Genomic DNA, 144,179 nt, shown 5'->3' on the forward strand with positions numbered 1-144,179 from the left:
CGTACCAAAGATGACAACTGGCAATACCCCATTCTGTCCTTAGGCATATCTGGACTTAGTTTATTGTTGGGGTAGATTTACAGCTAATCAAGAATCACTTTTATAACTCTTAAGGCACTGCATCTCAGATCTTGAGGTGTCACTCCAGGCTGTCTCACAACCAGCCGTGAGTGGGAGTCCCATAGGGCGCGCACAATTGGCCCAGCGTCGTCCGGGGTTGCCCGGTGTAGGCCGTCATTGTAAATAAGAATTTGTTCTTAACTGACTTGCTTAGCTAAATTTAAAAAATAATGCCCAGTACGCTTTCTTTTTCTTTTTCCAGTAACAGGTACCAGACAGTAGCTAACAGTAACAGGTAACAGACAGTAGCTAACATTAACAGGTACCAGACAGTAGCTAACAGTAACAGGTACCAGACAGTAGCTAACAGTAACAGGTACCAGACAGTAGCTAACAGTAACCAGACAGTAGCTAACAGTAACAGGTACCAGACAGTAGCTAACAGTAACAGGTACCAGACAGTAGCTAACAGTAACAGGTTCCAGACAGTAGCTAACAGTAACAGGTACCAGACAGTAGCTAACAGTAACAGGTACCAGACAGTAGCTAACAGTAACAGGTACCAGACAGTAGCTAACAGTAACAGGTACCAGACAGTAGCTAACAGTAACAGGTACCAGACAGTAGCTAACAGTAACAGGTTCCAGACAGTAGCTAACAGTAACAGGTTCCAGACAGTAGCTAACAGTAACAGGTACCAGACAGTAGCTAACAGTAACAAGTACCAGACAGTAGCTAACAGTAACAGGTTCCAGACAGTAGCTAACAGTAACAGGTACCAGACAGTAGCTAACAGTAACAGGTACCAGACAGTAGCTAACAGTAACAGGTTCCAGACAGTAGCTAACAGTAACAGGTTCCAGACAGTAGCTAACAGTAACAGGTACCAGACAGTAGCTAACAGTAACAAGTACCAGACAGTAGCTAACAGTAACAGGTTCCAGACAGTAGCTAACAGTGACAGGTTCCAGACAGTAGCTAACAGTAACAGGTACCAGACTGTAGCTAACAGTAACCGGTACCAGACAGTAGCTGACGGTAACAGGTACCAGACAGTAGCTAACGGTAACAGGTACCAGACAGTAGCTAACAGTAACAGGTACCAGACAGTAGCTAACAGTAACAGGTTCCAGACAGTAGCTAACAGTAACAAGTACCAGACAGTAGCTAACAGTAACAGGTACCAGACAGTAGCTAACAGTAACAGGTACCAGACAGTAGCTAACGGTAACAGGTACCAGACAGTAGCAGGTACCAGACAGTAGCTAACAGTAACAGGTACCAGACAGTAGCTAACAGTAACAGGTACCAGACAGTAGCTAACAGTAACAGGTACCAGACAGTAGCTAACAGTAACCAGACAGTAGCTAACAGTAACAGGTACCAGACAGTAGCTAACAGTAACCAGAGAGTAGCTAACAGTAACAGGTACCAGACAGTAGCTAACAGTAACCAGACAGTAGCTAACAGTAACCAGACAGTAGCTAACAGTAACAGGTACCAGACAGTAGCTAACAGTAACCAGAGAGTAGCTAACAGTAACCAGAGAGTAGCTAACAGTAACAGGTACCAGACAGTAGCTAATAAGTCTAAAAAGAAAAAGCTAAAAAGATGTATACATTTACATACATGGTTCTAATAAAACCATGGAAAAACCATAACAGGCCATAAATAAACGAGAACACAATGTTTGAGTCCGGAGAGATAAGCAGCTTTCACAAAATCCTGATGAAAAAGTAGTGATAGAGAGATGGTAATAAAACAGATAGATTATTTAGGGGAACATGCTGCCCTACATTAATGGCTCACCAGGCCAAAGGCTGCCATGGCAGAGGGTGGAAATGATCTAAGTGCAGTTTTTGTATTTCACCAGCTAATGTCAAGATTGGGGAGAGTGCACTGATCCTCGATCTGTGTCTTGGTATTGGAGTAACAGTGGCGGGGATGCCGTCAGGGTCGTATTCATTAGGGCCCACCGTAGCAAAACATTTTGCAATGGAAAACAAAAACGAGCATGTCTTATTGGACTAGTTTAGGTAGTCACTCCCCTTTTCTGTCCCTCTTCTTCACTTGGTGCCTAAAGAATAACATCCTATAAGGACAAAGAAGGGCTCAGTTCAGTATGTTCCAGACAGAGTGGCAGACTGCAGTCACAACACTGGCAAACTGTCAACCCGGGCACTGACTAGCCCCACTACTACCCCAACTCATTACATGCACCAGCCGGACACGTGCATCTCGCCGTCTCTTCAGCTCCACTACACTTCTGCTAGCAGTGGAGGCTGCTGAGGGGAGAACGGCTCATAATAATGGCCGGAATTGAGCAAATGGAATGGCATCAAACACCTGGAAACCATGTGTTTGATGTATTTGATACGATTTCACTGATTCCGCTCCAGTCATTACCACAAAGCTATTCTCCCCAATTAAGGTGCCATCAACGTGCTGTGGATGCTAGAGACTGACCAGATGGGGCGAGGGTGCATATTTGTGAAAATAAAAAGGTCCTTTAAAACATTTATAGAATTAATAAGTACATGTCTGTGAGCAGATACGGTGTCCTTTTGAGTGGTATTCATTTTGCAAGCCTTTTCACTGTCCCAGTAGCTATGAGTTAACTTCATCCATTTGTTTTAGCCAGGTTATAATTTTGAAATAACAAAAACTCAGGACTAGAATCAATGATCACAGATACAGAGGACTAGCAATACAACAAATAATTTAGTAGGAAAAGGGACAGGGGTTGGCCAACCCACTCAGGCACCACAAAGCATTTGCAGAAAACACACACCCTTTCCTCCATCCCATCTTTTGGGGTGGTGTATATGGTGCTTACACACATTGGTGCAAAAGAGGCTGGGCTAACAGAGGAAGACCGATACTTAATGAGCTAGACAGGCCCATTTGACATATTTGTCATTTAGCAGACACGCTTAACCAGAGTGACTTACAATTAGAGACTGCTTTAGAGACACCCTTGTGGATTATTCAGTGTTGGCAGTACAAACCAAATTCCCCCAAAACTCTCTCCATACTTCTCATTCAAACTCCACTGCTCTGTTTGGCCAGAGTCTTTTTCACAACTACAACAGAGAACAAACTTTTGACGTTGCAAACACAAAATCTATACCATTCACACATATTTCAATGTCTGGGGATAGTGACTTCATTTAGAAATAGTTAAATGTGTTGGATACAAACATAGGTGGATGCATTTCAATGATTGGATACAGACATAGGTGGATGCATTTCAATGATTGGATACAAACATAGGTGGATGCATTTTTCATAATGATCTTTGCATGTTTTTCTTTTACCCCTTGGCTTCATGCGATGGACCGTTTTAGCCAAAGCTAAGCCACTTTTACATGAGTGAAATCGGGGTTGAATTTACATACCTACAAATATCTACAAAGCCATTTCTGGAACCTTATCTTACAAATCCTCTCACTCAAGAATTGTTACAATTAGACCACTTTGTTCTCACTTCTCTCCTAAGTGCCATTCTTTGACCTCCTCCCTCCCCTACGGTTAAAAAAGGAAACATGTTGGAGCATAATAACAGTAGATGTTTCCCCAGCCCTGAATTTCTCCCCCACCAACCTGAACCTCATCCCTTTGTCTCTGCGGCTCATATCTGGGCTGATTTCTGTGATGCATCACCGGATAGCCAATGAGAACGCTTCTTTTAGGTTTGTTGTCCCAGGCTTGCGTCATGGAGACACCAAAGTGGTGTTTTTGCCCAGCGATGGGCGAGACAGGACGTAGGGCGGAGGGGGAGGAGCTAGGGCCACAGGCAGAGGGGCACGTGTCACCCAACGAGGCCCCGTCCCTGGCCTGTCACAGGGCATCACATCTGCCAGTGAGCGTCTGAGCGAGCAATGAGCATGCATTCTCTAGCTTTAGCTTTCGCCCCCGCCCTGACTCGTTAAGGAGAAATCGTGCAGAATAGCAGGCTCCAATCTGCCTTCTATGGGCTTGCGACGAATCAACAAAAGCGATTTTGGTGTGATCCCCAGTTGATCAAGCTATCCGCCTGACTGAAGATAATTTGGAGGGAAAGCGACAATATTTTGCTAAAAGTGTTAACAGTTCCATTATTGCTATTGGTGGCTTGGGCATAAACAACAGGGGCTAATCTATCAGACTGGTTTCTAAAAGACAACCAAAACAATGACAATTCAGACTTCTCTATTATGTGACAGGTTAAACCTAAACTATTTGAACACAAATTCAACATGGAACGTTCTAACACAACACATGCTTTCTCCTAGTTCTGACAATCATCCCTTAAAAGCAAGCAAGCCAACAAGCAAGCAATGATCCTTCGATCAGAAAAACATTCTTATATCTTTCATATGTTTTCAGAGCTCAATATCTATCTCCTTAATACTCATCCTAAACTTTAGAGGGGGACAATGAGGAAATAAACTATTCCTCAGATCCATTGTGCCAACTCTTGATGGTACCATTCAAAAATGTTCATATTTAGTACTGACATTCTTCAGCATTCTTCAAAATAATCTGTATAAAGAACTGGACTGGTGAATCAACAAGCCATACACAAACAGCTTTCAACACGTCCCTCTTATCTGAAGTCCTCACCAGTCAACACTACCCTATCCTTTCACCCTCCCGAACATGGCCATGCTATAAGTATCTCAGACGCATAGCTTCTAAACAGTCTACCCAGCTATAGAAGAGAACATTCTGTAGAGATAACATGGAACAGACAAGGAGGGGCCTCAGAATGGCTGATGCTTAACTGGTGCATGAGTCTACCTCCAACCCTCAAATATACTGGGCTGGCAGGATCTCAAAACATGGAGTTTGTTTAGGGATTTGACCCTTTTTTCAATTTTTGCCTAAAATGACATACCCAAATCGAACTGCTTGTAGCTCAGGACCAGAAGCAAGGATATGCATATTCTTGATACCATTTGAAAGGAAACACTTTGAAGTTTGTGGAAATGTGAAATTAATGTAGAAGAATATAACACATTAGATCTGGTAAAAGATAATACAAAGAAGAAAAAACATGTTTTTTGTAATCATCTTTGAAACGCAAGAGAAAGGCCAATATATGACTTAGGAATCTAGGCACAATTTATATTATGCCCACTAGATGGCAGCAGTGTATGTGCAAAGTTTTAGAATGATCCAATGAACCATTGCATTTCTGTTCAAAATGTTGCATCGAGACTGCCCAAATGTGCCTAATTGGTTTATTAATACATTTTCAAGTTCATAACTGTGCACTCTCCTCAAACAATAGCATTGCATTCTTTCACTGTCATAGCTACTGTAAATTGGACAGTGCAGTTAGATTAACAAGAATTTAAGCTTTCTGCCCATATCAGATATGTCTATGTCCTGGGAAATGTTCTTGTTACTTACAACCTCATGCTAATCACATTAGCCTATCTTAGCTCAACCGTCCCGCGGAGGGACACCGATCCTGTAGAGGATCATCTGTACACATTCTAAAATGAGTGCCATTGGCGAGCATAGCAATTCAAATTTGCGACTGTCTGATAGTTACAGCAAAATATATGAACAAAAATATAAACACAACATGTAAAGTGTTGTTCCCATGTTTCATGAGCTGAAATAAGAGCCCAGAAATGTTCCATATGCAAAGAAAGCATATTTGGGCACAACATTTGTTTACATCCCTGTTAGTGAGCATTGCTCCTTTGCCAAACAAATCCATCCATCCACCTGACAGGTGTGGCATATCAAGAAGCTGATTAAACAGCATGATCATCACACAGGTGCATCTTGTGCTGGGGACAATAAAAGGCGACTAAAATGTGCAGTTTTGTCACACAACACAATGCCACAGATGTCTCAAGTTGAGGGAGCGCGCAATTAGCATGCTGACTGCAGGATTGTCCACCAGAGCCAGTCAGAGAATTGAATATTAATTTCTCTACCATAAGCCGCCTCCAACGTCGTTTTAGAGATCTTAGCAGTACGTCAAACCGACGTCACAACTGCAGACCACGTGTAACAACGCCAGCCTATGACCGCCACATCCTGCTTCTTCACCTGCGGGATTGTCTGAGACCAGCCACCCAGACAGCTGATGAAACTGAGGAGTATTTCTGTCTGTAATAAAGCCCTTTGTGGGGAAAAAAAATATTCTGTTTAGCTGGGCCTGGCTCTCCAGTGGGTGGAGAGTGAGACTGGCCAGACTGCCCAGCCATGTGAAATCCATAAATTAGGAATTCATGAATTTATTTCAAATGAATGATTTTGTTATATGAACTGTAACTCAGTAAAATATTTGAAATTGTTGTTTATATTTTTGTTCAGTATAGATTAAACATTGCCCTGTGATTTTGCCACCACTGTTAAAGTGGTGCAGCAGGGGCTACGGATTTGAGGCCAGACTGGTACAGAGACTACAGACAGATACAGATGCCCAAGTTATGAAGAAGATAACGGCTGTCTGGAGGCCTGAACACTTCCTGTTCTGTGCAGCCGTCATGCTCCTGCAGACACCAGACACACTATGATACAGGAAGTGGTGCTACGACACAGTCTAATATGCCAAATCCAACCACACAGCTATTGAGCTGAACTGGTGTGGCAACAGCATCATTTCACAGAGAAAATGTAGAGATTAAGAGAAGTTTCCCTTAGCGAAAGATAAATATTGTGATAAAATGGAGCTTGTTCACGTCGGTTTTTCCAGAATTCCCTAACACCTTAAAATCATTACTAAACTGCCACTGTTCTTATCAAGTCACAGCTTTATTTGATTTTTCTAAACATCACAGAAATATACATTCATGGTGATCATTCTTTAAAAAACTAAAACGTGACAGTATTAATGAAATCTAAGTCCTATGTAGAGTTTAAAAGCTGCACACCCATGCAACGTTTACTGAAGTTAGAATATTCTGTGGTAACACCTAGTAGCCATTGTAGATCGAGTTCTTTAAAGAAAGCCACCATTCTTTATCAAGACTTAAATCGATTAATCTGGAAACATTGTGGAAAAACAAAGTTGTTATTTGGATTAAGTGCCTTTTTTCATAGATTTGGATAAGCAAGTTCCTAAAATACTGCGTTTCACTTGTACTGTTGTTTTTTTGTGTCTGACATTAACAGATATTAAACATGTGTGGAATTATTGACCAGTTTGAGACTCCTCCTCCACCTCTAGTTCACATGGCTCACTTTTATTTTATTTAACAATAAGAAATTACAAAAACCTAAGAGGGTTACTTTCTCCCCACACTATGGGCCCGCCTTCAGTCATTACTAGATACATCTCAAATGCAGATAGCCTTCCCTTAAAAAATAATTACTGTTCAGTTATTTTACACACAGTCATATGCTTGGAGCACTGGCAAGTTTCACAGTACACTAGAATAATTCGTTTGGCATTTTTCTACCCCTTTTTAGCTCAGAACAGTATTGACGGCATCTTGCACGCATGTACCTTGGCAACAACTAAAGCTCAGGCCCAGCCTGACCATAGACAGCTGGTAGTACTTTTTACCCCCCCAAACCTTATCAGGACCACACGAACCCCACCGTGGGCCTTTCTCACACACACAGACACACACCCTCCTACCCCCCAATTGGTGTGAAAAATTAACAAGATACCCTTAAAAGCAGCAGCCCCTCAACTCTCCTCGCATTGAGAGTGATCCCAGTAAAACTCCAGTGTGTGAACGACGTGACTACGACTGATTGGTTGTGAAAAGGTGTTGTTCTGGACACCGACATCTCCATGTCTCCTCTCCACAACATCTCTGCATTGGTTCGTCTTCTCTCCAGGTTCAAAGCGGACCGGCGCATGGGGGCGGGGGGGTCTTCAGGGTGTATGGGGATCTCTTATCTTCTGGAGCCTCTGGACCTTCTCGGTCATCCGTTTGGCACTGTAGTAGGACAGGCTTAGGCCCATGATGGCCAGCATCATGGCTATCTGGTTGACCGCGCGGTCCTGTGGCTGGGTTTGCACCTCACCCGCCACCTGTCTCTAGAGAGAACACACAAAAGGCAAAAAAGGTGAGTGATCAACGCATGGGTCGGAGAACATATCTGAACCAAATCTGGAAAAACAAAACCAATGCCTAAATTTTGCCTAAGTCAAAGATTGTATAAAAAGATAATTGAATGTGACGAAACATGAAAATGTACAGAAATAAAAGCTTCTTCCTTTCAAAAACGATACCAAAAACCCAACTTACCCAACACCAGCGTTCCACATATCCACAGTGCCCTGTCATGTGCCTAGGGTTGTGGTTAGAACAGTTATTAAACATTTAGAGGGCAAGGAAAGATTTTAGCAACAATTTTTTTTTCTTGGTACACGAGACCAAACTCCTTGCACGCTATACCAAAGGGCAGGTGCAGAAAGTCCCCTCACATCCGGAGGGTGTGTGGACTCCTTAGAATACAGTTTTGCACTTTGCACTCCATTATCCCTGGAGGGCCTCAAAGCAAATAAGATAGGACTCCATTTTAAGCTCAGGCATTTAGAAAGCACTGCCATATCTTCAGTGAAAAAGGCCTCTGGATACACCCGCAAGATAGCAACTACACTACATGTGCAGAAGTATGTGGACGCCTGCTCGTCGAACATCTCACTCCAAAATCATGGGCATTAACATGCAGTTGGCCCCCCCCCCTTCGCTGCGATAAAAGCATCCACGTTTCTGGGAAGGCTTTCCACTAGATGTTGGAACATTGCTGCGGCGACTTGCTTCCATTCAGCAACAAGAGCATAAGACAGGTCGTGCACTGATGTTAGGCGATTAGGCCTGGCTCGCAGTCGGCATTCCAATTCATCCAAAAGGTGTTTGATGGGGTTGAGGTCAGGCCAGTCAAGTATTCTACACCGATCTCGACAAACCATGACTGTATGCACCTCGTTTTGTGCACGGCGGCATTATCAAGCTAGAACAGGAAAAGGGCCTTCCCCAAACTGTTGCCACAAAGAATCGCCTAGAATGTCATTGTATGCTGTAGCATTAAGATTTCCGTTCACTGGAACTAAGGGGCCTAGCCCAAACCATGAAAAAACAGCCCCATTATTCCTCCTCCACCAAACTTTACAGTTGGCACTATGCATTCGTGCAAGTAGCGTTCTCCTGGCATCTGCCAGATGGTGAAGTGTAATTCATCACTCCAGCGAACCTGTTTCCACTGCTCCGGAGTCCAATGGTGGCGAGCTTTACACCACTCCAGCCGACACTTGGCATTGCGCATGGTGATCTTAGGCTTGTGTGCGGCTGCTTGACCATGGAAACCCACTTCACGAAGCTCCCGACCAACAGCTATTGTGCTGACGTTGCTTCCAGGGGCAGTTTGGAACGCGGTAGTGAGTATTGCAATCGCTGACAGGCGATTTTTACACGCTATGAACTTCAGCACTTCGCGGTCCCGTTCTGTGAGCTTGTGTGGCCTACCACTTCGCGGCTGAGCCGCTGTTGCTCCTAGACGTTTCCACTTCACAATAACAGCACTTACAGTTGACCGTGGCAGTTCTAGCAGGGCAGAAATTTGACAAACTGACTTGTTGGAAAGGTGGCATCCTATGACGGTGCCACATTGAAAGTCACGGAGTTCTTCAGTAAGGCCATTCTAACATTTGTCTATGGCTGTGTGCTCGATTTTATATACCTGTCAGCAATGGGTGTGGCTGAAATAGCCGAATGCACTAATTTGTGGGGGTGTCCATATACCTTTGTATCTATAGTGTATATATGGAAGTGGGATTGGAGAGGTCTGGGGCTCAGAGGGGTTGGGTTAAATGCAGAAGACACATTTCAGTTGAACTGACTAGGTTTCCCCACTTTCCCTTTCAATGAGGATGTTAGACATCTTTGATTGCTTTCAGGTGGGCATAGGCAATCTCACTAATGGAGAGTATTGATTTAATAACCACATGGATAACTTTGTATCTGAAAGCATTTTAACCATCATAAATCCAACCATAAATCCAATCAAGAATGCAGAGAAGTCCTCAATTCCATCACACATATTCAAATCCTCCAACTAAAGAAAATCAATTGTCACAGCAACATGTGGAATTTTACGTAACAGCGAGTCACCTTCTCCTAAAGTCTATACGGGGGTCTTTGTTTTCCGAATTAGTAAAAATAGCAGAGAAAACACTTTACACAAATGACGACATGCGTCACATTCATGACTGTAAAGGATTTTTGAGGTGGAGGAGGAACAAAAGGGGGAGGAAATAATATCACCAACATTAGCGTCGATGCTAATCATATCAGTGGCTTTGTTGATGAAAGCAGATTGTGGGTGTCAGATGGGGGGGGGGGGGGGGGGGGGGGGGTTCTGGGGAAAGCAGATACTATTATACATCAGGCCCAGATTCCCGCCCGGATGAATTCATCATGGACTGACAAGTTAGCGTTGGTAATGCCGTTTTACCAACTGGTCACTTGCCTCGTTTAGAGTCTACAGTAGAACTCAGGCAAAAAGGGGGAAAACACTACTTACATTTTAAATAGGATTAGAGAGGCAGTTTTCATTCGCTTTCAGCTACTGGGTGTGAGCAGAGAAACCATGGCCTTGGAGTAACGCTCAAATACTCTGAAGTGGTCCATTTTTCATTTCGCTTACATCCACATCTGAGCCAAGGGGGAAGTTAAACCTCGTCACACTACTCTTACATTCCAAGTCAAGTGAATCATCTGAGCTGGCATTTCCTAAGTCAACAAGTACTCTATTGAAAAATCGGTCATGGCCATTGTTGTTATTCAAGTCTAAAGATCAGCAAATACAAAACTGTTAAAGGGAGGATAGGAATTTCATTGACTGGTGTGGGAGTGGATATGGTGCCCAGATGATTTATTTCTAATGCATCTGCAACTCTAGAACACAATACTGGTAATCCGTTGTTCTGAAATGGAATGAGATTTTGTTTTTTCCCAATCAAGTGTTGACGCTTCCACATGGACTGCATCTTTACAGTATTCAGTGCTGACTCACCGTAACAAGTCATATCAATAAGTAGACAGAAGTGTCAATATATTTCCTGCCACATGAATTCATACAGTATTAGGCACACCCAAAACCCCAAATGAAAAGGTCATCAATAGTTTACAAACCTGTAGGAGGCGGAAGTATCCAGGTGTCAGTCTGCCCAGTCTGATGATCATGTCTGTAGTGGGTCTGGGGTTGGTTTCTTTGTGCGGTGTGTTGATGCAGCTCTGGTCTGGAGACCTGCAGAGAAAGAGATAATGGAGTCACTCCATCTGACCACTAAGCCAATAGGAAACCATAATTCATCCCATGTGTAGAGGCATACTGATGCCTCAATAAAGAGTGTTTTCAGAACCATCCAAGTAGAAGACAATAGCATCAAATTAAACTTTGTTAAACACGGAGGAAAAAAATTAAGAAATGTGCTTACAAATTAAACCAAAGCCTCTCTTCAAGTTTGATACCGGCGACAGACTGGCAAAATGAGAAACGAGGCCGTTCTCTATGCTTGCAAATAAACTCAAACCATCTGAACGGCTTCGAGGAAGGGAACAGTTCTTGCCTGAGGCGAGGACTATGAACAAACCCAGTCTCCCTGATCCGGTCCAGTCTAGTCTCGTTACAGACAAACCCATCCAGAAAAGAGTACCACCGTCAGAACTAACATCTGGTCTGGTTTTGGACCTGACACAGTTTCTCAGAACCTTTAAAAATGTTTTATAATAATCTCAAATCAGCACATCTGAACTAGATCTGACGAGGGCAACAATGCTGCTATTCACAAAGCCGTGAACTTGACTCGAAAAACGTTAAATTCATTCAGCCTCTGAAGATAATGACATGTAATGAGTGGTCATCTTGATTATCATCATCATCATCATCATTCCAATTCAAGGAATTCCCTCCAAACACTAAATGCAGGACAATTTTCCAGATCATTTTCAAATGCGACATCCCTAATTGGAAAGAGCCAAATTCTAGCCTTTAAAAGTGTTCAATTGTCTTTTTTCTTTACTTCCAACTGCTTGAGTGGCTTGCTTTGAAGTACATTTCTGCGAGATGCGGAAAACTGAGCGATAGCGCTCCAACTCAAGTAAACAGGACCAGCTGTGTGGGGGGGGGGGGGGGGGACAACAACACCACCACCACTAAAGAGATCCTAATTAACTCATTATGCCATCATCTAAATGCATCTCTCCATGACCAATAACATGGGTCCTATGTCAAAGTTCACCAATCAGTGAACATCGCATCAATAACAACAATTTCACTGGGGAGGCAAGGGGAAAAAGCTGGCAGTGTGCAGGGAAGGTAGAAACATGCGAGGGATTCATCTGCCAACCTGGTTGCGATTACACCCTTTTGCTCAGGCTAAAAAAAAAGAGGAATGCACCAAAAACTCCTTGAAATTTCGGGTTTCCGACTTGCTCCTGGGCAAAAAGCGGTCCGGAATGCAGTCGTAAAAAAAAAAAAACGTTGGATCCTCCACACCTTCCACAGGCTCTGTGGTGGTAAAGATCCTGTAGCTGCTACTCCAACTGGCCAGTCTGAATTCCAACCACCTAGCGCCCAGCCAACCAAAGAGCACCTGGTAGTTTGGGTACCCCACAGTGTGACGGGAGACTGGAACTACGGAGAAAGCTTCTGCTGTATGCTCCGCCCTATTATATAGCCCAGTCTCACCCAACCAGATCTGCAGACTTGCCCAACACACACACAAACACACACACACAGCTGTCAAAATGCATCACTCTCTGTGGCTTGCGCTCTAACACACTCAAGCCCAACCCTCTTCCCCACCACAATAGTATAAAAACTCTGTGACCTGTCAGATGGTATTTGCTCATCCAGCCAACACATTGGAAAGAGAGAGAGAGAGAGAAAAGTGTTCATAAGCTTAACAGCACACGTCTAAGGGAACATGTGTGTCAACGCGTTGGACTATGTAACAACGTTGACCTGCCCTCTTAATCTCCTCCAACAGTAGCAGAAATATCAGGATTTGCCTTCCAGAACTGACCACTCCTTGTTCATGTTGACTTGGAAAAACAACATCATTCACATTAGTGGGTCATTTCGCCTTTATGATTGTGGAGTCTGTTTGTGTTACATAAGCTCCTTCCATTTCACTGGGCTAATATTTGCGGTTTCTCTTCCGGAAATCTTCCAAACAATGATGTAACCAATGTTTACTCCACCTAATCGTTGAGTCTTCACCAGAATCTTACTTTTAATTATGTTCATGGCTTCATGCCAAATTATGGCATTGCTCGACATCCATACTGTTGATGGACAATGACGTCACAACCTTGTAGTAGTATCCCATCATGCCATGCTAGATCAGTGTCCTTTTGGGCAATGCTATTTGATGTGTTCTATATCTTTGAAGGGTTCCTTCACTACTCAACTATCAAAGATGTGTTACTACAGAGATTCATGGCCAAAGCCAGCTCCATCACCTTGTGGCCAAGATCACACAGTAGACCAATCCAAAGCTTTCTTTAAATCTGTCAGCAATGCAGGGGTCCAATTAACAACCTTAAAATAATCTGATTGTTGGGTCTCCATTCAAATAAACCAATTAGGAGATTAAATTAAGTCAATCTTTGGTTTTGAACAGGTTCTCTGTCGACATTCTCAAAGCTAATAAAGAACATACCAATATCAATTTATCCAATGTAATTAAATTTACAAAATCAGGGACACTTGTCTGGTAAACCAATTTTGGGAATTGGAACTCTAATGTTTTGTGGTCGAGGTTTGGATATAGGCTATATCTATTAAAAATATGAGTACAGTGAGAAGACATCCACCCTCATCAATACATCCTCTCAAATGACATGGGAATTCCCTGCCCTTTTTGGGTTCTGATCTTTGCTGTGAACATGGCTTCGGATCAAGCTATAAAAGGCCTGCTTAAGAGCTGCTTTCAGACCAGGAAGAAAGGGACAGAGGCCGTGAAAACACACAAAAGGGGGATGGGTTGGGGAGAGAGCAAGAGCAGCAGCCCTCTGCATAAATGACCTAATCGCTCTCTCGCAATTCCAATTTAAGGGCTTTATTGGCATGGGAAACATGTTAACATTGCCAAAGCAAGTGAAGATAAAAGTGAAATTAACAAAAATTAACAGTAAACATTACACTCACAGAAGTCCCAAAAGAATAGACATTTCAAATGTCTATATATAGTGTTGTAACGATGTGCAAATAGTTCAAGTACAAAGGGGAAAATAAATAAACATGGGTTGTATTTACAATGTTGTTTGTTCTTCACTGGTTGCCCTTTTTGTGTGGCAATAGGTCACACATCTTGCTGCTGTGATGGCACACTGTGATATTTCACCCAGTAAATAAGTGTCTCTAATATGGTCATACATTTGGCAGGAGGTTAGGAAGTGCAGCTCAGTTTCCACCTCCTTTTGTGAGCAGTGTGAACAGCATGTCTTCTCTGGAGAGCCAGGTCTGCCACGGCAGCCTTTCTCAATAGCAAGGCTATGCTCACCGAGTCTGTACATAGTCAAAGCGTTATTTAAGTTTGGGTCACTCACAGTGGTCAGGTATTCTGCCACTGCCACTGCCTCCCAAACCCGGATCCGGGAGCACCCCCATCAGTAAAAAAGCTGACTAGCATAGCCTAGCATAGCGTCACAAGTAAATACTAGAATCTAAATATCATTAAATCACAAGTCCAAGACACCAGATGAAAGATACACATCTTGTGAATCCAGCCATCATTTCTGATTTTTAAAATGTTTTACAGGGAAGACACAATATGTAAATCTATTAGCTAACCACGTTAGCAAAAGACACCACTTTTTTTACTCCACCATTTTTTTACTGCATCAGTAGCTATCACAAATTCGACCAAATAAAGATATAAATTGCCACTAACCAAGAAACAACTTCATCAGATGACAGTCTGATAACATATTTATTGTATAGCATATGTTTTGTTAGAAAAATGTGCATATTTCAGGTATAAATCATAGTTTACCATTGCAGCCACCATCACAACTCTCACCAAAGCGACTAGAATAACTACAGAGAGCAACGTGAATTACCTAAATACTCATCATGAAACATTTCTGAAAAATACACAGCGTACAGCAAATGAAAGACAAACATCTTGTGAATCCAGCCAATATTTCAGATTTTTTAAGTGTTTTACAGCGAAAACACAATATAGCATTATATTAGCTTACCACAATAGCCAGAAACACAACACCATTTACCAGCAGCAAAGGTTAGCGATCGTAACAAGCAAGCAAAAGATATATAATTTGACTAACCTTCATAAACTTCTTCAGATGACAGTCCTGTAACATCATATTACACAATGCATATAGGGTTTGTTCGAAAATGTGCATATGTAGCGGCACAAATCGTGGTTATACAATGTGAGTAGTGGCCAAACTGCAAGCAATCTGTCCGGCGCCATCTTGGAGAGGCACCTAATCTAATCGAAAACTATTCATAAACTTGACTAAAAAATACAGGTTGGACAGCAAATGAAAGATACATTAGTTCTTAATGCAACCGCTGTGTTAGATTTTTAAAATTAACGTTACTGCGCATACAGCGTGCGCTAAAGCGAGACCGCACCGATATTCATGGCGGAAATATTGTTTAACATTTGTCAACATAAATACGAATTAACAGCATAAAGACTTCTTACTATTTGACGAGCTTCCATCAGAATCTTGGGCAAGGTGTCCTTTCTCCAGAACAATCGTCTTTTGGTTGAAAGATGTCCTCTTCTCCTGTAGAATTAGTAGCTAACGCTAGCTATGTGCCGGAGAGGTGTCCAACTCGTGAGAGCGCGTCACAAAGAAATCCCAGAAAATCGCAATAAACTGATATAAACTGCTATAAGTCGGTTTAAATTAACTACCTTATGAAGTTTAAGACAAAAATCAAATTAAATCAGAGCCGGAGATATAGAACTGCTAAAACGAAAGCTTTTCAGGACGCCATTGTGATGTCCCTCCTGCGCCAGGCGCCCCGTTGAAAAGGTCGGACCTTCCGTTCCACGGGCATTTATAGTGCCCCAGATGGTGCAATCCACTCCATTCAAATTCTCACCGCTTACTGACATCTAGAGGAAGGCGTATGCAGTGCATGTAGCCCCATAGCTTACATGTGAATTTATAAACTGACCCCAGAACAGAGACCTCGATTTCAGAAATCTCACTCCTTGACAGGAAGTGTGCTGCAGAATGAGTTCTGTTTCACTCAGAGAAATAATTCAAACGGTTTTAGAAACTAGAGTGTTTTCTATCCAATAGTAATAATAATATGCATATTGTACGAGCAAGAATTGAGTACGAGGCAGTTTAATTTGGGAACGAATTTTTACAAAGTCGAAATGGCGCCCCCCTATTGACAAGAAGTTTTAAGGACCAAATAGCATTCTAGTTCGCTCTGTTTTTTTGTTAATTCTTTCCAATGTGTCAAGTTTCATGATTTGGTTGGGTCTAATTGTGTTGCTGTCCTGGGGATCTGTGGGGTGTGTTTGTGAACAGAGCCCCAGGACCAGCTTGCTTAGGGGACTCTTCTACAGGTTCATCTCTCTGTAGGTGATGGCTTTGTTATGGAAGGTTTGGGAATCGCTTCCTTTTAGGTGGTTGTAGAATTTAACAGCTCTTTTCTGGATTTTGATAATTAGCGGGTATCAGCCTAATTCTGCATGCATTATTTGGTGTTTTACGTTGTAAACAGAGGATATTTCTGCAGAATTAAATCACTCCCTCTCTGACACAAGAGCAGTAAATATTTCATTAGCCTTATGTTTCTGCTGCACCAGTCTTGTGAGCAGATACAGCAAGCCCCCGAACTCACAGCCAATGACAGCCTTCTAGAGCTCCTTCATCCCTCCTATCTTCCCACATCTTCACTCCCCGTACTGTTCCCATCTAAAACAACTTGGAGGTTTCTCCACTGAGTGACGTGGGCTGATAAATGGGGAGAGCTAGAGGCATCAGGTGCTGAGACGGTGCTACTGTCAGAGCTTCAATCTCTCCTCAGAGCCACCGATCTGACCTCAACGGCTCCGCGGCAGCATTACATCACATCATAAATCTGATCGATTTAAACATTGTGTAATCTCCATTCTCCCCAGTGCTTACTGGGCTTAAGACCTACCTTCTACTTCACATGACTGTAGCGTGTGCACTAGTTTCCATATTTCCTCATTCGAGCAGCGATAAGCCATGCCGACGTAGAGCATGCTCGCATTGACTGGCTTCTCCTTGTTTCTGTGGCGTAGAATGGAAATCAGACCTGGTCAAGGGGCTTGCACAAAATGGTCAGAGTCATTTAATCTTTCATCAAGAGGGGAAAGCGTCACCACAACCCCCACAGTCAAGCCCCCTGTGTCTGTGATTGTCGTGATTCACAGGCAAGCCATCAGCTGTGCATGAAGGAGTCCCAGGCCCAAAATTAAATTGTGGGAGTTTTTCCAGAAGTGGCACATGCACCTAATCTGAAGTGAGTCTTGCTCTGAAAAAGGAGGGCCACCATTTCCATCACGTCTTTGCAGTGTGGCTTGTAAACAATGAAGACCATTAGCACAAGCCATTCGAAGTCAAATCAGAACCAACTGGGCCGGCCATAAAATTTGAATGCAGCTTACGCCACCTACCACCCAGAGTTGATATGTCAGTGAAAAAAAAAAAAAAAAAAGGCAGGAAGGAGGGCTTGTGATGACAATCAATCGTCAATTGGCATTGAGACATTGATTTCGTTGCTTAATTAATGAAAATGTAAAGATCCCATAACGTATGATGCTTCTAGGAATCTCATATCAATACATTATCACCATATTATGCACTCTCGACTAGTGTGGGAGGGGTGGATGGGGGACGTATAGTCTTATCGGAGATACAGCACCAGAAGTTAACCAGAGATCAACGTGAAGGGTTTTATCAGTTTAGTCCTGCAAAAAGGTCAAACGTACACATGACTAAATGGTATAGTTCATATATACAGTCCATGGATGCAACCATATAGGCCTAGAGGCATTCTAAACAAGACCCAAGTAGCAACTTTTAACCAACATAGCTTGTACTTGGTGAGAGGTGAACATTTCGGGACGGCAGGTAGCCTAGTGGTTAGTGTTGGGCCAGTAACCGAAAGGTTGCTGGAGTGAATCCCCGAGCTGACAAGGTAAAAACCTGTTGTTCTGCAAGGCAGTTAACCCACTGTTCCCTGGTAGGCCGTCATTGAAAATAAGAATTTGTTCTTAACTGACTTGCCTAGTTAAAAAAAACACATAGGCCTATTGTGCATTTTAAACACAACAGACAGCAAACTCCAATGACAAACACCCACATGTGTGAAATTATGCCCATCCCTGGCATGTAATTAACCGGAAACAGTGTTACAGAATTTCACATACCCCACCCTATGTGACCCCTCCCCTCCAGACATGCCAGTGCCATTTTAATCACCCCATTGTCCTCATTTCTCAGTCAAAGCCCCTATACCGTCACCTCAAATCTGGAATGGAGGATCGCTGCCGCCACCTGCCTCTTGCACGTGTGAACAACGACCATTACAGTTTACACATATAGTAGTACTTTTCTCAGTTAAACTAACAAATGTAGTACAACCTTATTGATTTACCATGTTTTCTGAAGACATTTACACAAGAGTTTAATAATCGTATGAAATGCATCAATTGCCACCTAATAAATCTAGTTTTGCCAGGACACCAGGGTTAACACCCCTACTCTTACGATAAGTGCCATGGGATCTTCAGTGACCACAGAGTCAGGACACCCGTTTAAAGTCCCATCCGAAAGACAGTGCCCTGCACAGGACAACGTCTCCAATCACTGCCCTGGGGCATTGAGATATTATTTTTGATTTTTATTATTTTAGACACAAGGAAAGGGTGCCTCCTACTGGCCCTCCAACACCACTTCCAGCAGGATCTGGTCTCCCATCCAGGGACTGACCAGGACCAACCCTGCTCAGCTTCAGAAGCAAGCCAGCAGTGGGATGCAGGGTGGCATGCTGCTAGCAAGAACCAGCATTCAGCAGTTTCTCCAAAAAAGTTGCACCATATTTCATAAGCTGTTGAAACAAGATGCTTTTCAATTTCGCAGACATCCAACAAAATACAATGAATACTTTTAGATAAGCAGTGCTGCAGGGTAATTGGGATCCCGAGTGGCGCAGCGGTCTAAGGCACTGCATCTCAGTCCAAGAAGCGTCACTACAGTCCCTGCTTTCAAATCCAAGCTGTATCACATCTGGATGTGATTGGGAGTCCCAAAGGGCGGTGCACAATTGGCCCAACGTTGTCTAGGTTTGGCCGGGTTAGGCCGTCATTGTAAATAAGAATTTGTTCTTAAAAGGTTGCCTGGTAAAAAAAAAGAAAAAATCTTGGACTTCACATTTTCCAGAAGAAAGCAGTTGGCCGTTTCTGTGGAGTGTTTTGCTCTGAAGCCAAACTGTGTGGAGTGTAATGTGAAGGGGCTGTTGAGGTGAGCAATCAGTTGTTCTGCTACACACTAACAACCTTCGACACCACAGGTAGTATACTAGTGGGCCTGTAGTTATTCACGTCAGCAGGGTCACCCGATTTAAAGATTGTCGTTATTATGGCATAACTTCAAGACACTTGGAAACACCTCTGACCAATAGATGTGTTAGTGACCTTAGCAATGGGGCCAATGAGTGACTCTTTGTAGTTTGTAAGAAAGGTAGACAAACACATATTTGGCTTTAGAGTTCTTTAGTGAGCTAATCACCTTGTTCACCTCTGACTCAGAAACCTCCCTTAGGTTGAGTGTCATTCACTAGCACTGAGCCCAAGAAACCAATGTGTCAGTATCCTGACAGAGTCAATAAAGTAGGAATTGAAGGCTATTGCTATTTCGACTGCATCCTGTGTTAGATTGTCACTCACCATGATTTCTAGTCTTTTTGCAGTGTTACTATGATCTTTCCCTGTTAACTTTTTTTTTTTTTGATTCTCCCAGATCAATTTAGAATTTCCCTTTGCTTCACCAATTATGTTAATAAAAAAAGTTTGCCTTGGCCTGTCTGATTTCTTTCATCACCTTATTTCTCAACATGGTAAACCTACGTCTGTCATGCTCTAATTTGTACTTTATGGATATTTTTAGAGCATGATCTCATTCTTTCATCAGTTACCAGATTTCTCCATTTAGCTAAGTGCTCTTTTGGCCAGGTTAAGTTTTGATTTTTTTTAGGAAGCCATTTATTGTAGTCTGGATTGTGGATAGAAACACCTGACTATTTGCTTCCACATCTGTATAGGACAAGAGATCATTCCAGTTCATTTCTTTAATTGCGTTTTCAAAATAATTAAATTTACTCTTAGAAAGCCTGGTCGACTCAGAATACCTAACAGTAGAGGTTAAACCTGTTCTTAGAAAGCTTTCTGGCTATAAGTGTCAGACTATGATCAGATAGCCCAGTAACAATATTGAATGATTTAGTCAGTCACTCTCTCTGGTTTAATTACTGAACACCAGAGCAATCTGTGTTTTAGAGCAACAAGTCACCCTGGATTGCCCTTTAACTAGCTGTGTAAGGTCAAATGTATTAGGGATCAGTTTAAGGTTTTTCCTACAAGACTTGTCTTCATAATTAATGTTAAAATCTCCCATTAAGATGACCTCTTTCCCCAAAATCACATTCCCTTAGCATGTTATTAAACTGCTCAAAAGACACTTTTGGTGGAAGATGGTCTATACATTCCAATAAGGGTAAAATAGATTTGGGGAGACAGTGTAACGTTTAGGCCAATACATTCTAGTTCATTATCACATGACCACTCAATTTGTTTACATCAGATATGTTCTGTAATGTAAATATGACCCCCTCTTCCTTCAATCATGTCTCTCCTGAAAACATTGTAGCCAGGCACAATCAAAGCAGCATATGGAGATTTTTATGGAGCCATGTCTCTGAAAGGCAGAGGAAGTCAAGGTTGGAGTCTGTGAGAAGATGTTGAATTGATCACTTTTTGAAATGACACTGCGAATGTTCAAGTGCCCCCCTATTAGTCCCTTGGGCTTAGCTCGTGGGTCCCAGATAACTCGAGTGATTGACACATTGAAAAAAAGTTACATTTTCTGTGTTTTCTGACGGCTAGGTTTAGGCCGTTTTGATTAGGGGCAGTTCGGTAGTGCAATTAACTATCCCTTCCGCTTTGACTGGATGCGGGAACTAATTGCGTGCCAGAAGTAGTCAGGGATCGCGTATATCGACTTGGATATGTTTGGAAAGTCAAATTCCAACTTGGAGCCGGGTGACTCGAGAGAAACCATGGGACCATAGCACTCACCCACTTCCGCAGCGGCGACGACCAGTGGATCCATCCACTGCTTTCCACTCCGGTGAGTATCGCTGGCTCGGCGATGCTAGGCCCAGGGTTGAGTTGCTCATCCCCGGAGATCCGGATGGTAGTTTAACAGTTTCCAATAAATGTTGGGACTTGTTTGTTACTCCTAAATGGTTCAGTGGAATAGGGAGCGAGGTATACTTGGCCACTATTCAGAACATTACGGTATGCTGTGTACTGTCCGCTCCCGTGGAACGGTGAACCAATGTGTTTGGTGTTGGTATTCACCGGCAGTAGATTAATTGTGTCATCCCAGCAAGGACGCACTGAGATCAGTAGGGCAGCTACATAACTGACAATCGTGGCAATGTACTGGAGAAAAAACGCATAATTGCGCTTTAAATCTTTGCATTAGTTACTTAACTGGAGTCGGTGTACACCTGATGTTTTAGATCAAATAACAGCATCTGTAGAAGCCTCCCTCCCGTCTGCCGTCTATTACATCAAATCTTTAACTGATCTGATGGTCAAAATATAAATTGTGGGGGGAAAAAATGATATTGGGCTGCCTGTCTAAGCAGCCTAAGTGGTTCCAGCACTAATTTAAAAACCACACCTATTAATTCCAAATGAAAAAAAGTAAAATAATTTCTTTAACTAATCAATAATATCTATCCCATTGAGCGGTTATACTTGAATTACACATCAATTAATAAAAAATAACTTTGCCTGGCGGCTCCATCCATGTTGTTAACCAACCAAGTCATATTGTGGCGTAAAAGTCTTATCTTTCCCCAAAATGTTTTATAACACAATTCAACCATTTTTCTACCCCTCCAGTACGTGCTCATTTCCATTGTTAGCAAATTAATCATTGAGTCAACCAACTACAAACGGTTGGAAATCAATTGTGGACACACAACTAATTTTCGCGCAAAAGTGTCAGTTAAAAAGCTGTAGATTGAACTGACCTGCAACTGTGCTCGGATTGAGCTGGTTGAAATGTGCTCAAACGAGGGAGTACAAGCACACGATGGTCACGTATCAAGCTATATAGGAAGCCAGGCCAGGCTATAGATACATGGGGTGGGTAGGGCAATCTGAGCCATGAGTGCACAAGACACTTAAGTGTGCATACAGACCCCTATGAATAGAATGTGCTCGCCTAGTGCGGTTTATAGGCTACATAATTGATTAATTTACTGTTGTTGGAGTATTGCTTTCGTTGACTGAAGATAGGTTATTGGCCCAACGAGCAACAGACAGACATTTAGCACACAAATGGTTAGTTTAGTGCTCTGCTGTGTAGGCTAGTTGTATGTAGTTGAACTCTAGTCTAACGCAGGGCTGGGCAACTCCAGTTCTCCGGAGCCTGATTGGTGTCACACTTTTGGCCCCTGGTCTAATGCCATGGTGATGGAAGACAGAAGCTATACATTATTATAAACTGGGTGCTGATTGGCTGACAGCCATGGTATATCAGACCGTATACCACGGGTATGACAAAACATTTATTTTTACTGCTATAATTACGTTGGTAACCAGTTTATAATAGCAATAAGGAACCTAAGGGGTTTGTGGTATAAGGCCAATATACCACGGCTAACACCTTGCCCAAACCGGCTGCGCCATCGTGCGCTATCGTGCATAAATGTATTTTGCCCCCCCACACCAAACGCGATCACGACACGCATGTTAAAATATCAAAACAAACTCTGAACCAATGACATTAATTTGGGGACAGGTCGAAAAGCATAAATATGTATGTTAATTTAGCTAGTTAGCTTGCTGTTGCTAGCTAACGTTCATTTGTCCTATTTAGCTAGCTTGCTGTTGCTAGCTAATTTGTCCTGGGATATAAACATTGAGTTGTTATTTTACCTGAAATGCACAAAGATCTCTACTCCGACAATTAATCCACACATAAAACGGCCAACCGAATCGTTTCTAGTCATCTCTCCTCCTTCCATGCTTTTTCATCGTTTAAATTATATGGTGATCGCATCTAAACTTTCATTGTATTACCACGACTACCGGCAAAACAGTTCGTCTTTCTATCACCCACGTGGGTATAACCAATGAGGAGATGGCACGTGGGTACCTGCTTCTATAAACCAATGAGGAGATGGGAGAGGCAGGACTTGCAGCGCGTTCTGCGTCAGAAACAGGAACGACATCTATTTTAGCCCTTGGTGTTGCAGACGCTCGTTGGCGTGCGCAAGCAGTGTGGGTGCAATAATTGAATAACATGGATTTCTAAATATATTTTGCGACGCTCGCGCATGCGACGTGTCCGGTCTGGTCAGCATGTAAGGGTGGTATCCAGGCACTCCGCATTGCGTCGTGAATAAGAAGATCCCTTAGCAGTGGTATATTGGCCATATACCACACCCCCTCATGTCTTATTGCTTAAATAGACCTAAATACATTTGGAATGTTCATATCCATTCCTCTTGTCAACACTATCCTAGAACAAATAGCAGAACTCTCAGCAACCCCCACCTTCCTCTTTCCTTTTAGGTTGCTTTCCCCTCCCCATAATTTGTTCTCCTTGTGAAAAACTTTCCCACTCCCTCCTCTTCCCAGCTAGTCCAATTTGGGTAGTCATCCTCAAATAACTGCTAGAAGGCCTATGTGTATAGCTTAACGTTTGTCTTTGAGGATGCCATCCCCTCACCCTTCATGCTCGTCACATGAACTCAGCGGATGAGGTTTGCAGGGTGAAGATGGACTACCATCCCGTGTGGTGTCTCGCTAGTTGTTGTTTCATAACAAATTTACGGTGGCTCTGTTTCTTTTCAGTTGAAAAGTCTGCTTTCACTTTGTTTTCATTTGTTAATTCCTGTTTCTTGTCCAACAAGTGCCTCCTGACTATAGGAAATTCCAATAGGCCTACACTATTTGAAAAGGGCACACCAGTCCAATGTGTGAGACCTGCGCGATAGAGGAGAGCACCTTCACTATCCCTTACCAGAATGACGGTGGAGTGTGAAATCCTCATCTGTTCATTATTTTGATACATGACATACAGGCCAACCCCACATTTAGGTCCAACCCCTCTCGTATAGACAGCGTCAAGGCCACGTTTCTATGTTTTGCTTCTCTGCTGACTGTTTGTACTGTCCTCCGCTGACTCGGGTTTGTACTGTATACTGTACTTGTGTTGTGGATAGCGACACTCACAGGTTAACATCTTTTTGCCAGTCATATTGGCCCCCTGGTTCGTGGAGCGAGTGTTGTGTCTGTGACATCCCACTGTAGGGAGAGGCACATCATACACTCTCCTATTTGGTTGAAAAGATATAGCCACTTGCCTCGCTATTTTTCCTAATTCCCACGTTGGAATGGGGAGGCTATCCTTCTAATTTACCAAAATGTGTTAGAGCCTAGCCATGCTGATGTTGCAAATGTTTGGATGTATATTAACTCTAAGTACAATGTATGTAAATTGAAAACACTAACAGGTCTCTCCTTAGGTCAATTCTAAAGTGCTGGAGATAAGAAAGCCATCTGGTGGACAGGCAAGCCACTGATTAAAGTCCCTTAATTCTGGTAAGACACTGCCCTCTATTGGAGGCTAAAAGGTATCACACTGATGTCTCATGTCAAATTGAAATCTAGTCAAATTCTAGTGCACCCCTTCCCTTTTTCCACATTTTGTTACATTACAGCCTTATTCCAAAATTGATTAAATAAAAATCATCAATCTAAACACAATACCCCATAATGACAAAGCGAAAACAGGTTTTCATTTTTTTGCAAGTGTATAACAAATAAAAAAGATAATTACCTTATTTACATAAATATTCAAACCCTTTGCTATGACCCTAAATTGAGCTCAGGTGCATCCTCTTTTCCATTGATCATCCTTGAGATGATTCTACAACTTGATTGAAGTCCACCTGTGGTAAATTCAATTGATTGGACATGATTTGGAAAGGCACACACCTGTCTAAATAAGGTAACACAGTTGACAGAGCACGTCAGAGCAAAAACAAAGCCATGAGGTCAAAGGAATTGTCCGAAGAGCTCCGAGACAGGATTGTATCGAGGCACAGATCTGCGGAAAGGTACCAAAAAACTGAGCAATCGGGGGAGAAGGGCCTTGGTCAGGGAGGTGACCAAGAACCCGATGGTCACTCTGACAGAGCTCCAGAGTTCCTCTGTGGAGATGGGAGAACCTTCCAGAAGGACAACCATCTCTGCAGCACTCCACCAATCAGGCCTTTATGGCAGAGTGGCCAGAGGGAAGGCACATGACAGGCCGCTTTGAGTTTGCCAAAAGGCACCTAAAGGACTCTCAGACCATGATAAACAAGATTATCTTGGCTGATGAAACCAAGATTGAAACCTGACACCATCCCTACGGTGAATCATGGTGTTGGCAGCATCATGCTGTGGGGATGTTTTTTAGCGGCAGGGACTGGGAGACTAGTCAGGATCGAGGGAAAGATGAACGGAGAAAAGTAGAGATCCTTGATGAAAACCTGCTCCAGAGTGCTCAGGACCTCAGACTGGGGCAAAGGTTCACCTTCCAACAGGACAATGACCCTAAGCACACAGCCAAGACGTGGCTTCGGGACAAGATTCTGAATGTCCTTGAGTGGCCCAGCCAAAGGCCGAACATGAACCCGATCGAACATCTCTGGAGACCTGAAAATAGCTGTGCAGCAACACTCCCCATCCAACCTGATAGAGCTTGAGAGGGTCGGCAGAGAAGAATGGGAGAACTCCCCAAATACAGGTGTGCCAAGCTTGTAGCGTCATACCCTGTAATAACTGCTAAGGTACTTCAACAAAGTACTGAGTAAAGGGTCTGAAGACTTACACTACCATTCAAACGTTTAGGGTCACTTAGAAATGTCCTTGTTTTTGAAAGATACATTTTTGGTCAATGAAAATAACATCAAATTGATCCGAAATAGTGTATACATTGTTAATGTTGTAAATCACTATTGTAGCTGGAAACAGCTGATTTTTAATGGAATATCTACATAGTCATACAGAGGCCCATTATCAGCAACCATCACTCCTGTGTTCCAATGGCACGTTGTGTCAGCTAATCCAAGTTTATCATTTTATAAGGCTAATTGATGATTAGAAAACTCTTTTGCAATTGTTAGCACAGCTGAAAACTGTTGTTCTGATTAAAGAAGCGATACAACTGGCCTTCTTTAGACTAGTTGAGTATCTGGAGCATCAGTATTTGTGGGTTCGATTACATGCTCAAAATGGCCAGAAACAAATAACTTTCTTCTGAAACTCGTCAGTCTATTCTTGTTCTGAGAAATGAAGGCTATTCCATGCGGGTAATTGCCAAGAAACTGAAGATCTTGTACAACGCTGTGTACTACTCCCTTTACACAACAGTGCAAGCTGGCTCTAACCAGAATAGAACGAGGAGTGGGAGGCCCAGGTGCACAACTGAGCAAGAGGACAAGTACATTAGTGTCTTAGTTTGCGAAACAGACGCCTCACAAGTCCTCATTTGGCAGCTTCATTAAATAGTACCCGCAAAACACCAGTCTCAACGTCAACAGTTCAGAGGCAACTCCGGGATGCTGGCTTTCTAGGCAGAGTTCCTCTGTTTTATTGGCCAGTCTGAGATATGGCTTTTTCTTTGCAACTCTGCCTAGGCCAGCATCCCGGAGTCGCCTCTTCACTGTTGACATTGAGACTGGTGTTTTGCGGGTACTATTTAATGAAGCTGCTCCTTGAGGACTTGTGAGGCGTCTGTTTCGCAAACTAGACACCAATATACGTGTCCTCCATTTTAGAATAAGGCTGTAATGTAACAATGTGGAAAAAGTAAAGTGGCTGAATACTTTCCTAATGTACTGTATACCCCTCAGCCACACACCACCTTTATGGATATCAAAGGGATGGATTGGTGTTAGAAAAATGGCAACACAGAACCACCACATAGCAGAGAACTTACTTTTGCTGACACAGTAGCAGATGCCCAATAGAGGTTGAATTGGTAGGTAATGCATTTTTATGGCAGCAGAGAAAAGGCCTCAATATTGTAATCCAATAGGATGAAAGTGGATGGATTTTATCTATGCATTTTTCTTACAGGAAGGAGAGCCCCAGGTGACTAGGAAGCAGTTGCTATCCCTGCCCAATAGGAAAGTATCAGATCTAGACAATGTGTGGATTTGTGCACAAACTAGCATGTCAACAACTGTGACAAAGAATGTTTGATATACAGTTGCTGAATAATGATTTGCTACGTTATATTGATGTCCAAATTAAGCAAAAATAGCCTTTTTATCATTTTATTCAAGAACATTTAAAATTTCATAGGCGGCACAATAGCTCTTTCCACTGTTTTTACAGAACAATTTAATAAAATAAACAATAGAACAAATGATTAAGTTCACATTATTAATTTTGTGTGTTGATTGTGTGTTGACCTAATACAAGTTAGTGATTACTTTCAAACGGTGTCTTTTGTCTCCTGAATGAGAAGATCTGATGTTGATTCAAAACAGTTGGTAAGTAATTAATTAATATTACTTGTACAATAAAAAACTAAAGGGAGTGGCAAAAACCCTATTCCTCTTAAAACATTTTAGAAACACACTGTAGCTGCCTTTAATGTTTGGATTTATGTAGGAAAATAACATTCAGCAGTAAAAAAAAAACAGGTCTAGTTCTTTTTTTTTTTTTTTTTTTTTTAAACTTTGACTGGATATGGACGGTATTAATTTAAACAAGGCATAAAAATGGATATGAATGTGACAACCTCTTGGAACAGCTTCATTACGTCAAATGCAAGCCCACAATGAACTATAAATGATATCTTTTAATATAAAAAAAACTTGGTAAAAAATACTTATTTTAAACTGTACAGTCACCAAGTACACAGAATGATCACAACTTCAAACAGTTCTTCATTTGGCGTCTCCAGCGGCTTCAACCTTAGCCTAGAAATGGGTTGGGGGGGGAAAAAATCGACTTATTTCAGACCTACAAAAATTACTGTAAAACAAAAAACTGTTTGTATGCAATAAGAAAGTTACCTTTGACCTGTTATTTTCAAGAGAATAGAAAATAAGAAACCAACTAACTAAATACATATATTTAAGTGCATCTAACCCCATAGGCCTACTGTATTGTTGTAGTGAAAATAATATTTTCTCTAAAGATGAGTTATTTTTGTGCAAATTGATTCAATTACATGCACTAACTTATGCCAGCAGGGCAGAAAGCAAATAGAACCTCTGGGTGCTATGTAATAATAGCGTAATAACAATTTCCACAGAACTGCTTGGTTAATATCATTACACAATTCACACATAATTGAGTTGAGCACCCATCAAATAAGTCATGCATGCATGTAGAGGTGGACTGAATGAATCACACCCCCATCAAGGGACAGTGTGGTTTATTTGTGGTAAGGGTGACTGATGGATTGCAGATAAAGTCATGTACAGCCTAAAACGAAACCAAATCTAAACCCTAATGGGGGAGAAGAATCACATTGAATAGATAGCAAACAGATCTTTTCAGGACACAAACCTCAGCCTTGGCATCACCGTTCTCAGCTGCCTTCTTTCCTTTGACTGGCTTCTGAAGAAGAAAAAACACGTTAGCCACTGGTGACTACTGAAAGAGTAAGTGTATTCTCTCCCCTCTCACTTCCTTCAAGATGTTATGCATCTTGTCAAATGCTCAGCAGTGGCAAATACTTGAGATTATTTCCCGCATGTGGCTGTTAAAAAATATAATAAATAGGACAACTTCTGAGTTGATGCCAAAGGTCATGAATCAATAACGCTTAGGCTAAGAGTTAACACAACCGCTAATAAACTCTAGATGTGAAAACAGCACATTGAAGAACTCCAAGTTTAACTTTATTAATAAAAGACAGATTAAACAAATATTTGACATACTTTGGGTGCTGCCGCTTTTTTGGGTTTGGCCGCCGGCTTTGGCGCAGGTCTCTGCAAAAAAGAAATGAGACGGTAATTAGGGTAAGTACCACATGAGTTTGCAATATAAAGAAATGTACAGACCCTAAAGTAGCCTATTTCAATGGTACTACTTACAGATGACAAACGTGCTGAACGTCTTGCAGGCTGAAAAAGAAACACATTTTACAAATCTAGCAATGACTCAGTTACTACTATAACAATCCCACTTTAAACAAACTACAACTTTTAAAGAATAAGGAAGCCGTCATAAATAATGATATAGATGTATCCGCAAATTATAATTCATATGCAAATGTCATGCTTTATAAAGGGTTTCAAAGGAGTTATGGCACATTTGACCTTTCATATCACTCTTTATGTATATAAGTGTTAACAAATGATCTGTGAAGCATTTATGTAGCCCTAATTGCTCAAGACTTTATGAACATCCTATACAGCATTTATAAGTTGTAGTTCAGTTAGTGTAAAAATTATAACGAATACACTAGCTAACAGTTTAGAATTAATATTGTGAATATTTGTATGCATACCTCATCGCCCTTGGTAGCACTCTGAAAACAAGAGAAAGCAGAAGGAAAATCTTTAGAAACTGGGAGGAAATTAATTCAGAAAGCAAATTTTATAATAAATAAATGTAGCTAATGTGTCAGCCAGCATAGGTCCTTTTCAAAAAGTAAGGTAACTGGAGCAGATGTTGTCCATTGTTGCCCTCTCTTATTCTATGGAGGGCCCCTTTGATCAAAATGAAGCATCACATCCCCAGAGAACATGCTGGGCTTTTGTATAATGTATATTTTGCATAACGGATTACATACACCACAGTGAGCGAGTTAGCCATACATTTTTTTATGACATACATTTCCCGCTGTTCAAGGCTACTTCTGACTTCGAAGGAATTCCCGCGCATATTCAAATTCAAATCTATCCTGTCACAACAATCGGGCGCGCTTGGCACTTCCTTTGTTTTGCGTCAATTCGCGCTCGACAGCCGTCAACAAGATGAAGTTCGCGCTCAATAAATCTACCTAGCAACATTATTTCGACGAAGTTAATGCGGCTAAAGATGCAGTGATGTGTTTAAAAAAAAAAATGTAATAACTTTGAAGTTCAACGATAAACCCAATAGAAAAGGTCATTGAAAAGCACATATGCTGCTTGTGCATTCACATTAGAGATGCTAGCTAATGTTTGCTATGCAAAGATGGCAGCCTGACGTTGAAATTTGTAGGGCCAGGGTAAATGGACTAAAGTTAACGTTAACAACTCTAGCTAATGTTATTTGGGGGGGAAAATGCATTAGCAAGGAATTAGTATTAGCTGGTAAAGTAGAGGATTCATATGATTGCATTTAAGCGTTGCGTCGGGTGCAAACTATTGAAAAACGACCACGCATCTTTTCCCACCAATTTTTGTGGCTCACCGATTCAAGCCTGCCTCAAACATGACTAGAAAACTAGACACCGAGAAGCTCACAGGCAGCACACTGAAATACAGATATTAATAGTTAAATCGTTTATATGTATGAAATATCTCAGTTGAGCCCCTGCACAACTTCCAAGAAGCACCAAGCGCGTGATGCACAAATCGTACTTAGCTTTTGAGTGCTTGGACTAGTCATAGGTATGCTCAATGTAGGACGAATAATCTTAATAAATATGGTTAATATCTTTACACCTTATTTCTTATGTAATTGTACTTTTTTTTTACGGTTTCTTTGATATATTGATGACTGCGTTGAGAGGATGACCCATTTTGCCGCCATTTCTAAACGACGACATACAGTACTGATGAAGAGACCGAATGTAATTTTAAAACGGCAAGATGCAAGCAAAAAAATAATAATACAAATATATTTGTTACCCGGAAAATTAAGGATTCCTTACCTTTCTTTTGGGCATGTTGATGATTGTTCGGGAATTGCAACACAATCTTTTCTTAAATGTGAGTTGTTGGCTATCTCACTAAGCTCTTCTAGCCACGTTAGCAATGCAACAATGGTGAATGTAAAATAATGACCGAATGTAAAATATAAGATAGAAACCGGTTTGAACCAGTTTTTATATTTTAAGTCATACATTGGATGAAAACAAATCACGTGCTTGTGGGCGTCTCCATTTTCTTAAAGAGATAGTGCATGATATATCACCGCTGTAACAAGGTGGCGTGGTTTCTGCAGCAAAGACAGTAGGGAGAAACTGCTTCTCCAATCAAAATCCCCGATCACGCTTGTAGGCGATGTCATGGCGACGTTGGCTTGCTAAACTCATGCGCAGAAACACATAATCTTGTCTAAGGTTTGTCTCGCGCCGAACTGCGAATTTACAGGCCATCAAATCAAAGGCACCCCTTCCATATAAAGTACTTTTTTTGACAAATGAAAACGTGTCAATTGGTAAATTTCACGAAGTTTAAGTAATAACATGTTCAACTACTTAATAGATTGGGTCGTTCATAGGTTGTACCTACATTATCAGAAAATTAACTAAGGAAGAATGTTTCACTACTCGACTTCTTTAACCCCAAACCCAGGCTTTGTCTGCTTGATCTGCTTCACAAGCATTCCCGGCAGTCTCGCGATGTTGCCCCTCTGGGTTTAGAAACTTTGTGTCTGCAGTGTACATCACCCCGTCAATGATGCAAGATACAATATAAAACATCCTATAAAAAGTTACAAAATCATCCATCTGGATGTACAATTTGTTATGAATATAAGGAATGCACATTAAACTAAATTAACAATCACGTTTATTCTGCAAGATAAAGAAACTTGGTAAAAAATATAGTTGTTTTACATGTCAAATATGGGCATCCATGACCATAACAGTTATTGCACAATGACATTCATTGAAAATTTGACTTGACCAGTCCAGCACACATACACTATAAACTCAGCAAAAAAAAGGACCCTGTCTTTCAAAGATAATTCGTAAAAATCCAAATAACTTCACAGATCTTCATTGTAATGAGTTTAAACACTATTTCCCATGCTTGTTCAATGAACCATAAACAATTGATGAACATGCACCTGTGGAACGGTCGTTAAGACACTAACAGCTTACAGACGGTAGGCAATTAAGGTCACAGTTATGAAAACTTAGGACACTAAAGAGGCCTTTCTACTGACTCTGAAAAACACAAAAATAAAGATGCCCAGGGTCCCTTCTCATCTGCGTGAACGTGCCTTAGGTATGCTGCAAGGAGGACTGCAGATGTGGCCAGGGCAGTAAATTGCAATGTCCGTACTGTGAGACGCCTAAGACGCTACAGGACGGACAGCTGATCGTCCTTGCAGTGGCAGACCACGTGTAACAACACCGGCACAAGATTGGTACATCCGAACATAACACCTGCGGGACAGGTACAGTATGGCAACAACAACTGCCCGAGTTACACCAGGAACGCACAATCCCTCCATCGGTGCTCAGACTGTCCGCAATAGGCTGAGAGAGGCTGGACTGAGGGCTTGTAGGCCTGTTGTAAGGCAGGTCCTCACCAGACATCACCAGCAACAACGTCGCCTATGGGCACAAACCCATCGTCGCTGGACCAGACAGGACTGGCAAAAAGTGCTCTTCACTAACGAGTCGCGGTTTTGTCTCACCAGGGGTGACGGTCGGATTCACGCTTATCGTCGAAGGAATGAGCGTTACACCGAGGCCTGTACACTGGAGCGGGATCGATTTGAAGGTGGAGGGTTCGTGGGGTGGTGTGTCACTGCATCATAGGATTGAGCTTGTTGTCATTGCAGGCAATCGCACCGCTGTGCATTACAGGGAAGACATCCTCCTCCCTCATGTGGTACCCTTCCTGCAGGCTCATCCTGACATGACCCTCCAGCATGACAATGCCACCAGCCATACTGCTCGTTCTGTGTGTGATTTCCTGCAATACAGGAATGTCAGTGTTCTGCCATGGCCAGCGAAGAGCCCGGATCTCAATCCCATTGAGCACGTCTGGGACCTGTTGGATCGGAGGGTGAAGGCTAGGGCCATTCCCCCCAGAAATGTCCGGGAACTTGCAGGTGCCTTGGTGGAAGAGTGGGGTAACATCTCACAGCAAGAACTGGCAAATCTGGTGCAGTGCATGCAGAGGAGATGCACTGCAATACTTGTTAAGTTTGCTGAAAATAAAAGCAGTTGACAGTGAGGACGTTTATATACACAAAAGTATCTGGACACTCCTTCAAAACTGGAGTCGGCTATTTCAGCCACAACCATTGCTGACAGCTGTATAAAATCGAGCACACCGCCATGCAATCTCCATAGACAAACATTGCCAGTAGAATGGCCTTACTGAAGAGCTCAGTGACTTGCAACGTTGTACAAGTCAGTTCGTCAACTTTCTACCCTGCTAGAGCTGCCCTGGTCAACTGTAAGTGTTGTTATTGTGAAGTGGAAATGTCTAGGAGCAACAACGGCTCACAAATCACACTTCACCATCTGGCAGTCGGACGAACTAATCTGGATTTGGCAGAACTGTAAAGGTTGGAGAAATAATGGTCTGGGGCTGTTTTTCATGGTTCAGGCTAGGTCGCTTAGTTTCAGTGAAGGGAAATCTTAACGCTACAGCATATGACATTCTAGACGAGTCTGTGCTTCCAACTTTGTGGCAACAGTTTGGGGAAGGCCTTTTCCTGTTTCAGCATAACAATGCCCCCGTGCACAAAGCGAGGTCCATACAGAAATGGTTTGTCGAGATCAGTGTGGAAGAACTTGACTGGACTGCACAAAGCCCTGACCTCAACCCCATCGAACGCCAACTTCAAGACAGGCCTAATCGCCCAACATCAGTTCCCGACCTCACTAATGCTCGTGGCTGAATGTTCCAACATCTAGTGGAAAGCCTTCCCAGAAGAGTGGAAGCTGTTATAGCAGCAAAGGTGGACCACCTCCATATTTTTTTATTTTACATTTTATTTAACTAGGCAGGTCAGCTAAGAAAAAAATCTTATTTACAATGACGGCCTAGGAAAAGTGGGTTAACTGCCTTGTTCAGGAGCAGAACGACAGATTTTTACCTTGTCAGCTCGGGGATTCGATCTAGCAACCTTTTCAGTTACTGGCCCAACACCCTAACTAGGCTACCTGCCGCATATTAATGCCCATGAGTTTGAAATGAGATGTTCGACGAGCAGGTGTCCACAAACTTTTGGTTATGTAGTGTAGCTGGTGCTGTGGTAAATGGTTGCCTCCGATGTGTATCTTCTCAGGGAGTGAGTACTCCGATTTCATTGTGAATATCAATCCAACAAGAATATCTATGGCATGCATTTGACGGACAGATTTTACAGAACTTATATAATTATTAGCTCTTTACCAGGCTTATCTTTTTATTAGACTTTGATCAGACTTCTCTTTTAGAATACACACACAAATATCCCACATACAGCCCCATAGGGGTAAAAACACTCATACAAAATAAGAAGTTTCAAACCACTCAGCCTTTTAGGGAAGAGGAGGAGAGATGGGATTGCTCCCCCAATTCAAGATGGGGAGCATTATGTCCCCCTCCTCCCCTCTTTATGCCAGAGCAGCTTGGCTGGTTAAGTCAGTAAGGAAGGAGTCTCTCTTGTGCTGGAGTGCACCAAGGAAGTTCTGAACCCGTTCCTCTCGGCTGGCAGTGTAGTTGAGCAGTGCTTCCTGTCTCCTCTGGGCATCCAGGGGCTTTCCATTGCCGTGGTGCTGTAGGAGGTCTGCTACACAGGCCCGGTCTGCCTCATGCTGCTGTAGGGCCTGTCCTTCTCTGTGTTGATCTCTGGCTTTCTGCAGCATACATAGGGATCAGTCATTCAAGCAGATCACAGTGTTCCATACAACACAGTAGTTTACTACAGGTATTCAGATGATCCTTCTAATGAATTCTTGCTCAATTCTGGAAATGCAACGTGAAATAGTGTGGCAAAAGTGCACACACGTTTAGAGATTGGGGAAATATCGTACAGTGGAATGTACTGTATGTGGGGGATGAATGAAGGAAAGAGAGAGATCATACCTGAAGAGGTCTGTGATTGAGCTGATACTGCAGAATGGCATCACACAGGTTCCAGAAGGAGTACTCTGGCCACAGGACCGACTGGAACACTAAGCAGGAGTGGGACGTCTGCAGAATAGCACAGATTTTTTTTTTTTTTTACATTTCTGTCTGCAGCGTTCTATAAACATTTCATACCACTGAATAATCCCTATGGGTAACACCAGACAGCCTACATTTACAAAGAATAAGTCACAAGGTAGTGGGGGAGGCAGCTAAACCAGAGGGTACACTGTCTGTCACTGAAGTCACTGAACAGGAAGTAGGTCTTGTCCTTACCAAAGAGGATGCTAGGCAAGAGGCTAATCTCATTAGCATTCAACGTCACGCTGGAAACAGTAAGGAGTGTCTTTCTCCTTACCTGCCACAGCAGGAAGTCACTGAGTCGCACCTCTCCAGACGTGCGAATGAGCAGGTCAGGATTGGGAGAGTTACTGCTGTATAGACACCGACTCAGCAGGGCCTCCGACACATCACTGGACACAACAACCGAGACAAGACAATAGAAACGAGCAGAAAAACAATTCAGAAAACAAATCTAGATCTGTGATAATGCAAATTTAACAATTATATTTGAGAGGGCCATGAATGCACTCTTATGTAATATTCCTCTTCTGAATCTCTGTTGAAGTAGTTTACCTGGATTTGATAAGTCCCTGCTCCACACCCCAAGCCATCTCTCTGACGGCATTAGCGATTTCATGTCTTGAGGTGTAGGCAAAGCACACATTCAGAAAGCATCTGTTGTCAAAAGAGGGTGGGCCATTAATAACTTAGTTATTACAGCTGTAAGAAGCCACTCCTGAAGACATCTTAGATGACTGAACAGAAGCCCATGTGTTGTTTTATGCATAGAGAAATTGCATTGCACTATAAACAACTGCAGTCCAGCATCTGCAATAAACCTTGACGCATTTGTCAAAACTGCAATGTTTTTCAGATGGCTGCACACAAGCTCACAGCCACCTCAGAGAAGTGAGGAGCAGCAGGATGATGAGGTGGCGGTGCCTACTTGTTATGAGTCCTGGTGGCCACCACAGCCCGGGCTATGTGCTGCTGCAGGTCCAGAGGCAGTAGAGTCAGGTCTCCCAACACCCGGATGCACACCCCATGCTTCTCCAGATTCTCCCTGGGTTGGAAGAGGGCAGACATGACCAAGTCAGAGTTTCCTTCAATTGCTGGCTTTTGGTCCCCCCCCAAAAAACGAACAGATGATAAATAAAACTGTTGCCGGCCAAAATGACCCGTTTGTAAAATAATTTATGGAAATACCAGTCGATCTATAGGTTAATTTGCATAATTTAGTGGAATTCAATTGGTGTGTGTATTTTCGTTAGTCGTCATGTATCTTATTAATTCAACAACTACCACACGCATACAGCATAAAGAGACTATTTTGAGAGGGATGTCTCCTGCGACTACTCCGCTGGTTGCTGCATTTATAAGCTCATTCCTTGCGCAACAATTCTAAATGCAATCCCATGTAAAAAAAAATATATATATTTCTCAACTGATAATTGAAGCGCGCCTCCCATTCAACATTTAAGTGCAGGCAACAGGATATCAGCGATTCAACATGTAAGCTGGAGGCAGTATGCATTTTGAAAACATACTTAAATTGTTTGAACTCTGCATGTTTTACTTCATATTATGAGGCATGTCCCATAGGGCGGCGCACAATTGGCCCAGGGTCGTCGGGTTTGGCCGTCATTGTAAATAAGAATTTGTACTTAACTGACTTGCCTAGTTAAATAAAGCTAAAAAATAAATAAAAGATTGCTGCAATGTAGCCTATAGGCAAAATCCGACCATGGAAACGTGGAGGCAATTCTTTTACAAATATTTTATAGACAGCGCGTGATTTTAAGGTTTGGGGAAGCTTACAATTTATCCAACCATTTCTACCAATTCTGATTTTTATATGCGCATTTTCGTTTAACAGTTTCATTTCAATAATAACGTTATCGTTTCTCAAAATCATTGTCACGTGGTTAATCATAAAAATCGGAATTAAAATGATAAAAATCAAAGTTAAAATTCTACTAACGCGAGAGCACCAGCCTCTGCCAGGCTGCATATGGACACATTGATGATCCATTGGCAGCTAAAGTAATGAGCGCATTGAACTCATAGCCTATAACTTAAATTGTCAGCTAAGTAAAAATACAGTCGACAAATAAAAACAGAAAATATGATACATTCAGGTTCTTTCAAATCACATTCATCTCTCTACTCAACCTCTCCTGCCTCCCTTTCTATCTTCTTGACTTGAGTTATAGTAAAGTGCAACATTTGTATCAAATCCATCAACTGGGTCTGGCCCGAAGCTTTCGCCAGTGAACTTGCAACATCTTATCAACTAGCCTATTCCAGGCCCTTAGAGTTTCCCGTGCTAATGAGACAGCTATTTTTGCCTAAGGGGAAAGTGTTCAGGTATTTTATGAAGATTCAACTGGATATATGGGCTCATCCGATCATTATATTTTTCTCTTTCACACCGACGCTTGGTGATTATCGAGGGGGAGATTGTAGGGAAGATTGTTTAAATAGCCTACTGTGAGGAATTATAGTTTTAGTAGTCTTTTATTATCATTCGGCAATGGATGTTAAAAAAAACGATTTCGTTGACTTTACTATATTTCCGTATTTACCGCCCCTTTTTTGTCTCAACATTTTAAATTATACCCAAGACACTTTATCTTCACACATATTTGAGATGCTTTTCACTGACAACCGCAACTCAATATTCAGGTAGGCCCAATGCCACGCGCACTGCCCACATTGAATGAGTCCCAAATAGGCATAGGCCTACTAGCTTGTGATTTGAAACAATCCACAGCAATTTAAAAAAAAAAAAGATAATGATCCTCGATTCTTCTGCCTAAGTCATGCTTTCTGGCGAAGTATTTTGAATGATTTTAGTAATTTCTGTATAGGCAGGAGTAGTTATATAATTGTGGCACATTTATTTCAATTTACTTCCCTAGTCATAGCTTCAGTATGTTGGCTGAGAGCTTCTCAAAAAGGTTAAATTCACCTTCCCTTATGCCATTTCCTGTTCTATTGGTTCATACTTTATTTTGTTGTCCAGAAGCCAAAGGCACAATCATAGTCATATTAACAACCCATCCTAGTTGTTGCATCTTTAGATCCCCCCCTCTTTCCACAGTATGTTTCTAAATTAGATTTTCATCTCTGTCGCATATGGAACATTTAGGCAAATGTCTCAAAATTAAGTTTTATTGGCTGCTTCATTACAGGAGTTGCAGGTTCTGTTAAGATGAATTACCATAATCTAAGTGTGATTTCTGTTATTCTGAGTACCATGGGTGGATGCCCTAATGGTTTACGCACCCAATGCATATAGGTCCGGTAAATTTCTCAAATGGCCGGTGAATTTAAATCTTCCCGGTCACGTTGTCCGGCGCCAAGTGAAACCCTGGGCCAATTACTGAAACATCCTCCTTGTCGAGATTTTAATTAAAGTATCTGTAAAACATCTCCCTTGAGCCATTTTAGCTTTTCTCCCAGTCCCTCTGACTGTGGAAAGAAAACCCTTCATTTAGCAGGTAGCTATGCTGCTTTCTCTCCCACTCACTGGGACTCCTACACCTATGCATCTTTAAAAGGCAGCACTCTGGCTCCTCTGTTCTGACACTCACTGTTCTTCTAGCAGTCTGATGAATTTCTGCTTGGCCAGCTCCATTAGGCCGTCCACCTCGTCTTTAGACCGCTTGAAGTTCTCGATGCTGAAGGCGTACACTGTGACCTCATGGATGCTCAGGTTCAGGCACCAGCGTAGTGTCTAAAGGAAGGAGCCACCACGGTTGATCATCAGTAAAGCCAACATAAGAGTAGTATGTATTTCTAATGTATTTGGTGACAGCCCTATACAAATACATGTTATGATGGTAATGGTGAAGAACATGGTTGAAGTACAGTTGCCTACCTGTGAATGCTCATGCAAAAGGGACAGTATGAATGAGAACAACTATGATAGAAAGAACAATAACGACATCATGACATGATGGCATGACACCGATGTCCCCTGGGAACCTCACCTCTGCCAGTTTGTCAAAACCCTGTGTGTGTCCCTCCTGGCGCTCCACCTGACGCTTGCGGGCATAGCGCCGGTTGCCGTCCATGATAAAGGCCACATGTTTGGGCATCGGGCCAGCCTGGGAGAGACCAAGGGGGGGGGGGGATGGATTCCATACAGATAGAACCATATTACATATCATAAAAATGTGGTTGTGATTTCATTAATTAAAATATCCTCAGAAGGTGTGCATTTTCAAATAGATAGCCATACCTTCAGTATGTTGGCTGAGAGCTTCTCAATGAGGTTCGATTCATCTTCCCTTATCCACGACATATTTAAACTCTGACACCCCTGTGGAGATGCATGCATTACATCTTATTACATATATTAGAGATGCATATAAACCGATACCTATAAACAAGCAATTTATGAACAAGGTTAGCCGTTAGGCTTGTATGACAAATTCAGCAGTCCCTGGTTTGTATAGCCATGGGCTGCATTAGACACAGTAGTGAGAGGTATGTAGCATAGTTACATATAGAGCATAGGCCTAGTTAAGTGGGGTGCATCAACAAACGTAACGGCAGTGCATTCATTGACAGTTAGTAGGATAAGGTCTTCAGAGGCCACTACTTTCTAGTCTTGAGCTGTGCTACAGGGGCCTTTTACCACATACCAGACGTACAGGGAGGTCTGAAATGATTGACACCCTTGATAAAGAAGAGCAGAAATGACTGTATAAAATAAATAATTCAAATACTGAGCTATATTGTATGCTCCAAAAGAAATTGGGAAATTATATAATTTTAGACTAATACAATTGCTCAGAGAAAGAGATTTTGTTTAACAAGTAATATTTTTTTTCTCAATAAAAGGTAGGGGTCAAAATGATTGACACCCCAGTTGTGAATACCTTTCAATAGCTCAACTTGCGGGGATAATGGCACGGAGCCCTTTCTGGAGAACACATTGGGAGGGATCTTAGACCATTCCTCCATACATAATCCTTCCAGATCCTTGATATCCTTTGTCTGCGCTTATGGACTGCCCTCTTCAATATACCCCCACAGTGGAGGTGTCATAATACCCATAAAACCTAGAGGTCAAACAGGGAAATGGTTCTGAGCAAAACGATGCTGCCAACATACTGACTCAATTCTAGCCACTTTAATAATGGAAAAATTGATGTAATAAATGTATCACTAGCCACTTTAAACAATGCCACTTTATATAATGTTTACATACCCTACATTACTCATCTCATATGTACATACTGTACTCTATACCATCTACTGCATCTTGCCTATTCCGTTCGGCCATCACTCATTCATATATTTTTATGTACATATTCTTATTCATTCCTTTACACTGTATAAGGTAGTTGTTGTGAAATTGTTAGGTTAGATTACTTGTTAGATATTACTGCATGGTCGGAACTAGAAGCACAAGCATTTCGCTATACTTACATTAACATCTGCTAACCATGCGTATGTGACAAATAAAATTTGATTTGATTGGAACCATTTCCCTGTTTGACCGCTAGGTTTTGGGGTATTATGACTCATACTCTTGTACTCTATTCAAACCACAGGTTTCCAAATGGGGTTTAAGTCCGGAGACTGAGATGGCCATTGCAAAATATAGATTTTCTGGTCAATTAACCATTTCTTTGTGGATTGGTTGGGACTGGTTGGGGTTATTGTCTTGCTAGAAGATTCACTTGCAGCCAAGTTTTAACCTCCTGGCAGAGGCAACCAGGTTTTGCTGTTGACCTTAACAAGGAAGCAGTGGAAGCAAAATAGCCCCATAACATCAAAGATCCACCACCATATTTTACCGTAGGGGTTATTTTCTACTCATGCATTCTCATTTAGACACCAAACCCACCACTAGTGTGTGTGTGGCCAAAGAGCTCTATTTTCATGCCTCGAGTTTGCTAAACAGCACTGGCACTTGGATTGGAACCAGGAGTTGGGTTAAAGGGTTAGGGGAAGGGTTTGCTAAAAGGGTTAAGGTTAGGCTTAGCTAACATGCAAAGTAGACAAAAAGTAATAAGTAGCTGATAATTAGCTAAAATTGTCCATGATGAGATTCGAACACCCATCCACCTCGACCAACCACTCTGCTTTCGTTTTTTCCTATCTTATTTATTTATTTTTATTTATTTATTTCACCTTTATTTAACCAGGTAGGCAAATTGAGAACACGTTTTCATTTACAATTGCGACCTGGCCAAGATAAAGCAAAGCAGTTCGACACATACAACAACACATAGTTACACATGGAGTAAAACAAACATACAGTCAATAATACAGTGAAAAATAAGTCTATATACAATGTGAGCAAGTGAGGTGAGATAAGGGAGGTGAAGGCAAACAAAATATATATATAAATAAAAATATAAAAAAAGGCTATGGTGGCGAAGTAAATACAATATAGCAAGTAAAAAACACTGGAATGGTTGGTTTGCAGTGGAAGAAAGTGCAAAGTAGAGATATAAATAATGGGGTACAAAGGAGCAAAATAAATAAATAAATACAGTAGGTAAAGAGGTAGTTGTTTGGGCTAAATTATAGATGGGCTATGTACAGGTGCAGTAATCTATGAGCTGCTCTGACAGCTGGTGCTTAAAGCTAGTGAGGGAGATAAGTGTTTCCAGTTTCAGAGAGTTTTGTAGTTCGTTCCAGTCATTGGCAGCAGAGAACTGGAAGGAGAGGCGGCCAAAGGAAGAATTGGTTTTGGGGGTGACCAGAGAGATATACCTGCTGGAGCGCGTGCTACAGGTAGGTGCTGCTATGGTGACCAGCGAGCTGAGATAAGGGGGGACTTTACCTAGCAGAGTTTTGTAGATGACCTGGAGCCAGTGGGTTTGGCGACGAGTATGAAGCGAGGGCCAGCCAACGAGAGTGTACAGGTTGCAGTGGTGGGTAGTATATGGGGCTTTGGTGACAAAACAGATGGCACTGTGATAGACTGCATCCAATTTATTGAGTAGGGTTTTGGAGGCTATTTTGTAAATGACATCACCGAAGTCGAGGATTGGTAGGATGGTCAGTTTTACAAGGGTATGTTTGGCAGCATGAGTGAAGGATGCTTTGTTGCGGAATAGGAAGCCAATTCTAGATTTAACTTTGGATTGGAGATGTTTGATGTGAGTCTGGAAGGAGAGTTTACAGTCTAACCAGACACCTAGGTATTTGTAGTTGTCCACATATTCTAAGTCAGAGCCGTCCAGAGTAGTGATGTTGGACAGGCGGGCAGGTGCAGGCAGCGATCGGTTGAAGAGCATGCATTTAGTTTTACTTGTATTTAAGAGCAATTGGAGGCCACGGAAGGAGAGTTGTATGGCATTGAAGCTCGCCTGGAGGGTTGTTAACACAGTGTCAAAAGAAGGGCCAGAAGTATACAGAATAGTGTCGTCTGCGTAGAGGTGGATCAGAGACTCACCAGCAGCAAGAGCGACATCATTGATGTATACAGAGAAGAGAGTCGGTCCAAGAATTGAACCCTGTGGCACCCCCATAGAGACTGCCAGAGGTCCGGACAACAGACCCTCCGATTTGACACACTGAACTCGATCAGAGAAGTAGTTGGTGAACCAGGCGAGGCAATCATTAGAGAGACCAAGGCTGTCGAGTCTGACGATGAGGATGTGGTGATTGACAGAGTCAAAAGCCTTGGCCAGGTCAATGAATACGGCTGCACAGTATTGTTTCCTATCGATGGCGGTTAAGATATCGTTTATGACCTTGAGCGTGGCTGAGGTGCACCCATGACCAGCTCTGAAACCAGATTGCATAGCGGAGAAGGTATGGTGGGATTCGAAATGGTCGGTAATCTGTTTGTTGACTTGGCTTTCGAAGACCTTAGAAAGGCAGGGTAGGATAGATATAGGTCTGTAGCTGTTTGGGTCAAGAGTGTCCCCCCCTTTGAAGAGGGGGATAACCGCAGCTGCTTTCCAATCTTTGGGAATCTCAGACGACACGAAAGAGAGGTTGAAAAGGCTAGTAATAGGGGTGGCAACAATTTCAGCAGATAGTTTTAGAAAGAAAGGGTCCAGATTATCTAGCCCGGCTGATTTGTAAGGGTCCAGATTTTGCAGCTCTTTCAGAACATCAGCTGACTGTATTTGGGAGAAAGAGAAATGGGGAAGGCGTGGGCGAGTAGCAGAGGGGAGGGCAGTGCTGTTGACCGGGGTAGGGGTAGCCAGGTGGAAAGCATGGCCAGCCGTAGAAAAATGCTTATTGAAATTCTCAATTATAGTGGATTTGTCGGTGGTGACAGTGTTTCCTATCTTCAGTGCAGTTGGAAGCTGGGAGGAGGTGTTCTTATTCTCCATGGACTTTACAGTGTCCCAGAACTTTTTTGAGTTTGTGTTGCAGGAAGCAAATTTCTGCTTGAAAAAGCTAGCCTTGGCTTTTCTAACTGCCTGTGTATATTGGTTTCTAGCTTCCCTGAAAAGTTGCATATCACGGGGGCTGTTCGATGCTAATGCAGAACGCCATAGGATGTTTTTCTGTTGGTTAAGGGCAGTCAGGTCAGGAGAGAACCAAGGGCTATATCTGTTCCTGGTTCTAAATTTCTTGAATGGGGCATGCTTATTCAAGATGGTGAGGAAGGCATTTAAAAAAAATATCCAGGCATCCTCTACTGACGGGATGAGATCAATATCCTTCCAGGATACCTCGGCCAGGTCGATTCGAAAGGCCTGCTCGCTGAAGTGTTTCAGGGAGCGTTTGACAGTGATGAGTGGAGGTCGTTTGACCGCTGACCCATTACGGATGCAGGCAATGAGGCAGTGATCGCTGAGATCTTGGTTGAAAACAGCAGAGGTGTATTTGGAGGGCAAGTTGGTTAGGATGATATCTATGAGGGTACCCGTGTTTACGGAATTGGGGTGGTACCTGGTAGGTTCATTGATAATTTGTGTGAGATTGAGGGAATCAAGCTTAGATTGTAGGATGGCTGGGGTGTTAAGCATGTTCCAATTTAGGTCGCCTAGCAGCACGAGCTCTGAAGATAGATGGGGGGCAATCAGTTCACATATGGTGTCCAGAGCACAGCTGGGGGCAGAGGGTGGTCTATAGCAGGCGACAACGGTGAGAGACTTGTTTTTAGAGAGGTGGATTTTTAAAAGTAGAAGTTCAAATTGTTTGGGAACAGACCTGGATAGTAAAACAGAACTCTGCAGGCAATCTTTGCAGTAGATTGCAACACCGCCCCCTTTGGCCGTTCTATCTTGTCTGAAAATCTTGTAGTTAGGGATGAAAATGTCAGAATTTTTGGTGGTCTTCCTAAGCCAGGATTCAGACACGGCTAAAACATCTGGGTTGGCAGAGTGTGCTAAAGCAGGGAACAAAACAAACTTAGGGAGGAGGCTTCTAATGTTAACATGCATGAAACCAAGGCTTATGTAACCATTCCAAACCTAACATCATACTAATTTGAGTGTCCCGGATTCACGTCTAGTCTATGAGACCAGCCTGAGCTACTGGTATCTTCTTGCATTGTAAAGTGTTCTAGCCTGTAATGAACATTGTTTTGTGAACAGTAATTAACAGTTGCAACATTTCTAAATGCTGTGTTGCATTATTTAAGTGTGTTAACTTCTGTGCAGCATCAGTGTGGCGCTAACGTGATGCAGCCAAGAATCTCAGTGAGTGCAGTGGTTCCTCAGGACAGGCTAGAACTAGCAATGAGTAAGTGAAGCAGGCATGAAGTGCTCGCGCTATAATGAGACATCAGCTGCACTGATAGACAGACTTGTTCCTCTCTCAATCAGTAGATGACGTCAGACAATTTATATAAGTACTGAAAGTTTAAAACAATTATAGTACCAAACCTTTTTTCATGTTCTAGTTTTTTTTTTAAAGTACTGACGTTTTGGTTTACCGTGTAACACTAGTTTGGCGTCAATGAGAATGCATGAGCAGAAAATAACCCCATACCTACTGTAAAATATGTTGGTAGACATCCACATCATCGGCTCCTGGGGAGCAGTTTTTGATGGGGGTTAACTGCCTTGCCCAGGGGCAGAACAACAGATTTTTACCTTGTCAGCTCCGGGATTCAATCCAGCAACTTTTCGGGTTACTGGCCAAACGCTCCTACCCGCCAGGCTACCAAAACAAGGTTGTCAATAATTTTGACCCTTGCCTTTTTGAGAAAAACATCTATTTCTTGTTAAACAACATTTCGTTCTCTGAGCAATTGTATTAGTATAAACTAATATAATAAAAAAAAATGTTGAGCATACAATATAGCTAGTATTTGAATTATATATTTTATAGCCATTTCTGCTGATCTTTATGGGTGTTAATGATTTCGGACCCCACTGTCTGATTAGTTCTGATACACACGCCACTAGTCTACATGCATGCATGCATAAACGGGATATATTTACCAAATAATATTCTGATAACTAGCTAAGTTATATGAGTATGCATCTCTGATTCATGTGGATCAGGTCTTGGATAGCTACATAGTAATCATAGCTAATGTAGCTAACTAGCTAACACAACTCAAGCAAACCGGACAGGGAAAGATAACCAATGAATGAACACTGTTTGAAATGTACAAAGCAATTGCACTTTGCACTAAAATAGTCGATTTCATTCATATTGTTGAAAGAGATCATGAATTATCAACATCATGAGCTGCATTTTTACATATTTCACATACCTTCCAACTCACAGTTTAAGATGACGTCCCCTTCCTTATTCGACGGAGTGACGTATTCAAAAGACCGACCACTTCCTCCTGGAACTGTTTGTTCAGATTTTTCTGCATGTGGATTGACATGAAAGTTGTTCAGGTAAATTGATGTTCTGTTGTTAGAATAGGATGTTTAAACATTTACTGGATAGGTTTCAAATTGGACTCAGTGCTATCCGGGATCTTGGGACGTCCCTACTGAAGTGGAATTTAAACTAGGTAAGGGTTATGGTTAGGGGTTTCCCAAACTCCGTCCTGGGGACCCCGTGTTGGTTTTTGCCCTAGCTCTACACAGCTGATTCAAATAATCATCAAGCTTTGGTTGTTTGAATCAGCTGCGTAGTGCTGGGGCAAAACCCAAAACTTACACCCCTTGAGGTCCCCAGGACAGAGTTTAGGAAACGTTGATAGGGTAGGGACGTCCCAAGAATTCTGGATAGCACTAACTATGTACAGCTCAGCTGCTACGCCAAGATAACCCGTACAGCAGCCTCCAGTAGAGGGCGACTACAACAACTCGTGTACAGAATGCAACATCATTCAAAGTCAAAGAAGAGATTTCAGAATTCGGGGAGGGGGGGGGGCTGACCGACCCTTTTTTTGTTCCACTGGAGAATCGTTCTTGAACGGTGAGCAGGAGCATAACAGACCGATAAAAAAGCATAGCGCCTCGGTAAATCGTATCAGGCCAGGCAAAGAGAGGAAAGAAACCCGATGCAAGGTATCGCACAAAAGCCGTTCAGACAGCGATTCTCGGGTCATCAGACAGGCAGCTTTTGTCGTTACAACTCTGCGTGTCTGGGGTACTGGAAGGGGTGGGGGTTTAGCGAGTACGGAGAAGACTACACACCGAGAGGAGGGGGCTGGAAGTCTGCAACTCTACCAGCCTGAAAGGGCTGGCGCTGTGGCCATAGAACCCTGGACTGTCTAGTGCCCGCGCGGTTACGTGGATGGGATGGAGCCGGGACCGTCTGGCGCTGGTAGGTCTCTCTCTCTCTTATCTGTCAAGGGTGTAATTTTTGCTTATCTTCAGCTATAGCAGCATATGGTAACATGCAATTGCCCATATTTTTGAATAGCTGGTGCAGCATTCTCTTATGCTAGCTGGCTGGCTGAAAAACCCGTCCATCACAACGATTGTGGGTATTTTTCAACCATAGCTCGTGCACTATACGAAATTAGTTATAGCGAGAGACGGGTCTTTTGGTGCACTGAAAATGTCCAGGGGCGGGGGCAGGGGGGCCGTGGGAATCTCTGGCGTGGAGACACGAGGTAAAGCCCGCCTTCACTACTCAGCACCCCTCTCACTCACACACCCCAAATACTAGGCTCTCTGTTTTGGCAGTCTGTCTTCAACACACATTTTTGGAATGATAGAAAAGTGCACTGATCCAAATATAATTGTCACACCCCACCAAAATGAATCCACAATGAACTAACTCAAGTCTATGTGAACACCACAATTAGTTATGTTTTTGAATACTGAAATGAGTGGCTATTGGACGACCTTACATTGTGATTATTATTTAGATTAGTACATGCTGTAGAAATTAAACCGCCATGGAACCTCCTGTGTCAACATTTTTACATCAAGGTCATTTCAATTTAATATTGGGTAATGCTAGAGTTATTTACATGTTAGTAATTTAGCAGACACTTATCCAGAGCGGCTTACAGTTAATGTTTTCATCTTAAAATAGCTAGGTGGGACATCCACATTTTAGTCATAGTAAGTACATTTTTTCCTCAATTAAGTAGTTATCAGCGAAGTCCGTGCTAGTAGGGGTGGGAAGTTAAGTGTCAGTGTTAGTTGACGAAAGGCAAGTTATGGCATATCGAAAAGCATGTGGTGTTTCACTTTTGTTACTTAGTTAAAGTGGGCAGACAGCCATACTACTCTAAATATTATGATGACCGGTGATATGACGCTGTGCTTTAGTCTGGTCTGAAGTCCAGTCTGTGCATAATCAAATATTTTAGTGACTCCCTAACCAAGTCTGAACTTGATCACGAACATAGAAGATTTAGTGACCAATGAAATGCAAAAAGTTGATATCACAAAGATTGGTACCCAGGTATTAGTATTAATCACTGTTATGTTAGCTAAAATTCACTGTCATTCAAATGGGGTAGGCCAATCGTTTGACAGCTTGTTGACACTTAAGTATGGAGTTGATTGTCCCCCCCCCCCCCCCCCTAAAAACAAACAGCTAATGACCCCCAGACCTGCCCATCTCCAGAAGTCTTCTTCTCTGACCAAAGCTACATATTCTTTGTTGTGTATCTTTACGCAACTACATTGACTGACTGGCCTCCAGATATGGGACTAGTAGGATTTTACTGAACCTGTATAGGAAACCATTTACACATTAATATTAGTCAGTTAATCAGCAACACTTCAATGAAAATTCCACTATCTTTTGGTATTTGTTTCATTAGTCCACTGTTGATCATATGATGCAAAACGCAGCATACTTTGACACTTTCTGAATTTTGAAAGTTCTATATCTAGAAAACTTGATTGATGACATGCAAAACATTTTGGGACTGTATAAACAGTGGATTAATGAAACAAATGGCAAAATATAGTTTGAGTGGTATTTTCCTTTAAAGGTCCAATGCAGCCGTTTTATCTCAATATCAAATCATGTTTGCGTAGCAATTAAGTACCTTACTGTGATTGTTTTCAATAAAAATATACAAAAATAGCTTCTTAGAAAATTGTAATTTCTCAAGCAAAAATTTTGCTAGGACTGTCAGAGAGGGGCCTAATTGGAAGGATGTATAACCTAAAAAATAGCTGTTATTGGCAGAGAGAAGGACAAACTGTCTTTGTTATTGGCCTATTAGCTTATACCATCTGGTGATGTCACCAGGCAGTCCAAAAACCCCACCCAGCCAAACAAGTTGACATTTCAGGCGGTCTTTTCAAACAGCTCTTATACTAAAATGCATTATCATAATTTTCACAGTATTTTTTTCAACCTTAGTGTGGAAATATAAAAAAACACAGGAAAATCACGTGTTTGACTGCACTGCCCCATTTAACACTGACTCTGTCCTCAAGACTAGAGTTAAGCTACTAGAATGTTTTATATCTGTACCTCAATAATTTAAACTTAAACCTATAAATGGTTAACTCTTAGCTATATCACCATTCCAGACCGCTATTAGACATGGGATCATCTCTAGTGATGTCAGCAGGGAATAGTGTGTGTAATTCCATGTTTCAATGAAAAAGGACCCTGGCCTAAACCAGACTCCAGGGAGAAACGCACACAGTTGACATGGAAAGGGCCCCAGTGCCAGGGAAAGACTGCTATTGTCTGTGGATGTGTGAGCCCTGGCTCCACTTCTCACCATCTGCCTACACTGGGGTGGGGCGGGCTCCCGGTGTGTGTGTGTCTGCAATTGTGTGTGTCAGTGTGTTTAGCCGACTCTGTGTCAAGACTGTTGAGGCTTATGCCGTAGGCGTAACAAACACACCTTCAGTAGAATCTACCTAGTCTTATGTGGTTTATCATGCCAGATTTGCCAGTCCATAGTTGGCTGCTTTTTCAAGGCATCCTTGACGGACTGCTATGCTTGACTACAGGATTTCCAATGCTTGCCTTTTAAACCACAAGATCTCCGCTCAGCTCAGCTATAGGCCTCGCATGAGAGAGAGATTAATGACTGGGGAGGAGGCCGCTCGGACCTAATGTGGAAACACTAACGCTGCTTCAGGATGAAAAAGGCCAAGGTCCAGACACACACAGACTACCCCTCCACACACAGACTACCCCTCCACACACAGACTACCCCTCCACACACAGACTACCCCTCCACACACAGACTACCCCTCCACACACAGACTACCCCTCCACACACAGACTACCCCTCCACACACAGACTACCCCTCCACACACAGACTACCCCTCCACACACAGACTACCCCTCCACACACAGACTACCCCTCCACACACAGACTACCCCTCCACACACAGACTACCCCTCCACACACAGACTACCCCTCCACACACAGACTACCCCTCCACACACAGACTACCCCTCCACACACACACACACACACACACACACACACACACACACACACACACACACACACACACACACACACACACACACACACACACACTATCCCTCCACACACACGCACACTACCCCTCCACCCACACACTGCCCCTCCAGGTTTCCTGATCTCCATGACAATGCCAGTGTTGCTGTGGAGTCTCCATGGTAAGCCTGGGAATGTTGGGGGGGACCCCTGTGTTTGTGTGTGGTAGTGGGGGCTCTCCCTCTCTCCCCAGCCCCCCTGTCTGTGTGATGGAGGAGGAGGGCAGCTGGGGTCTTTGTTGTGATTGTGAGAGGGCTGTTCTCTGGGGAAGCAGAGGTTAAGACATGGGCTGGACAGGGCTGGGCTGGGCCCCCTCTCAGGCAGGGAGGAAGGCAGGAGTCTCACATTTTACCAGGCCGATCTGAAGTCATACATCTCTTGAACTTCACATACTTGTTTTCCTCACTGCAGTTTGTGTATTGTATTCACTCTCCGCTCAATAACAAAGTTTCAAATGATGTTTGACAAGAGGCTAGCAGTAGCATTCATGTCAAACGAAAACATCTCAAATGCAGGCTTTTAGTCGTTTTCTGTGACCGTTGGATTGTATGCCTATGCTACTGTCTAACTAGCTAAGGCACATTTATGATCGTTCCATCTTATGTCGGCGGAGGTCATTAGATTATTTTCAATACAAAATCACGCTAGAAGCCCTTGTGAGGCTAGTAGGCTAGCCTACTCCTCCGCTACCAGTTTCTCACCCTGCCTGCGTGTTTAAGGAAATGTCTGTATCTTTCTTTCAGTGTCTGTCTGGCTTGGTGTCTCCAGCGTCGCCCTAATGTATTCTTTTTCTCTCTCTCTTACCCTTTAATTATCATTGAACCACCAACCACCCCTCTCCCTTCCCTTCTCTTTCGTTCACACCCTCCTTCCTCTCACCCTAATCGCTTTGTTCCTCCTCCCCTATCTCCCGCTATTCTCTCTCTCTCTCTCCACCTACCCCCATTCCTTCATTCATTATCCCCATATTTTGCCGCTCAACCTTTTCCTTCCTGTCCGTCTGTTGCCCTTTTCTTCCCCTCTACTTCTTCCCATCTCTTCCTCTGACTCGTCATCCAACTTATGCCCCCTCTCTCTGCCCGTCATCCAACTTATGCCCCCTCTCTCTGCCCGTCATCCAACTTATTCCCCCTCTCTCTGACCGTCATCCAATTTATGCCCCCTCTCTCTGCCCGTCATCCAATTTATGCCCCCTCTCTCTGGCCGTCATCCAACTTATGACCCCTCTCTCTGGCCGTCATCCAATGCCCCCTCGCTCTGCCCATCGTCACATGCCCATGCCCCCTCTCTCTGCCCATCACATGCCCGTGCTCACTTTTCTTTCCTCATTACTCCATTTATTTAATCTCCCATACCCACATCCCTACCGTTTCTGCCCTTGCCTAAACTTCCGACACCCTTTCCCTAAATTGCCCATGTCTACCACTGCCCCTCCAGTGCCCATGGGGCCCTTCCCCCCACCTCTGCAGCAGGTGTTCCAGGCACCCCGCCGGCCTGGCATGGGCACTGTGGGCAAGCCCATCAAGCTGCTGGCCAACTACTTTGAGGTGGAGATCCCCAAGATGGACGTGTTCCACTACGAGGTGGACATCAAGCCTGACAAGTGCCCCCGACGGGTCAACAGGTAGAGTAACGTGTCACCCTACATAGTCTCATGTGCCAGACATCGTCCCCTGGGGATTGAGGTTACCCAACTCAACACCTGTCACCCAGGTGTCCCCAACTATAGGTGAAGCAGTGGTCCACTTGATGGCTAATATTTTCCCAATGTTTTTAAGAACCACAGAATATGGACTGTAGAACTGAGCCATAGTCAGAACTCGGAGGACCACACTCTATGTAGAAGTGTAAGTCTGCAGAGATCCAACAACTGCTCAAGGTGATTCAGAGAGAGACTCACAGTTCATTAGTGCACCATGACTGACACACTAGTCCAGTGTTCACCATTACCTAGCCAGGACATGATTAACGGTCTTCGAGAGATCCCCATTGTAGGGTGGTCATCATTGGCCCAATATATTCTAAACCCCAGACATTGGTTTAAATGTTTGGCCAATTGAGCTGCCTGCGTTTCTTTCCTCTGATTGATTTGACTGAGGATATATTTCAGCTGATTATCAACCTCATAAAGTGTAACGCAAACTGTTTTATATCCAACGACAACAACAAAAAACTGGTCCCAGAAGAGAAGCTTCTCTCTCGTTTACTTGTTTAATAGAGAAGCTGAGTTAAATGTGAAGTTTTTACTTTGTGTGGTGAAAATGTACGAAGGACACACACACCGAACATGCGTCTTAGAGCTTCCTGCTTCGTTCTTACTTAGTAGGAGTTTTTTCAGACAAAGCGTCCATGCAGGCATGCGAAAGGTCAACCCAACATGACCTCTCCTTTTCAGCCCGTCCACTCTACCCCCACACGTAGACGAAAGCCAAGGCACCATGTGTTCAGAGGTGCTGGGGCCCCACAGCTACCTCCCCTACCTCCCTTTGTCCTAGGGATTCCCCCACGACCATGAGACATCACCTCTCACCAGCTGTATCCTGCTTGATCCATAACCAATCAAATCTTCCCTGCTCCCCAGAAAACACCCATCCTAAATCCAGATTTCTGATGTGGGGTTTAATTTGGAGCACTACATTTGTTGACAGATGGTAGTCTTTTGTGGTTTTGTCTCCTCTGGTGGTCATTATGGTGACCCTGGTGTGTTTGACTCTGTGTCGCCCCCTGCAGGGAAGTGGTGGAATACATGGTGCAGCACTTCAAGCCCCAGCTCTTTGGCGACAGGAAGCCAGTGTACGACGGCAAGAAGAATATCTATACGGTGCTAGCGCTTTCTATCGGAAGTGAGAAGGTAGGCATAAGGGAGAGAGAGTGTGTGTCCTACACATTTGAGCAAGTCCCTTTCTACTCCTGTCTTATATCCGTTCCATCGATGTATCCTGTAACCCATCTCCCCTCCACCTAAACTCTCCTCCATCGCTCTTTCTCCCTGAAGGTGGACTTTGAGGTAACTATCCCTGGGGAGGGGAAGGATCGTATCTTCAAGGTGTCTATCCGCTTTCTGGCCACGGTGTCATGGCGTCTGCTCCAGGAGACGCTGGTCAGCGGGCGCCTGCAGGTACCCCTGGACTCTGTCCAAGCCCTGGATGTGGCCATGCGCCACCTAGCCTCCATGAGGTACGGTACACTAAGCACACACGTGCGTGTATACACACACACACACACACGCACAGGCAGACACAGACAGGTAGGAGGGCACGCGCACACGCATGCAAACACACACACTATGAAAGCAAGGGCAGAGAAGCTTGTGGCTAATTACAAAGCTAGGATCTATGATGCACAAACAGTCAAACACACACGCCACGGAACAACACTCTGTGCATGTTGTCTTCAAACTAATTGAAATGCGTATGTTTGCCTTGACGTGTGAATGTTTTGTTATTTTTTTTTATTTTTTATCTCGAACAATAGCAAGACATTCCTGTCAAACTTGTTGAACGGCGATTTAGTTTTAGATTCTATTATATTTACATCTCTAGAGGAGATGAACAGAACAACAGATGCCTGATAGCTGAGAACTGTGTAAAGGTGTCACATGAACAAAATCTAATAATCAGACAGTGACTTGGAGGCTTGACTAGATCCCAAACACAAGCTATTGACTCATTATATTGGGCTTATGTCTGCAAAGCCTTATAGGTGACACAGAATTACTGGACATTGACTCACGCTGCGGTGCTGAGACTCAAATGAGTTATTCTCTATAACGTCATTTTTTGTCATCCAGGTACACTCCGGTAGGACGATCATTTTTCTCCCCACCTGAAGGATACTACCATCCCCTGGGTGGGGGGAGGGAAGTGTGGTTTGGTTTCCACCAGTCTGTACGCCCCGCCATGTGGAAGATGATGCTCAATATTGATGGTGAGTCGGCTGAGTCCCACCAGGAAAGATCTACTCGAGGGTATGAAGTCACAGATCATAAAAAGATGCATCTACAATGATGGTATGAAAATCTGATCTTACGTATGCTCTTAAAGTTACATTCACAGTGGTCTATGATTTAACATCTGTTTTGTGTGGTGTACAAATTCACTGCAGATCAATGCTTAGAAATGACTTCATTCTATAGTATTTGGTTGTGTTCATTAGTCACCAAATGGAAGAAAACAACAGACCGAAACAGGCAGGAACTAAGTGGATTTGTCCTATAAGAAACTCTAATTTTCCTTTTCTGCCGAAACATTTTCTTATATGTTTTCCCTTGCATGCCCTAGTGAACACAACCCAATGATTAGGAATAACATAATCCTATACCACTGGGCTTCTGTCTCCGCTGCACTTCACTTCCATTGACTGGATGCATTACGTACTGCTCTCTTTCTCCCTCTAGTGTCGGCCACGGCCTTCTACAAAGCCCAGCCGGTGATCGAGTTCATGTGCGAAGTCCTGGACATCCGCAACATTGACGAGCAGCCCAAGACCCTGACCGACTCGCAGAGGGTCCGCTTCACCAAGGAGATCAAAGGTGGGCCGTTGAACAGTGAGTGAGTACCTTCCACACGCCATGCCGCCTGCCTCTCACCAATGCCCCCCCCCCCCCCCACCCCCCCTCAGACGATCCCCTCACATCACTCCTCACTCCTTCCCCACTCACTCCTTCCCCACTCACTCCTTCCCCACTCACTCCTTCTCCCATCACTCATTCCTTCCCCACTCACTCCTTCTCCCATCACTCATTACTTCCCCACTCACTCCTTCCTCAATCTCTCCACTCCTCCACCACTCACTTCACTCCTTATCTTCTCTTACTGACTCACTCAACTCCTCAATTTCCTTTTCTCCACCTTCTTTTGACATTCATCCTAATGCATCCTTCTCTCCACCATGCCCCCTGTTATTTTCTACCCCAGGGCTCTCCCCAGAATGTTTTCATAGTGTAAAGCTCATCTTCAGAAAGTAGAAATCCTCATCACCTCTCTGTCGACTCTATCCTCAATTCTGCATTCCTATAAAACGCCGTGATTGAAAGCAGTATTATACGTTTTGGATGAGTTTTCATAAAGAAATACATTTGAAAGTCCACATGATGGCGCTAAAGAGTAAAAAGTGAAAGACTGGTGGAGCAGCGCCTCTGTGCACACAGCCTATGGGGAGAACTCTGTTGTCCTTCCCTTCTCCTCCACCCTCTCCCCATCTACGTCTGTCCCCGTGCCGCCACTACTGCTGGCTCTTATCTTTGTGTGTGTCTGCCCTGCTGTCGGTGGGCGTTACCAGGTCTGAAGGTGGAGGTGACCCACTGCGGTCAGATGAAGAGGAAGTACCGCGTCTGCAACGTCACGCGACGCCCCGCCAGCCACCAGACGTGAGTAGCGTCACACGGTTGATCCTACTGATGCTCCCCGGAGAAGGGATGTTTTGGGTGGATGATATGTCTGCCATAATTCCAATAAAAGTCATGACCCATAAATCATCGGTGTCAGTTGGGATATTGGTCTTTGTGATTCTGAGTAAGGATATGTTCCATGACAAGGATGGATGTTTTTTTTATTATCCACCTTTTTTCTAGCATTTAGTGAAGACACCAGTGGTTTTCTAGAGGCACCTGCATCAATGTGAGGCATGTGGTGAGTTTTCTCAGGTCGCTGTGTTAGTCAGTTTTGACATCTTTATTACACATTCCCTACCAGGTTTCCCCTGCAGCTTGAGAGCGGACAGACAGTAGAATGTACGGTGGCCCAGTACTTCAAGCAGAAGTACAATCTGCAGCTCAAATATCCCCACCTGCCCTGCCTCCAGGTTGGTCAGGAGCAGAAGCACACCTACCTGCCCCTGGAGGTGAGAAATATGGGACCGCTGACTCTTCTAGAGTGAATACATTCAGTCCAGTTGCTTTATGTGTTTGAGAAGGAAATTCCTGCTTATATAATATGCTCAATGCTTTGTTGCTGTGTCCCTGCAGGTGTGTAACATAGTAGCAGGGCAGCGCTGCATCAAGAAACTGACAGATAATCAGACGTCCACTATGATCAAAGCCACGGCTCGCTCTGCACCTGACAGACAGGAGGAGATCAGCCGGCTGGTGAGTCAGTGGTGCCGCCTGGTGGCTGGAGGCTGCAATGCGAAACTACCAGCTATGAGCATGAGAATTGGCATTAATGAATTGAACACAAAACCATCCAACACAGATTAACACATACTACTTCTACTACTAGACTTGAGGGAAAAGACAATACATAGTAAATTACTTCCTATTATTCTCTCCACAGATTAAATGTGAATTGACAGCACAGTGTGAATGTGACATGCGAGACTGTATAACATATCCTATCTGTTGTCCCCGTCTATCCACAGATGAAAAATGCCAACTTTAACCTGGACCCGTACATCCAGGAGTTTGGGATCAAGGTGAAGGATGAGATGGCGGAGGTGACGGGAAGGGTGCTGCCTGCCCCCATCCTACAGTATGGAGGACGGGTAAGAGACATCGCTCTTATAGTACGGCCCCATTAAGCATCCTTTCAATTGTGTGTACATGGTGCAGGAAACATGTGTCCAGGAAAGTAAATTGAGGAGTAATTAATTTGCTAATCGCATTGGGCTATGTTTTCTTTAGCACAATTTACTGTCCAGATTGTGTGTGTAAAATATATATATATATAATATATGTCTTTATCAGTAACAACAGGAGTAGCTCGCATAGCTACTCACCAGTAGGCTATAGAGTGGTGAGGAGGACTTCACCGTTCATTTTCTGGATTCGGGTTCACTCGAACATCGTTTTAAGCTTTGTTTTACTATTGTCAGTTACTGCTAATTTCGGGATTGTATATCGATTCGCTCTCCTTAAATATTTGTCATCTGATGTATTCGTTTTAGTCTCTGAAATTGTTTAATCAAACTTTTTGCTGCCAGCTTCTGATATCAGGGTATAAAAACTGCAATTTATGTCCTGAATTAATCTAGTGTGCATGTGCACCCAGCCATAACCTGCTGGCTAGCTGAACTATGCTAGTTTGTCCTCATTGCCAAACTTCATAAATACTGCACCCTCAACTTCAAAACTCCTTTGCTAGTAATACAATCATGTAACTAATAAATTAGCTGAAAATTATTTGTTTTGTTGAATAGTCATGACTGGTTCGCGCGATCTGTCATAATAAACTGTGGTGAAGGATGCCATTGCTACTTAACACTGATCCAAGTTCAGTTTTGAGATCCACCATCATTGGCGTAGGTTTAGCTGGAAGTTTCTGACTGGTCTTGGAACTGTGACAAGGGGCAGCCTCTCCCCGCTTTTGCTAGATGGGATATGTAGTGATTTTGCCAACACGGCCATGTACACAGTCTTGTACCCTTAACCTTTTAAAAATGGACTACTGTTTTTGTTGATTAAATCAGACTTTATTCGTTTTATGAGTAATCCAGGAACGTCACGAGTTAATTGACACGAGACAACCCAAGAAAATAGCAACTCCACAGAGCACCAACGGCTACAATGAATGACTAAATTACTTCCGGACACAAAGGTTCCACAGAGTTCCTCCTCACCACTCTATATCCATCTAGGTTTCTGGCTTCAGAAGTCAGTCCCCACTACGGTAGTTGAGGATTTCACAGAGTGCAAACAGCCCTGACATTGATCTGGTTCTGAAGCTTTTGTCTCCCACCTGTTCCACCTCACAGAACCGGGCCATCGCCACGCCCAACCAGGGGGTGTGGGACATGAGGGGAAAGCAGTTCTACAACGGTATTGAGATCAAGGTGTGGGCCATCGCCTGCTTCGCCCCCCAGAAACAGTGTCGGGAGGAGGTGCTCAAGTAAGTACCCTGCTTGGAGTGGGGGTAGTGTGGGAAGTGCATATCTTCAGGCATCGTATTAGAGATTCCTGCCAGAATGCAACAGTATTTATCTAAATATAAAATATGTACTGTTCTTGGCTTTGCTAGGTGGTTTTGTGTGTTTAGAGTAGTGTTATTTGTTTTACATTTAGAGCTTTACTTGCTGTGGCATGGGTTTTGTTCATTAGTGCACACTACGGGGAAGCGTTCTAAAACATTTTGCAATTGGAAATGACCATTCTGTTGAAGTCCAGATAGTACATCCCTGTTTCAGTCCATTGTCTTCCGTTTGGTGCTTAATAAACACAGTCCCGGGCTCTGCATACAGCACCACCATGTGAACCAGGTTTCTTTCCTAACAAAACATTTTCACCACTCTCCTCAGGAACTTCACAGACCAGCTGCGTAAGATCTCCAAGGATGCTGGGATGCCCATCCAGGGCCAGCCGTGTTTCTGTAAATACGCCCAGGGAGCCGACAGTGTGGAGCCCATGTTCAGGCACCTGAAGAACACCTACTCTGGACTGCAGCTCATCATCGTCATCCTGCCCGGAAAGACTCCCGTCTACGGTAAGATTGGCCTTATTCATGCTGAGTTTGAGTTTGTTTATTCTTGCTCACAGATTAAACTGAAGAAATGCAGAATTTACATGGCCTATAATTGCAAAACACTCATTTAAAATACATAACACATAATACGTGACATAAATAGAATATTGAGCAATTGAAAAAAATTACAGGGCATTTTTCATAATGGAAATTTAAATATTAAAATGTGGTTTAAAAATAGCTAGAGTTCTTATACAGTCTGATAGCAGAGGGTGGAGTGGCGTGTCGCAGGCGGTTCGTACGGGCAATTATACAGGACAGTTTCTCAGGAGCCTGGTGGTGCAGTTACCTCTTTTTGGAGGGAGCAGGTCATTCAGTGGATGGTCAAGAGTGTGCATGTCCTTCACCAGATGCACTGCAGCCTGCTCTCGCCTGCTCTGCAGTGAGGGGAGCTGTGGTTGGACTGCTCTGCAGTGAGGGGAGCTGTGGTTGGACTGCTCTGCAGTGAGGGGAGCTGTGGTTGGACTGCTCCACCTCTGGAGATGATTCTCAAGGCCCTCCTCTGCACCCTGTCTAGTTGCTGAATGATTCACTTACAAAATTCTCTAAGGTCAAATTGTTTAACCAAAATATCAGTTTACTCAACTTGCTTGACCACCACCATTACAAAAATATATTTTATATAATGTATTATCTTTACCTTGACATATTGCAGTAACCGAGACGTCTATGATACACTGAGTGTACAAAACATAATGAACACCTGCTCTTTCCATGACATAGACTGACCAGGTCAATCCAGGTGAAAGCTATGATCCTTTATTGATAACACTTGTTTAATCCACTTAAATCAGTGTAGATGAAGGAGAGGAGACCGGTTAAAGAAGGATTTTTAAACCTTGAGACAATTGATACATGGATTGTGTGTGTGCGCCATTCAGTGGGAATGGGCAAGACAAAAGAGTGCCTTTTGAACGGGGTATGGTGTAGGTGCCAGGCTCACCGGTTTGAGTCAAGAACGGCAACGCTGCTGGGTTTTCCACGCTCAGCACTCACTAAACTTTTTTTAATTATCTCGACCATTTAAAAAAACAAGCACACATAAAACTTGAAAAAGCCATACATGCACATGAGTAAAATAATCAAGGATAACACACAAAGTCTGGGTCTTATTTCCGTTGTGGTTCTCTAGAGACAAGATAGCTATGCAAGATCGAACACAGTATGACAGCGAGATAATAAAACATAAAACAAAGAGGAACATCCACCTGATCATTGCAGTTACTTTCCCGTGTGTATCAAGAATGGTCCACCCTCAAAGACATCCAGCCAACTCGATATTAGGAAGGTGTTCTTAATGTTTTGTACTCCGTGTATAATAGCTTCCGTTTAGCATTTATGGATCTGTACTTAATTTCTGCCTGTTACTGGTCCTGTGTAGCGGAGGTGAAGAGAGTGGGAGATACTCTCCTAGGAATGGCCACTCAGTGTGTCCAGGTGAAGAACGTGGTGAAGACGTCCCCCCAGACCCTCTCTAACCTCTGCCTCAAGATCAATGTCAAGCTGGGGGGAATCAACAATATCCTGGTGCCCCACCAACGGTAAACTTTCACCAACTCTCTCCACTGGGTTGGGTTCATTATGGCACACACAGTCCCTTTTTCAGTCCGTTTGGTACCTAATAGATGCGACCTTGGTCTGAATGTGCTCTGGATGGAAACCCATTTGTGTATATGAGCGCTCTTTAAAATAAGACAAACTCCTGTGAATTTGACTGAATTTGTCCCTTCTCCCTTCCTGTCTCACAGGTCAGCAGTGTTCCAGGAGCCTGTCATCTTCCTGGGGGCCGATGTAACACACCCCCCTGCTGGAGATGGGAAGAAGCCCTCCATTACCGCTGTAAGGCTGCTTCTCCAATACTACCACTACACCATGTTAACACAAATTATTATGTATTAAGAGTACATCGTATTTTAAGAGGGAGGGAAGAGAAGGGGCAGAGAGCGGCTCAGCGCTGACTCACAGTCAGGGAGGAAATGACGTCACCCCGATCCTCGCTGTCCCACAACCCGGGCCTGGCTGTGGTTGGCTGTGTAGTTGCCAAGCAATCATGACCGGCTGTTGAGTCATACAGCCCTCTGTGTGCGTCTGTATGTGCTTCTGTGGGTGTGTGTGTGCGCTTATAGAGGTGGTCAGGAAGGATGACCATTTTTCTCACAATAACAAGACGTAAGGCTACAAGGTTACTGTTATAGATGCTGACGACACAGCTTCCCACACTGCCTATCCTGTGCCTCTAGAGGATGCTAGTGCTCACATTGTATCATTAGCTAGAGGTGAATCAAAGAACACTTAATTAAATATTGATGTTTTGGGTTGTCTATCTGGTCTTTGTTTTTCAGCTCATCTCTGTATTTTCAAAGCTTTTGCTTTTTAGGAGTGGTTTCTGAGGTTTGGGCCTGGATTCACAAAGAGTCTCAGAGTAGTAGTGCTGATATAAGATCAGTTGCCTTTTGGCTAATAGTGAATAAGATTACGTGGACAGGGGGGACCAGATCATAGATCATCACTCTTACTCTGAGACGCTTTCTTAATACAGGCCAGTCTGTGTCTGTATGGCTAGTCCCCTCATTTCTCTCTTATTTTCATCCCTCTCTCTGTTCTTTTTCTTTCTCTCCCTCGATCTCTCCAGGTGGTAGGCAGTATGGACGCCCACCCCAGCAGGTACTGTGCCACAGTCCGGGTCCAGAGGCCCAGGCAGGAGATTATCGAAGACCTTTCTTACATGGTGCGAGAACTGCTGATCCAGTTCTACAAGTCGACCCGCTTCAAGCCCACCAGGATCATCTTCTACAGGGACGGAGTGCCTGAGGGGCAGCTACCACAGGTACTTACTGGTCTCTGTCGCTGGGGGTTATAAATAGTTATCAATAGAGATGGGGATCCATTTTTCATTATTTATAAGTGACAGAGTTGGATTGGCCAGATCATTATATTTTCCATCACCTTGATCAATAGGCCTAGTAGTTTATAGCAGCTAAATAGTGGTACATAGTTCATCTCTGAATAAGTATGATTTGATATAGTATAGCATGTGACAATAATGCACAATACTGGGAAGAGTTACAGAAAGAGGTGAGCAACGCAACTACCTCTAAAGATAACCGTTGGACAGATAACGAGGAAATATTACATTTTTCTGTGTAGATACTCCACTACGAGCTTCTGGCCATCAGGGATGCGTGCATCAAGCTGGAGAAGGACTACCAGCCTGGTATCACCTACATCGTGGTCCAGAAGCGCCACCACACACGCCTCTTCTGTGCCGACAAGTCTGAGAGAGTGAGTCAACAGTCAGAGCTATTCTAACCATAACTGTATCATGCTTTTTACGTTTCACTCTAGAACAGGGGTCTCAAACTATCGGCACGCGGGCCAAATGCGGCCTGTGAGCTTATTTGATGTGGTCTGCGGTTGTAATGTTAGGATAAGCGTTTGGAATTAAATATCGTGGTCCTGTATTGTCTTTCCTTTTTCTGTAGATCGGGAAGAGTGGTAACATTCCTGCAGGGACCACAGTGGACACCAGCATCACTCACCCGTTTGAGTTTGACTTCTACCTTTGCAGTCACGCGGGTATACAGGTGAGTGGGGAGGTGCTTCCTGCTGCTGTCCAGATGTTTTTGTCTAACCTGAGGCATTCTAAACGTCCTGGCTCTGGAGTCACATGCAGCTCTTTAACGCTCCTTTGTGGCTCCATAGCGAATGTAACTTGTATACTTTTATTATTTGTTTAACCATAGAAATCACATTGAGATTTACATCTCCAACAAAGCAGCATGCATATATTTACACGATACATAACAATGAATGTAAGTTAAGAGTGCATATGAAAAATGTAAAAGAGCAGGTTTAAAAACATATAGTTATTCATCTTTTCAAGTAATCCTCCCCCTCTTGAGTGTTGAAATGGTCTCTCCACTCTGCAGGGGACTAGTCGGCCCTCACATTACTATGTCCTGTGGGACGACAATCGTTTCACCGCCGACGAGCTGCAAATCCTCACTTACCAGCTGTGCCATACCTACGTCCGCTGTACCCGCTCTGTCTCCATCCCCGCGCCAGCCTACTACGCCCGCCTCGTGGCCTTCCGTGCCCGCTACCATCTGGTGGACAAGGAGCACGACAGGTGAGCATGGTGGTCTAGTTAACGTTTAAAGGGACGTTACACTTAAATCTGTTGTCAGATGTTGATGATTTCAAATGTAGTCTAATGTTATGATGAATTCAAGTTCCATGCCGTCGGTTTTGTAGATCCAGCTGTATGCCTCAACCTAAACATTTATGAAAAAGATGAGCACCATATAATTTCCAGATCTTATTTGGTACTTATTGCGTCCTGTGTCTTTCTGTCCATACTGTAGTGGGGAGGGCAGCCATGTCTCTGGGCAGAGTAACGGTCGGGACCCCCAGGCTCTGGCCAAGGCGGTGCAGATTCACCACGACACGCTGAGGACCATGTACTTCGCCTGAGCACCACCCCACACCACCATCACCACCACTGTCCTTAAGACTCACCATCCCTCGGTGAGGGGCTTGGGAGCCCACAGGAAGCCTTCCACCTCTTCTCCTCCCTCCATGGCTGTGACCACCCACACACTCCACATACCCTCTCTTGACTGACCCACCACAGCCAAACCACCCCAGTACCAGAACTGTACATCCCTCACCTGATCAACCCAGGCAGACTCTGCAGCGTCCTGCACAATGGTTACTATTATCATTATTGATATTATATGTTTGTTTGTATTTACTTTACCAGGACTATGTGTTTTTATGTTGACTTAAAAAAAAAAAAAGGGTATTATTGTATTGTATGCGACCTTCCACACTCCTATGTATGCAATACGGAGGGGAGGAAAACGGGCGCTGAGCTGCCCCGAGACCTTTGACTGCCACCACAATGCTGCCTCTTACCTATCCGCATGGCGGATGCCAGTGTTCTGTTCCAAGCCCCTGGTACAACAGGAGTCATGGGACCCCCGGGCGGGGCGGGGGAAGGGTGACAAAAAGGACACACTTATTATGAACTTTTTCTCATGAACTTCATTCTTATGTTGCCGTTCTCTTTTTTTTTTTGGCCTTGATGCGCGCAACGGGACGTATGGTACATTAGCACTTAGAGATTAGCATGTAGTCAACGCCGCCCAACCTGCACCTATATGAAGTGTCTATGTCTGTGTGAGACTAGCCCTTTGCTCTTAATTGTGGACATGGAGCAGAAATACAAAGGGCAGGTGTAGCATGTCGTAGATACGTTAGACTAAGTCCTTCTTCACTGTATCTGTGCAGGTTGAATTAGCCAGTAGAGAGAGGGCAATGTAGAAGTTAGAGGGACCATTGCATTGAGTGTATTGAATATACTTGAATATACTCACACCCCATGCACCTAAACCAGCATTATTATTATCAACCAGCCTAATGTGATGCCTACCAATGGAAAAGGGGCACCTATGTAAACAGGAAGAAGATAATCTTTGTGTCAGAATGCATTTACTCTGCGGAGGAATTACGAGGCACTTTCTTTACCTGATCGGTTGATGTTACTTCCGAATGGGGAGATTTGTCTTCCCTCAGGCTTCACACGCAGGCCTACCCCCCCCCCCCCCCCCCCCCCACCACCTACCTACATAATACATTATCTCACACCTACAACCTCTCTAAGCTTGCTGAACCAATAGAGTGACAGTAGCAATACAAGGTCTGCATCTTTTCTTTGTAGGTGTGAAAGCAGAAAAAAGACGCGGGCCAGAGAACACTGAATGAAGTGTTTCTCCCTCCCTTTTAGCACTTGACCTTGGCTATATGATCATTTTACACATTCTAGGTACACATTCCAACCTATGTCAATGGAGATGACGTACACACCAAAACACTACGTTGACATACACACACAAATACTGTACTCACACAGAGCGTCTCTTTTTTTTTTTTTTTTTGTAAATAGCTTGTCCTACCTACAGACATCAACCGCAACATCGTCAACACAAGCACACTCATGCCTCCTCACCCCCTCACATTCTCCTACTGAGTGTGTACCGAGCTGCCTCCACGCATGCACTTGCCCCCTTAAAACCCCCACATGAATACTTGCCCCCTCCTTCCAACACCACCACCCATTTTTCCCCTATCCATACCCCGCTCAACCCTCTGCTTCAGCTCCCCTCCTCCCAGCCTAGTGTATGATTCCCCATTGGTGCGCTGTGTGCATGGACAACACAGATAGGGGTTTGCGACACAGGTTATTGGGGGGTACTTACTCAATATGCCCTGCCTTCACTTCTGATCACTTTCTGACTTAATGAAACGCATGTAACACATTTTTATTGTGACTGGATATTCTGAGCCACCTTAGTTTTCCTAGAGATAGGAGCTTATTACGCTCACTTCTGCCTTTCAGTCATAGCCTCATTTGTGTAAACGGTGAACTGAAAGGCTGCTTTTTGTTTTCTGTAGTGTCAGAGTGTATCCTCAAGGGGGTACTATGCGAAAAGTAGTCTGGCGACTTTCATTTCTTGGCCTTCAAGCGCCTCCAAACATGTCTGATGGGTTGTAGAGCCCCTTTTATGTTGGAAGGGAATGACGATAGAGATTTAATGATATACCATTTTTGGGGGAATTCATGTTTATGAACTTACGCAATCAAAATGCTTTTGTACACCATTTTACTGACCCCACGTGTCCAAGGTAATTTGTATATAACCTGTAATGAATTTGGGCTCATCAATGTAGCGGGGCCTTTGCAGTTGGGGTTAGTCGTCCCCCCCCCAGCCCCTCTGTGTTCAAATTCAGCTTGGGTAAGCTCAGCGCCACTGATCCAGATGCAGTTCTTATCTTCACTCTGGGAAAAGCATCATGATGAGGACACAAGCGAATCCGCTCCACACTGACTAAGCAATATAAAAGCCACTGATCAAGAACAGTCTTTGTCATAGCACTTCCCAATAGGTTGAATGAAAGGAAATGGAAGCAACTTATTTTGGCTCTGTATGATGTAATAGTATGGGGACTCTGTTGGGGAGGGCTATTTTTTAAAGAAAATACATTTGTTTTTTATTACTCTTGTTGATTGTTGTTGTGTACAGACAAACCAAGTGCATTTATGGTCAGTCCTGGAAGACCCATGTTTATGTAGGTTTTAATTTTTTATGACAGATACTGACACTTCTGTAGCCTAGCCTAAATCACATCAGAAAGCTCCAACTATCTCTGAAACCTTAATCCATTTAAAATAAATGTATGTCAGTCTGTAGAGAGGAAAGGGGAAACATTTTAACATAAGAACTGATTTCTGGTTTCTGTGTTACTGTAATATAATGTATTCCCATTGGCTAAAGTCGAAGCACAGAGTTTGTAAACTGAGGCGCAACATCACGAGGCTTGCAGGAATGCTTGCGAAACTGGCCAAGCAGACCAGGCCGGGGTTTGGGGTGAGAGAAGTCACTGAGAGAAGTGGGGGAAAAAAACTTAATTCGTTGTTAATTCTTCGAAATCTAAAGGCACAACCAAGATTCGAGCCAATGTCTTAAGTAATTGAACATGTTATTACTCTGACCTCGTGAAAGTGACAAACTGACTCGTTTTCATTTTCGTCAAAAATAACTTATAATGAAGGGGGTGCCTTTGACGGCGTGCACATGCGCAATTAGGCGCGAGACGACCGTTAGATCGAATGACGTATTTCTGCGCATGAGTTTAGCTAGCTAACGTGATCGGGGATTTCTATTGAAGAGGCGGGTTCTGCCTATCTCCATACTGTACTGTCTTTGGGCGAAGTGCTTCATTCTGACGTTTGGCGTTTCCTATTGAAATAGAACACACCTCTTCCTGTCGGTGTCAGAGTAGTAACTTCACCATATTTAGTTGGTCAGAGCCCCACAGAGTTGAGCACAGGCAACCGGGCTGAAAATCTTGGTCATATCGGCGAATGCAACCGGGAGTTGACAGCCTAGAAACAGCGAGACTGGCCGCTGTTGGAAAGTGACATCAGTGGAAACAAGGCTGCACATCAAAACGGGTGCAAGCTGCCTATCGTTAGCAGACTTTGAGTGATAAGTAGCTGTCCATTGTCGGATGAGAATTCTAACTAGTAGTCGTATGTAGCTAGATGGATAGCTAGCTAATTATCGCCCAGCCTTAAACTCGATTTCTGCTGGACGTAAAACCGAATTTATCAGATTTTTATAAAGCAAACTGGTAAGAAACTAAAGAGCCCAGTGAATCTGCAATTATGATATCTTGACAAGTGACAGTTAGCTGTGTTTCAATCCATTTGCTAATCTAGCATCTAGCTAGTTGCTAGCTAGTTTATCAGCGTCGTTAAGGCTCGAGCAAGTATCGCCGTGGCAGTGAAATCTGATTGGATACCTTGATCGTGTGAACGACTTGAAGACCCTTGTCCAAAGGGACTGGAACAGGGGCTCGTTTGACAGTAAGCGGAGAGGAGAACTCAGGGGAACCCGTAACTACTCGGCTGCATCGCCTGTGAGGCGTTGAACTGCCGATAAACCAGATTGAACCAAGCAAGAGTCCCTGACATTTGACATCTGTGATCCGGGGAGTAAACCCGGCAGGGACCTCATGAATGGAAATCGGAACTACAGGTAACTAATTGGCTGTCATTGCTCATATCATGCCAAAATGATCTACTAAATTGTTGCATGTGATGTTTCCCAACACTGCCATTGCAACCAACCTTCCTGTCCATAGGCACAGTAAATTGAAATGGAATTGTATTTAACTTCTGGCTTCTCACGGACTGTTTTTGTTAAATACAATTTAAAGTAGAGGTCAACCGATTTATGATTTTTCAACACCGATACCGATTTATTGGAGGACAAAAAAAAAGCCTATACCGATTTAATCTGCTGATTTTTATATATATTTTTTGTAATAATGACAGTTACAACAATACTGAATTAACAATGAACACTTATTTTAACTTAATATAATACATAAATAACATCTATTTAGTCTCAAATAAATGAAACATGTTCAATTTGGTTTAAATAATGCAAAAACAGTGTTGTAAAAGAAAGTGCAATATGTGCCATGTAAAAAAGCTAACGTTTAAGTTTCTTGCTCGGAACATGAGAACATATGAACGCTGGTGGTTCCTTTTAACATGAGTCTTCAATATTCCCAGGTGAGAAGTTTTATGTTGTAGTTATTATAGGACTATTAATCTCTATACCATTTGTATTTCAAAGACCTTTGACTATTGGATGTTCTTATAGGCATTTTAGGATTGTCAGCCTAATCTCTGGAGTTGATAGGCTTGAAGTCATAAACAGTGCTTTGCTTCAAGTATTGCTAAGAGCTGCTGGCAAATGCTGTAAAGTGCTGTTTGAATGAATGCTTACGAGCATGCTGCTGCCTATCGGCCATTCCGATTAATCAGTCAACCTCTAATTGAAAGCAATGCTAGTGTATGTAAATACACCCGCTGTTGCTAAAAACACATAGGTAAATTCATGAATGGCTGCTGGCTACTATTTGTTTAACTGTAGCTAGGGGAGTTCCTCAACAGTTGTCTGTTGGCCATGTGTGAGTCACCAGTGAAATGTAATTCTATACCGACACCATGTGGGAGTACAGTGTCTTTGATGAAGTCTTGTAAAGTTAGGCTAGTCATAAGTGGAGCAATGCTATGAAATGGAGACTTAAGAAAAGTTTTGTGGCATCACATTTCACACTTCAACATTCATGGGTATCTTCCTACTCACGTCGTTTAATCGTTAGTCATAGAAAAGTCCACATGGTTATGCATGAGTCGTTCAGCAAACAGGTGATTGGCCGCACCTTAATTGGGGAGACCGGGCTCGGGGTAGTATCAAACACATGGTCTCCAGGTGTTTGATGCCATTCCATTTGAGCTGTTCCAGACATAATTATGAGTCGTTCTCCCCTCCGCAGCCTCCTGTGGTTCAGCAATGGGGTTATCTTGTTTGTCACAGCAGACATGTGCCACACTGTTTATCAGAGGTCAGTAGGGCCCTATAAAATCAGTTACGAAACATGCGGATGAAATCCAGACATTAAAACGGAATTCGACAATATTAAAAAATGTATTGAACTTATTAGAAAATGTATTATTTTGCCCAAGTTAATCATAAGACATGAACAAAATGCATCAGTGAAACAGGAATTCCCCTGTTGTGTGCCTTTTTAAATGTATCCCTTATTTTACCAGGTAAGTTGACTGAACACTTTCTCATTTACAGCAACGACCTGGGGAATAGTTACAGGGGAGAGGGGATGAATGAGCTAATTGTAAGCTGGGGATGATTAGGTGGCCATGATGGTATGAGGCCCAGATTGGGAATTTAGCCAGGACGCCGGGGTTAACACCCCTACTCTTTTATAAGTGCCATGGGATCTTCAGTGACCACAGAGAGTCAGAACACCCGTTTAAAGTCCCATCCGAAAGACGGCATCCTACACAGGGCAACGTCCCCAATCACTGCCTTTTAGACCAGAGGAAAGGGTACCTCCTACTGGCCCGTGAACCCTCCAAGCCAAACAACTGTCTCTAGCTGGTGCACACTTTGCATTAAAGGGTAATAACTACATCAACATTTCTTAGCTTTTTCCCAGACCTCAAACGTGGTCTCCTGATGTTTGAGCATTGTTATGGACTTAGGGGGGGGAGAAATAAATAAATAAAACTATTCTATTAGAAAAGTTTGATTTTGATTTTATAGGGGCTTAGTTCAGGAGAGGCAAAGTTACTGACTACTTTTCCTTATTCAAAGCTTTTCAGTTTGAATAGTAAGTGGGACTGCATGGTCCTGTTCGTCATGTTTTCTCATGAGTAGACTGCAAAACAGTGGTGACGTGTAGGCTAGGCCTAAATCAAAAGGGAAAGCATCCATAGTAGAGGAGACCCTGTATAACCTAGATGGTAGCCTAGGTCAGACAGTTACTTTTTGCCATTTACAGTGGCAACCAGAGAAACCGTTTTTTACAGTTTGCTTTGTCTGTAGTCGTAACGGAAGCTTTCCACTTCTCCTGCAACGATACCCTAGCAGGTAGACCCAGTGAGTGACACTTGATACGGCCAGGCCAGACAGAGCTATATTGATTCCCTCCAGAGGAGGTCCCCCCCCCCCCCCCCCCCTCTGGCAACTGACCTCCAAACCTCCTCAGGTTGTAGAGTTTAAAAGGGGGATAACTGGGGATAGTTCATTATGCACCAAATGGTAGAATGCAGACTACAACAAGGTAGGACTATCTGGACTTCGACTGATAAGAAGCTCTCTTTTTTTGCTTTTCTGTTTCAAAACATTTTTGCTACAGTGTGCCCTAAAAAACAAACCTGAACAGAGCAGATGTTTTCTGTCCATCAGCTGTGTACCTAATGGTTAACAGACATACAGCCATAAGGGGGAACAGGGCAGTGGACTTGATTCCTCAGTGAATGATTGAAAGGGGGCCCTCGTCGCTAAGAAGAGTGTGGCGTGAGAAAATGCTAATTGATTGCCTGGCCTGCTTATTAACACACTATTCATTCCAAAGGTAGTCTGGCAGCATGCAAAGATTAGCTAGTGCTCATAGGATATGACTTGAGCTTTTAACCCTTAAAATCCCGTCCATCATACAGGTCTGTATGGTATTTGAAAGGCAACACATGATCATAAAACTTTGTTCATATGAGGTTGGATATTACACTGAACAAAAATATAAATGAAACATGTAAAGTGTTGGTCCCATGTTTCATGAGCTTAAAAAAGATCCCAGAAATCTTCCATATGCACAAAAAGCTAATTTCTCTAAAATGTTGTGCACAAATTTGTTTACATCCCTGTTAGTGAGCATTTCTCCTTTGCCAAGATAATCCATCCACCTGACAGTTGTGGCATATCAAGAAGCTGATTTAAAAAGCATGATCATTACACAGGTGCACCTTGTGCTGGGGACAATAGAAGGCCACTCTAAAATGTGCAGTTGTCACACAGCACAATGCCACAGATGTCTCTAGTTGAGGGAGCATGCAATTAGCATGCTGACTGCAAGAATGTACACCAGAGCTGTTGCCAGGGAATTGAATGTTCATTTCCCTTCCATAAGCCGCCTCCAAAGTCGTTTTAGAGAATGTGAGGCCGGTTGGACGTACTGCCACAAACGCAGGTCATGTGTGTGGTGTCGTGTAGGCGAGCGGTTTGCTGATGTCAACGTTGTGAACAGAGTGCACCATGGTGGCAGTGGAGTTATGGTATGGGCAGCCAACGAACACAGTTGCATTTTATCGTGATGAGATCAAGGCCCATTTGTTTTATTTTGTTTTATTTTTTTCAACAAGTTTTATATTTTTATCGTATAGTATGTGGTGTTAAGATGAGTTCTATTGTCAGTTGGTTTTGTATGTGTAACCTGGCACGCTTGATAGTCCATGGGAAGTGCAGCTGCTTCCTGTTGTAATGGATACGCCCATGACATACACAGCCTCATCCACACACCTGTGTGGGGCTTACCGAAAGACAAAGGGACACATTTACATTACATTTACATTTAAGTCATTTAGCAGACGCTCTTATCCAGAGCGACTTACAAGTACATACATTCATACTTTTTTTTGTACTGGCCCCCCGTGGGACACCACACCGGCAGTACAGGGGACCTCCCCACTCTGTCCCCTCACACTTTGGCTAGTTGCCAACTATCAAGGGGGTCTTCTAGGTAAATGTGGTTGAGGTACTTAAAGTTTGTTAGCAGTAGCTAATTTTGAATTGGCATATATGGCAGTTCTTGTCTTTCTGATTCACACTCCTTCTATTCTCCTTCCTGCTCTTTTTTTTGTTTTGTTTCACCTAACCCCCACGCCCATCACCTTTCTTATCCTCCCTCCTTGATCTCTCTCTTTCTCTCCTGCCTCTGTAGCGCCTCACTTTACTTGAAGAAAAAAGGCGGGAAATCGAGAACCACCTTTTTGATTTTCAAATCCTTTTCCAAAGCTAGCCCATTTGGGACACATTGCAACACTCCCATTAGTATAATGTTGACGATCAGCTGGAATATTCACACACAGGCTAGGCCTGAGTAGTTAGTATTCATTAGGCACCAATCGGAAGAAAACAGACAAACGGGGAGGGACAACCTAGAGTTGTCCTATGAGAAATACTACATTTCTCTTTACCCTTGCAAGGCGTATTTTGTTGCATGCCCTAATGAACACGAGCCTGTGTTCGTTAGGATCTTGCAGCCTGTGTCCCCATAGCCTAGAAAGGAATGTTATTTTTCACTTGTAACAAGTTTGAAATTAAACAGCCCATGCATGGGTGCTAGATTGAGAAGCATCTGTCTGTCGACCTTCACATGTTGTGAGCGTGGCTAGAATTGAACTCATGTGGGAGAGGGGGAGGGAGGCAGATAAATCAGCGGAAGAGGGAGTGGGAGAGCCAGAGAGAGTGATTCACTGAGCCAGAGAGGGAGGGAGAGAGCGTGGGGATAGATGGAGAGGACTGACTGAGTCAGTAGGAGGGCCCAGTAGAAGTGGGCTGTAAAGGCTGGGGGATGTCTGTTTCAGCTCAGTGGGATGAGGAGGAGGCCTGGATTGGGCACTCTTCTCTCCTTCCTGAGCTCTGTTTAGTGAAGACCATTTAGCCTAAATCTATAGAACACAACACGAGTGGCACAGTGCATGGTGGGTTCAGACAGGAAGAGAGGGACCCAGGGCTGATGTGAGGGGAGTGTCTTAAGGGGGTAACCAAACTTTTTTTTTTTGTGGGAGAACTGAGGGAGAGAAGACAGAGCCTGACGTCGTTGAAAGTGAGAAATTATCCCAGAAAAGTGATCTTTGTGTGCTGTCTTGAAACAACGCATTTGATTGGCTGGCACTAGTGTCTTTTTCTTTTTTTGTATCACTGACTGATTTCATTGAGATGAGCCTACAGAGGTCGCGTTTGAGTTCAGAAATCTGCATTTTCAAAATGCAGACCATCAAAAACCTGCGTTTTTAAACCATTTCACCTGCGTTTTGTTGGAAGTTTTCACTTCAATAGAGTGATCAGGGGCCTGCAACTGTAGTTTTCCTTCATGGAAAATGCATTAGAGAAACACCATTCGGCAGAAAATGGCTTCGTTTCCAGAAGTGCGTCGATGTATGGCCATTATATTTCTAATGTTTATCATGGAAAGAATGTAGCCAGCAAAATGTCCTAATGTTTTGCAAGATGTTCATCTGGCATTTTACTGGAGAAAAGTAGCTAAACATCAGTCAGAGTGTTGTCTGCTGATAGAATGCCCTTTCATGAATTCTCATGCCAAGCAGAAATTACAATAAGCAGTTTAGATCTGCATTTACAAAACGCAGCAAGATATTTGCTCTGCGTTTTAATTTTTTGTTGTTACAAACACAGAATTCTGGATTAACGTGACCCCTGGCCTAAAGCCAGTCCATCTCCCTCCCTCCCTCCCTCCCTCCTAGTCCTATTCACAGAGTTGGAGGTTCTCCCTCACCACTAAACATGTTTCAATTGTGCCCTCCGCTAGTACCCTAAAGTTCCGACCAGGCTGGGCTTGCCCTGGTTTACACAGTGTTTCATTTAACATTCCCCTGTGGAATCCTCAGCCAGGCTAACAGGGCTAGCTCATTCACGTGTGTGTCCACTCTAGGTCCAGCCTGCCTTGCTTTCCCCCCCTGCCATCCATCCTCAGAGTACTTCATGTTGCCTCTCCCTCCTCAGTCTCACTGTACAGCTTTGGCTTGTGTTTTGATTGTGGAGTGAGTGGCAGCAGCTGTGGTGGCTCCGGTCGGTGCCCGACACTCTCTGAGCACTGAGGTAGATGGGACAAGTGACAGAGGGGGGAATAAACTATTTGTTTGACACGCATCAGTCCCTCCCAGCCTGCGGCGCTCTGTCACTGTGTGCGTCCGTCCGTCCTCGTGTGCCTGGGCCGCTGCCTGCTGTGACTGACGCCTTTGTGCCCCGCATCGGAGCGCTCGCCCTGTTCCCACAGCCCAGGCCTTTCCGGATTAGACATACAACAGCTGTATTGTGTGGGCCTGCCCTGCGTCAGTGAGTACATTTGCAGCCAATCATTGTTGAAGGCAGCGGGAGTGCGAAAGGGAGAGCCCAGACTTGATGTGTACAGTGCAATGGTAACTAGGTCATGTTCATTAGTGCACACCGTTGCAATATGTTTTACGTTTCTTGTTAGAGTTCATTGAGTTCAGGTAGTAGAATGCATCTCTGAGTCTGTTTTCATCCATTCTCTGCCTACTGAACATGACCCCAGTCAGTGTAGGTATCCACTGCTTTTCAGGGGTGTGGTAACTGGTTTCTCTCCTAGCCTGTAATAACATAGCCTAGTAATTTTTTACCTCAGAACGTTAACCAGCGTCCAACCTATGAGTGTGGCAAGCTGAGGTCGCCTGAGATCGAACGCCGGCTTGCTCATAAAAGACACTTAAATAAAATAAATGATGGAACAATTGCACAAAGCCAACCTTGCAGAGTTTATTGCTTTGTACCCATTTTGGCACGTCCACTTCAGTTAGTTTGACTGAGAAATTGTCATTACAAGGTCAGTTCAGTGATGTCTCCTCATACCCACTGACTTGTTCTTTCTTAATATCAGGTACATATTCATTAGGCACCAAACGGAGAAAGCAGTTCTTTCTGTTTTCTGACCATCTGACCTTGTCCAATAACGCTCGTTTTTGTTTTCTGTTGTACGCCGTTTCCCTACGGTATGCCCTCACGAGTACTACCCAGTTAACTGCCTCTTTTAGTTGGTGTCTGTACTGTAGTCTGTAACATAAAGGTCAAAGGGTCAGGAAACAAAACGAGACAAAGCGTTGAAAGACTGAGTAGCTAGAATCTTTCTGATTGGAAAACAAGTTCTTCCTTTACGAATCTTCTGACCGCACAGTCTTTCAGAGTAAACACACGAGGGGGAGGTTTCCTTGAACCTGCTACCTCTCTCACCGCTAAATGACGCAGACCACAAGCCTTTGATTCCTCCACATGGGCTTTTGAGTAGGCCGTATGTCATTGCCGGCAATCTCGTTATGTCTATGGGAAGACCTATAGGTCACAGGTCATCGTTTTTCAGGATAGATTAATACTAATCTTGGTGTGCAGTTTAGGCCTCAACTTTTTTGTTTGCGTTTTTGGTTGATCCTTTGGTGTGCATCTCAGGTCGAGTTCATTGGAGCAGTTAGTTCAGCTTCACGTGTGTGTGTGGGGGTGCGCTTACAATTCAGCTTTTTTGTGTTTGTGTGTGTTCCACTGAGCCACTGGTCTCTCTGTGCTGTGTTGCTTGCTTGGTACTGAACATGCCTTATATGGGCAGTGGGTGACCTGAGGACAGGGCCAGCTCGGGGCCACTGGGGCCAGCACAGTGTCAGAGAAACCTCAGACTAGAGTAGTCAGCTCCCCCCTCTACGTAACTCCCTGGCCCCTGACAGCCGCATCCCTCCACAACGTTCCCCTCACTCTACAGTTCCCAGGGGCGTGCTTGTACTTGTTTTGTCTGCAAGGGGCTCAAATAGTTTAGACGGGGGAGGGGGGGGGGGAATTGAGATGCTAGGCCGTGTGTGTGCTTGAGAAGCATTCTGAATTATCAGTGACAGAGAAAATATGCTAGCATGCCTTGGAAGGGATTTTGCGACAAGGCTTTTTGCCATCTAGTTTAGTTCTGCACACAAGTGTGTTTTGAATCCATTTCTTTGAAAGTCTGAAGGAGAAATAGCCAGGAGGGTTAGGTTTAATAACCGGAAGCGTGGAAATGTTGAGTCGTTTTTTTTTTTCAGTGTTCTGAATTTCTGAACCGGTGTGTTTGGGTGTGTGTTATCCATTTCTCTCTGTGGCCTTGGTGTTTCTTTGTGTGTCGCTCGCTGCATGGTGGGATGATGACGTTGCAGCTGCTTTCCTGTGTGTGGTTGTTCGAGCTTGCTTGCGTGTTTCGTTAAGGGCGTGTCAGAAGGCACCTGTGTGTGTGTGTGTGTGTGCGTAAGACGGCATCAAATTGTATTTGTCACACGCACCGAATACAACAGGTGGAGACCTTAATATGAAATGCTTACACACACACACACACACACATACACACACACACACATCAGGAGGACATGTATGCGTGCGTGAGAGAGCGTGTGTGTGTGCGCGCAAGATCTTGTCAGAAGGGGCGGGGGAGGGTGTGTACAAGAGAACATCAGGACTAGGAGGAAAGTGTCGTTTTACATTTTTTAGAATGCCTGGCACATTGTCCAGAGGCAGGACGCTCCTCCTCCTGTGTTTCTCTCACTCTGCTTTGGCCCACTACACTCCATGCAGTGTGGAGGCTAGTTCTACAGTATGAGTGCATGAGAGGAATACCAGCCCTCCCTGCCCACTCCCCCAGCCATCCTACTCCTCCCTCTCCTCCTCCTTGGCTTACTCACCCCCACCGCAGCACAGGAAAAGCAATGTTTGTGTGGCGGTATGTGTAAACCCGTGTGTGTCCTTAGCCTACACCCAACCTGCATCCGTCACCCCTGTACCTACCCCTCAAGGTCCACCAGACGAGAGAAACGGAAGGGGAGAGAACCATGAACGCTCCAGCTTCTGAAAAGACAGCCCTAAACAATCATCTTCACTCATGCACCAATCCCATGAGCTGGCAGCACCTGATAAAGGGTTCTGTTATTGTTTTTATCCCCCCCTGCGCTGGGGCTCTGAATGAACTGACACCCACTCATGTATGCTCATCATGACTCAATAGGAGGTGAATCATTCATACCACTGACACTCATTGATCAATGACACATTGGGGCAGTTTGGTTTTGGTGGTGGAGAGTACCAGAGAGAGGCTGAGGGGAAACTCCCATGGTTTACTTTCTGCCTGACTTCTTGAGTTGAGAGATGGAGATGGAAGTGTTGAATAGCGGTGATGAGGATGTGTATACTGAACAAAAATATGAACGCAACAATTACAGTTCATTTAAGGAAATCAGTTATTTGAAATCAATTCATTAGGCCCTAATCTATGGATTTCACACTCCTGCCCAGTCCATCTGAATTTTTCCCCACAAAAAGGGCTTTATTACAGACAGAAATACCCCTCTGTTTCATCAGCTGTCCGGGTGGCTGGTTTCAGACGCTCACGCAGGTGATGAAGCTGGATGTGGAGGTCCTGGGCTGGCGTGGTTACACTTGGTCTGCAATTGTGAGGCTGGTTGGACGTACTGCCAAATTCTCAAACTATGTTGGAGGCGGCTTATGGTAGAGAAATTAACATTCAATTATCCTGCAACTGTTCTGGTGGATATTCCTGCAGTCAGCATGCTAATTGTGCGCTCCCTCAATTTGAGACATCTGTGGCTTTGTGTTGTGACACAACTGTACATTATAGAGTGGCCTGTTATTGTCCCCAGCACAAGGTGCACCTGTGTAATGATCATGCTGTTTTAATCAGCTTCTTGATATACCACATCTGTTAGGTGGATGGATTATTTTGGCAAAGGAGAAATGCTCACTAACAGGAATGTAAGCAAATTTGTGAAATCAGGTTTTTGTGTGCCTGGAACATTTCTGGTGTCTTTTTTTAATTTCAGCTCATGAAACATGAGACCAACACTTTACATGTTGCGTTTTTATATTTTTGTTCAGTATGGTTTAGGATGGAAAAACAATATACTGACTCCCCTCATCTGAACTGTTGTTAGACTAAGTGTTGCGCAATACTTAAGCTGCTCACATAGGCCAGCTGAACAACGTCATAGCAAATGTCTGACTAAACCAGCACAAAGCTTCAAAAGGTGGTTTTTTTTTTCCCCCTTCACATCAGCTGCTCCTGATGTTGATGGGCAGGCCACGAGATGGCAGACCCAACATGGCACTGGGATGAGTGTGGCACATCGGGCTGTTTTTAAAATAACTCGACATCCTGTGTCTGGGGGTGGCAATGTGTGTTACGTACCGCTGTGTACACACGCGTACACACGTCTGTGTGTTTGTTTCTGTTGGGTTGAATTTTTTTTATAGTGGAACCAAACCTTTTGTATTACCCCCCCATAGCATTCCTCGCTGTCTCTGTACTTTCGAAAGTGGTTCCTTCCAGTAGATTCTTTCAGCCGCCATCTCTATCTTCTTGACACACAGGAAACAAGTGATTTTACATGTATTTCTATTTAACTAGGCAAGTCAGTTAAGAACAAATTCTTATTTACAATGACGGCCTAGGAACAGTGGGTTAAACTGCCTTGTTCAGGGGCAGAACGACAGATTTTTACCTTGTCACCTCAGGGATTCGATCCAGCAACCTTTTAGTTACTGGCCCAACGCTCTAACCACTAGGCTACCTGCCGCCCCAGTTATACCTAACTTTTTAGTTTAAAAAAGTGGCCACGTCAAAGCCGATTTTTAGCAATTTACTAATCTAAGCCTTTTCCTCAAAGAGCTGGTCTGTTGTAATTGAAGTTGAATGATTGTTCTCTTTTTCCACCCCCCCCCCCCCCCCTTCCATCTATAGGAGCCGTTGGAGCCCAGCCCCTGTTCACTGTGCCGCGGCGGCCTGGCTATGGCACCATGGGAAAGCCCATCAAGCTGCTGGCCAACTGCTTCCAGGTGGATATCCCAAAGATAGACGTCTACCTCTATGAGGTGGACATCAAGCCCGAGAAGTGCCCGCGCCGCGTCAACAGGTACGCCTTGAATAATGCCTTTCGCTAGGATCTCAAAATGTTTCACGTGGTATCAGATTATGGGTTGTTGAAGTGTGACTAGAGGTAATTTGATGTGTGTATTCTACTTCTATTATATTTTATTTATTATTACTTTGAATACTAATTATAGAGCCACATATGGGCAGTTAAAGAGCCGCATGCGCTACCAGAGCCACAAGTTGCAGACCATTGGACAAGTCTAAAAAGAGGTTAACTTGTTTTGGTCTTGTGTTCTGTAGGGAGGTGGTGGACTCCATGGTGCAGCACTTCAAGGTTACCATCTTTGGGGATCGTCGGCCTGTCTACGATGGGAAGAGGAGCTTGTACACTGCCAACCCGCTGCCTGTGGCAACCGCAGGGGTAAGATGGATGTCGACTGCCACCCAGCCACACACACACACACACACACAGACAGTCAAACCTACTAGCTGGCGCTCCTACGAGAGTATGACTGAAAACACACACACACACACTCTCTCACGCTCCCACACTTCTTGATCTGTTAACGCACACACACAGGTGGATCTGGACGTCACTCTACCGGGTGAGGGGGGCAAGGACCGGCCCTTTAAGGTCTCGATCAAGTTTGTGTCCCTGGTGAGCTGGCACATGCTGCACGAGGTGCTAACGGGCCGCAGCGTGCCTGAGCCCCTGGAGCTGGACAAGCCCATCAGCACCAACCCAGTACACGCTGTGGATGTAGTGCTGCGACACCTGCCCTCCATGAAGTGAGTTGGACAGTCGCCACCCATGTGGTCATAATGGGGAATGTTATAACTTTGTGATTGGGTTAATTATTTGATCAACAGGTTGCATGTATTTCTGAAAAGTTGAGCATTTATTCCTGGAAACCTCAGTGAACTGATTTTAAAAGCAAACGACGCAACTCTGCTACATGTTAATTTGACTTTTGAGGCAGATTTATTTACTGGAGATGTAGGCCTAATAAATAAATAATAATACATTTCATTTGCTGGCGCGAGAGACAGATTTTTTTTATTCCAAGATAATTTCCTAAAATTACAAATCAAGTACTGAATTTCAGTGACGACTCACTTCTTCTGCTTAGTGCCACATTGGAAATGAAACGCGTGAATGTAAGCTCTTGCAAAACAAGTGTGGTTGTTTTTACGGCATGACGATAATTCGTCAGGAAACCAGATGTATAGTCAGTCCTATGCCGTCATACCTGACTTCACTCATAGCCTCCTCCACTCAAAAGCAAAAACCCTCTCGTTTCGTTGATGTTCAGTGTCAACTGGAAAAATAGCTTGTTGTCAGACCGCCGTTGACCAAGATCCTGGTCCAGGTTGTGGATACTAATTTCCCCATTCTCTTATCTGTCTGTCCCCCTTCTATTCTCTCTCCTTATTTTGTCGCTCTTCTCTCCTCCCCCTGTCCAGGTACACCCCGGTGGGTCGCTCCTTCTTCTCAGCCCCAGAGGGCTACGACCATCCTCTGGGAGGGGGGAGAGAGGTGTGGTTTGGTTTCCACCAGTCTGTACGTCCCGCCATGTGGAAGATGATGCTCAATATTGACGGTGAGGACGGCGCACATCACGTTGCAACCAATCCTAACCATAACCATTTAGGCGGATAAAAAAAAATCTGGGGCCATATGGATCAGAGTAGGAGTTCTGATCTAGGATCAAGTCCCCCTGTCCATGTAATCTTATTCAATGTGATCTAAAGGGCTAAACTGGTGTTAGATCATCACTCCTACTCTGAGACACTTTATGAATGCAGGCCCTGAACCTGTATCGGTGTTTGAGGCAACTTCTACCTAATATGGGAGGACTCCATAGTGGGTGTTGTGCCGCATGCTGGCAACAGGGTGGTTTAGAAAGAGGGTTCTGGTTATAGGTGGGTGGGCTGGCCGTAGGCTTTGTAGAAAGTGGATTTTGGGGGGGGGGGGGGTGGCTCTTGCTTTGTGGAAACTGCCTAGGCAGTTGCTGTGGAGACGGAGGCACAGGGATTTGAAGGGCCCTGTGTGTTTGGGAGCTATTTTTGGTGGGCTGCTTTTGTTTTGGGGAGTGCCTGACTGCTCTCTCTGTCTTCGGGCCTCTCTCACTCAGGCGGTTTTCCCGCTCTCCCTCTCTCGCAAATCATTTTGCTTCCTCTAGCCCCTCCCCCATTCGCCACCAAAGGGCAGAAAAGTCCAGCTGTCTGCAAATGATTCTTTTTCATTAGTTATTGTGTGTTCAAGGAATGAGGAGAATAGGCTCTAAAAGAGCGCGAAAGCAAATAGGCACCAATGATCTGTTTTTATATCTCACCAGGGGACATATATATAATCACACACACACATCCTAGCTGAAGATATAGCAACACTGAGAAAATGTACCGGTATATAAGCAACAAACAAAAATGTGCTCTATTTAAAACCCTTTCATTTTCACTCTCCCAAGAGTAATGTATCAGCACTATCGCAAACAGGCATCAAAACAAACATGAAATTGCTGATGTAATTTCCTGTTTATGGGGATAAGAACCCTACTGTCTCTGGGGAGAGTGACCGTGACCTGCACTCCCCATCATTTCTAATCGCATGTATGCTCCGGTCGTCAGCGTCGCTGTCAGACGTGGCCCTGACGTCACTGTGAAGTCAGCACAGTGTCAGTGCAGCATCTGTTTCCTCTCTTCTCATCTCTCCATTCAGGTGGAGAAAGCATTAGGGCCTTCCTCTAACGGCACATAAAGCCAGAGGGATGTTGGATGTTCCTCCTAGGTTTTATTTCATGTTTGAGAGCCGTGTTGGCGTGTCCCTACCCTGAGGTACTTAGTGGTGTCCCTGGCTACAGGCCTTGAGCTGCTGTACTTGGTTTGATTTGAGATATAGGCCTAAATAGCAAAACAATTATGATGAATGACAAATGGCTGCTTCTGGTGTGATGTATTTGGCAGACCAAGATCAATTCACATTTTGCTTCTACAGTAAAGAGTTAGGGAGATTACTCTCGGTTTTGGCAGGTATTGCCAGTGATTGGTAATTCTGAGTGAGTGTGATCGAGTGTTTGATGGCCCTGTCTGTCCTGCAGTTTCTGCCACGGCCTTCTATAAAGCCCAGCCTGTGATCCAGTTCATGTGTGAGGTCCTGGACATCCACAACATAGACGAGCAGCCCCGACCTCTCACAGACTCCCACCGGGTCAAGTTCACCAAAGAAATCAAAGGTAGTGTATTTTGTGCGTGCGTTTGTCTGTGTGCGGGAAAGAGGATGTAAACTAGGCTTTTGGGCGTGCCTCTGTACACACATTTGTGTCATTCCCACGTCCCGGAGGTCCTAAAAGCTGCCACTGTCCTGTCCAGGTCTGAAGGTAGAGGTGACACACTGTGGAACCATGCGGAGGAAGTACCGCGTTTGCAACGTAACTCGGCGGCCCGCCAGCCATCAAACGTGAGTCAAGAGAGCCCCAGAGGGACGGTGGGGTGGGACTAGAAGTAGATGAGGTTGGGTGGAGTGGAACTAGGGAGAGAGTGGGGTGTGGTGGGACTAGGAGAGGCCAGAGAGAGACTGGGAGATGCACATGGAGCCTGGGGTTTGTGTGGGGCGGGATGGGAGAGGAGCGTGCACTTGAATGTAGGATGACCTGTTCACAAGAATTCACCAGAACCACAAAATGTCTGAGTCAGATCCTTGTCTCGAGGTTAATGGGTGTTAGTCATCGTTGGCCAATATGCTATTACATGCAGCTGTTTATCTACTGCTGCTGCTGCTTTGCTTTCCAGCATCTACTGATGCTCAACATTTGAGAAGGATTTGTGAGGCCGTTTCTGTATCTTCACTGTATTGATCTTAACTAGAAATTGAAGACCACTTTAGCTGTTGGTAACCTTAGTCTACGTAGACCCAGACTAGCCCCTCTTGCATAGCCGCCCCTTTCAATGTTAGTAAAGGTTGTTCTTAACGCTTGCCGTTCCATCTACCTGTTGTGGTCAGGTTCCCTCTGCAGCTGGAGAATGGTCAAACGGTGGAACGCACGGTGGCCCAGTACTTCAGAGAGAAGTACAGCCTGCAGCTCAAATATCCCCACCTGCCCTGCCTCCAGGTTGGTCAGGAGCAGAAACACACCTACCTGCCCCTGGAGGTGAGAAATATTCATTTCTTTGCCTGATTTACACTATAGGGCCGACCCAAACCGTACTGTGATGGCTCGGATAATGTCTTAACACATTGTCCTTTTTAGCGTGGCTTCAGTTTGGCCAAATAGTGTGAATACAATGCTTTGCAATATACTCAATGCTTTGTTGCTGTGTCCCTGCAGGTGTGTAACATAGTAGCAGGGCAGCGCTGCATCAAGAAACTGACAGATAATCAGACGTCCACTATGATCAAAGCCACGGCTCGCTCTGCACCTGACAGACAGGAGGAGATCAGCCGGCTGGTGAGTCAGTGGCGCCGCCTGGTACCATGAAATCTTATTTACTTTTATACAACGGGTCGGTCTAATCCTGGATGCTGATTGGTTAACCCCATTCCAGCCGGTGTCTATTCCACAAGTTAAAACCGGCTAAATCTATGAAGTTGAAATGCCTATTGACTCTGTTCCATCTGACTGCGCAATCCACGGTCTTGTCAGTTCAGCCAGGCAATTTATAAACTAGATCTTCACTGTAAAAAGCATCTAGACATTATCTCCCATCTTCTTTTAGACTAGCGTTTAGTTTTCAACAGCGAAGATTTTCAATAACCTTGCTCTCTGACATTTGCAACATTGTTTCAATATTGAAATTCGATTTCCAGTTGTCCAATGGTAATGAATGCTATCGGGGTGGGTGAGACAGACAGGCTGGCAACTTTTCTCAGCCAGTCGAAATCATTAATCAGCATCGTGTGCATGTGTGCGCACACAGTACCAGTCAAAAGTTTGGACACCTACTCATTCAAGGGTTTTTCTTTATTTTTACTATTTTCTTCATGATATGGAATCATGTAGTAACCACAAGTGTTAAACAAATCAAAATATGTTTGAGATTCTTCAAAGTAGCTACCCTTTGCCTTAATGACAGCTTTGCACACTTGGCATTCTCTCAACCAGCTTCATGAGGTAGTCACCTGCAATGCTTTTCCAACAGTCTTGAAGGAGTTCCCACATGCTGAGCATTTGTTGGACTGCAGAGTGAAGGAAAAGCAGCCAACTTATCCCAAACCATCTCAATTGTTTTGAGGTCGGTGTGATTTGTGGAGGCCAGGTAATCTGTTGCAGCACTCCATCACTCTCCTCCTTGGTCAAATAGCCGTTACACAGCCTAGAGGTGTGTTGGGTCATTGTCCTGTTGAAAAACAAATGATAGTCCCACTAAGCGCAAACCAGATGGGATGGTGTATCGTTTCAGAATGCTGTGGTATGCATGCTGGTTAAGTGTGCTGTCAATTCTAAATAAATCATTGTCACCAGCAACGCACCATCACACCTCCTCCATGCTTCACGATGGGAACCACACATGTGGAGATCATCCGTTCACCTACTCTGCGTCTCACAAAGACACGGCGGTTGGAACCAAAAATCTCAAATTTGGACTCATCAGACCAAAAACATTTTCTGGATTGACTGACCTTCATGTCTTAAAGTAATGATGGACTGTCGTTTCTCTTTGCTTATTTGAACTGTTCTTGCCATAATATGGACTTGGGCTTTTACCAAATAGGGCTATCTTCTGTATACCACCCCTACCTTGTCACAACTGATTGGCTCAAACGCATTAAAAAGGAAAGAAATTCCACATTCTTTTTAAAAGGCACACCTGTCAATTATAAATGCATTCCAGGTGACTACCTCATGAAGCTGTTTGAGAGAATGCCAAGAATGTGCGAAATTGTCATCAAGGAAAATGGTGGCTGCATTGAAGAATCAAATATAAAATCTATTTTGAATAATTTAACACTTTTTTTGGTTACTACATGTGTTGACTACATGTGTTATTTCATAGTTTTGATGTCTTCACTATTATTCTACAATGTAGAAAATAGTCAAATACAGAAAATCCCTTGAATGAGTAGGTGTGTCCAAACATTTGACTGGTCCTGTATATGAGGAAATGTCAATAGAAAAACATAATGCAGCTGGTTTGCTGTATTTTGGCTACACTGTTTGACGTGACTGTGTTAGCCAAAGTTGGCTGGCTAGCTAGCAAGGGATAAAAATGTGGCCAGCCATCATGGCAACGGAACATTTAGAACAAACGACTGGGTTGCGTCCATAGATTTAGAACAAAAAGACTTAGCGACTGGGTGGCTGGCCACCGAACCGATAGAACGAATGACCAGCCGGGTTGGGTAGCAACCATAGATTTTTGTCGGGACTGTATCTTGTGAAAGGATGAAATGGTATGAATAAATTGATCTAAAGAAAGGTAATGAAAATGTCAATCATTATTTGAATATGTTGGTAATGCCCTCAACCGATGTTTTGGAGGATGTATTGGTACGGTTTGCCGAAACGTCTCAGAGTAGGAGAGCTAATCTAGGATCAGGTCCCCTGTCTTGTTCTTTATGATCTAAAAGGCTAAACTGATCTTAGATCGGCACTCCTACTCTGAGACGCTTAATGAATACGGGCCCAGGTCAGTTTTAATTGAGGTCAGTGAAAGGCCAGGTCGGAGATGGTATTGTTGGCTAGTTGTCACCAGCACACTGCCTGGCCATGGTGTTTTCTGGAGGATGAGAGAGGCTAACACCGCTGCCATTAGACTCCATCAGATGGCATTTCATTCAGGCTCTGCTTCGGTCACCTTATTAAACGGACTTCCGATCTCCCACCTGGGATTAAAACATACCTCTGGCTGATAGTACACTGCCAGAGACAATAAACTTCTAATTTAGATGCAGAGAAGCATCAGTGAATAGTAACTGAATTATAGTGTGGGTGGAATAACTGTGAAATATGCCGAAGGATTGGACAAACCGAGGGGGAAGTTTGACAATGTTTTAAAGATGTCTAAGGTTATTTCAGGATGTTGCGTGTGATAGAATTCTGGGGAAAATGTGAACTAAAAACAATCTACAAACTTGTGAGTTGTCTCACCATCAAAACCTCCTCAAACCTGGGTCATATTCATTAGGGCATTCCGTACCAAATGAATGTGTTTCTAATAGGAGTAGTTTGTTTTTTCTTCTGTTTTAGTGCATTGTGAATATGACACTACCTTCTGGATACCAACTTACCTCACCACCCTAAACACCCCTTTCTCTGTCTCTCTGTGTGTGTGACCCCTGCAGGTGCGTAGTGCCAACTACGAGGCTGACCCCTTTGTGCAGGAGTTCCAGTTCAAGGTGCGCGACGAGATGGCCCACGTGACTGGGCGCGTGCTGCCCGCCCCCATGCTGCAATACGGCGGCAGGGTGAGCACAGAGCACTTTATGGTACCCTTCCTTTAAATCACGCTCCATACTCTGTTTGACACGCTACCTACCCTTGCTATATAAGGGAACTAACCCCCTTGCTTTGGTTTGATTTGATACGTTTGTCTTTCCCCTCTGTGAATCGTCTAGGAGTAGGTGTGCTGATCTAGGATCAGGTCCCCCTCTTCTTCATAGTGATTTCAAAGACAAAATTGATCCTAGATCGGCACGCCTACTCTAGGACACTTTATGAATACAGGCTTGTCTGTGTGGATTAATATAAGCTAGTAGTCTTTGCTCAATGCTAACACGGCTACAGCATTTTTAATTTCTGCTTTTATTGAGAATGCATAGTACAGATCGTGATGACATAATATGCTATGACTCCATTTAGCTTCCTTTTGTGGTATTTATGCTTTTATTTTTTTATAGCTCACTCACTTTGGTTTGCAATTTCACTTTTTGTGGTTTGTGAGAGTAGATGACACATTAGTGGGATTTTACTGAAAACAGTCAAATCAAATTTTAAGCCTTAATCCCAGACCCAGTTTTGCATTCAAACATTTTAAAGTGATTAGGACTGCCCAAGGAGAACTCCAATAAATCAGTTTTTCTGGACACTGGATGAGGTCAGCCAAAACATTCTGGTTTCATTTTGTTAAGACACTCCAGGACCTGACTTGTTTTCATATTTCTACCTTGTCTGTAAGTCACTAAACCATGAGTTGGTGTGTTGGAAGAGTCTGACTTTCAGGAAATAAATGGCCATTAAAGTGAAGTACAATGAATTTACCTTACCAATCGCAAAACACCTATTGAGACCTAATCACGATCTCTTCAAATGAAGTTACTACATATACACTGCCTTCGGAAAGGGTTCAGACCCCTTGACTTTTTCCACATTTTGTACGTTACAGACTTATTCTAAAATGTTTTAATTTCTTTGAGGAAAAACTATCTACACACACTACCCCATAGTGACAAAAGGAAAACAGGTTTTTATAATTTTTTGCTAATTTATATATATATTTTTAAATCACATTTACATAAGTATTCAGACCCTTTACTAAGTACCTTGTTGAAGCACCTTTGGCAGTTATTACAGCCTCGAGTCTTCTTTGGTATGACGCTAAAAGCTTGGCACATCTGTATTTGGGGAGTTTCTCCCATTCTTCTCTGCAGATCCTCTCAAGCTCTGTCAGGTTGGATGGGGAGCGTTGCTGCACAGATATTTTCAGGTCTCCAGAGATGTTCGATCGGGTTCATGTTCGGCCTTTGGCTGGGCCACTCAAGGACATTCAGAGTCCTGATGCCACTCCTGCGTTCTCTTGGCTGTGTGCTTAGGGTCGTTGTCCTGTTGGAAGGTGAACCTTCGCCCCAGTCTGAGGTCCTGAACCTGCTCAAGAGTGCTTTCATCAAGGATCTCTTTGTACTTTGCTCCGTTCATCTATCCCTCGATCCTGGCTAGTCTCGCAGTCCTTGCCGCTGAACAAGAACCCCACAGCATGATGCTGCCACCACCGTCCTTCACCGTACGGATAGTGCCAGGCTTCCTCCAGACGTGATGCTTGGCATTCTGTCCAAAGAGTTCAATCTTGGTTTCATCAGACCAGATAATCTTGTTTATCATGGTCTGAGTGTCTTTAGGTGCCTTTTGGCAAACTCCAAGCGGGCTGTCATGTGCCTTTTTACTGAGGAGTGGCTTCCGTCTGGCCACTCTACCATAAAGGCCTGATTTGGTGGAACGCTGTAGAGATGGTTGTCTTTCTGGATGGTTCTCCCATCTCCACAGAGGAACTCTGGAGCTCTGTCAGAGTGACCATCAGATTCTTGGTCACCTCCCTGACCAAGGCCTTTCTCCCCCGATTGCTCACTTTGGCCGGGTGGCCAGCTCTTGGTGTTTCCGAACATCTTCCATTTTAAAAAAATGATGGAGGCCACTGTGTTCTTGAGGACCTTCAATGCTGCAGAAATAGTTTGGTACCCTTCCCCATATCTGTGCCTCAACACAATCCTATCTTGGAGCTCTACGGACAATTCCTTCGACCTCATGGCTTGTTTTTTTCTCTGACATGCACTGTCAACTGTGGGACCTTTATGTAGACAGGTATGTGCCTTTCCAAATCATGTCCAATCAATTGAATTTACCACAGGTGGACTCCAAGTTGTTGAAACATCTCAAGGATGATCAATGGAAAAGAGGATGCACCTGAGCTCAATTTCGAGTCTCATTGCAAAGGAGCTGAATACTTATGCAAATAAAGTATTTGTTATTTTTAATACATTAGCAAAAATGTCTAAAACCTGTTTTGTCATTATGGGCTATTGTGTCGATTGCTGAGGATTTGTTTTTAAATGTATCAATTTTAGAATAAGGCTATAATGTGGAAAAGTCAAGGGGTCTGAATACTTTCCGAAGGCACTGTAGTTTGTAATGGCCTTTTAAATGATTTAGAGTTAATTACATGTAGTGAGCTTTGAAATGATGTCCATTTTTGAATGTGGTTAAAATTCATGACATTTTGATGTTAGTATGATGATTAGACAAACAAACAAAATAAAATATGTGTACGTAGTTTTGGACATTTGTTTACTTTTTGAAAGTACTAATATTAAAGACCCAAATATAGATGCAAAAAATGTAATTTCAGCTTGTGGTGCCTTGACTTAAAGGGTTAATGTAAAGGTTAGGAGCAGTATATTTTTGCCACTTTCATTGTTGAAATGCTCAAATATTCGTAGAACATTTTCAGGAAATTTTGAAGCAGTTTTCGGGGGGGGAAACATTTTAAAACACAGCACCTGTCTATACGTGTGTGTGTGTTTTAAATTGGACTATGTATCCATAAAGTGTTGGTGTCTACATGCAATTTTGTGTCATTTCTACATGTGTGCCTACATGACTTTCTGAAGTGTCTGCATGTCCTACTCCATTGGGTGTATGTGGTTACTGAGCACTTTTTTTCTATCCTCGTAGGGACCTGAAATCCCCAAATGTCCCACATACCCATGATGACAAATGCTATTTTAAACGTAGGGGTTAGGTTTCGGCTTACAATTAGGGTTAGGGAAAAATAGGATTTTTAATGGAAATACATTTTTAGGTCCCCACAAGGATAGAAAAACAAGTGTGTGTTTGTGCAAAAGTGTGTGTGTGTGTACACGCAGCAGATCAACCGTACTACACTGTGATTTCAGAACCGGACAGTGGCCACCCCAAGTCACGGGGTGTGGGACATGAGGGGCAAACAGTTCCACACGGGAGTAGAGATCAAGATGTGGGCCATCGCATGTTTCGCCACACAGAGGCAGTGTCGCGAGGAGATCCTCAAGTAAGAACCAACCAGTCTTATCTGTTTCACCCACTTACTATGTGTACAACTGGGTTATGCTCGTTAGGGCACACCGTGGCAAAATGTTCAACGGTAGTCCTGCCCTGTTTCAGTACATTTTCTTCCATTTGGTGCCTAATAAACATAACCCCCCTATTCATTAAGCAACTTCTCACATAGCCACAGGGATATATGGAAAGGAATCCCTCCCTGCTACGGATGTGTTGTTGGAGGTGGCCTTCCAGATAAGAAAGTGATCCTTGTGTAATTAGTTTGTCCTCTACGCCTCTGATACAACCTTGTTAGAATTTACACAGCCACTCTCAAGGATGACATTACTAAACCACTCCCTAACCAACCAGATTATATTTGGTCTTTACAACCTTCCTTTTTTCCCTCCTCCCCCTCCCTCATTTCTCCATTACTGTCTCTTCATTCCTCTTTCCCTCCTTAATTCCTCCATCCATTACCCACCTCCTTCTATAGGGGTTTCACAGACCAGCTGCGTAAGATCTCCAAGGATGCTGGGATGCCCATCCAGGGCCAGCCGTGTTTCTGTAAATACGCCCAGGGAGCCGACAGTGTGGAGCCCATGTTCAGGCACCTGAAGAACACCTACTCTGGACTGCAGCTCATCATCGTCATCCTGCCCGGAAAGACTCCCGTCTACGGTAGGCGGCACCCGTAGACATACATATTCACATGATGTTCATTGGAATCAATCAAATGTATTCATAAAGCCCTTCTTACTTCAGCTGATGTCACAAAGTGCTGAACAGAAACCCAGCCTAATACCCCAAACAGCGCAGGTGTAGAAGCACGGTGGCTAGGGAAAAACTCCCTAGAAAGGCTGGAACCTAGGAAGAAACCTAGAGGAACCAGGCTGTGAGGGGTGGCCAGTCCTCTTCTGGCTGTGCCGAGGTAGACTCTTTGCGTTCACCTTCACACTCCTGGGCCAGACGACACTCAATCATAGGACCTACTGAAGAGATGACTCTTCAATAAAGACTTAAAGGTCGAGACCGAGTCCGCATATCTCACATGGATAGGCAGACCATTCCATGAAAATGGAGCTCTATAGGAGAAAGCCCTGCCTCCAGCTGTTTGCTTAGAAAATCTAGGGACAGTAAGGAAGCCTGCGTCTTGTGACCGTAGCGTACATGTAGGTATGTACGGCAGGAACAAATCGGAAAGATGGATAGGAGCAAGCCCATGTAATGCTTTGTAGGTTAGCAGTAAAACCTTAATCAGCCCGAGCCTTAACAGGAAGCCAAAGTAGAGGCTAGCACTGGTCCTAAAACGGAGCCTTGAGGAACACTGAAATTTATAGTCACCTTATCCATGCTGATTCACTGTCTAACATTTTCTGTATCTATATAATAGTTCTACCAAAGCATCTGCTATTCTTTGAAACTCTTGCGTTGCTGAAGCAGCTTTGATAAGGGATGTGTACTGTTGTATGTTACCAGACAGATGTACACTCTGTTATCTATCAATACCTTCCCTTTTAAAGCATAGGTGGTTCTTTACTTCCCTAATCTGACTGACTGTTAATTGCACAGAGGTTGATTGATCACTGCCTCTTACTGGTCCTGTGTAGCGGAGGTGAAGAGAGTGGGAGATACTCTCCTAGGAATGGCCACTCAGTGTGTCCAGGTGAAGAACGTGGTGAAGACGTCCCCCCAGACCCTCTCTAACCTCTGCCTCAAGATCAATGTCAAGCTGGGGGGAATCAACAATATCCTGGTGCCCCACCAACGGTACGTGGCCACCGTGGCTGGAGGATAGAAGGACTGGAATGACCATACAAATATTTTTAATCAGCTGAAGAAAGCACATTTTCTTTAGGAAATGTACGTACCTTTTCTAATTTAGTCATACTTATCTTCCATTAGAAGTGTGCACCACTTCGTTTTGAGACGTGAAGTGGGGCATCCATTTAAACTGTAAATTAACTTTGTTAGGCCTTAGAACTTACTACAATAGTCCATATCTGTTTCAAATACTGTATGTAAGAATGTTTTATTTTTTTGTACACACAAATTACATCAATAGCAATCTCCCAATCAAGTGTCCTCCAATTTATGATTGACATAATGTACATATTGTGTCAAATCTAAACCCTTAATCATATTAGAGACCCTTTGTTTGAACTCTGTCATCATTGGTCCTTCCCTCTTCCTCCACCCAGACCCTCAGTATTCCAGCAGCCAATCATCTTCCTGGGGGCGGACGTTACACACCCCCCTGCTGGAGACGGGAAGAAGCCCTCCATCGCTGCAGTGAGTTCACTTAACTCCTATTGGCCTATACCAGGGATTCTTGAACTCATTTAGCCCAGGGGCCACATTTTATATATTTTTTTACTATTCCAACCATGGGCTACATTTACTAAGGTAACCGCAGGCTACATTTAAATAGGCTCGCGGGGCCGCATCTGGCCTGCGAACTACATGTTTGAGACTTCTGTGGCCTGGTCTATACTGTATTGCCAATGCATTCAAGTTCATAATGTTTGTGCAGAGCTATTCAGTTTGCGCAGCGCTGGTGTTTGTGTGTCTCACACACACACTCTCTCTCTCCCACCCTGTTTCTCTTTATACATCTCCAGGTGGTCGGCAGTATGGACGCCCACCCCAGCAGGTACTGTGCCACAGTGAGGGTCCAGAGGCCCAGGCAGGAGGTGATCCAGGATCTGGCCTCTATGGTCCGAGAACTGCTGATTCAGTTCTACAAGTCGACCCGCTACAAGCCCACCAGGATCATCTTCTACAGGGACGGAGTGTCAGAGGGCCAGTTCAGACAGGTGAGCAAAGGCCAAGTGACTATCCTGAGGGGGAAAATTAAAGTCGCTCTCCGCCTCCAGAACTTCAGAAACTAGAGGGTCAAAGGTTGCAAGTCAAATGTTGTGTCCCTCTTTAATTAAACTGATAAAGTTAGGTAGATGTCCTATCTGTCTAAGTAAACCATTGATGCACATCATGAAGTTCCACTAAGAGGACATTAGAATAACATGCATGGCTGTAACCAAAACATGAAGACGCTTATTTCCCTGTCACATTGTCAGACGGTGGTAAAAGGGTGCAATGTCGAGGCCTATATCATCTACCTCAACTGATGCGATCTAGAAAATCTGCTCAGAGCCGAGATGGTGGACATTCAAAGTCATATCGTCAGTAATGGATGTTTTAACCCCGTTTTATCCCTCTGCCCACCCCAGGTGCTATACTATGAGCTGCTGGCAATCCGCGAGGCCTGCATTGGCCTAGAGAAGGAGTACCAGCCCGGCATCACCTACATCGTGGTCCAAAAACGCCACCACACCCGCCTCTTCTGTGCCGACCGCAACGAAAGGGTGAACTCTTTACTTCCGGCCACCCTCCCAGCTACCTTAGGGTCATTCTGACATGATACTCATGCCTGAGTCACACTATAGGGCCGAATCCCACCCAAACTGTGCTGGCTCTTACATTTTCTTCTAGCACTGTTCCAACAACTTTAGTAGATGCGTAACCAGGCCAGCTCACTACAGCTTTGGTTCAACTCTGTTTGGCACAGCAGTGTGAAAAGCCCTTTTATAGATTAGGGGGGGGAACTGTGTGTTTTGAGTTGGTCCGTGTTCTTTATTACCCCCTAGTTTATTAAGCGCTCTAAATGGTTGTCCTAATTATCCAATTACTCTGTTGTCAATGGGCCTGCTCTCCCTCACCCTTGGTAATTATATTCCATTATAGCATTAGGCCTGATGTGAATTGACGGACCTGGAGTGCCACTCGAGGCCTGGGAGAGCAGGGCTTTTTGGCGTTTATCACCTTGTTTACAAGTGAAGTGCACTTTGACAGACAGGGAGAAATCAATTTTGTCATTATTCTGGTCATTTGTAGATTACGTCATTCAGAACTGTGGAGATAGGGCGGCTCACAATTGTCCCGGCGTCGTTAGGGTTTGGCCGGGGTAGGCCGTCATTGTAAATAAGTATTTGTTCATAACTGACTTGCCTAGTTAAATAAAACATTTAAACACTCTACACCTCCCGCCGTTCGTTCACTTTCTGCCGTCGTTGAATGAGTCCAAGGGATGGACGTGTGTGTGTGTGTGAAGCTTGGTGTTGAAGTAGAACAGGACAGATGGAAGGATGTTTTTAACATTTGCCAGTTTATTTATAATAACCCCAAATCGACGACAACTCTTCGTTCAGGTTGGACGTAGTGGAAACATTCCTGCTGGCACCACGGTGGACACGGACATCACGCACCCCTACGAGTTTGACTTTTACCTCTGCAGTCACGCTGGAATACAGGTACTGCAGCATTCACCATCTGTTCATCTAGCCTGCTTCCTCACTGCACTTTACTCCCAGGAAATGACTTTATGAATTCTCAGGAAATATGCCTGCATTTTAGAATTTAAACACTTTATTCATACTGTTTTGGTTTTTGGTAGGTGAACAGTTCTTTACTGAAACTAAGCTACCAAATACTCTATGGTTTTCAAGATGAAGAAAATTTGACTAAATTTGTAAATAAGTATGCCTATAGTTAATTCTAAAACCCAATTGTCCCGAATTTTAGTTGAAAGCCATTGTCTTTCTACATCAGTTTTTATACCACATCTCTATTAAATCCCCAAATTGAGGCTGTGTAGTATGTGTAACGTCTGCTGTCTACTGTCCCCAGGGCACCAGTCGGCCCTCCCACTACCACGTCCTGTGGGACGACAACTGCTTCACGGCCGACGAGTTCCAGCTGCTCACCTACCAGCTGTGCCACACCTACGTGCGCTGTACCCGCTCCGTCTCTATCCCCGCGCCAGCCTACTACGCCCACCTGGTGGCCTTCCGTGCTCGCTACCATCTGGTGGACAAGGAGCACGACAGGTGATTGGCAGGGATGGGGGGGTGGGGGTTACTCTATCACTGCACAAAACAGTCTGGTTTAGTCTTTCTGCAAGCTTCGCCTCTATTGTGCTCAATTCTACGTTTCATATTTCCTATCTATTTTGGGTGAGATGTACAGTATTGCAGTACTATTTTTTGTGTGTTCTACTGCCCCAAGGCAGCGCTAGATATTATACTGCCCCAGAAAGCAGCGCTAGATATTATACTGCCCCAGACGGCAGCGCTAGATATTATACTGCCCCAGACGGCAGCGCTAGATATTATACTGCCCCAGACGGCAGCGCTAGATATTATACTGACCCAGACGGCAGCGCTAGATATTATACTGACCCAGACGGCAGCGCTAGATATTATACTGACCCAGAAGGCAGCGCTAGATATTATACTGACCCAGAAGGCAGCGCTAGATATTATACTGACCCAGACGGCAGCGCTAGATATTATACTGACCCAGACGGCAGCGCTAGATATTATACTGACCCAGACGGCAGCGCTAGATATTATACTGACCCAGACGGCAGCGCTAGATATTATACTGACCCAGACGGCAGCGCTAGATATTATACTGACCCAGACGGCAGCGCTAGATATTATACTGACCCAGACGGCAGCGCTAGATATTATACTGACCCAGACGGCAGCGCTAGATATTATACTGACCCAGACGGCAGCGCTAGATATTATACTGACCCAGACGGCAGCGCTAGATATTATACTGACCCAGACGGCAGCGCTAGATATTATACTGACCCAGAAGGCAGCGCTAGATATTATACTGACCCAGACGGCAGCGCTAGATATTATACTGACCCAGACGGCAGCGCTAGATATTATACTGACCCAGACGGCAGCGCTAGATATTATACTGACCCAGAAGGCAGCGCTAGATATTATACTGACCCAGACGGCAGCGCTAGATATTATACTGACCCAGACGGCAGCGCTAGATATTATACTGACCCAGACGGCAGCGCTAGATATTATACTGACCCAGACGGCAGCGCTAGATATTATACTGACCCAGAAAGCTAGCTTGCTCTGTAAAAAAATGTAGCTTCAAATAAGTGTGTGTATTATAGTTGACTTGTCTTTCTGATCCATTCATGTATGTCTCTGTCCTGATGAATCTTTTCTTCCAGTGCGGAGGGCAGCCATGTCTCTGGGCAGAGTAACGGTCGGGACCCCCAGGCTCTGGCCAAGGCGGTGCAGATTCACCACGACACGCTGAGGACCATGTACTTCGCCTGAGCACCACCCCACACCACCATCACCGCACTTAAAACACACACACACCCCCTGCCTGCCAGTCAAGGAGGGTTGCAGCCCCCCACAACCAATCAATCCGGACCTGACACTGTGTAGAGGGGGGTGGGGGAAGCCCCCCGCAATGGACTGAGGATGCAGACAGACGATGCTTTAAAACAAGAGAGGAAGAACTTGGCACTATTATGCAATATTAAACCAGCCCGCTGCTTTTCCTGTCCTGGGCACCCTAACTCCGCCCCCACCTCCTCCAGGCCCTCCCTCCTTTTCTCCGGTCATGAAGGAGATCTGTGGTTTTGATTCCGAATGTGTATGGTCGACGTTGCAGAATTCATTCCCTTTCGTCATCATGCCTTTTACCTCAACTCAGTTTAACGGCAGCACTTTCTGCCCTTTTCCGTTTGTTAGTTCTGTTTTGACTTTTCTTTATCAAAGGTTGAGGAGAGAAGAAGAAAAAGATGAGGAGTTTGAAGGGTGGATCTTGATCTGTGCAGAACTATCACGGCGCACCAGCTTGCCACTTATTTTCCTCTCCTCTCCATCTTTTTTTTTGCCAATGGTGACTTATCAAAAGTGTGAACGTGTCAATGGACACTGTGTACAAGGAGACAACACAAGCTCTTATTTTGAGCACAGTGCCACCTGGAGTCTGAACGGTGTAAATGCTCTCTTCAAAAGTCCCAACCTGTCTGGGGAATAAGCTATGATGCTAATCATATGATTTCTTACTCGTTATCATTTGACTTGAACCAATAAGTGATGTGCGTATACAGTGGCACACATCCATAGAGGGTAATACAATGATATCAAACCCTAGGTCAGTCCCCTATGACATAGGTCTAATGTGCTGTCACATCAACATTGCAATGTGACCCTGTTTTGAATTTTCTTTCCTGTACATCATGTTTGATATTTAAGATGCTTGTTATTTTTTTTACCATTCTTTCCAGTATTTATTAGTACGCTCAAGATATAGTAATTTAATGAGACGAGCATTTATTTCTGCATTCTTTCATTCTATCTGCTCTCTTGCATTTAAATTTTGTTGTGTAAGATCCTAAATTGAATGACAGATCATGTTGCTTTCCTCTAGTGCAATAATATTTTAGCTGAGGGAAGGAAGCGTCTTCTAGAGGATACGACTTGAATGTCTGGAAGTCTGTAGCGGTGAGTTACGAGAATGTTCTAGAACCCAGATCTCTTACGAGAGCTCTCGGATAGTAAGAGAATGTTTTTGAGCCACACAATTGACACTTACCCCGTTGCTCCTCTTTATGAAGGGAGTATCGGGGGTTCAGAGGTCTAAGGGTTGTGTGTTATGAGTTAGAAATCAAGTGCCTGGATTAGGAAATGAACGGTTAAATTGAGGTTGTATGGATGGATTATGACGTGGCGGTCCTAGCTTTCAAAATGTATTCGAACAAGGAAGTTAAAGGGCAAAGTTTAGCTGGAGAAGTTGACTTCAAGCTACATTTTGCCTCATTTTTGACAGAAGTTGCATCACATTGAAATCATTGCGATAGAAAATATATAATGTGTGTGTGAGTTTCTCCTATCGTCTTTGCCTAATAGCAGCGGTATTTTAGCAGATCAAGTCATGCTGCACTCTGCCTCTATCCTCATCAGACATGGATCTAGCTGCTATTTCTACATGTACTCAAGGTGACTAAGAATCGAGGCATGCCTCAGTCATGAGCAGCAGGAGAGCGAAGCTGACAAATTCATTTTCCCATATAACTGACCATCCAAACCAAATAGTAGCTAGCTGTCTTCTAGAGTCAACAGTTCGATGAATCTTGGAAGTCCGGGAGACTGAGCGAGTGACTTGTGTGGTCGCTGCTTAGCTCCTATGTGCTCTGTGACATGAGGCATGCCTAGTGGTGTTCAAAAGAGAGACAATTATCTGCACTAAAATAAGTGTGTGTTGGACCGAACACATGCCTCTGGTGCTGTGGGGGGGGGGGGGGGGGGGGGGATTACCGTTGGGAGGTTTACCGTTGGGAGGTTTACCGTGGTAATCCTCCCAATGAAGTAGACGAGAGGGTCTGTGTTATGTGGGGCACTGTAGGGATTTCTCGTCCTAACTGTTAGTGGAAACGGTTGCCGTTTGAGAATCTCTTGTTTTGACGGTACAATGATACAGTTCTCAAGGCAAGGACTGCCCCAATAGGTGAACGGTAGTGAGGTCCAATGGTAGAATCCTGTGTCCCCCCTATAGTTGCGTTTGACTGCCTTCCCAACTCTAGCCTTCCCCTGGCTGGAAGCCAATGAGTTTGAGCCTTCATGATCTTCACTAGTGTCCAAAAAGCCTTTTTCAAAAGCCAGATTGGAAGAAGTAACTTATATATGTACATTTCACATTATTGTAATGCACACACCACTTATTTTTGCTAACAAAAAATCAAACCTATGTAGTTTAGTTATTCATCATTAAATGGTAATAATTTATGGCAGAGTTTTTGATAATGCAATAGACTGTTGTTGACTCGTGTCCTGTGGCAATGTATAACATTATTTGTGTATTTTGGCGTGCGTACAGTGGCGGTAGCTCTATTTCGACATGTAACGTGTGTCTGGGTTGTTATACTGTTATGGATCGGGATGTGGTGGACTTCTATAAGTAAGAGGTGCTTGTATTTCTGTCACTCTTGGCAGCTGTTGACAGCTCCTCCCTGTTGTCAAAGAATACAAATAAATCATCTGACTTTTTCTCTTAAGAGCATAATTGTTCTGATCCTGCCTGATCGTCTTTCTCAGGCGAGGGGAGAGCGGGAGAAACCGGGGCTTGTCAAAGTGTTGTAGACCCACCTTTAAAAAGATGTAGTTGATTAAAGAATGAGATGATTACCTTGACTGGTCATCTTGAACGTTTAGTACCAATGTGGCCCGCGGTGTTTTAGGTTAAGCCTTGTGGGTTAAAGGCCAAGTTAAAGGCCAAGCCCCTTAAAGGCCAAGTTGCTTTTCTCCTCTCTCCTAGCGCAACCACGGGCACTTCTTGTGCTCAGAAATACAAAGCCTTAAGGCCTCCAGTAAGTCTGCAATGTGACAAAGTATATAATCTAATTTATTTTTTTCCACTTTCTCCTTACTTTTGATTCCCGTTGCCAGAGGACTACATTCCATAGCCTGTAGATCTGCCATCAGATTCCCCTGAGACCTAAGTGGAGAAAATATGAAAGACTAAAGGACAGAAGAAGTTAAGTTTGCTCTGTAAATGTATGATCCAATGGTGTCTTGGATCAGTTTGTTAGTGTTGTGCTTGGTTGGTAAAGATTAGGGTATTTTTGTTAAGATGGGTTTTTTGTGCATGTGGCTGGTTCTGGTGTATGTAAAGTGAGAAGTAGGGCTAAATGACATTTGAGGGAGGTGGTGTGTATGGATCAGTACATGGTTTAGCAAGCGACAAGCGTAGTTATCATCCAAGACATGATGATGAACGTCAAGGACTGTATAGAACATTCTGATTTTCCTGGGCAAAAGAACACATGTTTACATATAGCAGATGTGTTTGCCTAACATCCTTACGTTACAACTCGCTAAATCGTCAACAGTAACGTTTTTCAGATGTTCGTTTGTATGTTAAGCATTTTTTTGTTGTTGCATAGTTTATAGATATTTATGAGCAAGGCCTTTCTAGTTCTTAAACATCACCCCAGAGTTTGCTATACTCTATGGAAAAGTAGCTATGTGTGTTCATTCCATTGCCTGTGACGCACAGATATACTGGATTTTGAGTTGTATGTTCTTTTCGGTGCGGAAGGTAAATCTGGCAGAGTGAAGAAGTCCATAGAAAGTGCCTTTCTTTATGGTGGTGCTGTAAAACAAAAGTCAAATGGCAAATGAAAAAGACGTCATCTCATTTTTGAAGAAAAAAAGAAAGATTCATTGCAATGCAGAAACACATGCGTTTATGCACAGTACACACACACACACACTTATATATATATATGCACGCATACCAAGATGCATACTGCAGACACGCAGTCTGTTTTATTAAAGACGGAGTATATGATTGTGGTTGAGCGTTCACTTAGTGGTGCATTTTTCGACTCGGTTGGTTGGTACAGTGGAACTTGCGTTGACAAGCGAGTTCATAGTTAAAACCGATGTGTGTGTGACACAGCCTGGTCCACGAATGACGAACATAGCACAGCACTTTATAGACTGCCACTCTCACTCGGACACAAAGCCACAAGGTTTTCTGTCTTTGTTCCTCCTCCAATCCCCGCCTCCCAGATACAGTGGAGTGTCGAGGACTTGTTATTATGTGCTTGAGGAGATTTTCCTCCTCTGGGAAAGGGAATTGGATTACGACACCAAACAAAACGGTTGCTATCGCTACTAAGTGGTAATTTAAAGGTGTGCCTCCAACTCATGTGACTCCGCTGATGATGACTCAGTCAGCCTGCGTTTTGTGGTTTCTCCTTAATCTGAAACCACAAACGGTTTTGAAGTGTTCCAAAGTAAGGCATCCATATTAGGATGTCGGTAGTTGTCTGGCCCATGGCATTCTCTCATCCTTGTGCAATGCCTCGCCCTGCCATGTGTCTGTCTTGTCCTTAATGGAAGGATAGTGGGCCCACTTTCATTGGGGTTTTGGGGCAGTTCGGGTGTGGAATAAGACTGAGGGTCTGTATGAGTCATTTGGGGTACCCGTCAGTCCAGGGGGGTGATACCTTTTACTAGAGATTAAAAACAATGCGCCTCACTTACCTTTTGTATGCTGCATACGTTATACTACATGAGGAAAAACTGCAAATATTGCTTTGGTTATTACAGTATAATGCTTGATTAATACCTGATTATGATATTCTCATAACTGTTTTAGAGACGGAAGTATAACTAAGATATTCTCTTGTTTAGTTTTTTTTAGTCTTAACACTTATCTGACTTGAGCCGAACATTTTATTTTGTCGTCCTATTTAAATGTTCTTTTTAATATGTATATGAAATATATATTGCAAAATATGTTATGCTGTATTTGAGTGCATAAACGAGCAGCTAGCTAGAGTCTCCGCAACATTGGCAGCATGGTGGAGGTGGAGCTAGGGGACGAGGCCCCCCCTCCATGTTGAAGCCTTATCCTCCCCAAACACGCAAGCACAGCAACGTGGTGGTGGGCGGACAGAGGGGCACAGTTGAGCAGGGGCATCTGTTTCAAATTGGGTATTAATTGTAGACCCCTGCGTTTTAGCTTTCTGTTTGGTTCCTCGTGAAGGGAAGAGGCCTTCTCATATGTCCTCATCACCTTGTACTCTCTAGTCCCTCTCTCCTCCCCGGTTCTCTCCTCCCATCCTGATGAGCACACTCCCACCCACCACCCCCACACGTTGCATCTCATCTCTGTAGGGGTAGGGAACCTTCACTGAACCACACGGACTGAGCTGAGCCTTGTAAAACCTGACTTCCTCATCCAGAGCTGCTAATATGTTAGCCATGTAAACTCCCCTGGCCTAATGGAGTACAGGTGGGTGAAAATAGAGGAGAGAAAAGGAGGGATGGATGGTGCTAAGGCAGAGGATGTTAGGTGTGGCTTCTGTCCTTTCATGTCTCCTCTGGAGTTTTTTTCCTTGTGCCAGAGACTTTTACACAGTAACGAGTAGAGACTAAAGTCCCATTCCACTCGAAAATGCAAGCCTCCGCCTTAAGTGTGTTCTTACTTCGTTGTTGGGCTTTAATTACAACTACAGAATGCCTGAGTTGAGTACAAAAAAAGGCCCAACTACATAATGGCATCCTCGTGTTTCTTTTCAAACCACTAACAGTGCTACAGTAGTTGGTGAGCCCCAACGTACAAAAGTGTATGTTTCCCCACGTGTATGGATGTAAGAACAGGAGCCCGAGGGTTCTGTGTGCTGTACTTAGACTTGTACCTGTGTAACGAATCAAGGTGTTGTAATAATGAGTTGCTGTTCTGTTTGCCCACTGTCCGTTAGTCGTTCCCACCTCACTCTAGGGTCAGAGGCATGGAGCTTTGAAGGGGTCGTCAACCCTGTTCAGAACTTCAATAGGCTTTTTCTACCTATTACCCACAGACAAATACTTTAAGACATGTTGACTCCATTTCGCTATCTGTTTGATGTGCAAGCAGACGCTTGCACATCAAACAGTCCGTTCGTTCGCAGTCCGTTCGCACAGTCCGTTCGTTCGCAGTCCATGTTAAGATTTTGAAATAACGTTTGCCCGAGAGATTATCGGATGCTTGTTTTCCCAGTGTTAAACTGGTTTGAAGACCGATCTCGTCAGTGGCCAAGGATGCTGGACTTTTTAAATGTTTTCCTATACGTTTCATCGGTATCTTGAGGTTATTTTGTATTTGATGTGCGGTCGGTTTGTGTCCTTACTTTTTAATTGAATGTCAGTCAGGATTGTGTGCTGTGATACCATTTTGAGTCCTGAGGCACCAGCTAAAATCAATGGGTGTTTGATGATACGAACAAGGAAGCCACATGAGTTCCATGCCTCTGGCTTTGTTTCAGTCTTTGTCTCTGTGTGTCTCTACTCTGTATGTTTCAAACTCTCTGTTGTACCAACAGGTCTTTTATATTTTAGTTTTAAATGTCTTTGTTTTGTAATTCTCTTTTAGGCCTTTAGTGTTGCTTTGCTTAAGTTTGAAGTGTATCTTTCACGAATACTTGCAATAAAAAGCTTTGCTTTCAAACCTTTCACGTTATGATATTTGTTTCTAGACCACGCACGCACACGTGATCACACACACACACCCACCACTCTTTAATTTATGGTGGAGTATAAATAAAATACTCCGGCTATTTGGCTATACCGCTGTAGTCACTAGCCAGTTCTAGTGAAGGTAGGTTCAGTGCAGATGTAACGTTACTAAATGATTATGATGTCATTGCACCCTGTTCTAATTCTATTGTTCTATTATTCTTCTGATTTTCTGTTGCACCAGACAGTTGCCTGTAGTCTAGACCCATTGTGCTATTAGTCTCTTCATTTCAAGGAATGTAAAGAAGTAGTCTCGAGAAGTAGAAGTCAGAACATCTTTTTTGGTAAGTAACTCCTGTATAGTGTGGCAAAGGGAGTGTATATTACTGGAAACGGTCTAAGTTTTACTAGTAAACGACTAGAATTTTGGTAACTTTCAAGGAGTATATGGAATTTGATCATGACAGCTAGTGGCATTTTTGGGTACTTCAGATTATCACAAGTGTCTAATCTCTGGAACTCTGTGTGGCTATCACATGTAAAATATGTTTTTATCTAATAAGGATGTAAAATATAACTTTGAATGACAATGGTATAAAACAGGAACCCTAAATATAAACCAATTTAGTGAATTAATGAGGGTTTCACCGTGAGATATCCTTTTATTTTTTACACTTTTTACGTTGTCAGTATGTGTTATGAAAATGTTTTGTGGCAGTATTTGGAAGAGTTGCAGAGTTGATTGTAAATAATGCCATTGTGTACTAGTTGCTTTTTTTCATTAATTTGGTAATTTTCTCATAAACCATATGGTTTATCCACTTGAAGCTCATGGCAAATATAGACACAGATATATATATATATATATATATATATGCATACATACATACATAAACACACTCAGGCAAACAAATAAGTACGTCGACAACCCCTTCAAATTAGTGAATTTGGCTATTTGCTGACCCTGTATAAAATCGAGCACACAGCCATGCAATCTCCATAGACAAACATTGGCAGTAGAATGGCCCGTGCTGAAGAGCTCAGTGACTTTCAATGAGGCACAGTCATAGGATGCCGCCTTTCCAACAGGTCAGTTCATCAAATTTCTGCTCTGCTAGAACTGCCGTGGTCAACTGTAAGTGCTGTTATTGTGAAGTGGAAATGTCTAGGAACAACAACGGCTCAGCCGCGAAGTAGTAAACCACACAAGAACGGGACCTCCGAGTGCTGAAGCCTTGGTCCTTGTCCTTGGTTGCAACACTCACTAGCGAGTTCCAAACTACCTCTGGAAGTAACGCCAGCACTAGAACTGTTTGAAGGGAGCTTCATGAAATGGGTTTCTGTGGCCGAGCAGCCGCACACAAGCCTAAGATCACAATGCCAAGCGTTGGCTGGAGTGGTGTAAAGCTCACCGCCATTGGACTCGAGTGAGGAATCACGCTTCACTATCTGGCAGTCCAAAAGACGAATCTGGGTTTGACGGATGCCGGTAGAACACTACCTGCCCAAATGCATAGTGCCAACTGTCAAGTTTGGTGGAGGAGGAATAATGGTATGGGGCTGTTTTTCATGGTTTAGGCGAGTCCCCTTAGTTCCAGTGAAGGGAAATCTTAACGCTACAGCATACAATGACATTCTAGACAATTCTGTGCTTCCAACTTTGTGGCAACAGTTTGGGAGAAGGCCCTTTCCTGTTTTAGCATGACAATGCCCCCGTGCACAAAGCGAGGTCCATACATAAATGTTTTGTCGATCAGTGTGGAAGAACTTGACTGGCCTGCACAGAGCCCTGACCTCAACCCCATCGAACACCTTTGGGATGAATTGGAAAGCCGACTGCGAGCCAGGCCTAATTGCCCAAAGTCAGTGCCTGACTTCACTAATGCTCTTGTGGCAGAATGGAAGCAAGTCACATTAGCAATGTTACATCTAGTGGAAAGCCTTCCCAGAAGAGTGGAGGCTGTTAAAGCAGCAAAGGGGGACCAACTCCATATTCATGCCCATGTTTTTGGAATGAGCTGTTTGACAAGCAAGTGTCCATATACTTTTGACCATGTAGTGTATACTTATACTTATATTTTAAGTTATTCAAGTATAAATGACCATAGATTACCTACTAATTATCAAAATTACCTAAGATTACAGAAACTTTAGGAAATTACAGTAGCTTTGCAACCATACACCTGTACAATGCATTATGACGCCGTTATAATGTATTGTAAGATTTGTCATAAGCATGTATGACTAGGACTAGGGTACAGTATAGCCTAGCCTACTTTGGAAATCTGAACCTGTCAACGTTTCAGGTTAAGAACCACGAGAATGCAGAATACAATCTATTCTACCAACTGAACTTTATTTCATTTTCCACCATTGCCTCAAATTAAATGAATCATAACAAACTGGTTGTAATGAAAATGGAAAGTGTACCCGAGTGCACTGAACCAGTTCAACCCTCCTGGAAAATATGGGATGGATTGAATTGAAACTCCTAAAATCCCATTTTTTTTTGTCACATTTATCCTTCACTAAGTCTATGGCAGAATGAATCCTCAAGGACACTCATATCTCTCAGTGCACTGACTGTTCCACGAAGATGGCGTAGCAGTCGAACGTGTGTTTGCTTTGTCCCGTGTTAATTAGTCTGTTTTTAATTTCTTTCATATATTTTAATCACACTTTCCATCTACGAACTAAACATACTTTCCTGCAACCCGCCTCGCGCAATGTGGTACGGATATGCCATTTTTTTTAATACCTTTATAACTGGAACCTCCATCAGGAGCTAGCCACCAAACGAGCTACGAGTTGTTTGCCACTGCTATTGGTCTTCACCTTTTTATCTCGGACACCAGCTAGCTTTAGCTCGGACAATTACCTGCCAGCCTGCACAGCGCGATATCAACCCAGAGCATATCGGACTGCTTTTCTCCACCACATCACCGGATTCCTGCCGCAAGCTCTGGACCATTACACCGGATCATCGCAGCTAGCTAGCTGCAACCAAGTGGCTACTGTTGGCTAATGCTTCTGTCCCGAAGCAAGCGCCAGTTAGCCTTGAGCTAGCCTAGAGCTAGGCCCATCTCCCGGCCAGCCGACAGAGTAGACCAGCTAATTCTTGAGCTGCAATACCTCTTTTGCCAATTGGCCTGGACCCTTTATTGTCGACACAGAGCCCCGCTGATCCATCACGACTGGTCTGCCGACGTAATCGTCCGATGTGGTCTCAATAGGCTTTTCCGTTGTGATGTAGCCAAAGAGCCATCTGCTAGCCCCGGCCCGCTAGCTTTCTGAACGCCGTGTCTCCCGCTCGCCTAGCGTAGTAGCGACTACCGAACGGCTCCCTGACTCACCTATTGATGCTCATTGGACCCTATGATCACTCGGCTACACAGCTGATGCCTGCTGGTCTGTTCAATAACACTGTACCTCATTTTGTTTATCTTTCGGGCCCCAGCCTCGAACTCACGTCCTTTGTGTACCTAACTGACCCTCTCTGCCCATTCATCGCTATTTACCCTATTTACCCTAAGCTCTCCCGACCAACACCCATGATTGCTTTATGCCTAACTCTAATGTCAATATACCTTGTCTACTGCTGTTTCGCTTAGTTATTGTTGTTTTATTTCACTGTAGAGCTCCCAGTCCTGCTCAACATGCCTAAGATAGCTCTTTTGTCCCACCCCTCACGCATGCAGAGACCTCACCTGGCTTAACTGGTGCCTCCAGAGACCCAACCTCTCTCATCGTCACTCAATGCCTAGGTTTACCTCCACTGTACTCACATCCTACCATACCATTGTCTGTACATTATACTCAGAATCTATTCTACCACGCCCAGAAATCTGCTCCTTTTATTCTCCGTCCCCAACGCACTAGACGACCAGTTCTTATAAGCTTTAGCCGTACCCTTATCCTACTCCTCCTCTGTTCCTCTGGTGATGTAGAGGTTAACCCAGGCCCTGTAGCCCCCAGTTCTACACCTATTCCCCAGGCGCTCTCATTTGTTGACTTTTGTAACTGTAAAAGCCTTGGTTTCATGCATGTTAACATCAGAAGCCTCCTCCCTAAGTTTGTTTTCCTAGCCTTGTCTGAATCCTGGCTTAGGAAGGCCACCAAAAATTCAGAAATTTCCATCTGCAACTACAACATTTTCTGTCAAGATAGAACTGCCAAAGGGGGTTGAAGTTGCAATCTACTGCAGAGATACCTGGATAGTAAGACAGAACTCTGCAGGCTATCTGCCAAAACAGTTCGAGCTTCTACTTTTAAAAATCCTCCTTTCCAGAAATAAGTCTCTCATTGTTGCTGCTTGTAATAGACCCCCCTCAGCCCCCAGCTGTGCCCTGGACACCATATGTGAATTGATTGCCTCCCATCTATCTTCAGAGTTCATACTGTTAGTTGACCTAAACTGGGATATGCTTAACACCCCGGCCGTCCTACAATCTAAACTAGATGCCCTCACTCTCACACAAATTATCAAGGAACCTACCAGGTAAAACCCTAAATCCGTAAACATGGGCAACCTCATAGATATCATCCTTACCAACTTGCCCTCCAAATACACCTCTGCTGTCTTCAACCAGGATCTCAGCGATCACTGCCTCATTGCCTGCGTCCGTAATGGGTCCGCAGTCATTCGACCACCCCTCATCACTGTCAAACACTCCCTAAGATACGTCAGCGAGCAGGCCTTTCTAATCGACCTGGCCCGGGTATCCTGGAAGTATATTGATCTCATCCCGTCAGTAGAGGATACCTGGTTGTTCTTTAAAAGTGCTTTCCTCACCATCTTTAATAAGCATGCCCTGTTCCAAAAATGTATAACTAAGGACAGATATAGCCCCTGATTCACTCCTGACTTGACTGCCCTTGACCAGCACACACTGTGGCATACTGCATTAGCATCGAATAGCCCCCGCTGTATGCAACTTTTCAGGGAAGTCAGGAACCAATACACACAGTCAGTTAGGAAAGCAAAGGCTAGTTTTTTAAAACAGAAATTTGCATCTTGTAGCCCTAATTCCAAAAAGTTCTGGAACACAGTAAAGTCCATGGAGAATAAGAGCACCTCCTCCCAGCTGCCCACTGCACTGAGGCTAGGAAACACTGTCACCACCGATAAATCTACGATTTCAACAAGCATTTTTCTACGGCCGGCCATGCTTTCCACCTGGCTACCCCTACCCCGGCCAACAGCTCTGCATCCCCCGCAGCAACCTGCCCAAGCCCCCACGCTCCTCTTTCACCCAAATCCAGATAGCTGATGTTCTGAAAGAGCTGCAAAATCTTGACCCCCTACAAATCAGCTGGGCTAGACAATCTGGACCCTCTCTTTCTAAATCATCCGCTGCAATTGTTGCAACCCCTATTACTAGCCTGTTCAACCTCTCGTATCGTCTGAGATCCCCAAAGATTAGAAAGCTGCCACGGTCATTCCCCTCAAAGGGGGAGACACTCTAGACCCAAACTGTTACAGACTTATATCTATCCTGCTTTGCCTTTCTAAAGTCTTTGAAAGCAAAGTTAACAAACAGATCACCGACCATTTCGAATCCCATGTACCTTCTCCACTATGCAATCTGGTTTCCGAGCTGGTCGTGGGTGCACCTCAGCCTCGCTCAAGGTCCTAAACGATATCATAACCACCATCGATAAAAGACAGTACTGTTCAGCCGTCTTCATTGACCTGGCCAAGGCTTTCGACTCTGTCAATCACCGAATTCTTATCAGCAGACTCAACAGCCTTGGTTTCTCAAATGACTGCCTCGCCTGGTTCACCAACTACTTCTCAGATAGAGTTCAGTGTGTCAAATCGGAGGGCCTGTTGTCCGGACCTCTGGCAGTCTCTATGGGGGTGCCATAGGATTCAATTCTCGGGCCGAATCTTTTCTCTGTATACATCAATCATGTCGCTCTTGCTGCTGGTGATTCTCTGATCCACCTCTACGCAGACGACACCATTTTGTATACACCTGGCCCTTCCTTGGACACGGTGTTAACAAACCTCCAAATGAGCTTCAATGCCATACAACTCCTTCCGTGGCCTCCAACTGCTCTTAAATGCTAGTAAAACTAAATGCATGCTCTTCAACAGATTGCTACCCACACCCGCCCGCCCGACCAGCATCACTACTCTGGACGGTTCTGACTTAGAATATGTGGACAACTACAAATACCTAGGTGTCTGGTTAGACTGTAAACTCTCCTTCCAGACTCACGTTAAGCATCTCCAATCCAAAATTCAATCTAGAATCGGCTTCCTATTTCGCAACAAAGCCTCCTCCACTCATGCTGCCAAACATACCCTCGTAAAACTAACTATCCTACCGATCCTTGACTTCGGCGATGCCTTTTACAAAATAGCCTCCAACACTATACTCAGAAAACAAATGTAGAAACTTAGGCCAGTTGGTTCACATCAGGAAGTGCTATAACAGCCTGTGCACATTATGGTTGGATTATAACACTCTCAAAAATGTCATTTTAGTGGAAAGGAATTTCCCTTTGCTGATGGGAGGATCTAGACCTGCATAATACAGGTCTCTACAACCTTTGACTGACTAACTCAATTCAAGCTGTCTATTTATGTTGGTAGGAATGGCCACTACGAGTAGGAAGCCCGGTCAGCGTTACTGGGTGACAGACTGGGAGATCAATAACAAGCTGCTCACTGACACCGCCGAGCACCAACGCCACCATTCACAGCAGACAAGGCAGGAGGGGCGGGCCCTAAGGCACCAGACAGCCTGTAAGGTACAGAGACGGAGAGACAGGGACTGTTATGGATGCCTGATGCCAGCCAGCAGGCAATGCATTGACAGAGAGATGACCAACTCATGTTCACATCTATACCCCATAATAACAAAGTAATACTGTGTGTAACCGTGGGCTCTTCTCCGTCTCTCTGTCAGACACGCTGGGATGAGAGTGACAGCCGAGACAGGCTGGTTGACAGGATCAATGAGGTCACTGAGCAGAAGGACAGACTGCAGTTCTGCGTACAGGCAATGGAAAGAGAGATCAAAGCTCTGACACAGGTCACTAATACTTGTCATGGCAGGAAATGTGGGAGAACTACTTAATGTTCAACTCACTTTACTAACCAAAAACATCATCAACACTTATGCTGTAGTACGCATATCACAGAACACAATCTGTCAGTGTCCCTAATTTGTTAACTCTAGGGACCTTAGGGAATCCACATTCTACTATGCTATTTGTATGCATTGTTGTGTAGTCTGGTGCAGTCTACTCTACCCAAATCCTACCCTTATTAAGTAAGATAATCATAATCTAATTATGCCTTAGGGGTGTTATTTTTGTTCTTTCTGGAAGTATGTGTGCTGGTTGATAATGAATGATAGCACACATGTTTAATAATCTAGCGGATCTACCTTGGGCGTTTTAGTACAATCCGTATTGTCAACCCTGTCTGTCTGTCTCTGTCTCTCTCCCAGGTGAAGGAAGAGACGGAGAGGGCCCTGGCGGAAACGGTCGTGCCCCTCGAAGTGGTAGTGGAGTGTCTGACCCAGAGAGAGGGCCGGCGGGGGAGCGAGCTGGTCAGTGACCCCCTGGACGGCCAGCTGAAGAGGGAGGCCCAGATGATTGACACCATGCAGCAAGAGCTGCAGCAGCACATCAGCAAGGCCTTCGAGCAGCTCTGGTAAGACAGGATAGAGATTTAACTGCCGAAGGTCTTTGGTTGTGTCTCGGGATATGGTTTAATTGAACCATGGAACATAAAGGGTTTCTATCTAACAGGCAGCTGTGTTGCTCTTAAAAATAAAGGATAATGCGATGTGAAACCGAAACGGGTGGATGGTACTGACAATTTGAGGCATGTGTGTCGTCTTGATTTAATTTCACCATTGCTTCATTAAGATGAATTGCAGCAAATTTGACAGGATTCGTTAACTGCGTTCTGTAGCCTATGTGTGCTGATGTTTGCATATAATTAGGAAATCGAACACTAGAATGGACATTAACTATCTTATGACGGTATAAAAGGTTAGCCATCTTGGTCAGGGAGTTGGGCAGCCAGTGCTGTGATTAAAATATTGTGAAAACAATCAATTCAAAGATCATCTTCACAGTATGTTTATTAGCTAACTAGCCAGACAGTTTTATTTTTTCAAAATAACTGCCAATATGCCAATATTCCATACAAACAATGCAGTCAGTCCACAGCCATACACTGGCTGAAATCAGTTGATGATATTTTAGAGGCTATTTATACAGAAAATTGGTCTAAAACCTGTGTAAACTGTACTCATAATTATATGACAATATTTTAGGTTGACAATTCTTTTACACAATTTCTGATACATCACATGCCTTTCTTTTATTTTCCTGCATAAGTAAAAGCAGGAAATGTATCATGTATGCCTCTGCTGCCATTCATTCCATTTGGATTTCTCCCTGACCAAAACGGCTGCCGTTATCATACCGTTCTGGAGCTATGAGGGTTTATGACATATCCCCTCTAGTAATTTAATAGGATCTCTACTGATGTATACTTGTGTGTCTATATTTCTATGCGGGTGATTAATCTAATTTCCCTTCTTAGCAATGTAGCATCAATAAAGTTTATTCCATTTAACTTCAAGCTGTCTCAAGGAAGCCCACCAACAGCTGACCTTTGACCTAACCAACAAGACTGAAGCCCTGGATGTGGACCTATCATGCCTGTCACTCACAGACAGGTCACCTGACATATCCTTCAAGCCTGACCCCACCCACGTACCCACTAGGTAAGGACGGGAGCAGAGTAGTGCCTTGTCAACCTACTGAGTCAACATGTGTAGAATAAAGGAGATGATCATGAGTGAAATTATACTGTATATTTCTAGGATATATCTAGGAATTCTGTTTTACATAATCGTCACCCCTAAATACTTTGTATTGGTGTTCAGATAGCAGAACACTCAATGGCAGACAAATTCTCAGCCTTTACCTAAATCTTGATTTATGTTCTTTTGAACCACTAAACCTCTTCTGATCCTCTAAACCTGAAACATTTTCTAATTTATAACACAGTACTTATAGTGTACAGTACTTACCAATGTATAACTGTGGCTGATGTATTGTCTTGTACCCTGCAGTGCCTCCACACAGCAAGAGTGGGAGCAGTTCACCCACTACAACGTGACCCGGGCTGAGGAGGAGATGCAGGCTTCCCTACAGCTGAGGGAGACCATGACCTCTACAAGGATACAGGTGCTAGAGGACTGATCTAGGATCAATTTACCCTCCCCAAATCCTAACCTTAACCATTAGAGGTAAAAACACAAGACTGAGCTTAGATCAGTGTCTAGGGGCAACTTCAACCTACTCCTACAAAATAATGTGTGGGTGGAACTATCTGTGTATTAGGGGAGGAGGAGAGCGATACATGTTATTAGTAGCACAGGAAGTCAGGGTCGGGGAATGGAAACTGGGGGGTGGGGGCTCGTGTGGATGTACAGTCAGAGACCATTTTACACAGTATGGAAATTGATTCCATTAGGCGTATAGGGCAACTCCCATAACAAACTAATAAAAAAAGGATGTTTGGTATTTCTAAGTGTTTTTGGACTGCATTTTAATAATATGCTTGCTGCCCATTTCAAACTGTAGGCTGGTCTAGCCTGAGGCTGGTCTAGCCAGAGTGGGTACAAATCCCGGCCCATACCCTATTCTGCATCTCCCTCCTTCTCTGTCCTCTCTCATTTCATGCTAGCCCCGTTTGAATAGAATGAAAATACTTTAAAAATCAATATATATACCACAGAACAATAATATTAACGGAACATGCAACAATTTCAAAGATTTTACTGAATTACAGTTCATATAAGGAAATCAGTCCATTGAAATAAATACATTAAGCCCTAATCTATGGATTTCACATGACTGGGAATACAGATTTGCATCTGTTGGTCACAGATACCCTTAAAAGAAAGTAGGGGCTGGATTAGAAAACCAGTCAGTATCTGGTGTGACCACCATTTGCCTCATGCAGTGCGACATCTCCTTTGCATAGAGCTGATCAGGCTGTTGATTGTGGCCTGTGGAATGTTGTCCCACTCCTCTTCAATGGCTTTGCGAAGTTGCTGTATATTAGCGGGAACTGGAACACGCTGTCGTACATGTCGATCCAGAGCATCCCAATTATGCTTGATGGGTGACATGTCTGGTGAGTATGCAGGCCAGGGAAGAACTGCAAAAAAAATTATGTACAGATCCTGATGACATGGGGCTGTGCATTATCATGCTGAAACATGAGGTGATGGCGGCGGATGAATGGCACAACAATGGGCCTCAGGATGTTGTCACGGTATCTCAGTGCATTCAAATTGCCATGGCTAAAATGCAGTTGTGTTTGTTGTCCTTAGCTTATGCCTGCCCATACCATAACCCCATTGCCACCATGGGGCACTGTGTTCACAATGTTGACATCAGCAAACCATACACTCTGTCTGCCATCTGCCTGGTACAGTTGAAACTGGGATTCATCTGTGAAGAGCACACTTCTCCATCGTGCCAGTGGCCATAGAAGGTGAGCTTTTTCCACTGAAGTCGGTTACAACACTGAACTGCAGTCAGGTCAAGAGCCTGGTGAGGACGACGAGCCCGCAGAAGAGCTTCCCTGAGATGGTTTCTGACAGTTTGTGCAGAAATTTTTCGGTTGTGCAAACCCACAGTTTCATCAGCTGTCCGGGTGGCTCGTCTCAGACCATCCCTCAGGTGAAGAAGCTGGATGTGGAGGTCCTGGGCTGCCGTGGTTACACGTCGTGGTCTACGGTTATGAGGCCAGTTGGACATACTGCCAAATTCTCTAAAATTACTTTGGCCTCCAATAAAGAAATGACATTGGCTTATGGTAGAGAAATTAACATTCAGTTCTCTGGTAACAGCTCTGGTGTACATTCTTAGTCAGCATGCTAATTGCACGCTCCCTCAACTTGAGACATCTGTGGCATTGTGTTGTGTGACAAAACTGCACATTTTAGAGTGGCCTTTTATTGTCCCCAGCACAAGGTGCACCTGTGTAGTGATCATGCTGTTTAATCAGCTTCTTGATATGCCACAATTTAAAAAATATATATATATACAGTCAGGTCCGTAATTATTAGCAGCCTTGATAAAGATGAGCAAAAAAGACAGTATAAAATAAATAATACAAGTACTGAACTATATTGCATGCACATTTTTGGGGTGGAAAATGTATTATTTTATACTAATACAATTGCTCAGATATAGAGATTTATGCTTAACAACGAATAAAAAAACTCACAAAGATGGGGTTTAAAATTATTGGCACGCCTGTTTTCAGTACTCCAGCACCCTCCCCTTGCGAGGATAACGACTGAGCCCTTTTCTAAAATGTTTTATGAGATTGGAGAACATATTGTGAGGGATCTTAGACCCTTCCTCCATAAAGAATCTTTCCAGATCCTTGATATCCTTTGTCTGCTCTTATGAACTGCCCTCTTCAAATCATACCACCGGTTTTCAATGGGGTTCAAGTCTAATTGCTCCTGTAACTCCCTCTGGATAAGAGCGTCTGCTAAATGACTCATGTAAATGTAAGTCCAGAGACTGAGATGGCCATTGAAAAATGTTGATTTTGTGGTCAATTAACCATTTCTTAGTGGATTTTGATTAGTGCTTGGGGTTATTGTCTTGCTGGAAGATCCACTTCCGGCCAAGTGTCAGTCTCTTGGCAGAGGAAACAAGGTTTTGGGTTAAAATGTCCTGGTACTTACTACTAGGTAAATAAAAGTTAGTGATGCCATTGACCTTAACAAGGGCCCCAGTACCAGCAAAATAGCCCCATAACATCAAAGATCCACCACCATATTTTACCGTAGGTATAAGATACTTTTCTGTATACAGTGCATTTGGAAAGTATTCAGACCCTTTCACTTTTTCCACATTCTGTTAGGTTACAGCCTTATTCTAAAATGGGTTAAATAAAGAAAATTCCTCATCCATCGTCACACATTAGCCCATAATGACAAAGCAAAAACAGATTTTTAGAAATTTTTGCAAATGTATTAAAAATAAAAAAAACTTAAGTATTCAGACCCTTTGTTATGAGACTCGAAATTGAGCTTGATTGGAGTCCACCCGTGGTACATTTAATTGATTGGCCATGATTTGGAAGGGCACACTCATGTGTATATATAAGGTCCCACAGTTGACAGTGCATGTCGGAGCAAAAACTAAGCCATGCGGTCGAAGGAATTGTCCATAGAGCTCCGAGACGGGATTGTGTCGAGGCACAGATCTGGGGAAGGGTACCAAAACATTTCTGCAGCATTGAAGGTCCTCAAGAACACAGTGGCCTCCATCATTCTTAAATGGAAGAAGTTTGGAACCACCAAGAGTCTTCCTAGAGCTGGCCACCCGGCGAAACTGAGCAATTGGGGGAGAAGGCCTTGGTCAGGGAGGTGACCAAGAACCCAATGTTCACTCTGACAGAGCTCCAGAGTTCCTCTGTGGAGATGGGAGAACCTTCCAGAAGGACAACCATCTCTGCAGCACTCCACCAATCAGGCCTTTATGGTAGAGTGGCCAGACGGAAGCCACTTCTCAGTAAAAGGCACATGACAGCCTACTTGGAGTTTTCCAAAAGGCACCTAAAGACTCTCAGACCATGAGAAACAAGGTCTGATGAAACCAAGATTGAACTCTTTGGCCTGAATGCCAATAGTCACGTCTGGAGGAAACCTGGCACCATCCCTACGGTGAAGCATGGTGAGGGCAGCATCATGCTATGGGTATGTTTTTCAGTGGCAGGAACTGGGAGACTAGTCAGGATTGAGGGAAAGATGAAGTACAGAGAGATCCTTGATGAAAACCTGCTCCAGAGTGCTCAGGACCTTAGACTTCACCTTCCAACAGGACAATGACCCTAAGCACACAGCCAAGACAACACAGGAGTGGCTTCGGTTTAAGTCTCTGAATGTCCTTGAGTGGCCGGAGCCCGGACTTGAACCCGATTGAACATCTCTGGAGAGACCTGAAAATAGCTGTGCGGTGACACTCCCCATCCAACCTGACAGAGCTTGAGAGGATCTGCAGAGAAGAATGGGAGTAACTCCCAAAATACAGGTGTGCCAAGCTTGTAGCTTCATACCCAAGAAGACTCAAGGCTGTAATTGCTGCCATAGGTGCTTCAACAAAGTACTGAGTAAAGGGTCTGAGTACTTATGTAAATATATTTCAGTTTTTTATTTTTAATACATTTGCAAAAATTTCTTTACCTGTTTTTGCTTTGTCATTATCGGGTATTGAGTGTAGATTGATGAGGATTTCTGTTTTGGTATCCATTTTAGGAGAGGCTGTAACCTAACAAAATGTGGAAAGAGTCAAGGGGTCTGAATTATTTCCAAATTCACTGTATGCTTCTGTATATGCTGTATATGTGGCCAAATAGCACCGGTTCCAATTCAAGTGCCAATGGCGTTCATCAAACTCCAGGCGGTGCTATGGTCAGACGCTACGGTCATATATTATATACAATATAGCTCAGAATTTGTATTATTTATTTTATACAGTCATTTTTGCTCATCTTTATCAAGGGTGCCAATAATTATGGGCATGAATGTATTGCAAAGACACCAGTAAGTGGACTTCAGTAACTGTTGTATTGGAATGCTGGTGTAGGGGATTGTTTAAGCTGAGGAGGACATATGGGTTTATTTCAAAGGCATGAGGTAGCACTTGTTTTATTTGGCTCAGGCTGAAGCGGTGTAAACTGTATCCGAAGAATATCATCCTGATCGATATACAGTACAGAAGCATTCAACAGGACCGGGATTCTGATCAATATATGCTGTAGATCATCTTCACGAGGGGATTGTAATGTGTTCCAGAGGGTTGTTGGTATTCTCCCTCACACAGTCTGAACAGGACATTGTTATCCCCTTTTGAAAACATCATAAGCATGTTTTTGGGATAAGTTTGAAAGACATGTTACACCCCAAAAAATTGACATGATTGGCCATTTTCATAAACTGACGTGTATCTAAGTATAGCAAGATCATCCTCTCCAAGAGTGTCTCAGAGTAGGAGTGGTAATCTACTGTAGGATCAGGTCCCCCTGGTCCATATAATCTTATTCATTAGGATCTAAAAGTCAAGACTGATCCTATATCAGCCCACCTACTCTGAGACTTTCTGAATACGGGCCACATATTCCTTATAACTGCACCGTAAGACTCTTACTCATCTCTCTCCTCTGTGTGGTGTCTGATGCCCCCATCTCTTATGTCCCTTTAGAGCCAGAATGACCTGGAGGGGCAGCGGATCACCACTGGGTTCAACCTGCGCAAGAGGGCCCACCAGCTCCAGCAGGCCTGCAGTCAGCTGCACTGGCAGCACACGGCTGTGAGTACAGAGTCCTGCTCATTAGGGCGCACAATGGAAAATGTATTTCATTGCAAAATACTGTTTTGACTAAATGTACCACCATGTATCCAGAGCTAAGCCTTAGAAAGGCTCTTGTTAAGTGTTAATGACATGCTTAGCTCTTACACTGGGTCCTTCTCATGCTATACATCCACTAAACCCATTAGACGTCTCTCTGAGACACACTGACCTAAAGCTGCTCTCTCCACCCTTCAACTGATCTCGCTTCTAATCAAAGCAGTACAGCCATTTTCCTTTGTTAGAGCTCCGCTGGGCCCCATCCATCTCCATAGACATGAATACATATAGTCCTGGTAAGGAAGTCCACTCCAGAGGCAATAACAATAGCAGTTGAGTCGTGTCTCAGTGTCTGGAATGCACAGGGAGGGATTAGATAAGACTGGGGTCAATGCAGGGAAGGCAGATCGCCTAGGTTTCTCATGAATGTGTTCTGGATCAGTAACATCATATATACAGTAGAGTACAGTAGGTCCGAACAAGAAGTGGAATCTATGAATCAGCTATTGTGTGAGAGCTAGAGGCTCGACCAAGAACCATAGAGAGCATAGATCGTGATAAGGTAGTATTGACTAGCATAGAGTTTAGAAAGCAAAGAGGGCAATTCTAGATGGCCCTTCTTAGCTGTGGGAGGTTTCTCAGGCTTCTCAGTGCTAACTCTGTGATTCTTTGGCTCTGTCTGTCCCACCAGACCAGAGAGGAGATCACAGAGCTGTTGAGGGACATCAATCATCTTGAGCAGGAGCTGCTGGCTACAGAGTGTCCCCTGAAGCTGGTCCATACCAGGCTGGAGAACAGGAACACGAGGCCCGGAGTGGACCTCTGCAGAGACCAGGTAGAACCATAATAATAGAATTACTGTAATGCGGAAAAAGCCCCTCAATCCAGGGACAATTTGACAGTACACTCACTATGACCGCTGGTCCACACGTCAAGGGAAATTGACTTGAATGGTAATGTTCGTTCTACTCATTCTATTTCTATGGTTGATTTTAACTTGTAAAGCAGGAATGGGTATTCTTTGGTCCTGGAGGGTCGTTGTGTGTTTAGACGTTTGTTCTATGAAAGCCTGCACAGATTGACCCTTCAGAGGACCTGAGTTATTGTTGTAAAGGTTGATTTTGTCATGGAAAAGGAGCAGTGTCTCTGTTTGTCATAGGATACTAGACAAAAATATAAACGCAACATGTAAAGTGTTGGTCCCGTGTTTCATGAGCTGATGTAAAATATACCAGAAATGTTCCATGTGCAAAAAAAATGTATTTCTCTCAAATTGTGTGCACAAATTAGTTTACATCCGCATTAGTGAGCATTTCTCATTTTCCAAGACAATCCATCCACCTGACAGGTGTGGCATATCAAGAAGCTGATTAAACAGCATGATCATTACACAGGTGCACCTTGTGCTGGGGACAATAAAAGGCCACTCTAAAATGTGTAGTTTTGTCACACAACACAATGCCACAGATGTCTCAAGTTTCGAGAGAGTGTGCAATTGGCATGTTGACCGCAGGATTATCCACTGCTATTATCCACCAGAGTTGTTTCCAGAGAATTGAATGTTCATTTCTCTACCATAAGTCGCCTCCAATGTAGTTGTAGAGAATTTGGCAGTACGTCCAACCGGCCTCACAACCGCAGACCACGTGTAACCTCCACATCCGTCTTCTTCACCTGCGGGGTCGTCTGAGACCAGCCACCTGGACAGCTGATGAAACGGAGGAATATTTCTGTCTGAATAAAGCCCTTTTGTGGGGAAAAACTAATTCTGTTTGGCTAGGCCTGGCTTCCCAGTGGATGGGCCTATGCCCACCCATGTCTGCGCCATGCCTTGTCATGTGAAATCCTTAAATTAATAAATTTATTTTAATTGACTGATTTCCTTCTATGAACTCTAAATCAGTAAAATCATTGAAATTGTTGCATGTTGCGTTCATATTTTCGTTCAGTATATAATGTGTGTCCATACCTTGACTCTGTGATCTCTGTAGGTGCATTCTGGACTGGTGGAAGAGGCTAAACAGTTGGGAGCCACCATAGAAGCATTACAGCAGAATCTAGCCAAGTCTATGTGAGTGTATGTGTTATTGAGTTGCTATGAAAGTGAGCACATCATATATCCACCGCGTATGACTCGTTCACAGCATATTAAACATATGATGTGCTCCCTTTCATAGCATATTGCCGTTTAATGTAAGGACCCCCCCCCACACCATCTAACCCTGTGTTGCTGTTCTGTGACCCTGTGTACCAGGCACTCTCTGCAGTCCCTAGAGGAGCAACAGGCCTGCATGGGAGAGGATCTGTCCAGGAAGCAGGAGGCCCTGGAGCTGGAGCAGCGCAGCGACCTCATCCGCCAGCACCTGGAGGCCCTGTCTGAGGCTGAGACAGTCAAGATCATCCCTGGAGTCACCGTCCCTATCCCCGGCTTCACCAGAGAGATGTACTGATGAGGAGGACACGCACGAACGCACGCACCCTTTTATTCATGGCCGTAAAGTGTTCTGAAATCCACTATGTATGGAGCGGTTGTACTTTGACTCCCATTCCCTGACTGAATTGTGGATTTACAATAGCGACCAATTTAACTAAAGCCTCACACAGTTTAAAGTGTGCTTTTTATTACAAAGAATATGTAGCAAAATATACAATATGTTTAAAATATAGAGAAGTTATAGAATAAGGAATTGTTTTTAAAACAAATCATTTTAGAGGGTTATATATAAAAAAACGATCAAATGTAGTTCAGCACAATGAGAGGCGGGGTAAAAATGATGGCTACTACAAAAACAGGCAACACACTGGGCAAAAGTTGATCTTTCCATTTTTAGAACTCGTCAATTGGCCAACAAGCCGTTCACTCTCCACATTGTTCCAATGCACTGAAAGGTATTGCTGCTCACAGGGAAGAAAGCTCCTCCCAAAGCGTTTTGCACACTTACTGTCCTTTTATGAGTCCATCTTTGAGTAGGGGAGTGTAGCGAAAGTACTTGGGAACTGTAATCAATGGTTCACCGTTACTAGTTGTCCTCAAAATGCTCCTGAAGCCTCTCTCCTCTGTATCGCCTGTGTCTCCTAAACAGAAACCAACAGAAGCTCTAATATGTGTAAATACAACCACACACGGAACATTTTTTGTGTTTCAGTCATTTAGCAGACACTCTTATTCAGAGTGACTTACAGGAGCAATTAGGGTTAAGTGCCTTGCTCAAGGGCACATCGGCATATTTTTCACCTAGTCGGCTCAGGGATTCGAACCAGCGATCTTTCGGTTACTGGCCCAACGCTCTTAACCGCTAGGCTACCTGCCGCCCATATACTGCACTGATAGAATAAACAAAATAATTGTAATATCAACTGACATTGTCAAGCGTGCAATCAATGCCTTGATCTGATATTGTAGCTTCCCATTCTGAGGTGTCCATCCCTTTTGATTTTTAAAAATTATTTGATCTTTTCCCTTCTGCCGTCTGTCAGCGACCTCTGTTTCCTTGCTATATACGGCTTTATCTTACAGTATGTACCGTAGCTCAAAGTGAAATTTGTATCTGCGCTGTGTGACTGTTAGTGTGTTACCGTACCTCCACAGTAGAAAAGCGAGCACTGCTCCACAGACCAGCAGGATGATGAGCGAGACCACTGCCACCGTGGTCCTTTTGCCCTGTCTCTCACGCGGCTTTGACGGACCAGACAGGACAAGGTCACGACAACACAATATGGGAAAATGTTATGTTGTCCATAGGACAGCCTCGGAGTCACTCGGACTTGGCTCTCGAAATATAGACAGTGTACATATTAACACGAACGCTACACAGGGCACGCCACGCACACCCACGGAGAAGGCTGTACATTCAATGGATATGAATGGTGTGGCACTAGCTTGGGCGTCGAATGTTTCTGCACTCGACAAGGCCTTTGAGGGGCAGTTACTTACCTGTTCTGTCTGTCAAGGAGATAGGAGATTTCTTACCCATGCTTTGCACTACTATTACATAGAACATTGGTCACCAACCCTGGTCCTGGAGAACTACAGGGTTTGCAGGGTTTTCTTACAACCTAGCACAACCACATCTGATTCAGCCTTGAGCTGCGCTAGCTAGAGGGATAGTCTGCGTACACTGTAGCTCTTCATGACCAGGGTGGGTGACCACCGGCATAGAGACTGACAGACAGATGGAGTTTGTGTAAACTTACGGCTGATTCACAATATAGGGCCAACGTGATCCTTTCACGGTTCCAAACAAAAACAGTATGGTGGATGCATAACCAGGCCAGTACAGCTTGGCTTTGTTTGGCCCTGTAGTATGAATCAGGCATGAGAGAGACAGAGTTTGTGTAGAGACTGAGAGACAGATGGGGTTAGTTAGTGCGTGGGGTTCCATACCTGCTGTGTAGGTGGCAGAGCTGTGGCCCAGCTTGTTGCTCACCATGCAGGTGAAGTGACCACAGATGGGGGAGGAGGAGATGAACAGGGTCTTCCCATCAGGCTACACGTGTCCCACAGCATCGACGATGGCTGCCCGCTCGTGGAGCCAGCTGAATTTAAGGTCCGTTCCCCAGGTCTCCACACAGAACAGGGAGGAGTGGGACGCGTTCACTCTCACTGAGGGGTGGTGCACAGCCTCTGAGAGGAAAGACAAGAGACAGAGAAAAGAGAAGGAGACCAGGTGTGAGAGAGGTGAGACTTGGAAGTTGCAACTGAAAATTGTCTCAAAGAGGAGAAAGAGTGGAGAGAGAGAACAGAGGTTGGTTGTGTTGTGAAGTAACAGTGTGAGTTGAGCGTGTTGTCTACTGAGGCTTGGTGGCGGGGACTTGAGAAGTACGAGGCTGTGAGGAGAAACCACATCAGAAACTTGGAAAGAAGACATTTGACAGAGACAAATATAGAGCTTGGAACTATTGAAAAGGGATTGCGCGAGACAGTCATTGGACTGATAAACTGAAATATTACCGACTCAAAGTTGAGTGTTGGACTGCAGTGAAGCATACATTTATATTATGAAGACAAAGAATGAGCTTAGGCAGAACTGACCCAACAGTTAATCGTCTATAAGAACATAACTCCAGGGGACAGGAAGGAATATATAGGAATGTATTCAAAACAGCAACGTAATCCGAAAGTCTGTCAGCCGTATTGTCACATAACTAGCACGTCATTATAGTTATATTTAAGTCATACGTCAGCATAGGTGACATAGAACAACAGTTAAAAGTCACAATTTTGATATATTCTGAGACCATGTTGACTGTCGTACCGTACTCCTTGACGATACACTGCGCAGAGGTCTTGACGCCAGCCTGGCCAGTGACGGTCACGATGTACACCCCGCTGTCCACCACGCCAAAGCACTCCAGCTTCAGTATTGACCCCTGCTGCTCCAAACACAGACGTCCGTCCAAGCATTTTCTTGACCGGGGAACGTAATCAACGTCATTTTCCCAGGATTCCCTGGAGTTTTTGCGTTCTCTGGCTCCCGCTCCCAGGTTATCATGGAGATCTTTTCTTTGGGACCGCGGTCGATCTGGCCCGGGAGAACTATACATCCAGCTGGGAGTACATCGACCGGCTGCGGGGTCTGGAAGTGGACCGACACGCACTGGTACCCACAAGTCACTGGGGACAGAAACATGATCATACGTTGCTATTGTATTGCCTGTGGTGATTGGAAATCAATACCTTACCAACCTTCAATGGAGGCTGATGGAGAGAGAAATTGGAGGAAGGGCTCATTGTAATGGCAGGAATGGCCATTTCAATGAGCCTGTCCTCCAATTTAAAATGACACCAGCCTCCACTGCTAACCACTGATACGGTTGGTTTCTATGCTTTTCATGACTTAGCTCATGATTTCTTACATTTATATTTAGTATGAAGTGAAGAGGACTTTCATCAGGTAGTCAACCAGTGACTGAGAGCACATGACAGTTCTGTCTGAAGTGATGTTTGTCAAGCTTTGTTGTTACATCACATAACCTCTGTGGAAACCTCCATCAAACACAAAGGGAAGTTAACATCTCTTAGAGCGGAAGACATCATTTCCTCAGAAGACGCAGATTGAAACACCCTGTTGTCTCAATCACCTCAGATGACCAGAGCTGCACGCTCCTTGTCTCGTTCTAGACATATAAACTCAGCAAAAAAAGAAACGCCCTCTCACTGTCAACTGCGTTTATTTTCAGCAAACTTAACGTGTAAATATTTGTATGAACATAACAAGATTCAACAACTGAGACATAAACTGAACAAGTTCCACAGACATGTGACGAACAGAAATTGAATAATGTGTCCCTGAAACAAAGGGGGGGTCAAAATCAAAAGTAACAGTCAGTATCTGGTGTGGCCACCAGCTGCATTAAGTACTGCAGTGCATCTCCTCCTCATGGACTGCACCAGATTTGCCCGTTCTTGCTGTGAGATGTTACCCCTTCTTCCACCAAGTTCCCGGACATTTCTGGGGGAATGGCCCTAGCCCTCACCCTCCGATCCAACAGGTCCCAGATGTGCTCAGTGTGATTGAGATCCGGGCTCTCCGCTGGCCATGGCAGAACACTGACATTCCTGTCTTGCAGGAAATCACGCACAGAACGAGCAGTATGGCTGGTGGCATTGTCATGCTGGAGGGTCATGTCAGGATGGGGCGATGGTCATTTAGTTCAGTTTCCTTTGCATTCTTGGCTACAGGAACAATGGTGGCCATTTTGAAGCATGTGGGGACAGCAGAATGGGATAGGAAGAGTATGTCCGTTAACACACCAGCCAGCTGGTCTGCGCATGCTCTGAGGACGCAGCTAGGGATGCCGTCTGGGCTGGCAGCCTTGCGAGGATTAACACGTTTAAATGTCTTACTCACGTCGGCCATGGCGATCCGACAGTCCTTGGTACCTGGCCGCGTCGGTGTCACTGTGTTGTCCTCAAAGCGGGCAAAGAGCGTGTTTAGTTTGTCTGGATGCAGACGGCGGTCTCGGCAACGTGGCTGGTTTTTCTTTTGTGGTCCGTGATTGTCTGTAAACCCTGCCACATATGTGTCATGTCTGAGCTGTTGAATTGCGACTCAACTTTGTCTCGATGTTGACGTTTTGCCTGTTTGATTGCCTTGCGGAGGGAACTACTCTATTTGTATTCTACCATATTCCCCGTCACCTTGCCAAGGTTAAATGTGGTGGTTCGTGCTTGGAATATGGCCATTCAAGGAGTTGGGCTGATAGTGCCCTCTAATGTCATCGGTCTCCCCCTTTGCTTGCAGAAACAATAGAGGAGCAATAGAGAACAAATGTAGAAAGGCCCACCTTCCACTTGTGCTATGTCATGAACATACCTGGACCACAAAGTGCCTTTTGTTAAGTAAATCAGGTGAAAAGGAGACTGGATTGCGACTTTAATTAAATCATCTTATCTACATTTGCAAAAACAATTAACAATACGGTACAGTATTTTCAATTCAAGTTCTCTGTGAATGACAATGACATCCATGAACGAAATGTCCCCCCCACATTCTGAATTAGCTTTTTTGTCCCCCCCAGTTTTGTCATTTAGAATGTCATATAAAACGAGGCAACGGTGTTCTTTAGGACCATGCAGACGCCTTCGAGCGGTCAGGTAGGACCATGACCATGCAGACGCCCCCCACTTCTAAAACCAAAGTTGCACCTTGAAGTGATATTATGAATAGAGGAATTTCTAAAACAAGCCAGTGGATGGCGCTATTAAATAGGTGCTGTGTTTCTATGTCTCTTCACTGTCTCCTATGGAAATGTAGCAAAGTGGATGCTTACGAAGATTTCCTCACTGTGCATTTTTCCCCCATTTGCTTTATAGCATACATAGGCATCACAAAAGTAGGTTTAAGTTTAGGTTAATTTGAACATATTTGTACATGTGCACAATGTAAATGTGATGGCATACAGTACTTTAAAAAAAAAGATTCAAAGATATAATTAGTCCAAATATGTGTGTGGACACTGCATAAATAAATACCACAAATAGGCATATAAATACACCAATAACAAGCATTTCGCTATACCCGCAATAACATCTGCTAAATATGTGTATGTGACAAATACAATTTTAATTTGATAAATAGGCACATCAATATATTTTATTGATGGTGAATAGGGCCACAGCTCTTGATAGGAATGATATTTGGTCTGGTAGTGTGACTTGTTGCAATAGAATATTACCTTAAACTCCTCATATCACTGTCTCCGCATGTGCCAAAGACTTGTGTGATCGTGCAGTGTGTAACAAAGTGTCATAAATAAGACTGATAATGGAACGCGATGGACCTCCTAAGGTCATATAGTCCCAGTCGTCCTCCGCTGTACGCATTTCCTGTTAATAACACTCAGCAATGTCAAAAGACTGCACGTACCAAAAACAATACCGGGAGTTTGTTAATGTGCCAAATGAATGTATTTCTGTAAAAGACAAGCCAGGGAGATGTTCTGTAATCTTACCAGCAGAGATATCCACATGTGATTAGAAGCACTATGATGATGGCCAATAGTATACCAATCTTCCAGAATTGGTTACTTTGGGATGGTGTAGGAGAATCTAGGCAACAGCAAAGAAGCATGAAAGACAAAAAAAACTCAAAATATTCATAATGAATAATCATAATGCATGTATACCAGTGATGTAGTATGTGACACTTGTCCCCAGACTGCTGTTGACAACGCAGGTGTAGTTGTGGCCCTTCATTCCGGACACGTAGAGTCTCCTGCCATCTGCAGAGAGATTGGCTGTCTGATTGGACAGCTCTACCCCATCCACCAACCAGGAAAATACAGGGCTGTCCCACTGTGCCCTGTCATTGGCCACCTCACACTGGAGCGACAAAGACGCCACAGGAGCAGCAACTAGGCGAGAGGGAGGGAGAGAAAAAGTTAGGCAGAACAAATAGTCAAAATATAGTTATATTGGTTTTTGCATCCTTACATAGTTCTGCACATAAGGGTAGCCTCGGTACCCAGGCTTCACTCACATTGTTCGGAAGGTGAGGTGAAAGCCTGTGACCGAGGCTAATGTCAAGGTAATGTGACTTTTTTTAGTTTGCACAGTATTTGACCCAAACTAAATCTAGGTAGTGACCAGAATTATTGGTGTAGCTGTTTCTCACCAATCTCTCTAACAAGTATATTTGCTGATTGCTCGTTCCCCATCTGGTCAGTCACAGTGATGGTGTAGACTCCATAGTTAGATGAACTTATATTCTCCACCCTAAATAAGGCCCCCTTCTGGTCTAGAGGATTGCCAGGTGCTTCTTGGTGATCGGCCAGCCTGACCTGTCCCTGACCCTTCTCAGTCTGGCGGTCCCAAATCACCATGACGATCTTCTCTGTTGGTGTAATCTGGAACTGGGCCCGCAGGACCAGGTCTCTCCCCGGAGCCACATAAAGGAGACCCTTGTTCTGGAAATGCACTGACAGGCATTGGTGTGGGTGGGGCACTGAGGAAAGATAGACAAGGAATTACTGTACGTCTTATGTACACATTACTGTACCATAAAGTTATTTTTGCAGGGCAATATCTTACTGACAGATGGTGCATTATTTTTTTGAAAACTCACAGAGGGCCAGGATCAGACAAATACGCCAGACCAGGATATGCTGTGTTTCCATCACATCTGCAGAGCTATTTAGATTTTACAATGCTGAGGACAAAGAGTGAAAGAGTTTGCCACAGCATTTCAACGTGCACTCTATCACTCACATTGTCAGGGGCAGAGGCATATCCCCCTAATGTATTTGATGGCAAAATGCTATTGAAATCAAACAACAACAAGCTGTATTTTGATCATTGTTAGCTACAGTATATGCATAAAATGTGTTTCAATGGGCTTGACATACATTTTTTCCCTTAGAGATGGTTCTGTGGCAACATAGTATGGTGGAAATTACAAGATTATGTTATAATGCTATTATTGCATCAAATGGTTGTTTTATGCAACAGAATAAGGGGCTGTTGGAACGCTCATCTGTGTGTGTTCTATTGAGGATGGGCCTCTGGGAGATAACACTGACAGGAGATTTACGATGTCTTTTGGGGTATAAAGCCTAAAGAGACCGCATTCCAGAGCATGAGTTAATGTTTCTGTTCTATACGGTACCAGGGAGACATGGCTCCAGTATGGAGTTGTTGGCCAGACACTGGTCTCTCTACACAATGAAAACTGTTTTTATAGCAGATACTGTCTGCTGTGAATTATAAGTATATTGCATACAAATCTTAACCTTGTGACCCATTCCATACATCTGTTGTTCGTCATGTAGGTTGAAAGGGGTGTATCTTGGCTATAAAATACCTTTGTACTTTTCACCTGAGGGTGATTCGTCGACCAGCCATCATTATCGTAGAGCACTCAATCTATTCACTTTATGAGTGTGTTGTATTGACCTGCTCCCTTATTAAGTGATTCAATATTTAGTTTAAGTATAACTCTGACTTGTGTGATAAGTTTCTCTCCTCATTTGATAGGAAAGAAATTAACCACCACAAAATATATTAAACAATAGTAAGCATTCAGAGCAGTTTCAGAGCATTTGGAATTGCTATTAAAATATTCAAACCTTTCTGGCGTATTTTTAACCTGCTCTGTATTACTGTACAATGACACACCAAATGTATTTATGTGGCGGCATTCTATATTACATAATACTGTATCATTTTCCTGTCAATCCCTTCCGTTCATTATTTTGTACCTGATATAAGCAGACATTCTAAACATGGCCAAAAGCCATGGTAACAAGATAATATGTTCAGTTGGCTAGTTAAACCTTGAGCTCACGGTTACTGTTGATTATAACACTTGCCTGGGTGCCAGTGATTCTGTTGTAGCACCCCTTTCAACTTGTCATGCCGAAGAATGCCAAATATGACAACTAAAAGCAGCGGCATCCAGGTTATTCAGTAATACAAAAGACATGTCTTCATAGCTTACCTTTTCATTTGGATGTTCCGTAGGGTGACCGTACAGGTCAGCTTGATGTATTTCTATTTTCTAGCCTGATGTTTCCTGATTGAAGGACATCAAACCCAATGCCTACTGGCACTTAAAATAGCTACTGTATGTAAGTGTTGAACCTGTTTTTCTTCCCTTTCCACAATCCAGTATGGCAGGAATGAAAATTAGCTTGGTGATAAGGGAGTGACTCCTACAGTACCTAGGGGAGTGACAGAAAGTTACTCCTACTGTACAGTATCTCCCTTGTTGATGGTACTCCTGACTGAATAGTCATACATTTTAATTCATCCTTGTACGGATACGGTGCAAGGCACACAAATGCCCTTAAAAAAGGAAACAATGGGCCTCCCGGGTGGCGCAGTGGACTAGGGCACTGCATCGCAGCGCTAGCTGCGCCACCAGAGTCTCTGGGTTCGCGCCCAGGCTCTGTCGCAGCCGGCCGCGACCGGGAGGTCCGTGGGGCGACGCACAATTGGCCTAGCGTCGTCCGGGTTAGGGAGGGTTTGGCCGGTAGGGATATCCTTGTCTCATCGCGCTCCAGCGACTCCTGTGGCGGGCCGGGCACAGTGCGCGCTAACCGAGGGGGCCAGGTGCACGGTGTTTCCTCCGACACATTGGTGCGGCTGGCTTCCGGGTTGGAGGCGCACTGTGTTAAGAAGCAGTGCGGCTTGGTTGGGTTGTGCTTCGGAGGACGCATGGCTTTCGACCTTCGTCTCTCCCGAGCCCGTATGGGAGTTGTAGCGATGAGACAAGATAGTAATTACTAGCGATTGGATACCACGAAAGTTGGGGAGAAAAGGGGGTAAAATTTATTTTAAAAAATACAATTCCACATTCCAGACTTATGTTAGAACCCTACATTGGATGAAACAGTATTTTCAAGACTATCGCTGTTTTCAATTGTCATTCATATTCAGTGTTGTAAAGTACTTAAGTAAATATACTTTAAAGTACTACTTAAGTAGTTTTTTGGGGGTATCTGTATTGGTATCTTTATTTTACTATTTATTTTTTGACAGCGTTGACTTTTTACTTCACTACATTCCTAAGGAAAATAATTAGCTTTTTACTCCGTACATTTTCCCTGACACCCAAAAGTTCTCGTTACATTTTGAATTCTTAGTGGGACAGGAAAATGGTCCAATTCACGCACTTATCAAGAGGTCATCCCTACTGCCTGATCTGACAGACTCACTAAACACATGCTTCTCTATCCGTGAAAAAAAGAAAATGGTGCTATCTGGTTTGCTTAATATAAGGAATTAGAAATGTCTTGTATTGTTGATACTTAAGTATATTTTAGCGATTACGTTTACTTTTGATACTTAAGTATATTTAAAACCTTATACTTTTACTCAAGTAGTATTCTACTGGTTGACTTTCACTTTTGCTTGAGTTATTTTCTATTACGGAATCATTACTTTTACTCAAGTATGACGATAGGGTACTTTTTTGTTGTTGCAGGAAAGATATTGAAATTCATACATATCAGTCCACGTCAATGCTGGATAGAGAGCAGAGACCCAAGTCACATTCATGACAACAGCATCCCTTCAAATACATAGAGATCCACTCACAAACAAGTATCTATATTATCAAAGATGTTCAGATACCTAAGTAAGGAGCCACGTTACCCTCGGGCCTGCTGAGCCCATGTCCATGCGTGCGGACAAGCAGACCCACATCCACCCGCCGAGACACGTGTCCATCCCCCGTACACACCTCCATGTGCACGCATTTCCAAATGCATCCATATGACACTGACAAATAATGGAAGGGTCCAAGACGTGACAACGGCCTGAGCCATCCGAGCCGCCCAGCCCATCCAGCCACCGCAAAGATCCGTTGTTTTAAATACAGAGTGACCAATAGATCGGCCAGACCACTCAGCCAGCCCGAGCCGCTCGCACGTCGTGAACCCCAGCCGGTATTGCCAGTAACTCTCACCCCAACACTATTTACCCCAACACTTTCCCATTTAAATCGTTTCCCAAGGGGAAGGTTTGTTAGCAAAGTACGCCCCCCCCCCCCAAAACAAATCTTACACACACATATATACGCTGAGTGGACAAAACATTAGGAACACCTTAATACTGATTCCTCCTTTTCCTTTAAAGCAGCCTTAATTCGTCGGTGCATGGACTAGAAGTTGTCAAGTGTTCCAAAGGGATGCTGGCCCATATTGACTCCAATGCTTCCCTTAGTTGTGTCAAGTCGGCTGGATGTCCTTTGGGTGGTGGACCATTTTTGATACACACGTGAAAAACTCTCTTCAAGTGCTGGTGTCGTCTGTGGTGTTGTAGCACTGGAGAATGAAAACGGAATATTCCTTTAGAATATCAGTCAAGCAAATATTGTATGTATTGCACCTGGACAGATGATCAGATTAATGTTGTAATTGCTTTAGGGTTTGAAATTAATATTAAAGCAAATATTAACACGACCACTCTTTGTGTTATTTTCAGTATTCATTTCATTAAACATCACCACCACCACCACAGGTTGGTAAGACATTTTGAAAAAGGTCCCTATTGTTTGTGTATGTAGAGAATATTGTCACAAAGAGAGAGGTCAATACTGATATTCACTGTTATAGTCCACAGCAGCAGCAGGGGCATGGGTACTGTCTCAACACGAATGGACTGAGATGGATCCATTTTGTTGCCACTCTGATTGTTTACCGTACATGTAAACAGAGGAAGACAATTGACATATAATATAACCTGACAATTTATTCTGCTATTTTCAGAAATATACTTTCTCTCTTGACTTAATTAATTGTAACATCATCAGTTACCCATATGGATTACATGCACGCAATGTGAACTAATTATGGATAATCAAAGGAAATGTACGCCATTTCCTAAAGACACTATACTCTACCTTTTTCGTGATGCTAATTTTCCGAAGCCTTTGAAGAAAGGACATCTTCTTGCTCTCCTCAGTTGTCCTTGGTTTGGCTGTGGGGAGGCTGGGATTGGCGACAGCCTGAACCCTGGAACCACTGGATCGCTCGCTCTGGTTGGGATCAAGTTTCTTCTCCTGGGGATCCTTTTTGAGCGCAAGAACTGGGTTAGTACAATAAACAGTTGCTTTACAGCTCTCATTGATGGAAGAGAGGTACGAATCACCAGTCGGCCTCGCATGAGGAATCAGGAGCCGGGAAAATCTGAGGCAGAGTTTCTGCCAAATTCTTTGCCATCACTCGCGTGAAGAGATTGACTAATCCTTAGAAGATCTTGGAGAGTGGCTTAGAACACCCTGAGCTGAGCTGGCCTGTATGTGAAGAAGAAGCGGGTGGTCAGACTCACAATGGCTCTGACAGAGGGAGAGCAGAAGGCCACATCAGTATCTCCTAGTGGAGGAAGGAGGTATTTGAGGAAGTGCTCTCGAAGGGATTTAAGAGACTGCTCTGTGAAGGCAGACTATCCCCCAGTATCTCTCTGCTGATGGCTCCCTCTGGAGCTCACCTGTCTGCCTTGCTGTGACAGACTGTTGTGTTAATTTCCCTGATGCACCTGTAATCGTAATAATGCTTTATGTCCCGCCCTTGCTCTGGCTCCCTTGGGATGCGTGCATGTGCAGGCTCCTTTTACTGCCGGGTATTTTCCTCTTCGAGCTCTCACTTATAGTGCTTGTTAATTCATTTATCTTTCTCAAGGAACTACAATGCATTTTGGCCATAAGTCAACATACTGTATAGCCTAGTTCCACCAAGTGACATTCCACTGGAAGAGAAGAAAAACAAAGAAAAAAATACACTTTTTACTTTAGTTCACTTGTTTGGGAGCTAATTTCTCTGGATGTTTTTAAATAGATATAATTGATAGAACTGAAGCTTTTTATACAATGTATGTTTTTATTTTATTTATAATTTTGAGCTTTAATAGGTAAATACATTTTCCACACAGCCTACATTACAAGGCTACAATATGCGTTTGCGAGTTTGATCATTCCCTGTTTCTGCTAAAGGGCAGCACTTGCACATTCGTATTTTCACAATCAAAACACCTCAAAAGAAATTCAGCTCCCCACATTTATAAGTGTAGCATGTGTAAAATATTCAACACAGATACCAACTGCTCTTGAATTACATTTTGTAAGTTTTCCCACAAGCATCAACTGAGAAAGAACAGCAGGATATGGTTGTGATTTTGAATGGAAACTAATTGGTGTCATCGGCTACTAATGTTTGTAGCTGGTGTGCCTAAATAAACAAACCCAGCATGGATTGCGTGCGCTCTTGGCCCATAGGCTCACAATGCTGCTTTCAAGTAATTGAGGCGAACGATCCCTTTAAGAGGACAGGTGTGTCTGCAAGACAGGGGTGTATTCACTAGGAACCAAACAGAAGAAAAGGTGTGAAACAGGGAGGGACCTGTCTGAATTTGTCCTATAAGAAACCTTTGTATTTATTGCACAACGTTTTCCGTTGCAAGAGGTTTTACTAAGGTGTGGACAAATGAATACACCTGTGGAGACAGGTGAGAGTGGAGAAACAGGAAATGAAACCTTCACACATAAACAAACTGGTTTTGCCAAAAATCTTCTTATGGCTTTTACAACTGAAACATGAGAGAAGAGAGAAAAGTCTGTCGTAAGTGTTGCCATTGAACATCTTTCAAGACATGTTTTTAATTAAGTGAAAGTGAGTTTATTCACAATAGATTAACCCTATGTACTCTGTCTGGTTTAGAATGCTAGCACGCTAAGCTATTAGCATGTCCTATTTGAAGAACACAGCCTGGGTTTCTTTCTTTCTGTGTTTTAATAAGTCTTAAACAGACACATTTCATTCACTTCAATTTAGTTGTGATTTGAGTCTGAGTCAAAAATACTCCACAGGCTTTCCTGACTGATGTGATGAACTTACACCTGCTTCCCGTAATTCTGTCATTGGCAGGTAAGGCATCTCTCCTCCCTCAATTTTTTGACAGGGGTTTCAATGTTGACCTCAGTGAGTACCCTAACCTAAAGCTGACCAAAAGGGTGTGCCTGTGAAAAGAATGCTGATGTGTGTATTTTTTAAATGTTGGAGGAGTAGCTCTACGTTTTATTTGGGAAATTCCAAGGTGACAGAAACACTGACTCCTCCTCAGCTCGGCTGCATTCTTAGTCCGTGTGTTTTGTTGCATAAATGATAAATAAAGTCACACACATCTCTCCTTCTTGTGGTTTTATTCAACCAAAGTTTTGGCTTAACAACCTTTATCAGGGTGTGTGATATCCTAATACACAATGTCCAATGGCTTATCAGCCCTGCTGAGCCCTATGGGCCCTGATCGGAGCACTATGTAGTGCACTATTAAGGGAACAGGGTGCCATTTGGGACACAGTCTCTGAATCCCATACATACTTTCTCTATCCAGTATCCACCTCTACTGAAGTCAGTTAAGCACTGTATTGTTTTTAACAAGGCTATAAACGTGTGCTGCTGTTTTACTGCAAATGATCAACGAGGAAACCTCGATGCAATTCATCTCAATTTTTGTCTTTCTCATGCACACCTTGTAAAGTCAATTCACCATGACTGATCAGGAGCATATTCATTTGATTTAGTATAATTCATCTGCTGAAGACTTTTGGGGCCTTTTTATATGCTTGTAAAGTGTTTTGATAATTCCCCCAACTATGTACCCCTCAAACTCTCTCATACCAGTGTTATAACAACCTGTCATAATCACTGTAAGAAAGTAAGCAGGTAAATAAGTGATAAGCAGTGTATTCCTTTCTTCTCCCCCCTCTCCTACCCTCTAGTGTTCCTCTCCGTTGCTCTCTCCCAGGACCTGGTCTCAATCCAGTTTAAATCAGATCCAGTCCTGGTGCAGACTGGCACTGATGCGGTCTTCACGGTGGTCACAGTGTTACAGGTGTTTTCCATCACATGGGGTTACCCAGGTGGGGTGACCCCCCTGGGGCTATGGGTGGGGGGCAGTGCGGTGCTCAACACTGTGACCCAGTACCAGGGCAGGGTCACCATCACAGCCACCCAGCTCCGTATCAGCAGTGCCCAGCTGGGAGACGCGGGGAACTACACAGTGAAGGTGGACCCCTCGCCCACCACGGGCCTGGCACAAAACACCAGGTTCATACAGCTCAGGGTGTTCGGTAAGGAGGGAGGGAGGAAAGGCAGGAGTGATGTAATGAGGGAGGAAAGGAAGGAGTGATGTAGTGAGTGATGTAATGAGGGAGGAAACAAAGGAGGGATGTAGTGAGTGATGTAATGAGGGAGGAAAGGAAGGAGGGATGTAGTGAGTGATGTAATGAAGGAGGGATGTAGTGAGTGATATAATGAGGGAGGAAAGGAAGGAGAGATGTAGTGAGTGATGTAATGAGGGAGGAAAGGAAGGAGGGATGTAGTGAGTGATCGAAGGAGGGATGCAGTGAGTGATGTAATGAGGGAGGAAAGGAAGGAGAGATGTAGTGAGTGATGTAATGAGGGAGGAAACGAAGGAGGGATGTAGTGAGTGATGTAATGAGGGAGGAAACGAAGGAGGGATGTAGTGAGTGATGTAATGAGGGAGGAAACGAAGGAGGGATGTAGTGAGTGATGTAATGAGGGAGGGTGGGAGGAGGTGATGGAGTGAGGGAGATAGAGGAGGAGGATGGGAGGGAGGATTACAGAAGTAAGTGAATAGCAGTGGTGGAAAATCGAGCATGTAAGTGTAATGTGATTATAGCCACTTGTTTGTCCAGACCTGTTAGTGTTTGTAATTACTATTGTTTTTAGTTACAGATAGCACTTCTATCTTTATTTTCTCAGTCCAGGCCTAGCGCTTATTGGCATCTTGTCTGCCCCTTTATTTACCATCTGCTCCCATGTCTTTATGTTGTTTCTTCTCCCAACCCTCCATTATTTTCATTAAACAAAATTAATTTAGGCAGAAAACACTAAGCGTCCCTCTATTTTTCAGCGTATTTTGAAGCTTGAATTGATTCCCCCTCTGTCTGTGATCACACTGTGAAAGCCCAATAATGGCTCATTCAAAAGTTCTCCCTGTGTGTGTATCTCCCAATCAGTCTACTACTCCAGTATTTACATTCATCTCACTAGCCTGGTCCCAGAATAGTTTGTGGCATGATAATGATCATAGTAGGAGTTGACAATTACCATAGGAGTTGGCATGACCATAAGAGTTGTCAATGGCTGTAGGAGTTGGCAAGACACCACAAACAGATCTAGGACCAGTCTATAATCTCCCTGTTTCTCTTCTCTCCCCACCCTAGATGCAGTGGATGGCGTGACTATGTTTGTGCCGTCAGTGGCTCTGGAGGGGGGCAATGTGTCTGTGCGCTGTACCTGGACCAAGGGGACAGAGACCAGTGTGCTGTGGGGTAAAGGGGGCTCTGCTCTCACCTCGAACTCCAGGGTCACTATCAAAGGAGGCGACCTGGTGATCAACCCGGCCAGGAGGGAAGATGCCGGGGTCTACTCCTGCACCGTCTCTAACCTTGTCAGCGCTCAGACCGCCTCAAAGACCCTCACAGTTTACTGTCAGTAATTGCATGCTCAGCTGCTAATGCTAATAACATAAGCTAATTAGACTCCCACACAGTCTCACAAGTGAGCAGGGCTGGATTACCGATTTGGCATGCAGGGGTAATCCAGGGGCAATTAGATAGCATATGAGCACGTGATAAACCATTGCAAAATGTGTAGAATTGTAATTAACCGGAAATTAGCTTTAAAACTGCAACATTTTCTCTCAGCCTCATAATGGCAAAATGTGTAGAATAGCATGGGATTAGCTATATACTGTAACTGCACAATTTCCTCTAAGCCTCATCCCACTGCTGTCTTGCTTCTGAAGCTAAGCAGGGTTGGTCCTGGTCAGTCCCTGGATGGGAGATCAGATGCTGCTGGAAGTGGTGTTGGAGGGCCAGTAGGAGGCACCCTTTCATCTGGTATAAAAATATATATAATGAACAAAAATGTAAACGCAACAATTTTACTGAGTTACAGTTCATTTAAGGAAATCAGTCAATTTAAATTAAGAAATTAGGCTCTAATCTATGGATTTCACATGACTGGGCAGGGTCGCAGCCATGGGTGGGCCTGGGAGGGCATAGGACACCCACTTGGGAGCCAGACCCATCCAGTGGGGAGCCAGGCCCAGCCAATCAGAATACGTTTTTCCCTGGATGTGGAGGTCCTGGGTTGGCATGGTTACACGTGGTCTGCGGTTGTGAGGCCGGTTGACGTACTGCCAAATTCTCTAAAACGATGTTGGAGGCAGCTTATGATAGAGAAATGAACATTCAATTATCTGGCACAATTCTCTGGCAACAGCTCTGGTGAACATTCCTGCAGTCAGCATGCCAAAACTTGCTCCCTCAAAACTTGAGACATCTGTGGAATTGTGTTGTGTGACAAAACTGCACATTTTAGTGGCCTTTTATTGTCCCCAGCAAAAAGTGCACCTGTGTAATGATCATGCTGTTTAATCAGCTTTAATCAGGTGGATGGATTATCTTGGCAAAGGAGAAATGTTCACTAACAGGGATGTAAACACATTTGAGCACAACATTTGAGAGAAGTATGATTTTTGTGCTTATGGAAAAATGCGTCGATTTTGTATTTATTTCAGCTAATGAAACATGGGACTGACACTTTACATGTTGCATTTATAGTTCTGTTCAGTATAATAATACCCCAATGCAACCGGGCAGTGATTGGGGACATTGCCCTGTGTAGGGTGCCGTCTTTCGGATGGGATGTTAAACGGGTGTCCTGACTCTCTGTGGTCACTAAAGATCTCATGGCACTTAACGTAAGAGTAGGGTTGTTAAACCCCGGTCAACTTACCTGCTAAAATAAGGGTAAAAAAATACATAAGAAAATTGCTAAATGTGTAGAATAGCATGAGGTTAGCTGTAAGACCACACAATTAGAATCGCAGGGAAAACTGTGGCCCCAGATGGTGGTCCGGCTCTGACTGTGAGTCGCTATCTAGTGTCCAGGGTTGTGTTAATTAGGGCACACACAAAACAATTGGTGTCTGATTTGAGAAGTCAGAGTAGTCTTTCCTTGTTTTAGTCGGTTTTCTTTTGTTTGATGCCTAATGTACACGACCCAGCAGCTAAAATGCTAATGCTAATACTATGAGCTAGTTGTTTTACTAGCTAGCATTACACCAAGTAATGTAACTGCCAGTTAGCCACAGAAGCACATCACTATATGGGCTACAGGGCTTATTCGCATTAGCAATAACGACTCGTGAAGCTACTAGTCATACCCAACACCAGTAATATTGACCCCATGCATTTTGAGGTGAAACCTTACTGTGGCAGTCTGTGAGTCGGTCTGTTGTTGTCCCCCCCCCCCCTCCCCTCCAGATGGTCCCGACACCCCCGTGCTGAGCAAGGCTTCCCCGGCAGACTGTGTGGTAGGAGCGGATGCAGTGGTAGGACAGACGATCCGACTCACCTGCGTGTCCGACTCCCTGCCCCCCGCCACTTTCTCCTGGAAATACAACAATGAACCCGTGGCGTCTGGCCAACCGGCCAGTGGCGTGTTCAGCCTCCAGACCTTCTCCACCAACCAGAGCGGCCAATACAAGTGCGTGGCTAGCAATGCCATCACGGGCGCCACGTCGGAGCAGGGGACGGACCTGGCCATCGTGGGTGAGTTATGCAGGACGGGCACTGACGTGACTCATTCTGATGACTGTTAGTTTTGGACGGCGCAGCGGCATCCATCTTTGAGTGAAGAGAGGGGAACATTTTGGCCCAGCCTATCAGCAAAATATTAATCAATCCAAATGCTCTCACAATGAGAATCTAACTCTTTTTCTATGACTTTCAGCCGTCTTCACTGATGTCCCCTTCATTTCCACCACTCATTCTCTCTCACCTCTCTTCCCCTGCCATCACTTCATCATACTCTTTCTGAAACCTCGTTTCTTTCTTTTCCATTTGTCTGTCTGGGCTCCGTGTCTCAGACTCAATTATCATTATTAATTATCCCCCTGCTCATCACTTTTTCTGTCTCGGGCCTCATCCCTCCCCCTTCCCGCTCTCTCTCAGGCACATGCCTCAGTGCAGGGGCAGTCGCGGGCATAGTGATTGGCTGTGTGGTCGCTCTGATCTTAATCGTCATAGCCATCGTACTCCTGGTGCGCTGGAAGAGAGGTGAGTGAGTGTCTGTCTGTCTGTCTGTCTGTCTGTCTGTCTGTCTGTCTGTCTGTCTGTCTGTCTGTCTGTCTGTCTGTCTGTCTGTCTGTCTGTCTGTCTGTCAAGTCCCCTGTGTAGCCATGGAAGTAATGCAAGTGTGTCACAGTAATATCTTGTAAACTCTTTGTAAGCATTCACATTGACCTGTGTATACTATGCTCATGTAAACATATGTTTCTATGTTTGAATACAGTATGTGACAATGTTGCTTTATTGCAGTTGACCGAAGACTGAAGGAGGCCACAGGCCACACAGTAAGACACTCCTCTTTTCCCCAAAATATTATGATTCTGAAAGCAATTAACCCATTCATGTATTTCTTTCTCTTCTCTTTCTCTCTCTTTTTCAGCCCACAGAACCCCCTCCACATGGTACCCGGACTTTAGACAGAGGCCGTCACTCTGACCCACCGCTACACACAAACCCTCACAACTTCTACACTGTCCCACCCGATGGCCACGATAGCACACACACACCGCCACGCAACACTGACCCACTCCAACACAATGGCCACGCCAACAGAAATAGGTTCCCACACAATGCCCAACATCCGAATGCCAATTCATTTCCACAACATGGCACCACGCAGGACCACAACACTTTCACACACACTGCTGCACCTCAGAATGCCAACAGACTTGACACCTTCCCACAGATGACTCAAAACAACCCAAACAATCCAAACATTCTCATACAAGCGGGTTCTACTCAGGTCGGTGTTAACCTTAACACACTGCCACACGACCAGCAAAATAGCAACGCACAGATGGCCACGGTTCACGTCAATCTCAATTCCTATCCAACTAATGGTCAACAACCCAACCAACAGTCACAGCAACAATTTACAAGCCCACAGGACAGTACAGTGCAGCGGAGCGCCACCAATGTAGCCAACAGTGCTAGTGCTCTTCAAGTTCAAAATGACAACCCACAAACGTTCACACAGACTGGACAGTCATACTCCAATCCCAGGATGCAAATGGGCTTGTCATATCCTGGTGATACTTCACAGGTTGCCCACAGTAACTTAGACACTGGTCCTCAAGTCTCTACTGGTCCTGTTCCTACTGGTTACACACACGCGGGTCGAAGTCATACTCTCCAGCGAAACGCCAACACGCAGACCTACCAGATGGACCAGGCCACTGATACCCAGCCTAGACACTCCAACCCAGCAGCGGACAGTTCTGTGCCACGTGATGCCAGTCATGCCACACCAAGTGCCAGCTCACACCGCCAACAAATGCCTTGGGACCGTCTGAGGGGCACCCCGGCGTACCCCAACGACCCCCCCAGAAGGGTACAGGCTTCCCCCGACAGCAGCTACACCTCTGATGGCACAGAGTCCCCGTCCCAGGCTAGACGATCCAGACCACACACCAGGAAGAGTGGGCCAGGAGCACAGATCCAGAGTCCCCCAGGAGCACAGACCCAGAGTTCCCCACAGAGCCGATCTACACCCAGGAAGGCTGCACCGACGGCGGGCAGACAGACCCACAACCTCCCCCACACTCATGGGACGAACACTGAGCCTGGGGCTCCAAGCCACACACAGTCGCATATCAGTCCCCATGCACACGGTACACCAAGGCAGAGAGCCCGGCAGGATGTCAGAGCTCAATCCCAGATCACAGCTCAGACCGCTTCTCAAAGCCAGACTGGCCCCAGGCAACAAAATGCCTCCCGCAGCTACCACAACCCCCAGCCACAACAACAGGGACCAGGCGCTCCACAGGGACTAATAACCACCATGCCCCGAGGCACCACACTCAACACTCGAGTTCTCGCCAATCCAAATCACATCCCACAGACACAAACCGGGATTCAGTATGGTAGGGGAAACACACACATGATACCGCAGCCCACACAAGACCAGAGACAGACAGTAACACAAGGTTGGGGTGCACTAACACAGCCTGTTACACAGAACCCCAGTAGCCTCACTCAGACGGCCCTGGAGATGCACACACTGACGACCCCTAACCCTTTTCACAACCGTAACCACCAGACACAGGCCGCCCTGCTCAACACCCAAGCTCGAGGCCGTAACCCTGGGCACCAGCGGCCCCCCACGCCCCCTCCCGTGATCCCTCTGGCTCAGTTCCAGACTATTCCCAGAGAAAGCACACGGCACCAGTCTCCAAACCGGGGCCCCACTGGCCCTCTCAGGCCCCCGGTCAACGTACACACCACACAGAGACACCCCAACGCCCACCCGCCCCACAGACATCCCGGTGCTAGCATGCCGGCCAACCTGCACTCGGGAAATGCCCACCACGTGCACGCTGATAACACACACAGACACGGTCAACATACTCATCATGCCCACAGGAACACTGCCCACCCACGCCAGGTAAGTAAACACCAAAGTAGTGCTTGATATCAGAACCAACCGTTCCATATGTTTGATATATGTTCATTAGCCATTTCATGTTTAATTAATCGCCACATGGCTCTCTGTCTCAGATGTGTGATCATTATGCCTGTCTCATTCTGTCATGTCATTCTCTGTGCATTTAGTTTCTTTCGTTTCCCCACCTCTCATTCTCACTGACAGTTAGCCAGCGTCCCAAATGGAACCCTATTCCCTTTATAGTGCACTATGTTTGACCAGAGCCAATAGGGAATAGGATGCAATTTGGGATGCACAATTTGTGTTGTGTATAATATGTGTGTCACGTGTGGAGTTACCGGTAATTTACCCAAGTTACTGTAATCTTCTGTAATTTTGGTAAGTAACAGGCAATCTATGGTGACTTTGGTAATTTATACTTGAGTAACTTGAAAAAGATTTATTCATATATAGTATTTATTTTTTATATCTGTGTCCATATTGTCCATGAGTTTCTAGTGGATAGACCATATGGTACAAGAGAAAATTGCCTAATTAATGAAAAAAACATCTAATCAACTATGGCATTATTTTCAATTAACTCTGCAACTCTTCCAACGATTTACTTTTTTCACCAATTTGCCACCACAACATTAAATAACAACAAAGACATATTGACATGGGCAAATAAATATATAAAGGATATTTCATGTTGAAAGTCATATTTAACACCAATGGTCTTCACTAAGTTGATGGTTTATATTTAGGATCATGTTTTACTTTGTCATTTATTTTTGTATTTTTAAATCTTATTTGATTATTTCATATATTTGTATCTGTGATAAGGCCACACAGAGGGACAGAGATAATGACAGACACCTGTGATAATCTGAAGTACCCAAAAGAACTACATAAAATCGTTGAAACTTCAAAAGTTTCCAGTAATATACCCTCCCTTGCAACCCTAGTCACAGGGAAGCTTGCCAAGCAGCTTTTATAGCAGGGCCTGCACTTTTTGTTGAGTGACAAGTATCTTTCTACTGGAGTAATGACAAGAGTATTTGGCAGTGATACAGCCAGGGTAGTTAGGCTGGGTGTTTGTCTGCCTATACCGTACCAGTGTTTCAGTGTCAGAATTGTGTCAGTGGCTATGTTGAAGATGACTTGTATATAATTAAGGGCTTGTTCTTTCTCTCCGTCACCAGACCCACCAAGGGAGGCCTAGACACTGAGAGATGCCAACGGACACACACACACCAGCAACTGACAAGAGGAGAAACACAAGCATGGATGACTATGGGAGCCCCACTCTAAAGCAATGGAGACCAAGCAAAAACACACATATGCACGCGCGCACACACACACACACACACACACACACACACACACACACACACACACACACACACACACACACTATCACACACACGACTCCCCCTGCCTGTCAAGTGTATGTTATCTGTTGATTTTCAACAGTACCAACAATGAGTCACTGGAAAACACACACAGATGTGTTATTTCTGAAGCACTGTATAACCAAATAGTAGGAATGAGAAAAGGGCCTTATTGAGGCGAGACACTCCAGGCCGTGTGTCGTGGCCTCTCCCATTCAGCGTGTTCAGAGCGAGAATGAGGCACTACCACAACAATGAGGACTTGAAATGTTTCCATTCATAGCTGTGTGTGTGTTGCTTCTTGTGACGAGAATGAACAGTAAAAAGGAAAGAAAAAGAGAACCCTTGCTGGACTGATTCCAATTGAATGGGCTTGGCCCCTGGGAACTACTGTGTGAAAATGGGCCCCTGGGAACTACTGTGTGAAAATTCAGAAGGAAAAAAAACCCCTCTGCGACTTGCTTTATTAATATTTCCATGGAAGTATTTATGTGGTGACTTTCTGTTTACAGATGCTTCTCTTGACACCGCTCAATTAACGGGATTCGCCTCGGCGCCTGGGCTTCAGAAGCAATGCTCAACTAACTATGAAGGAGACCCCACAAATGGATGGACCGCTTATTAATTAAGTGCTTTTATGTGACTTAAATGACTCATAAAATAATAACGCCCATGCGTGGAGGAGGTCAGCACGAAGAAGCTGCTGAGCTGCCACATTTTCCCCGGCTAAGCAAAGCAAAACAATTTGCTCTGGGACTACGATGCTCTTTTGTGTGGGGGATTGGCACATTAAAAGGGATCTCTATTGGAATGAATCTTAGTTCTCTTTTGAACAAAATGTATATTTAATGTTTTTATTTCTCTGTTACGTGGTAAATATGTTGGACTGCTATTGCAACATGTGTCTTTGTGACTCAGGGAGGCTGTTTTATACTAAAATATATGTTCCATTAAAATACAGAAAAGAGGATAAATAAGGTTTTTAAAGATTAGGGGTCTCCATTGAACATTTTTTTCAGGACTAGGCCGCCCCCATATGTTTTATTGATGATAATAAAGTATTTTGATTTACAGGAAATTACTGTTTGTCAGTGTATTACATGACATTCATTTTGATATAATGTTACCTACCTAATGGTTTAATCTTGGCATCCTGATCTTCAGCTGTTACAAATATTCCCAGAATATTGTATTTACTTAACCGTTTTTAAATTGAAGAATCTGCACTGTAAAAATGTCCCTTCTTAATTACAGCACAATTATTTACAGAGTTGCCAGATGAATACTGTAATGTAGCTTTACAGCAGAGATTTACCTTACTGTAAAACATGTTACAGTATTCCTGCTGTAAATGTGGGCACCTGATTCCATGGCAGAATTTAGTGGATGTGTCATGGTTGATTGATAGAGTGAATACGCCTACTGAATCTCAAGCCATATCTTAGAGCAATAACAATCAGGGAGATATGTTGACCTCTGCATTCAGGACTAAGAATAGGAGAAATTCCTTTAGAGAAACGAGTAGCTGTGTTGAACTTTTGAATCCTGTTTTGTACGTGCTGACACTTGATGAGTGAGAAAGGTTGAATTGAATAAAATACTGTTATTTTTCGTGAGTATGCGGACTCCCTCAGGGAGTTGTTGATTTTCCACATTAGTGAAATGTATGTCTGTTTCCTCAGCTTGTTATGGAGGAATTGGGAGTTTCTGGCTTGCTGCTCTATCAGTCCCTCAGCACAGCTCCCACGTGTGAGTACATCAAATACAGCCCTGCTCCACAACTGCTAAGGTAGAAGGACTTTGTACTGTTGAGTAATGGTAGAAATCATATTATAGTTATCCTCCAAAGCTAAATGACTGTCTGTTATTCCAAAACTATGGGAATATGTCACGTAGGAAGACTCCATTGCCGACTATATATGCTGATACTGCTCCTTTCCAGAACTCAATTTGCATGTACATTTAATGTGGTTGTTTTATTCTCCTTCCATGATATACTGTGTTTACTGCAGCAAATTGTAATTGTTTATGTTTCACATTAGAGCATAAATTAGCGTACGAAACAACAAGGCAACAGGAGGGTATGTGCGAAATCTGCATTTCTGTTATGATTACATTTCATAATGGTGTGCGTGTCTCCTCTTTATCACACAGTGGCTCCACCCAGCCCTCCTGACTCAGACGTGCCAGTGCTGCTCATCGTGTGTGTAACCCTTGCTGTGGTTTTGGTGGTGGTTTTTCTGGGGATCGACTATGGCTTCCAACGCTACAGGTAGTATAAACCCTAGAGGGTGTCTCACACACAGGACAGTCAATGGACCTATTCAAATACCCTTAACATGTATTGTTCCTTCTTTCCATGAGGAAATCAATAATCCGACACTTTGATTAACGCAATGGGGAACGCACGTTTTCACGTGTCCACTCTTGTACTGATCAGTGATTACCTCAGGGAAGGGAGGAAAGAAAGCATCCATTTTAGAGCTATTCACTCACTGCACAGATATAACATGGTGGTAAGTCTCCTCTTCGTTTCCATCAGTGCTAAGAAAAACACAACTGACGCCATCAGGAGACATGGGTTCATGAGGATGAGTCCCGAAGTAAGGCTTAAATCGTTCTCATTTTGAACACCTATCTGTTATTTTCTATTTCAATTCCATTTTAATGCATGTCTCTCTTTGCAGGGACTGGCTGTGGAACATAGGCGTGTTTGTCTGCACAGGATGTGCATCTGCATGCAAATGTATATTGGCTGAAGCCCAGTAGCAACATATTCCAAATGGCATCCTATTCCCTATTTAGTGAAACTATTTTGACCAGAGCCCTATGAGTCCTGGTCAAAATGAGTGTACTATAAAGGGAATAGGGTGCAATTTGTAACACAGCCATCATTTCAACAAAGTCTGGAGTTAAGTATCACATCAGTCTGTCTGCAATAAACATTTTGAGCAGCAAAATCAGACAGGAGTTTGTATATATTGTAACTCCACTAGGGGGAGCCAAATGTGCAAGAGAGACTTCAGGGGCCTCATCGATTAGAGCAAATGTACTTAATTTTTTTTGCCTCTAAGGTCTTTTGTATTAGATAGGATTTTACAACACT

General features: G+C 44.0%; 4 protein-coding genes and 1 long non-coding RNA gene across 8 annotated transcripts; 3 read left to right on the plus strand and 2 right to left on the minus strand.

Moving 5' to 3' along the window:
• Positions 1-27,613: 27,613 nt before the first annotated feature.
• Positions 27,614-31,317, minus strand: LOC120048343. Its single transcript, XR_005477002.1, has 6 exons — positions 31,173-31,317; positions 29,820-29,840; positions 29,404-29,433; positions 29,248-29,298; positions 28,874-28,924; positions 27,614-28,278 (listed from the first exon to the last, which is right to left on the minus strand). It is a non-coding gene; the product is annotated as an uncharacterized LOC120048343 (long non-coding RNA).
• A 3,268-nt stretch (positions 31,318-34,585) lies between these two features.
• On the minus strand, positions 34,586-46,249 carry dhdds (dehydrodolichyl diphosphate synthase). Of its 2 annotated transcripts, none has more exons than XM_038994242.1 (9): positions 46,055-46,249; positions 39,632-39,712; positions 39,381-39,497; positions 38,982-39,124; positions 36,332-36,448; positions 35,959-36,060; positions 35,681-35,795; positions 35,281-35,388; positions 34,586-35,051 (listed from the first exon to the last, which is right to left on the minus strand). In XM_038994242.1, the coding sequence occupies exons 2-9, from the start codon at positions 39,692-39,694 to the stop codon at positions 34,809-34,811; spliced, it is 1,008 nt and encodes a 335-aa protein (XP_038850170.1). In that variant the 5' UTR covers positions 39,695-39,712; positions 46,055-46,249; the 3' UTR covers positions 34,586-34,808. The 2 variants fall into 2 exon arrangements, with proteins under 2 accessions (XP_038850170.1, XP_038850169.1); XM_038994241.1 differs by having other exon boundaries at positions 46,043-46,248.
• Positions 46,120-65,709, plus strand: LOC120048344 (protein argonaute-1). 3 transcript variants are annotated; one of them, XM_038994238.1, is made up of 19 exons: positions 46,120-47,055; positions 51,630-51,816; positions 52,923-53,043; positions 53,188-53,369; positions 53,983-54,119; positions 54,589-54,723; positions 55,473-55,560; positions 55,886-56,033; positions 56,158-56,277; positions 56,550-56,672; positions 57,882-58,015; positions 58,422-58,606; positions 60,027-60,186; positions 60,394-60,484; positions 61,278-61,472; positions 61,793-61,927; positions 62,128-62,229; positions 62,575-62,774; positions 63,010-65,709. In XM_038994238.1, the coding sequence occupies exons 1-19, from the start codon at positions 47,031-47,033 to the stop codon at positions 63,116-63,118; spliced, it is 2,577 nt and encodes an 858-aa protein (XP_038850166.1). In that variant the 5' UTR covers positions 46,120-47,030; the 3' UTR covers positions 63,119-65,709. The 3 variants fall into 3 exon arrangements, with proteins under 3 accessions (XP_038850166.1, XP_038850168.1, XP_038850165.1); XM_038994240.1 differs by lacking the exon at positions 51,630-51,816; XM_038994237.1 differs by lacking the exon at positions 46,120-47,055 and having other exon boundaries at positions 50,203-51,816.
• A 796-nt stretch (positions 65,710-66,505) lies between these two features.
• Positions 66,506-97,062, plus strand: LOC120048346 (protein argonaute-3). Its single transcript, XM_038994243.1, has 19 exons — positions 66,506-67,248; positions 78,101-78,272; positions 78,533-78,653; positions 78,813-79,021; positions 79,697-79,833; positions 81,331-81,465; positions 81,602-81,689; positions 82,233-82,380; positions 82,558-82,677; positions 85,512-85,634; positions 88,833-88,966; positions 89,453-89,637; positions 90,567-90,726; positions 91,158-91,248; positions 91,578-91,772; positions 92,187-92,321; positions 93,165-93,266; positions 93,643-93,842; positions 95,003-97,062. The coding sequence occupies exons 1-19, from the start codon at positions 67,230-67,232 to the stop codon at positions 95,109-95,111; spliced, it is 2,583 nt and encodes an 860-aa protein (XP_038850171.1). The 5' UTR covers positions 66,506-67,229; the 3' UTR covers positions 95,112-97,062.
• Positions 97,063-108,398: 11,336 nt separating this feature from the next.
• LOC120047134 (tektin-2-like) lies at positions 108,399-118,663 on the plus strand. Its single transcript, XM_038992669.1, has 9 exons — positions 108,399-108,554; positions 108,713-108,838; positions 109,259-109,464; positions 110,408-110,551; positions 110,903-111,019; positions 116,069-116,174; positions 116,905-117,048; positions 118,205-118,284; positions 118,468-118,663. The coding sequence occupies exons 1-9, from the start codon at positions 108,399-108,401 to the stop codon at positions 118,661-118,663; spliced, it is 1,275 nt and encodes a 424-aa protein (XP_038848597.1).
• Positions 118,664-144,179: the final 25,516 nt, after the last annotated feature.

The sequence above is a fragment of the Salvelinus namaycush genome, chromosome 5 (assembly GCF_016432855.1).
Source record: "Salvelinus namaycush isolate Seneca chromosome 5, SaNama_1.0, whole genome shotgun sequence".
NCBI lineage: Eukaryota > Metazoa > Chordata > Actinopteri > Salmoniformes > Salmonidae > Salvelinus > Salvelinus namaycush.

What these genes read in the sequence shown, in the direction of transcription:
- LOC120048344 (XM_038994237.1), top strand. Translation starts at nt 51,410, where the DNA reads ATGACCCCTCTCTCTGGCCGTCATCCAATGCCCCCTCGCTCTGCCCAT. An exon ending in CTTCACCAAGGAGATCAAAG is followed by an intron (nt 54,724 to 55,472) that starts GTGGGCCGTTGA and finishes GGGCGTTACCAG; the next exon opens with GTCTGAAGGTGGAGGTGACC. An exon ending in TCCTACAGTATGGAGGACGG is followed by an intron (nt 56,673 to 57,881) that starts GTAAGAGACATC and finishes TCCACCTCACAG; the next exon opens with AACCGGGCCATCGCCACGCC.
- dhdds (XM_038994242.1), bottom strand. Translation starts at nt 39,694, where the DNA reads ATGTCGTGGATAAGGGAAGATGAATCGAACCTCATTGAGAAGCTCTCA. An exon ending in CAGGGACTTATCAAATCCAG is followed by an intron (nt 35,796 to 35,958) that starts GTAAACTACTTC and finishes TGTTGTGTCCAG; the next exon opens with TGATGTGTCGGAGGCCCTGC. An exon ending in TCAATCACAGACCTCTTCAG is followed by an intron (nt 35,052 to 35,280) that starts GTATGATCTCTC and finishes TGTATGCTGCAG; the next exon opens with AAAGCCAGAGATCAACACAG.
- LOC120048346 (XM_038994243.1), top strand. An exon ending in TGCCTGTGGCAACCGCAGGG is followed by an intron (nt 78,654 to 78,812) that starts GTAAGATGGATG and finishes GCACACACACAG; the next exon opens with GTGGATCTGGACGTCACTCT. An exon ending in ATCCTGGTGCCCCACCAACG is followed by an intron (nt 90,727 to 91,157) that starts GTACGTGGCCAC and finishes TCCTCCACCCAG; the next exon opens with ACCCTCAGTATTCCAGCAGC.
- LOC120047134 (XM_038992669.1), top strand. Translation starts at nt 108,399, where the DNA reads ATGGCCACTACGAGTAGGAAGCCCGGTCAGCGTTACTGGGTGACAGAC. An exon ending in AAGGCCTTCGAGCAGCTCTG is followed by an intron (nt 109,465 to 110,407) that starts GTAAGACAGGAT and finishes TTTAACTTCAAG; the next exon opens with CTGTCTCAAGGAAGCCCACC. An exon ending in ACCTCTACAAGGATACAGGT is followed by an intron (nt 111,020 to 116,068) that starts GCTAGAGGACTG and finishes GTCCCTTTAGAG; the next exon opens with CCAGAATGACCTGGAGGGGC.